Source organism: Taudactylus pleione, unplaced genomic scaffold, assembly GCF_031769625.1.
Source record: "Taudactylus pleione unplaced genomic scaffold, aTauple2 ptg000685l, whole genome shotgun sequence".
Taxonomy (NCBI): Eukaryota; Metazoa; Chordata; class Amphibia; order Anura; family Myobatrachidae; genus Taudactylus; species Taudactylus pleione.
The window spans coordinates 20-144,198 of NW_028285087.1; the positions used below are offsets into that span (position 1 = coordinate 20).

At 47.3% G+C, this 144,179-nt stretch overlaps 1 protein-coding gene across 1 annotated transcript; it reads left to right on the forward strand.

Annotated features, from left to right (window-relative positions):
• Nucleotides 1–334: 334 nt before the first annotated feature.
• LOC148477844 (NHL repeat-containing protein 2-like) lies at nucleotides 335–61,410 on the forward strand (the record flags this gene model as incomplete). The annotated part of the gene is made up of 7 exons (XM_088456078.1): nucleotides 335–464; nucleotides 13,026–13,104; nucleotides 19,691–19,922; nucleotides 23,699–23,821; nucleotides 27,246–27,455; nucleotides 59,046–59,262; nucleotides 59,887–61,410. Coding segments are annotated over 7 exons (1,248 nt in total), but the record flags the coding sequence as incomplete, so codon positions are not given.
• Nucleotides 61,411–144,179: the final 82,769 nt, after the last annotated feature.

A 144,179-nucleotide genomic window follows, 5' to 3' on the forward strand; every position in this document is an offset into this window, starting at 1 on the left:
AGTGGCAAATATGTTTTACAGTTACCTATTACTTGAATGGTATGAACGATATTTATTACCTGACTGCGTAACTCAGTCTCATATCCTTACACACGCTCTCTTAAAGGATGCCCCTTGTCTAAGCCCTATGCAGATGAAGAACACAAGTCGCCAGGCTGCCTGTTACTCGCAGCGGCTTTTAAATATTTATTTTTATTTCTATAAACGAGTTGAAAGAAATACTACTTGCATAAATTACAATACGATTATTGTAGGAGTTACGGCTCCGTCGGCGAATGTATTATTCATTCTGCAATTAAAACTTCTTCTGATTTCTTGAAATACTTGGCTCTAGGTTGATCTGGACGCGCTAAGAGTCAGCACTGTGGCTGGGACAGGAAGTCAGGGCTCTGACAAAGAGGGCGGAGCTCAAGGAGAAGCGCAGCCAATCAGCTCTCCCTGGGATGTCCTGTATGGCGGCTCAGGTAAGCATGTCCATTACATTACACTGCCTCATTACACTGTCGCTTTTTTATTCATCGTTTGATGCTGTGTTTATAATTGTTGCCTTCCCCCTTTAAATTTGCCGTATCAGTAAGGAATATTTTATGTAGTCGGTGTAAATGCATGTTGTGGCACCTTACTCCAGAAGCAGTGGCTTAAGGAACGTGCCAGCTCTATCTTAGAAGCAGCTGGGCCGTCACTCCCGCCGCTGAAGACTGATCCAGAAATGTATGTTCCTGTTGTTTTTATCTAATGTAGATATTTAGGGATGAAATGTATAAAATTATTCTTACTGTAGGACTTTACATCGTATTTATGCTGGTGCAGGTAATTGTCAAAATGTAAGTATTTCCTGATCTCAGAGCTGTGCTGTCAGTGATACCCTCTCCTGATACAGTCGCTTGGGGTGTAACCTAAAGGCTGTTGCTTCGTAGGGAACAGGTCTATTCAGATACGAAAATATGACCGAGACGGCAGACACCTGCCACTAAAGTGTTTCTCCTATCCTGATTGGTTTTACCTTTTTAATTATTGTCGCTTTAGAAATATGTCATTGCACCAGTGCGTGCGACTTGCAGGCTATTAAATAAGTGCCTGAGCCTCAAACCCCTCTGTATAGACCCAGACCAGGTATTACACCATTGGATGGAGATTGTAAATTGCTCCACCTGTCAACCTGCGGTGACCGCGAGACCTCCTATAGGAAGTGCCTGGACTGCACTTATTACTCATTACTCATCCTTGGACACCGTGGTCCGTGGCTTCATGACCAACGTTCATAGTTAGTACAGGAACCCCTGCAGATTATAAACGTTCTATGTTTCACACAAGTTTGTAACACCTGCAACCCACAAATAATTAAAGAAAGCTTTCCCTAAATATACCAGAGAGCACACAAGCGACAGACCCGCTCTCATGCGCGAGGGTGGCTGCAAACAGTGGGGCTGCCCGCAGAAAATGCTGTAACGCTCGTCTAAGCCTCAGAAAATATGTGAAGCGTTTGCTCTTTTAAGTTACGAGCAAGGAATCTGCCAACTGGGCTGGAATTCAAACCGGCTTAGTAGTCCAATAAAATATAGCAGAGCTGTACAGAGACAGAAATACGGTAACAAAGCAGTTAGAAGCGCGTCGTTCTTCTAGTGTTTAGTAACCGTTCCAGTGATTGATCAGAAGGAAGGCTGCAGCGGCCTGTTAGCGGGAACAGCGAGTTTTCCATCCTAATCCGCCTAAATCTTTCTGATGCGTTTGAAATGTTGGACAGTGATCTCTTAATAGAGTATGTAAAACTGTTTTGCTATCAGAATGTTCATACACTATGGTCAGTGTCACCTGCATTAATGTCATTGTCCTTGCGCACAGGTACTTCTTCCGTCTACAGTCATAAGGTTCCCCACCTCTGGATGTCTTTATATACCTTACTGCAGCTTTTTACCAAATACTGAGCCCCCCCGCTATGCTTTTCAGGCATGTATTATATTATCCGTTCGGTTTATGTTTGTTACCCTGGTATCTGACCTTGCCCCACGGTGCTCTCTTCATTGGAGATATTTGTATTCAGCGAGTAGCTATATGTTGTATGTCTGCCTGATAATATAAAGACACTGCTAAAAGGCACAGAAGAGATCTAAGAGCATGGAGTGAAAGTTGCAGTAAGATTTGTATAAAGTAGTAACTTAGTCGCATGGCGGTGGGAAAGTCCCTTATTTCCTCTGCTTTGCAGTTATATACAAATACTTTCCTGCACTTTTCCTGTTCCTCAGCGGTACATGTCCCCATCTGCTGCCAGTGGGATTGTTGAAGTAAATATCTTGATTTGTACCTTTCTGACTGATGGCGAGTTTGCCAATCACGCTGACACACACAGGCTCCTTCCCTATCATTAAACTGTACTAAGAGCTGTCAGAGACTCGGCAATTACGGCTTGTTTAAGAAAACTAGTCACGATTATTTCTTTTCAGAACTACGTAAAAAATACAGGGTGTTCGCAACCACAGCATGCCGGGGGGGGGAGGGGGGAGGGGATCTCACTTTTTATTTTTTATTTTTTTAATATGCTCAAAAAACAAAATAACTTTTTAACACAAGGGGGGATGGATGCAGCCTTCAGCGAGAATCGTCCTCAATCACACTTACATTGCCTGCACAGAGCTAAATGCACGTGTATGTCGTGATGTGCGCCTCTGTGCGACCGAGCAGCCACTATGCGGACAGTCATTATCCGCGCACACTTGCATCTGCCATGATTCGCAAGCGATCCGTATAATCTCGGATGGATCGCAACGAATAGCCGGTATTTCCATAGACACAAACTCCCTATTCTTTGGCACTGTGCGGCATTGCCACCCAGTTACGCCCTTTCAGACGCAACTGGAGATGCGTACAGTGAGCGGCCTCTTATAACTGATAGCCGCATGGGCACCGAAAAGTATCAAATGTGCGCTTGCCAGCACCGGGTCTCTAATACCAGCTCATCACAAAGAAGAGCTTCCGCTATCACTTTACAGATGTGTTCGCTCACCTGCTGCGCAGGAACCGCTGTCTGGCAGCACACCTGCAAGCAGGGGCTACTGGACAGACTTTCCTACACAAAAACAAACCAAAAACCACCCAAGGCGCTGCACTGGGAGATCTGTGCCAAATATTTATTTTTTTTTTAAATATGGTCACTGAACCAAGCTGCTGTTTAAAACGTTGCCAACCAAAAACCAAACGAAAAAGAAATAAAACAGCGCTGCGTTGAAAACCTATTCAAAAGAAAGATTAACAGACATTGCTGCAGCTAAGAGATTAAGGGCCGTATTCAATTAGCGACGAAAAAAACGCCAAAAAAGGCGATATTTTCGCCAAAAAACAGGCGAAAATACAATTGGCGAAAAAAAAACTGGAGAAGTTTCCTCCAGACCAGGCGGAAAAAAAAAAAAATTGTTAATATTTAATTTTTTTTTCACCCGAAATTGTGCTGTCATTTTTCGCCAAAGTGCGCAACTTGCGAACATTTTTTGGGGTCCTTTATCATTAAGTCTGGTGTCCAAAGGGTTCTGAAAGAAATCCCCACATTTTTAACCAAAAATAGGGATTTTGCATTTTTTTTTTTTTTTCCACCTGGTCTGGGATGGAGAAAACTTTTTCTCCAGTTTGTTTGTTTTTTTTTTTTGCCAATTGCGTTTTCACCAATTTTTTTGGCGCAAATATCGCACTTTTTTTTTTTTGTCGAAAAACGTCTGTTTTCGCCGCTAATTGAATACAGCCCTATATGTAAACAATATTTATTGATGTTAGTTTCATTTTGTGCAATTAATAACAGTAGAAGTTTAAAAAAAAACCTATATTAAAATGTTAGACTTGGTCACAAAAATTGTCACTGTTTAAACTCGCAAAACCTGAGCGACCTAAACACATACATTCATAACCACATCCACTAGCTACATCTAAAAGAACCTCTTTCCACTAGCAGCAGTCTGAATCCCGACTACTGTCATCCCGGCTGTTAGGGTTAGGGTTGCCACTAGAGTTAGACTGTGGGTGGGCGGGGTAGGGTAAGGCTTCGGGAAAGGTGGGTTAGGGGGAGGGTAAGGGTTACTTACCAAATTCTGTCTTGATGCCACTGTCTGTATTCTGACAGTTGGCATCCTGAGTGCCTGGAGTCCGTACCCATCCAGACTAAAACAGAACGATGCCTATATTGCCAATAAAAAGTTCCCCTGAATCAAGGCAAAATGTTTCCATGTAACCTGAATCTCTGTATAGGTCACTGATCAATTCAGCTTGTTAGATAGGCCATGTGATAAGGATATCTCGGGTGTAATCTGATCCAATTTGGCAATAGGTGTCTCAATCACAGAGAACGGCTGTATATAGGTGTCACCCAGAGAGAAAATAATTGTACCCACAGCCAGTGATACATGATCTGCGCTCTCATTCTCCAGCTTAGGCACTCGCTGACCGCAGAATGTAAACCACGTGTAAGGCAGCAGTCTCTCTCCTACAGCACTGCTGGGTACGTGCAGTCACCAAAGTCCGCAATGACTGCAACATATACTGTAGCTCACCCACCTGACCAGCCTCAGACCACAAGGTGAGAGTTACCAGCAGCTGTATCTATCCAGTGCTGCCGTTGCTTTTTGGAGCTTGAGAAATTGGAGAAGTTCCCACTTAAAAAAACCAAAGGGCTTGCGGTAATCTGCATTACTTAGGGTGGGTACACATCAGGACGATGTCTGCACTATATGTCGTTTCCGGGCAAATCGGAACAACATATCGTGCATGTCGTTTAATGTGTACCCTTAATTGCGCGCTCCCGTGGAATGTACACTATCTTCTGATTGGCCGTTTGCACAACCAATCAGATCGTGTACGATGCCATGCTGCTTAATGCGTCATGGCATGGTACATAGCGCCATCGTAGCACTGCATCGTGCATAGTGTATGCACAGTGCGATATGTCTGCTCGTCGACCGGCGGACCAGTCAGGAACACATGGTTCTGTACCTGGCCTTGGTTGATTGCAGGACAGATCTCGGCTATATCCTGAATTTAGCCCTCGGTAGATCAGAGATGCTAAAATCATGTGGAAACTGCTTCTAATATGCTGGCGCAAGTGCGGATCGGTGATGACTAGTAGCAAAGAGAGCGCATGGATGGGGTTGGGTGCAACGCAGTGAATTCTAGAACCATGCGAATGGGCGAATATACGCATTTAGATCTGTCCAAGTGTCATTCAATTCCGGTTTAGGCCCATTAGTGTGAATGCATTTCTGCACTTTGGTAGCAAGTAGATAATATCCTGGAAAACGCACTTTCGGCGCACCTAGCACGGACGTCACGATGGGAGGGGTTGCTGGTGCCTGTTTTGCAGCAGAACTCTGAATGGGGTGCAGAGGTGATTTTAGCCAGTATCAGACATCCCGCTATGCTGCTGATTAGTCCACAGCTGCTGCTGTAGGGAGGTCTGGGAAGCCAGCAGGGTGATGGACTCTGTGTTTCAGCTGGCACCGTGCTTTCCCCCCTGTGCCCAGTAGTGGCCGCTGTTCCATGCAAATCTTTGTGTCTGGTTATTAATTTATGTGGCAGATTAAGAGGTGTATTCAATATGAAACGTTAACTTCACTGCCGAAGTTAACGTTTCATATCGGAGTTTTTACCTACGTTAAAGTATCGGGCGCGCTCCCGCTTATCCCCGTATTCAATATAAAATTAACGAAAACGGGAACCTCCGAAGTTGGATTTGCGTAAAGTTACGAATTTTTCCTTAAAAAAATTGTAGGACCCCCCTAAAGTTGTAAAAACATGGGGGATCACTATGGGTACCCCCGTTTTAGCCTTTAAATGAAAGTCCGGGATTTAAATAGCCGCAGCAGGTGTTTTTTTCCCGACATTGAAGAAGTGTTGCAGAAGAGCACTTAGGTTATTTTTTTCGTTTTTTTAAGCGGTCCCATCAATTTTGGGGTACATGAAAATGGGTACTAGCATATTTTTAAGTCCCTAAAGTAAGTTTTTTTTTAAAATTCTGCATTTGTGCACCTGCCGCTATAATTCTATTCTTCAAAACACCTGCCGCTAATAATCTATTCTAGAATACACCTGCCGCTAATAGCCTATTCTAGAAAACACCTGCCGCTAATAATCTATTCTAGAAAACACCTGCCGCATACTTGCAGAATAGCCCTGAACCTATTTCCCTATTGTTAAACAATTTTTTCCCTTTTTTTTTTTTCACCCCAATTTTTTAATTAATTTTTTGGGGTGTCCCCATTTTTTTTTTAAACTTTTTTTGACACAGTTTTTTTAAATGTCATTCCAGGGGTGCAGGCTATTTTTTTTAAGCCTGCACCCCTAAACCCCAATTCTGCACTTTTTTTCGACACCTATTCAGTGGTGAAAAGTTATCCCCGTTTTTTATCAAAGACTTCTCAAAACTGCGATAAGTCTTTGAAATTGAATATGGTGTAAAAGTAAAACCTCCGATAATGACGTCATAGCTCCGATATTAACGCAAAAACGGACTTATCGCTCCCATATTGAATACCCCTGTAAGACGGCTGTATTTTCTTCTGCCTTATGTCACTGCAGCTAATATGTGCAGTGCCCAGGGCCTAGCTTTATAGGAAAGACGGCAGCATCTACTTCATTTTCTGAATGAACAGGGCAATTCTGGCCAAGTACATAGAGGTCAGTGGAGCCTACATAGTGTTTTGTGACTTTGTCCGAAGCGGGGGGTGGGGGGGGGGGCTCATTTTCTGAATATTCAGCGTTTAGTCACTGAGCTCTGACAACTCGCTGCATTGGTTTATTTTTTACATCTGTGATGTGACCTGAACTTGCAGAGTTGGTGCATGAGCCTGACCTTCTGTAGTACCCCACCAGTCACCACCCAACCATCTCCATCTTCTTTATATCTGAGGATAATTCTCCCTATCCTGTGTCTGCGCAGAACGCTCATACCTGTAGGCCATAACCAAGCACATGAACTCTCAACACCTGTGAGTAACTATGCACTTTGCAGTATGCATTGGGTACCTGTGCTTCAGTCTTTCAGCACTTCTGGTGGTGCACGTGTAAGCTGACTCTGTCCTCGCTCAGCCTTGTCGTATCCCCAGCCAGGGATTTATACTTGGAGGTAGGTGAATAAGCAGGTGTAGTCCATTAAGTTGGGTGTATTGGGTACCTGTTATTCAGACTATCAGCACTTCAGGTGTGGGACTCCTGTAGGTTAGCAGTGCTATCCCGGCAAGAGACACCCGTGGTGTGGCAAATGCAGCTGCTCTTAGAGAGCGGAGCTGTCTTAGGTCTGCTTGTTTAGACTAATTTATACAAGTGTTCCAATGGTAACGGCCTATCGGGAATACGTGGAATATTTTGGAGCTAACTCCCCCCCCCAAAACTTCATCCAACAAGCATTGCCCCTGTTGCGCCTGTGAAATGCATTCAGCGCCGATGTTCTGATCATTCTTATTAAGCTTCGTCACCTAATGCATGAAGTCTTATTGTGGATTCTTTCACTGATTTCTTTCTTCTGCTCCTGCAGTTCTTTCTATTCCTCCTGTTCTCTTTTACATTTCAGCTTTCAATTCTTTGTTAAGCTGTTCTAGCTCCACTACTGTGTAATTATTGGGACCAGATGTTATTTGCTCCTGCTGGTCACGGCTTCTACCAGGCTGCTGTAGTCTACGTTCCTGGTGTCTCCCCCCAGGTCACCTTCAGGTTCACCTATGGCAATGGTATCAAATTGTGGTCTTTCATTGAGTGCCACATTGCAACGTACTCCGTTTGCATTTCCTCCAGCCTTCACGAGGGTCCCAACGATTCACAGTTGTCTCACCAAACGTTGTGATCTCTAATGAACCATTCCATATGCCCCCCATCAGATATTCTACCTCATCTGCTGGAGTCGTCGGCTCTTATAACCCATAGTGTAATTCCAGATTTTGTTGTTCTCCCATATTGCTCTATGATCTTCTCCATTTCATTATTAACTGGTTCTTCCTAAGGTTCTACATCCTGTAATCCGGTATTTTCTCCTTCTACACATTGGGCTCTTTTCAATTCACCGCAAATTGAATATCACCGGGAAGGAGCTCCTGGAGCTATTCAATTCAGTGCGGTGTTATGTTGGAGGATGCTCGTTCTCGCGCCTTAAACATGGTGTTTAGTCACAAGATCTGGCATTCTCCGGCTTAACTGCCTGGTGTGATGCTGTTTCCGCCGCACTAAGGGCAGAAAACGGCATCGACCAGGAGATTTGCTGTATTTTTGCTCGCACCCCAGGAGGGGTGCGAGAAGAAATTCTTAGTCGGGCTTAACGGCGCGCTGAATTGAATAGCTCCGGGAGCTCCTTCCCGACGCTATTCAATTCACGTTGAACTGAATCGAGACCATTGGGTGGTAGATTCATGTGACATTGACTTCACAGGAGTCCAATATTCAATATTTCAGTATTATTAACTTGATGTGAATGAAGACCAAGTAATAAGAAACTGCTCAACTGTCCTGTGAGTCTGCAGTCTTTATATTTTGTTTTTGTCAATAAAGTTTTATATAAATTTGTCAAAACAAAGTTACAGAATTAGTTTTTCGCCTCATATTTGCTTTGGTCATGTCTTTTATATGGACATACAATATTGTAACAATAAAACGGGCCATATCCAATAAGTCGCAGAAAACTTAATGTCTGAGAATTTTTCTCACAATTCGCATGTTTTGGTGCCATCTTTTCACGTCCATTGTCTATGCGCGCTCCCATTTTTCGCACAATCCTATTACACAAGATGCGAAAATGCATTTGCACAAAAACTGTTACCTTAGTAACCTGCAAAAAGTACAGCAAGATTTGGGGAAATCTGTCTGTACCCCATAAAAAGCCTAACTGACCTAGGAAATACATTTAGAAGTGTATTAGTGGCCCTAATAAAAGTGTTTGGGGTTCTTAAATTGTGTTAAATGGCTGTTATATGCATATTGTGTGACTGTGGAAAAATTATAAAAAGAAAGTTTTTTTGGCTAAAATAAATGCTGCAGTTATATTAGGAGTACATGAAAATGGTGCAAGTATATTTTTGTGTCATAAAAGTGCACTTTAAAAAAAAAAAATATACCAGATGCAGCCACCTGTCATGTTTAAAGGACATGTCCCGTCCATACAGCCCCCCAACGTACCTGTCCCGTCCATACAGCCCCCCAACGTACCTGTCCCGTCCATACAGCCCCCCAACGTACCTGTCCCGTCCATACAGCCCCCCAACGTACCTGTCCCGTCCATACAGCCCCCCAACGTACCTGTCCCGTCCATACAGCCCCCCAACGTACCTGTCCCGTCCATACAGCCCCCCAACTTACCTGTCCCGTCCATACAGCCCCCCAACGTACCTGTCCCGTCCATACAGCCCCCCAACGTACCTGTCCCGTCCATACAGCCCCCCAACGTACCTGTCCCGTCCATACAGCCCCCCAACGTACCTGTCCCGTCCATACAGCCCCCCAACGTACCTGTCCCGTCCATACAGCCCCCCAACGTACCTGTCCCGTCCATACAGCCCCCCAACGTACCTGTCCCGTCCATACAGCCCCCCAACGTACCTGTCCCGTCCATACAGCCCCCCAACGTACCTGTCCCGTCCATACAGCCCCCCAACGTACCTGTCCCGTCCATACAGCCCCCCAACGTACCTGTCCCGTCCATACAGCCCCCCCAACGTACCTGTCCCGTCCATACAGCCCCCCAACGTACCTGTCCCGTCACTTTATAACTGTTTTCCAACACTTTATATAATTTGTTCACCCCAAAAATGACGTCATTATTGGCCAAATAAGCTAATTAAAAAATTATTTTTGCCTAATTTGTCAGTAGGGGGAAGGGAGGTGGGTGTCCGAGGGGCTCTTAAACAAGTCCCCACATTATTAGTCAAAAATAGGGATTTTGCTTTTCCGCAGCTAATAGGATATGGCCCTTATCCTGTCTTTATGAATAGAAAGCCGAATGTTACACTGACTCTGGTCCTGCGATAGCTCATGTACAGCTCAGTAACCACCTGCATTATGGCAATTCCTGAAAGATCTGCTACAGGCTGATCACAAATCTACTGCAGACCTGGAAATAGCAGCTGTATATGTGCCACACTGATAGATAGATAGATAGATAGATAGATATATATATATATATATATATATATATATATATATATACACACACACACACACACCATTAGCTGCGTTCAGCATTATTTAGATATACAGTATATAGGGGGGCTATGAGGTCAGACCACTTTTAGAAATTGTGCGTTAGAAAATGAATTATTTCATTCCAATACCCCCAGGACCTTTATTGCGATCTCCTAAATCTAAGCTTCCTCCTACTTTGCTACAAAATTCTCTGATTAGAGACAATTATTATACTTTGTTTGCTAATCCGGTTCTCTTCTTTCCTGTCACTGCTGTGTGTATCTAATGCTGCATACAGACTAGACTAGGGGTGGGCAATAAGCCGCCCCCCAGATGTTGTAAAACTACACATCCCAGCATGCCCTGCTCCAAGGGGATGAGGGAGGGTGCCATCACTGAACGATATCGTTAATGACTAGGAGCTCGGCAGTGCAGGGGAAACTCTTAACAATGTCGCTCATGGAGCATATCATTAAGTGTGTATGCGGCTAAAGCTGCATACACACACAATGATTTTTTGTACGATTATCGTTAAACTATATCGTTTAACGATAATCGTTTGAAAAAATCGTTCACTTTCTGTGTCAAACGATGAACGATAATCGTTCATGTGCGTTCACGTTTGTAGTTCAGTCAGACTTGTCAACTCAACGATTTTCATTAAGGGAATATGCAAAAAACGTTTGTAGTTCCTAAAAATCGTTCATAACACTTTAAAAAATCTGACAGAAAATCGTTGGTAACAAAATCGTTGTGTGTGTATTCAGCTTTAATGTTAAGTGCAATGTGTGCGTGCCGCAACTGCTATCAGGTCACCTAAACATCCTTGACGACCTAATTTGTATTAGGCTCCAATATTATAATAATAAGATTTTATTGTGCGTTTTTTGCATACGATCAATCTAATTTTATGTTTGCTCTGTTTACATAATGAGCATTACACTTCAAAAAATAACTCCCACAACATACAGAATGAAAGTACATACTGGCAGTAACCTACGGTAGTCGCAGTGTTGTGCGTTGAGACGGAGGCTGAGAATTAGACCCAGTTTGCTGTACGGGAGAAGAGAACAGACTAGGTGAAGATGTGATTGGTCACTGGGCTTTTGGTTGGAGAGTCCGGCATTGTCGCACACCAGGTAAACAGGTGTCGGACGCCTATAGATACGGCGTCCAGAAGACGCGCACGGGTTGCCTCATTATGGAAACATCAGAGCTTCTTTAGAACTGTCCTAATGTAACTGGATGAGAAAAAACATTAGTTAATTTTTACTAAACCCAAAATGTTTATTATTTATTTATTTAGAAAAGATTCCTCACGCACGAATAAATCCCGCTGTCGTGTTCCTTCTCCTTCATTGCACTTAGATTTATAGTGATTAGTTTTCGCTCCTTAGTGTGGGACCTGGTTAGCTAAGCCTGAAGAACCTGGGGTTCACGTCAGGAAACCTAAAATTGCCCAGCAACGGGCAGGGAATAAACAAACACCATTCTATCTCCGTCCTAAGATGTGAGAAGTTTCTGTCTGGTAAATGTGTAACCAGGTTATTTAGCCATTTTAGTGTGGTCACGACAACTGAATCTCCATGCAGTACATACTGGGGAAGATAACCGATCATCCTTCTAACAGATAACTTTTCATTTCCTATACCAATTACAATTAAGCCTCAAGTTAAAGAAGTGTAAACCGCAATTCCCAATTTTCATACGGCACTCTAGTACCTACCATATTATCATTATGCGCTCAGCCAGGAGCCGCATCTGGTGACACGTATGCAATGCTGAGCCGTATCTGGTGACACGTATGCAATGCTGAGCCGTATCTGGTGACACGTAGGCAATGCTGAGCCGTATCTGATGACACGTAGGCAATGCTGAGCCGTATCTGGTGACACGTAGGCAATGCTGAGCCGTATCTGGTGACACGTATGCAATGCTGAGCCGTATCTGGTGACACGTATGCAATGCTGAGCCGTATCCTCTGAATGATAATCATTTAATGGTGCTAAAGTATATAGAGTCTCTGTAAACACCCAGATGTAACATAGGATATAATCAATCAAAGTCAGTATGAAACCACTGATGATCTAACCGCTTATTGTCCAAATGTAGATCAGGTTCCTGATGGGGAATATCAGGGAATGGTATGTCAGGACGGAGTTCAGATCTCAGTCTATCTTCAACATGTAATCCTGTATATGGATAGCGAACAAAGACCTGTGGCGCCCCGCTGGTCTTAAAGTGCACTGGTGCGCAATTGACGGTGCCTGGGGATGAGTATGGTGACGCTGCTGACTGCCTGGGGGTGCTCTTGACTGAGCGACCTCCCTCAGGGTGCAGCTGCTGGCACAGTGTCTAATGCACCGGGCGCTGACCTGCACTGCACATTCATCAAAGAATACATCTTACTAACAGAACCAAACCACAGAAGGTACCTGGGCGCAGAACCTCCTCCTACTGTTCTAATATTATAATCACAAACTTCCAGCTGCGGAGGCTGGTAAATATCTCCGACCTCCTCAGTAATATGTGATAAGTAATGTTATTAAAGATTCATATTATGTTGTATAATGTTTATGCTCACACAGTACGAACACTTTTTGACGTGTATCAATTGAAACTGCGACAAGAATGTATCCTCGGCAGTTCTCCGTGGCATATATAAGTGTGCGGCGTGCTTCCGCGCCATCAGATGAAAGATGTTACTGTTTGCAGATGATGTGATTGCGCTCGGGATGGTGAATCTCTGCCGTCGGTTATTGTCTCTCCGCACCTCTCTCTCCATGTGCACCGTGGGGAGATGTGACTATGTAACAGAATAAATAAAGCTGTGATTCCTTTGTGGTTTCCTCATTTTTATTGTTGACTTTTTGGTTTGTTCTTTTCAGGGGTGCTGTGGATAGCGATGGCAGGGACGCATCAGATCTGGGCGCTCTTATTAGAAGAGGGGGCATTGCCCAAGGGAAGGTAAGTGCCCCTTTTGTGTATAGAGCTAGTATGAAGATGCAATGAGCTGCTGACTGCACATGAGTGCCCTGGGAACTGGCTCCATTACAGAGCGATGGGAATATTTATCATGACGTTACCGTGTCCTCACCAGGACCATTACTTGGCTGTAATATAGGTTTCTGATGAGCAGGAAACAGCATAATTCTCCCATATCAGGACAGAGGTCTCGTCAGTGTACTGCTACAACTGAAGTGCTACATTTGTTTCCCTACCCATCGCTGTGTTAATATTTTATACTCTTTGTAAAATGGTACATTTTTCTTTGTTACATTTTTATCTACTATTCAGTCTATGACAGCTGTGATAGAAGCACTGGAACAGTTTTGAATGGCTTCTATGTCTGTCCCAGATTCCTGTCCTATGTGTTTTAAAACCTCCAGGAGAAGTCTGTTTGGAAAAACAGGCTAGAAATGTCAGCTTTAGTGAAAAGCCGGAATGGGTCCTGGGGGTGTGGATGTGAGGAGAGGGAGGGCTCCATCCACAGGCCACTCCTGGTGTTGGGCCTTTCAGCCTGGTAGTAGGCTCGTTAGGGCTTGCACCTGAAAGTGGCTCAGAAAAGCTGGGTTTTGTTATAGCTGAGGGTCTCATACCTGGGAGGGCAGGCCCGCAGGCTAGTTTGCTCTGAGACACTGTGTGATACCACCTGTAAGTACTGTGGACGTGAACTTATTTAGTCTTCTATTAGTGAGGGAACCTGCTGTCTAGTTAGAGCCCAGACGGGCTAGGATTTTGTTTGTGTTTTTGTTTTATTTATGTGTCCAGTACATTAAAGACTGGCTCCGACCAGCTTGCACGAGAACCCCAGAATTGTGTCCTGTTTCTCCGGCTGCTGTGTGTGTAAAGAGGGACCCCTATCCCAACTGTGTCACACAGCAGATTGCAGTGTACATTGCCCACACGGATGTTTTTTTTAAAAGACTGAATAAATTATTGTCTAGCTGACACTGCTGTATACAGAAAAGGACCGGCCAGCATTATCTCTCTCTAAGACCGGCTACATGCCTGACTGCGCGGTTGCTTGGTCAGTGCACCCAATGATGTGTTCTCTTCCTGGCTGTAATGCGTGCATCCGGGCCGATCTGGCCATTCCGTGCTGAGGCCAAGAGATTGGGTCACACTGGGATTTACTGCGGTTCATTATGTAGACTTTATGGACAGTTAAACAGCAATAAGGCAAAAATTGCTGATTGCAAACAACCTCTAAAATACCTCGCTGGGGTACTATTAATATCTTTATATTTTATAAGGGTTCTGTAACGCCGTACAAGGGGATGCAATTGGCAACAGGATACAGAAGTACAAACCAATACAGACAATCGATACAATCACATAGATGCATAAACACAGCATAATTATGTAGAGAAGACAAAGTGAAGAAGGCCCTGCTCATATGAGCTTACAATCTATGGGGGATATGGGTAGACACAATGGGAGAAGAGGCCAGATTTTTTAAAAGAAAAAAAAAAATTCTGGCCAAAAAAAGACATTGTTACAGCACATTTAATATAGAGAAAGCAACATCCAGCGTTAACCTGAGAAAGGGGTTCAGGTATTTGTCAACCTCACTATAATAATCAAAACCACAATAAAACGGCACTTACATACCCTTATACTGGGACATAAATGAAACCAATGTAGATTAAAAAAAAATTTTTAATCACAACATTCCATCAATAGACAATCAAGGCACAAATGATGCTGCAAATTGTACCAAATATCTCATATATACAAAGAACAAATCTTTAGAAAAAGATGCATACAAACATTTCTTAGAACAAGATAATAATAGTCCTCATAAAAGGGGTTGGTCAGACTCCAAATCATTTAATAGTTAAGCTGGGTACACATCCAACTAGTTGATTGGTTGGAATGAAAATCTGGTAACGTATGGGAGTAACTGATGATCAGCAATTTGCTCCTAAATGCCAGAAAACAGATGAAAATGACGTCAGACAAGTTTGTTAAATGTTTGATCTAAACAATTTGTTCAGACAACAGTTTTTATCCATTTTCCGGCGTTTGGGAGCAAATTGCTGATTGTCATTTGCTTTCATACGTTACCAGATTTTCATTCCAACCAATCAACTAGTTGGATGGTTGGACAGAAAATCTTTACATGTGTGTATGCATCATTAAGCTCTTATTCAATTTGGAGCGAAAAGCCGTTTTCGCATGTTTTTGACTTTTCCCCTGTTTTGATTTTACTCTGTATTCAATTTGGAAGACTTTTTTCCTAGGCGGAAAGTCAATGCAATGCAATAGGCGGAAAAGTTTCGCCTATGAATAGCAGTCGGAAAAAAGTGCAGATTTGGGGTTTTGGGGTGCAACGTTGCAGGAACCCCCGTGCAACCTTCAGACAGTCCCCCAAAGGTAAACTGTGGCAATTTAAAAAAAAAAAAACACTTAAGAACACCCCAAAAAATCACTTTGCATTTGGGGGCAAAAAAAAAAAATATGTTGGGGGGGGGGGGGGAGTATGCCCCAAGTGTCTTTTTGATTGCAGGTGCTTGCGGCAGGTGGATTTTTCACGATTTTTTAAACGTAACTTTAGCAACTTTAAAATATGCTGACCCCCATTTTCATGTACCCCAAATTTGCTGGGATAAGTTATTTTCTGCAAAAAAACAACTACAATACTATTCTGCATCTCTTATACAAAAACGCTATTTAGCAGCTATTGAGCCCGTTTAAAAACACCAAATACCTTCAGCAAGCCAAATCGGGGGGTTCCATAGGTAACCCCCATGTCAGAGCATCTTTTGGGAGGGGGGGTGTCAGGCTGATTTCCCCAAAACTGACAGTACTTTCCGCTTGTTTAAGTTTCGCCGGGTCCTGTTTTCGCATACTTTCAAATTGAATACCGCGATACGCGGGCACGCGCACGATACTTTTCCACCTGCAAAACACGCGATGTAGGCGAAAAAGTATTGCGGCTCGGCTCAAATTGAATATGGGCTTTAAGGCCCCCATACATCAGCAATTGATTGCAGCAATCGTGCAATTTGCAATCGATTTGTGTATAAAAATCTTTCCCTTTTTCAATCGATTGCATGGGGGCCTTAAGAGAATAAACTCAGTGCAAAATGGATATCCAGCAGGAATTTCTCAAACGAGCCAATTGACAACACAAAAGGTGTTGTCAAGTGTCCTAATTGGCAGGCTTGAATTTAGTTAGATAAAAGTAACTTATATCACTTTCAGACATAAAATGGCGAAAAAAAACCCCGGCTTTTACCAGGTTTCTTGCCATTTTCTGTCTGATGCCCCTTTCACACTAAAAATGAAATTACCCGGTAATTCACTAACAACCCGGAATTTTTCCCTGTGTGAAAGGGTCATCCCGGGACATAATTCCCAGGTCTCCGACCCTCGTTTTTTTGCAGGGTCGGAGACCCGGGAATCATGTCCCGGGATGACCCTTTCACACAGGGAAAAATCCCGGGTTGTTCAGGAAATTACTGGGTAAAAGTAAATTTCATTCTCAGTGTGAAAGGGGTATTATATTTGTTGCAAGTTATACCGCTTTTATACCGAAACAGGGTTCCAATCTGGATCAGACCCGGAATTTCCCCAGCGACGACCCAGGATATCACAGAGTCTGCGCCGTTCACACCGGAGCCGGGTCTGTAGTGACCCGGCATTGAAGTGGATGCTTGGAGATGATGTCAACTCCAAGCGCCACTGAAGCCGGCCAATCAGCAGGCATGCGGCACGACCTGGATCGCTGCGTTTACACTGGAGGATTTCACGGGTTATTCCTGTGTTAAAACCCTGTAAGTTATCTGGGTTGGATAGATGGGTCACTCGACCCGGGAATCTAATCCTGTCCCCTTTTACACCAAGGAGCTACCCGGGTTAACCCTGCAATAACCTGGGTTTAGCACTGCTGTAAAAGGGGTATATGATATAACGAGACGTTTCCTCAGGAGAGCCAGAAGGACACAGCAGATGTTGTCAATTGTCCTAATTGACTAATCTCAGATTTATTGAATACAGATAATTTATTAGTTGCAAATTTTATAACCAGAAACAGTTCACTTGGTGATTCCTTTTTAATATATCCACATAGTGTAGTGTATGTAATTGGACCAGCTGTTTGTTGTAGTAGCTAGATAGCGATAGATGTATAATTCATCATATAAAGCCCGTCAGGTCGCTTATTTTGTCTTATCAACACAGTGACTTAATAAGTTAATTTACCTTAGTCTTCTCTCTGTAAAAGTCCTGTATGCACACGATAGTAGTTCAATTCCTGGCAGCATCCGCAGCCCCTGCAGCCCTGAGTGATGTCAGTCGGGCTGTCCAGGTGCAGTTCAGTTCAGTGTAATATCGTGGTAGATGCCGTCTCCGGTCTAACGGTAAGGGGCCTGTAGCGGTGCAGTACAGGTCTCCACGTGTAGTTTGTAGCAGGTAGCTGACCAAACGGAACCCCAGTGAAGAGAGCAGCAACGCGTTTTGGTTACCGCTGTAGCCTGTTTCAAGCTCATTTGCTCTCCTCTGTTTTACAAACCATTTAATTGATGCAGGAACGTAAATCATTGGTCGGGTAATTACTGAATTTTAGCTGTTGAGATTCCAAATCTTAATGTTCGGCAGGGATGATCCCAGTCCCAATGATTATTATGTATTTATTTATTATTTATTAACAGTTTCTTATATAGCGCAGCATATTCCGTTGTGCTTTACTATTGGAAACATATATAGAACACAACTGGGTAATAACAGACAGATATATAAGTAGGAAGGCCCTGCTCGTAAGCTTACAATCTATAGGGAAATAGGCATTGATACACAAGGATAGGTGCTATATATATTGCATTTTGGTCCGGCCACAACGCAGAGTTTCTTGGTGGGCTGCATGATCCAGTCACACAGGAATGTCGGCCAAATTTCAGGAGGATGTGAAAGAAAGACAATGTGTGAGGTTATGTGTGGACTGTGAAAGGGGATGTAATTACATGTGGAAGCTATGAAGGTTATGTGGGGGGTTCTGGAATCTGCTAAGCTTGTCTGAAGAGGTGAGTTTTCAGGGAGCGCTTGAAGAATTGGAGACTAGAGGAAAGTCTTATTGTGCATGGTAAGGCATTCCATAGAGTGGGTGCAGCCCAAAGAAAATCCTGTAACCGTGAATGGGAGCAAGTAATGCGTGGGGATGAGAGACGCAGATCTTGTGCTGAGCGGAGAGGTCAGGTTGGGAGATATTTTGAAATGAGTGAAGAGATGTATGTTGGTGTGGTTTGGTTAATAGCCTTATGCGTAATTAAAAGTATTTTATATTGAATACGGTAGAAAACGGCAACCAATGGAGGGACTGACAGAACGGGGCAGCAGACGATGAACATTTGGCAAGGAAGATGAGCCTCGCAGCTGCATTCATAATGGATTGTAATGGCGATAGCCTGTTTTTGGAAAGACCAGCAAGGAGACTATTGCAATAGTCAATGCGGGAAATAATGAGTGCATGGATTAGAGTTTTTGCAGTGTCTTGTGTGAGATATGGTCGAATTTTGGATGTGTTTTTTTAGATGTATGTAACAGGATTTTGAGACAGATTGCATGTGACAACACAGTGACACAGGGGAAGAAAGGACAGTTCAGAGTCAAGGATGACACCTAGACATTTAATGGCTAATTTTTGGAACCCCTAAATGTGGTGCAGTAGCTCATCTGATTATGTGCAGCTCTGAGTAATTATCCACCTAGCACGTATGTAGGTGCACTCCCCTATCCCGTGTCATGGAACTGCCGCCATTAAGAATGCTTTGTACAACTTTCTGTGGGCCTCTGTGTCCATATGATGTTCCATATGATCACTTTAGGATCACACTCATTACTTTTAGCCCTTTAAGTTTCCCTCCTAAAATATGCCGCTATCAACTTATATGTTCCATAACTCATGAGACTGGGGTGAGACTGGGACTGGCTGTCTTACTCCAGGTCAGTAATTCTAATGTTTGAATTATCTCAGAATTGGGCTTTAATCCTGATCACCTCCACCCCCATGATCAAGTCTGTTTTTGTGGTGGCTGAATATACCCTCCCGCACCCCATATTTCAGGGTTGGAATAACTCGTAGGTTTCTTATGGGACGCGTCAGTTCCACCCAGTCTGCGCCAGCTCAACCCATCAGAAGATGCTCTGCAGAGGCTGCCATCCCCACGCACCAATCCATGCCATGTCATCAAATGTCCTCTACGCTGTGGCGCCATAAAAGCCTTTTAATGAGTCTATGTGTGATTATTAATGAGTGTATGAGCTGGTGTACAAATGGTAAATGTAGTCTGAGCTCACTGGGCGAGCTTAGTTACTCAATCAAGACACAAATGTTGAGGCTGATTCTCATCTTTATACAGAGAAAGGTTTATTTTCTATTGGCAACTATTTTAATTCCTGGAGGCTAACAACCCAAAGAGTAGAGCCTAAATCCACATGAACTTGTGTTGGCGTCGGATGAATAGTGTGACTATTATCCACTTGGTTTTATAGGATCATTATGGCCCTTTAGAGAACACTTCTCATTGTGACCCTCTTTGTCTCCCTCTAGTAGCCTTCCTAAAGGAACTTGTGTTCGGTTCGCTGGGAGTGGCAATGAGGAAAACCGGAATAATTCTTATCCACACAAAGCTGGGTTCGCTCAGCCTTCCGGACTGACTATTTGTGCCGCGGACCCCTGGAACTGTCTCTTTGTGGCGGATAGCGAGAGCAGCTCCATCCGAAGTGTTTCCCTGAAGGATGGAGCTGTCAAGCATGTGGTGGGAGGAGAGCGAGATCCTATGGTAATAATCTGTACTCTGTGTTATAAAGTACATGAGGATGTTGATGGTGTGTGTGTTATTTTTTATATATATTAGAGAAACATCTGTTCGAGCCGTAACAACTTTTTCCATTCCTTTCGCTACAGAGTTAGTGTTATGGGTCAGCTGTCTCTTTAAACTTCTGTAATATTGCTGAATGTGTCTTCTCCGTGTAGTTTCTTCCTTCGCGTTTTGGTTTGTATACTGCAGTCACTGACATTTGGAAGGGAGAACACAAATTAAGTCCTTTACACGAAATTAAATATTCATCGAGCAAATTGTAGACTTATGAAAAGAGTGTTAATGAATCTACTTAAATTTGATTGTTCCTTCTCATATTGACTGTATTCCTGTTGTTGCACCTTGTTCTTATTGTGACATCTTGTCCCCTCCCCTAGTGACTGTATTCTTATTGTAACATATTGTTTCCCTCTACTACTGACTGTATTCTGATTGTAACATATTGTTTCCCTCTCCTACTGACTGTATTCTGTATACTGACTGTATTCTGATTGTGACATCTTCTCCCCTCTCCTACTGACTGTATTCTGATTGTGACATCTTGTCCCCTCCCCTACTTACTGTATTCTGATTGTGACATCTTGTCCCCTCTCCTACTGACTGTATTCTGATTGTGACATCTTCTCCCCTCCCCTACTGACTGTATTCTGATTGTGACATCTTCTCCCCTCTCCTACTGACTGTATTCTGATTGTGACATCTTGTCCCCTCCCCTACTTACTGTATTCTGATTGTGACATCTTGTTCCCTCCCCTACTTACTGTATTCTGATTGTGACATCTTGTTCCCTCTCCTACTGACTGTATTCTGATTGCGACATCTTGTCCCCCCCCTACTGACTGTATTCTGATTGTGACATCTTGTCCCCCCCCTACTGACTGTATTCTGATTGTGACATTTTGTCGTCCCCTCCCCCTACTGACTGTATTCTGATTGTGACATCTTGTCCCCTCCCCTACTGACTGTATTCTGATTGTGACATCTTGTCCCCTCCCCTACTGACTGTATTCTGATTGTCATTGTGCCATCTTCTCCCCTCACCTACTTAAATTTGATTGTTCCTTCTCATGTTGACTGTATTCCTGTTGTTGCATCTTGTTCTTATTGTGACATCTTGTCCCCTCCCCTACTGGCTGTATTTTTATTGTAACATATTGTTTCCCTCTCCTACTGACTGTATTCTGATTGTGACATCTTGTCCCCTCCCCTACTGACTGTATTCTGATTGTGACATGTTGTCCCCGCTCCTACTGACTGTGTTCTGATTGTGACATCTTGTCCCCTCTCCTACTGACTGTGTTCTGATTGTGACATCTTCTTCCCTCTCCTACTGACTGTATTCTGATTGTGACATCTTCTCCCCTACTGACTGTATTCTGATTGTGACATGTTGTCCCCGCTCCTACTGACTGTGTTCTGATTGTGACATCTTGTCCCCTCTCCTACTGACTGTGTTCTGATTGTGACATCTTCTCCCCTCTCCTACTGACTGTATTCTTTTTGTAACATATTGTTTCCCTCTCCTACTGACTGTATTCTTTTTGTAACATATTGTTTCCCTCTCCTACTGACTGTGTTCTGATTGTGACATATTGTCCCCTCCCCTACTGACTGTATTCTGATTGTGACATCTTGTCCCCTCCCCTACTGACTGTATTCTGATTGTCATTGTGCCATCTTCTCCCCTCACCTACTTAAATTTGATTGTTCCTTCTCATGTTGACTGTATTCCTGTTGTTACACCTTGTTCTTATTGTGACATCTTGTCCCCTCCCCTAGTGACTGTATTCTTATTGTAACATATTGTTTCCCTCTACTACTGACTGTATTCTGATTGTAACATATTGTTTCCCTCTCCTACTGACTGTATTCTGTATACTGACTGTATTCTGATTGTGACATCTTCTCCCCTCTCCTACTGACTGTATTCTGATTGTGACATCTTGTCCCCTCCCCTACTGACTGTATTCTGATTGTGACATCTTGTCCCCTCTCCTACCGACTGTATTCTGATTGTGACATCTTCTCCCCTCCCCTACTGACTGTATTCTATTTGTGACATCTTCTCCCCTCTCCTACTGACTGTATTCTGATTGTGACATCTTGTCCCCTCCCCTATTTACTGTATTCTGATTGTGACATCTTGTTCCCTCTCCTACTGACTGTATTCTGATTGCGACATCTTGTCCCCCCCTACTGACTGTATTCTGATTGTGACATTTTGTCGTCCCCTCCCCCTACTGACTGTATTCTAATTGTGACATCTTGTCCCCTCCCCTACTGACTGTATTCTGATTGTGACATATTGTCCCCTCCCCTACTGACTGTATTCTGATTGTGACATCTTGTCCCCTCCCCTACTGACTGTATTCTGATTGTCATTGTGCCATCTTCTCCCCTCACCTACTTAAATTTGATTGTTCCTTCTCATGTTGACTGTATTCCTGTTGTTGCATCTTGTTCTTATTGTGACATCTTGTCCCCTCCCCTACTGGCTGTATTTTTATTGTAACATATTGTTTCCCTCTCCTACTGACTGTATTCTGATTGTGACATCTTGTCCCCTCCCCTACTGACTGTATTCTGATTGTGACATCTTGTCCCCTCCCCTACTGACTGTATTCTGATTGTGACATCTTGTCCCCTCCACTACTGACTATGTTCTGATTGTGACATCTTCTTCCCTCTCCTACTGACTGTATTCTTTTTGTGACATCTTGTCCCCTCCCCTACTGACTGTATACTGGTTGTGACATCTTGTCCCCTCTCCTACTGACTGTATTCTGATTGTGACATGTTGTCTCCTCTCCTACTGACTGTATTCTGATTGTGACATCTTGTCCCCTCCCCTACTGACTGTATACTGGTTGTGACATCTTGTCCCCTCTCCTACTGACTGTATTCTGATTGTGACATCTTGTCCCCTCTCCTACTGACTGTGTTCTGATTGTGACATCTTCTTCCCTCTCCTACTGACTGTATTCTTTTTGTAACATATTGTTTCCCTCTCCTACTGACTGTATTCTGATTGTGACATCTTCTTCCCTCTCCTACTGACTGTATTCTGATTGTGACATCTTGTCCCCTCTCCTACTGACTTTGTTCTGATTGTGACATCTTGTCTCCTCTCCTACTGACTGTATTCTGATTGTGACATCTTGTCCCCTCCCCTACTGACTGTATACTGATTGTGACATCTTGTCCCCTCTCCTACTGACTGTATTCTGATTGTGACATCTTGTCCCCTCTCCTCCTGACTTTGTTCTGATTGTGACATCTTGTCCCCTCTCCTACTGACTGTATTCTGATTGTGACATCTTCTTCCCTCTCCTACTGACTGTATTCTTTTTGTAACATATTGTTTCCCTCTCCTACTGACTGTATTCTGATTGTGACATGTTGTCCCCTCTCCTACTGACTTTGTTCTGATTGTGACATCTTCTTCCCTCTCCTACTGACTGTATTCTTTTTGTAACATATTATTTCCCTCTCCTACTGACTGTATTCTTTTTGTAACATATTGTTTCCCTCTCCTACTGACTGTATTCTGATTGTGACATCTTGTCCCCTCTCCTACTGACTGTATACTGATTGTGACATCTTGTCCCCTCTCCTACTGACTGTATTCTGATTGTGACATCTTGTCCCCTCTCATAGTGACTGTATTCTTATTGTAATATATTGTTTCCCTCTCCTACTGACTGTATTCTGATTGTAGTGTCTTATTTCCATCACAGAACTTGTTTTCCTTTGGTGATGTTGATGGGGTAGGAATTAATGGCAAGCTCCAACATCCATTGGGTGTTTCCTGGGACAAGCAGAGGAATCTCCTGTATGTAGCAGATTCCTATAACCACAAGGTGAGACATGGTCTGTGGGTGCTCTGTATACTCTCTCCCTAGCTGTCATTACCTCTTCAGTCCTTCCCGGCAACCACTACAATGGTTACAGGTGGGATATAATGCAGCTCACAGGGAACCAAGATGGCTGCCGTGCCTCGGAATAAAATTTTTCCACAGTCATTGATGTGCAGCAACCACAGCTGGCATAGGAATGGAGTCTGAATAATACACCAGAGCAGGTGAAAGACCCATGTAGTAAATTAGGAATTCCTTGTTTTCTTTTTGTTTCAGCTGGTGTCCGGTCTCTGCAAGTACTCCTGCAGCATAGAGCTGTGGGGGCTGGGAAGAGTCTTACTAGAGAGGGTACACAGGCAGTACCTGCTAGGGAGTGTGGAAATCATACAGAGACGGGTAGCATTCCTGTGTGAGGTTTCCTTGGCCATCTCTGCGTTTTAAGGGAAGTCTGTGGCAGCGGTGCCCAGGAGCGCCCTCTGGTACCACCCCTCAGTCTGAAAAATAACCTCGCTAATCTCCCCTTGGAGGGGAGCTTATATTTGGTGACAAATTAGACTCCATGACTTTCATATGTTCTCTGAAAGGACTGCAAACCATTTGCTACAAGAGCAAAGGTTTTAATGTTTTCATCCTCTTTTATCAAGTCAGCAATTCAAAGAAGCCATAAGCCAGGAAGGTAATATAGCAGCAGTTTTTAAGGATGAAAGTCAAAATCAGTCTGTCCCCAGTAGGGGGCAGTATTGCACAAGACGCAGACCTATGGACCCATTCTAGGAAAGGTCGTGTAAGGATTTGCATATATGATTAAGTTCCATCAATACAGTGCAGGACTACATCCGACTCAGCAGAGATGGAGGGCCTGATTCAGATTGGGAGCAGCCGCGCTCATGTCTGCGCCTTCGGCGGTCATCCGTGTGTGACTTTATGCTAATACTGCTACAAAGCCCTTCCCTTGTGTACATCCATGTCCCATGGCAAGTGCAGTTTCTCTGTCCTTGTACGCCTCCACTGTCCCTGACACCTCCACGACACTCCCATAAGACAGACCATCTCCCCACCTGCGCTAAGTCGCCGTCCAGGAACGCCCAATACATTTTCCTGACTGCTTAATCCCGGCAAGGGTTAAATGACAGGCGTCTAAATCTAGTGGGTCAGCAGAGAGGGCTGGAGATGGATTGTTATACATTAAACCACCTTGAGAAAGCAGTGAGGAGATCATTTGTTTTATGTCTGTTCTGTTCTGCAAAACTGCTCCTTCACAGTAATCACAGGAGGGAATCTTCATATTCATAGACTCTTATTAGTCTTGTGTGAGATAAAAATCACACTGAGCTCAATTCTCAACTTTGAGGAGATTGTAGGTTTTTCCAGAACTAAATAAATGCTCTAATAGCCGTATACCCCACGTCACCTGTCATCGCTGCGGTGCGGTCAACCAAATAGGCCGTCGACGGGATGCAGTGAGTATGCCGGCAGAAGGGATGTCGGCCATCAAAATCCCGACGTCGGAAGCCGACCCGGGACTAAAGACAGATGTCGAAATCCCGACGCCTATCTAAATTCCGACGCCAGAATCTCGACAGCCGTCATCCCGCTCGAAGGTACACCGGGGCGTCTTAGCTGTTAGCCCTTTTAGGTTTAGGCACCACAGCCGGGTTAGGGTTAGGCACCACTGGAAGGGGGTTAGGGCTAGGCACTACGGGGGGACGGTTAGCTTTTAGGCACCAAGGGGGGAGGGTTAGGTTTAGGCACTAACAGGGAGGGTTGGGGTGCAAGAAAGGAGGGTTAGGGGAAGAATAGGGGAGGGTTAGTATACTTACCTGACTTCTGTCAGGATACCGAGCATCGGGATGCCTGATGTCTGCATTATGACAGTAGGCATCCCGGCTGCCAGTATTTCTTACCCAACCCAAAATCGACAAATGTATGGACACGGAATAGGAAGCCCTCGTCTGTCTAATGTCTGACTTTGGAATGAGTTCATCGTCCAACCTGGCTCTTATAGCTCAGTCTGATCTCTTCAAGAGAGAGAGATGGTTGAGAAGTTGCCCGTAGAAACCACTCGGCTTCCAACTGTCATTTACAGATGTACCCTTGCTGCAGTCACGCCAAACAGCCCCTATTGGCGCGCCTGATCCCGTGATGCTCTACTAGCGTCGGGCGTATCTTTTGTCTTTTTTTTTGCCGACAGTGCATCCAAGTCGCAATGCGTTTCGTATTGGAAGCACCGGTAGACTATCCTGATTAATTTCATATGCGACACTTGTATAACTGTGTGCTACTGAGTGTCTCACTCGGCATGCGAAGTGCGACGATGCAGCGACCGCAGCTTTTTTTCCACGCCAAGTTCTTATTACAGACTCAGTCGCACACAGATATACGAGTGTCACATATCCAATCAATCAGCACAGGCTCCTGGTTTGTCCTAGTCGCATCGCATTGCGACTGGGTACACAATGCGTGATCTATTGGATGTTCAACAAATCGGCTGTTTGATATACCGCAAGTGTGTCGGCATAGGTGTACCCCCAATATGTCTGTGAACGACGTAGTTCGCAGACATATCACATCGGCTGTGCAGCGCAGCAGATGGCCGATCTATCTGTAGATCTATAAGTGCATCTGCTGGTGAGTGCGGGCGCCCTGCCTATCACCTGTACACGTGCTGCAGGGACCCGGCGGTGAGTGACAGCTAAACTGGGCGTGCAAATTTAAATGCCCACCCAGTTGTGACATCAGGGCCTACACATCGGGTGGACGATCGATAAGTGTATATGCACTTACCAATCGTCAGACCGGCCGACCCGTAGACTTAGTGTGTACCCAGCATTGGACACATTTTTGGCCTAAAAAAGACACCCGGCACTAGCAGAGCTGCACGGAACCTGGTGGCTCTCTCGTGCCAGGCATATCACGCTGCATGGCGTATTGAGGCTAAATGAGCAAGGACATATTTATATCTAGCACGTGCTATAAAATGACAGAAGCCGATTGGTTACAACGTCTCCTTTATCTCTCTCAAAGGTTTGATACATCTCGCCCTTGGTGAAATCCTCTATGTATGCATGTGACCAAATCTGATGGAGATCCAAGCAGCTGGACCGGCCGGTATATGGTCAGCATTATCAGTTCTGAGTTGTCCAGCAGAAGTATATGAAGTTCAGAGAGATATACGTTTTGTCCCTGGCTAATTTAAAGGGTACCTGGCACTTCACTCCATGGAAACAGCCATATCATGGGCTGAATCATCGAGAATGCAGCCTGATAAGTCAATAGGAACCAGAAACAGTCACGCGGCCCCCCGCTGTGTGTAGCAAACTGTTACGCCAAGATAGAAGGGGCTTGTGTGGTACGCGGGGCATCTGTGTAATAATGTCTGCACCTTGTTTATTTCTACCATTTTATGTCTCCCCCCTATTTTTGTCAGATCAAAGCTGTGGATCCCAAAGTCAAGAGCTGTGTTACATTGGCTGGTACCGGGCAAGCCGGTAACGTGGCCGGGATGACTTTCCTGGAGGCGTCCTTCAACGAGCCTGGCGGCCTCTGCGTCGGGGGAGGTGGACATCTGTTGTATGTTGCAGACACAAATAATCATCGCATTAAGGTCCTGGATCTGGAAACCAAAACGGTCTCGGTGGTAGGTTACTCATCCCCTTTACTAGTCTGTAATAGGTTTATTTTCTTATTCTAAGGCTTCTGGCTGCCCACGTGAGGGTTATAAAAGGGAAAGCACGTTTTATTTGATACGCTTCTTATTTTTATGCGTCTGTTGGTAGATAAGTGGATGCACGCTGTGCGATTGTTCTTGGTCAATGCTTCCCATCGAAATAATTTGGCCGGTATTGTGCTTTGAGTTAGTCATTTTGCACAATTCGAGTTAATTCCTGTGTAATTGTCAGGGCAGAGAAATAGGCCAATCCCCATGTATAAAGGGCCTATTCTCATCAGGAGGGGTAGGCGTACATGCTGGCGTAGCAGAACGAAGCCTGAACGGCTGAATCAGAGAGCTTTGACCATAAGTGTGCGGGGAATTTGCTTCCTGCTCCCATTGTCTGACACCAGATAGCATGATCACTGGCACCTTTACGTTCAACCCTATAGGTCTATTTATTCTCCACTTATCATAGCAATAAAATACTCGCCGATCATTCCTTACCTTCTGAATACTCCATGACGGCTATAACGATGGGTTGCGTCTATTCTAGTTGGATAGATAGGTAGAGACAGGTAGGTAAAAAAGTACATGGATGGTATATGCTGTCTCTTTAAGTGGCCCCCAAAAACTGTATCTAATGGAGCATACACACGGTTAGATTTTTCTTCAGATCTGAACGATTCAAAAATCGTTCATATCTGAAGGAAAATCTGACATGTTTGAACGACGGACGATGCGCGTTCCCGATGGTCAGATAACGATATCTGACATCTGATGTGTTTGCAGTCAGATTTGGATGATTCCATTCATTTTAATGCAGTCAAAAATCGTTCGTAGTTCAAATCGTTGATCAAATCGTTCAGATCATTCAATCGTTCATCTGACAAATCTGACCGTGTGTATGCACCTTTATACATGTGAAACACCGTGGGTGTGAAACCTGAGCCACCAAGGCATATTTTGAAGAACAGGATTTATTTGTGAGTATTATGTGCAGTATTCTCCTTCAGTTCTCAATGGCCGCCCTTACAGTGAGATGTACAGTGCACAAACAATACGACAGGGAGAGTTACAGAAACGCCAGTCTACATTTGTTGCAATACTCCAAATGTTTTTCTATTGGCTGTATGGAGAGCAAGTCTCCCAGCGGTAGAGGATAATACGAGCGACTGACTAGAGAAGGTACAGAGAGACGTCCAGCCTGCTGCCTTGCAGAGCTCTGTCACCTCGGCCTGAGCCTCTTTGAAAGGAGCGTAACCTCTTAGAACTGCAGTTGGAATCACAAACCGTTGTTATCTGTTACCGAGACCTTTCCTCCTGCATAAGTATAGAGTGATTGCGCTCACAACAGCTAGTGAATGCAGTTTCTTCTCTTCATTCTCCAGCCTTTGGTGAAATCATACTAACACAATGTAGATACAACCCTTGGCAAGAGTTAGATGGATTCCCAAAACCACTTAGGGGCATATTCAATTGGGTGCGAGATTGGCAAATTTTTGCTATTCAATTAGGGGCGTGTTTTTTTTATTTTGAGGTCCGGGAGGTGTTTTTTCACGCACCTCCAGAGCAAGTGTGATTTTTTCCTTTAAATCAATTTAAGAAACAATCAGTGGGACTTGCTCTGGGTCCCTGGCAGCACCCTCCCCTTAGGACTAATTAAGCAATTGGAAGTTTCCAATTAGCTTAATTAGTCCTTAATTACTCTTCTTCTGCATCCAGCATCATGAGCCGGCTCTTCTGCAGCAGGGTGAGCATGTCAGTGTGTGCGTGCGTTTGTAAGTGTGTGTGACCCCCAGTGTATGTGTACCCTCCCAATATATGGGTGGCCCCCCGGAATGGGAGCTGGGAGAACTACATCTCCCAGCAGCCGTTACCCCTCCCTCCAGCCCCTGGAGCCTCCCAGGAGCCCCCGGGACTCCCAGCAGCCCCCTCTCCAGTAAGAAGATAGAGGGGAGGCCACCGGGTGCCGCAGAGACCACCGGAGACCCCCGGCCAGATAAGTGCAGATTTTTAATTTTTTTTCTTAAATTACGCTGAAAACCCCGCAACTATTTTTTTAATATTGGATACCATGGGTATTGGGAGTGTGCATACCTGCGGTATTCCAAAATTGGGCACCTCGCTAAACCTCGTTCCCAATTGAATATGCCCCTTAATCCCCAAAGATATTTATAAAGGGCTCTTTGCACTGTAGTGTCTGTAACTCTCTCCCAAGGAAATGACCACTAGGAAAACTACTTTCAATGTCATCTTTGTCAAAGGAGACCTATATTGAGTCCTTCTTGTAGAAATCAAGGATGTGTTAAATAATAATCTAAAACAAACTTATTGCTAATATAATAAAAAATCCAAACTTCTGGATACGAGGGATATGTAATGGCCACACGTATAAGATATACGGAGTACAATGCGGGATCTGCCCGGTTCCACTTCTATAACGCTGTAGCCAGAAAGGACGCAATGTTGTAATAACAGCCGGAAGCCTGTACGTGTGTCCTCTAACTGTCTGACATGATCGCCCTTATGGAATATATATTGTTACTTCTCGGCCCCTCTGGAGTATTGTTAGGAGGTAATAATTATTTACCGTGCTATAAACAAATTATATGAAATACGGAGAACTCCCATAGACTTGTTATGGTAAGATTATCGCTCAGACCTAGCTGGCTTAGCCCCAGGACATGAGGTTGCTATAGATGTGGTAGAAACCGAAGCACAACCTGTAATTATATAGTACATAGATGTTTTAGTTTCATCACTAATAACGCCAAAGATAGCTTTATGACTGACGGCTTAATGAACTGTCAGGCAGAACGTGTTACATATTTCTCACATTGCAGCTGTAACATATGTGGGTAGGACAATGCGTCCACTGTGATAAGACTTTCAGAACATCTTAGAAATATTAGTAATAAAGTTACAGCACATAATGTATCGCAACATTCCGCTGACCCGCACAACTTGTATTTTCTGCAGTTACTGAACATATAAAACCTGCATTGATAGAAGGTGATCGATATCAGAGACTTTGCCAATCAGCGGCCATTGTCATAGAAACCAGCCGCTGATTGGCTAAAGGCGCATATCCACTACACGATAAATTGGATGATTTGAACGATAACGATATTGTTATCGTTCATCTTCCGCAGTATTGTGCAGTGGATAGTGTTCACTCTAATTCCGGCGGCAGACAGGGCGTCGGACCTAGGGCAAGGGCACTTCTGCGCTCACCCGGAAAGGGGCGTGGTCATCTAAAAGGGGGCGTGTATTTATGACGTGCCCCCTTTTCATCACTCTTGGGGGCATGCCCAGCACTTACGGACATGCCGGGCAGCCCCCAAGCGCTGCGGTCACTGTGATTGGATGTCGGGCGCATGGGCCCACCATCGATTCACCGGCGGTGACCTCTGCTCTGCCGTTTTCCCCACCCGCGGGACACTGCGGCCCGCAGGTAGAGGACAGAACCCGCAGGCTGTTTCCCTACTTGCAGGGCAACCTGGCGATCTCGTCAGGTTCTGTAAGTACGGGGATGAGGGAGGGTGACGTCACTAAACGATATATCGTTCAGTGTGGGTGCTCACTGTCGTTAATGACATTGAGCACATCACTGCCGGGGGAAACGCTAGACTATATCGCTCATGAAGCATATCGTCTAGTGGATACCCGCCTTTAGAGCAGGCAGACTCTTAGCCAAGGGTCATTCAGGTAGCGCTAAACTGTACATACAGTATAGCAGTCCGTAGGCGCCGGGCAAAGCTTTTTTTTTTTTTTTTTTTTTTTTTTTTTTCAGACGATTGGATTCTACCGCAGCAGAGGACCGACCAGCGCCTGGGTAGTATGTAGTGTGAGGGTGTGAATGTGTAATAAAGTGATTAAACATTCGGTGTTTGTGTATTGTAGAGGTTTTTTTATATTTTTTTTCATAGTGAGATTACAGGTGCCAGCGGCCTGCTGATCCTTGTAGTTCAAACACCGCGGGACAGGCTGCATGGGACCTGTAGTCTCACTGCTAAGAACAATATTATTACGATTCATAACCCATTACCACTGCACCCACCGCCAACCAGGGCTGGATGAACCGAGGAATGGGGGATCCTATTTTTTGGGGTGTCCCCACTGTCCGAGAATTGCCAGCCCTGGGCTGACCAGTTTGGGGATGGTTAATGCTTTGGCAGAAGGCCCCCACGCTGTGTCCTCCTGCTGTGGCATTCTCACCCTGGCTGCGTCAGCCTGGTGCTGGTTATAGGAATATGGGGGAAAACCCCACGTCAGTTTTTCCTCCGATGCTTTCGGGGGCACCGGGAGGATGGGGGTCCGTTCTTCACAGTATACAGTATAGTGCACAGATCACACTGGTCTGTGCAGTGCTTCTGCCTAACACACTGCTCAGGTGGGGTCTATTTTACATTTCGGCCCGGGTTTGCTCCATTTACGATCGTGTTTTGCGGACACGATTCTTGGTAACTCCCTGTGTTGTATTCCTGTACGTGGAAAGAACTTGTGAGTTGGTTCGATAGTGTATTAACCTCTATTTGTGTGTTCAGCTGTGTTTTGCAGATAGAACCGTGTTTTTATACACGTTTGCCTTAATAAATGTACCCCCTAATGTCAAACTCTAAGGGGTATATATATACTAAAGTGAGAGTTTTTAGAAATGGAGATGTTGCCCATAGCAACCAATCAGGTTCTACTTAACATTTAACTAGCACCTTCTAGAAGATAATAGCTAGAATCTGGTTGCTATGGGCAACATCTCCACTTCTAAAAACTCTCACTTTAGTAAACACACCCCTAACAGTCCAGGTTTTAAGGATATCCATGCCTTAGTCAATTTGATTTAACCATCGGTGCTCAACCATGGATAGCTCTAAAACCTGATCTGTTGGGTGCCTTGAGGACTGCGTTTGGGAACCTCTGCCCCAAGTAAATAAGTGCTTAGTTTTGATCATGTGACCTGCTATTGTCTGTGCTTTATTATAAACTGGGGAATCCAGTTATACTTTGACGTATGCTTATATACACCAGTAATTAATCTAGCGAAAGGGAATTAATTATAGCCTTGATTGTGCTACATTGTGTCAGCAGCTTCATAAACTGAGTTTATGCAACAAATAGTCATTACATTTTACGATACAGGTCAATCACTGTTTAATAACATTTTAAGGCTCAAAGGATGTATTGCACAAAACACGGGGTTAGTAGTTCACTGGCGCTTCCCCTTTTTCATACATTGCGATGTGAAACCAAGATGAATTAAATTTCACTTTATTACTTTACACACAAACCCTCCATAGGGCAAGCAAATTCAAAGAAAGAGAGGTTTTTTTGAATAGAGGAAAAAATATCATTAAAAACGTGATTAACATACAATCATGCAAAAAAAAATATACTTGACATAAAAAAATCATAAAGAATATTTATTTTCCTTTAAAGTGCTAGCTGCGTATACACTTTATTAGTAAAGTGTCCGTGCATGTGGAGTAAACATAGATCAGCTGTAGATAAAATTTTCATGAATAAAAGATACTATTTATTTTCTAAAGTGCTTGCTGTGGGTTCATTTTATGGATAAAGTGTCCATGCATGTAGAGTAAACATTAATTAGCTGGATTCATACCATCAGAGTAAGTGTGGGGCCCCTTGACCTTCCGGACCTAGGAACTCCGAACGGCTGAACAAGGGGAAAGATGTAAGGGCCCCAAAGCTTATATCAGATGGTTCCAATCCTCAGTCATTGCAACCAACGCGTTTCGTCCGTCTCCTGGGTCTTTATCAAGGCTTAAATGGACTCTGACTGAAGTGGGTTTAAATACCCTCAGAGTGATTCACTTCCTGTTTAGGAATTGTCCAACCGGAAATGGTGCTAAACCGTATAGATAATATATGTATGTTTCTATTGAGCCACTCTATCTATGGCGTCCTATATGCGCCATACATAGAGAATAAATTTTTGTACAACATATAAATATACATTAAAATCTAATAATTGTCCAAATGAACCGTAAACCGGAAGTGACCTCATTTCCGGTAAATTTCGATTGTCCATTCCTGAATAAGGTTCCCTCCTATGTTCCTTTGCAGCCGACGGATCCTGTGACTCTTGAGATCCCCATGGTTACAGGGAGAAGCATCTTGTCACCCAGTAGTTGGGCTTCTGTCTTCCTCGAAACTTCCGGTGTTTTGCCGGAAGTGACGTTTGTCCTGAGCTCCATGATTTCGTCAATCGCGGGGCTTCCAGTTTCCCCCGGAAGTGACATCATGCCATATTCCTCTAGGGTCTACAGGGGGTTGGACGGACATCTTGTTTAAGGGCAACTTACAGACTGATAGTCTTTTTGGAAGTAGTGTTGTCGTAAATTCCGGATTTATATAAAAATAAAAAAGAAGAAATAGTGAGGATAGCAAAAAAGGAAATATAAAATATAGAGGTAAATGTTTCTTAATAAACTGAATAATCGAACAGATATGCAAATATAACTTTAATAAGCGCGTTCATCAACACCTTAGTTAGTGCTTATAATCAAAATAAATACCATATTTGAATAAACGATAAACTTTGTGTACCAAGACATGAAACAATGAGAAATTTACAACGAAGAAATAGACCATTAACTTGAGATAAGAACTGGATAGAATCACAAGAACCACTTGAGACCCCCGGGTATAAGTGTTTTTAAATTAAAAATCCAGCGCATTTCAGCTTTTGCCAGCCTAGTTTCGATATTTTTCTGTCTCCAGTTGGGTCTAATGTTTTCAATTCCAATAAAGTATTTTATTCCTCCCGATGAACAATGATGCATTTTTTTTTAAATGTTCGGGTATCGAATGTGGCACTGTTCCTTTTTTTTAATATTTCTCAAGTGTTCTCCTATACAGGTTTTTAAGGGTCTTGTGGTTCTCCCCACATATCTGAGGCCACATTTGCATTCTAGTACATAAATTACATTGTTGGTATTCCACGTAATGAATTGGTTAATTTTATATAGTTTATTATCAATAGTGAATTCTTCAGTTTTTGCCCCTTCTCCTTTTATAGAGCGACATGCTATACACAGTCCGCATCTATGGAATCCTTTGGTCCTTATGAGGGTTCTATTTATTTCATCTGAAGAGCTTTTCACCAATTTGTTCTTCAGGTTAGGTGCCTTACGATAGATAAAAGATGGAACTGGTGGGAGAATTTCTTTTAACACCGGATCACTTAGCAGGATGTTCCAGTGTTTCTTCACAATTCTTTCTGTGTCTTTATGTTTACTATTCTATTGTGTAAAGAAAGCCCATTCCACTTTTTTATCTTTCCTTTTATTTCTTAGTTTGGGTAGTAGGAGTTTTTTTTTTTCTTTGAGTTTGGAGAGTGTCGTCTTCTGCTTTCTTTAATAAATTAAGTTCATACCCGCTTTAAGAATTGATTTTCCATATTGTTTACTTGTTGTTTAAACATTTAATTCTCCGTACAATTACATCTGAGTCTTGTATATTGGCTCCTTGGGATTCCTTCAAGCCATTTTTTTGTGATGTTCACTTTCAATGTGTATATAAGTACTGGAATCCATAGGTTTTCTTGAATTGCACTAATGTGCGCTAATATAGATTTGTATGTTTTCATTCAGTTAGTAAAAGGGTTCCAATCAGGGCCACCATTTTTATTTTATATTTTTAAAGTTTTTATAACACCTACATGCTATGCATCACTTCGCTGAGAATATTTAATCGTTCACCTCCGCCCTTGTCCTATATAAGCTTACACTCTATATTCTGTGCCACAGGTATACACGCATAAGTACACACAATATTAGGATTAACGAACTCAGGAGCCGGTTAACCTGCCAGGATCACGCTACATTGTGTCAGCTGCCTACTTGATAATATAATCTCTGGGAGAAACCCTGGTGTGAATGTGGTGGTGCTATCTCCGTATGAAACCCTGGTGTGATTGTGGTGGCGGTATATGAGGGGGAATGTGGTATCTCTGTAGGAAACCCTGGTGTGAATGTGGTGGTTATATGGGGGAATGTGGTATCTCCATAAGGATCCCTGGTGTGAATGTGGTGGGTATATGGGGGGGAATGTGGTATCTCGGTAGGAATCCACGGTGTGAATGTGGTGGTGCAATATGGGCGGAATGTGGTATCTCGGTAGGGATCCCTGGTGTGAATGTGGTGGGTATATGGGGGGAATGTGGTATCGCGGTAGGGATCCCTGGTGTGAATGTGGTGGGTATATGGGGGGAATGTGGTATCTCGGTAGGGATCCCTGGTGTGAATGTGGTGGGTATATGGAGGGAATGTGGTATCTCGGAAGATTCCCTGGTGTGAATGTGGTGGGTATATGGGGGGGGGAATATGGTATCTCAGAAGGAATCCCTGGTGTGAATGTGGTGGCGGTATATGGGGGGAATGTGGTATCACAGTAGGAATCCCCAGTGTGAATGTGGTAGGTATATGGGGGGAATGTGGTATCTCGGTAGGAATTCCTGGTGTGAATGTGGTGGGTATATGGGGGGGAATGTGGTATCTCAGTAGGAATCCCTGGTGTGAATGTGGTGGGTATATGGGGGGAATGTGGTATATCGGTAGGAATCCCTGGTGTGAATGTGGTGCTGGTATATTGGGGAATGAGGTATTGCAGTACGGATCCCTGGTGTGAATGTGGTGGGTATATGGGGGCAATGTGGTATCTCGGTAGGAATCCCTGGTGTGAATGTGGTGGCGGTATATGGGGGGGAATGTGGTATCTCTGTAGGAAACCCCCTGCTGTGAATGTGGTGGCGGTATATGGGGGGAATGTGGTATCTCCATAGGGATCCCTGGTGTGAATGTGGTGGGTATATGGGTGGAATGTGGTATCTCGGTAGGGATCCCTGGTGTGAATGTGGTGCTGGTATATGGGAGAATGAGGTATCGCAGTACGGATCCCTGGTGTGAATGTGGTGGGTATATGGGGGGCAATGTGGTATCTCGGTAGGAATCCCTGGTGTGAATGTGGTGGGTATATGGGGGGGAATGTGGTATCTCTGTAGGAAACCCCCTGCTGTGAATGTGGTGGCGGTTTATGGGGGGAATGTGGTATCTCCATAGGGATCCCTGGTGTGAATGTGGTGGGTATATGGGGGGAATGTGGTATCTCCATAGGGATCCCTGGTGTGAATGTGGTGGGTATATGAGGGGGAATGTGGTATCTCGGTAGGGATCCCTGGTGTGAATGTGGTGGCGGTATATGGGGGGGAATGTGGTATCTCTGTAGGAAACCCTGCTATGAATGTGGTGGCGGTATATGGGGGGAATGTGGTATCTCTGTAGGGATCCCTGGTGTGAATGTGGTGGCGGTATATGGGGAGGGAATTTGGTATCTCAGTAGGAATTCCCAGTGTTAATGTGGTGGCGGTATATGGGGGGAATGTGGTATCTCGGTAGGGATCCCTGGAGTGAATGTGGTGGGTATATCGGGGGGAATGTGGTATCTCGGTAGGAATCCACGGTGTGAATGTGGTGGTGCAATATGGGCGGAATGTGGTATCTCGGTAGGGATCCCTGGTGTGAATGTGGTGGGTATATGGGGGGGAATGTGGTATCACGGTAGGGATCCCTGGTGTGAATGTGGTGCTGGTATATGGGGGAATGAGGTATCGCAGTACGGATCCCTGGTGTGAATGTGGTGGGTATATGGGGGGCAATGTGGTATCTCGGTAGGAATCCCTGGTGTGAATGTGGTGGGTATATGGGGGGGAATGTGGTATCTCTGTAGGAAACCCCCTGCTGTGAATGTGGTGGCGGTATATGCGGGGAATGTGGTATCTCCATAGGGATCCCTGGTTTGAATGTGGTGGGTATATGGGGGGAATGTGGATCTCCATGGGGATCCCTGGTGTGAATGTGGTGGGTATATGAGGGGGAATGTGGTACCTCGGTAGGGATCCCTGGTGTGAATGTGGTGGCGGTATATGGGGGGGAATGTGGTATCTCTGTAGGAAACCCTGCTATGAATGTGGTGGCGGTATATGGGGGAATGTGGTATCTCTGTAGGGATCCCTGGTGTGAATGTGGTGGCGGTATATGGGGAGGGAATTTGGTATCTCGGTAGGGATCCCTGGTGTGAATGTGGTAGCGGTCTATGGGGGGAATGTGGCATCTCGGTAGGGACCCCTGGTGTGAATGTTGTGGGTATATATGGGGGGGAATGTGGTATCTCAGTAGGAATTCCCAGTGTTAATGTGGTGGCGGTATATGGGGGGAATGTGGTATCTCGGTAGGGATCCCTGGAGTGAATGTGGTGGGTATATGGGGGGGAATGTGGTATCTCGGTAGGAATCCACGGTGTGAATGTGGTGGTGCAATATGGGCGGAATGTGGTATCTCGGTAGGGATCCCTGGTGTGAATTGGTGGGTATATGGGGGGAATGTGGTATCGCGGTAGGGATCCCTGGTGTGAATGTGGTGGGTATATGGGGGGAATGTGGTATCTCGGTAGGGATCCCTGGTGTGAATGTGGTGGGTATATGGAGGGAATGTGGTATCTCGGAAGATTCCCTGGTGTGAATGTGGTGGGTATATGGGGGGGGGAATATGGTATCTCAGTAGGAATCCCTGGTGTGAATGTGGTGGCGGTTAATGGGGGGAATGTGGTATCACAGTAGGAATCCCCAGTGTGAATGTGGTAGGTATATGGGGGGAATGTGGTATCTCGGTAGGAATTCCTGGTGTGAATGTGGTGGGTATATGGGGGGGAATGTGGTATCTCAGTAGGAATCCCTGGTGTGAATGTGGTGGGTATATGGGGGGAATGTGGTATATCGGTAGGAATCCCTGGTGTGAATGTGGTGCTGGTATATGGGGGAATGAGGTATCGCAGTACGGATCCCTGGTGTGAATGTGGTGGGTATATGGGGGCAATGTGGTATCTCGGTAGGAATCCCTGGTGTGAATGTGGTGGCGGTATATGGGGGGGAATGTGGTATCTCTGTAGGAAACCCCCTGCTGTGAATGTGGTGGCGGTATATGGGGGGAATGTGGTATCTCCATAGGGATCCCTGGTGTGAATGTGGTGGGTATATGGGGGGAATGTGGTATCTCGGTAGGGATCCCTGGTGTGAATGTGGTGCTGGTATATGGGGGAATGAGGTATCGCAGTACGGATCCCTGGTGTGAATGTGGTGGGTATATGGGGGGCAATGTGGTATCTCGGTAGGAATCCCTGGTGTGAATGTGGTGGGTGTATGGGGGGGAATGTGGTATCTCTGTAGGAAACCCCCTGCTGTGAATGTGGTGGCGGTATATGGGGGGAATGTGGTATCTCCATAGGGATCCCTGGTGTGAATGTGGTGGGTATATGGGGGGAATGTGGTATCTCCATAGGGATCCCTGGTGTGAATGTGGTGGGTATATGAGGGGGAATGTGGTATCTCGGTAGGGATCCCTGGTGTGAATGTGGTATCTCTGTAGGAAACCCTGGTGTGAATGTGGTGGGTATATGGGGGAATGTGGTATCTCCATAAGGATCCCTGGTGTGAATGTGGTGGGTATATGGGGGGAAATGTGGTATCTCAGTAGGAATCCCTGGTGTGAATGTGGTGGGTATATGGGGGGAATGTGGTATCTCAGTAGGAATCCCTGGTGTGAATGTGGTGGGTATATGGGGGGAATGTGGTATCTCGGTAGGGATCCCTGGTGTGAATGTGGTAGCGGTCTATGGGGGGAATGTGGTATATCGGTAGGAATCCCTGGTGTGAATGTGGTGCTGGTATATGGGGGAATGAGGTATCGCAGTAAGGATCCCTGGTGTGAATGTGGTGGGTATATGGGGGGCAATGTGGTATCTCGGTAGGAATTCCCAGTGTTAATGTGGTGGCGGTATATGGGGGGAATGTGGTATCTCGGTAGGGATCCCTGGAGTGAATGTGGTGGGTATATGGGGGGGAATGTGGTATCTCGGTAGGAATCCACGGTGTGAATGTGGTGGTGCAATATGGGCGGAATGTGGTATCTCGGTAGGGATCCCTGGTGTGAATGTGGTGGGTATATGGGGGGAATGTGGTATCGCGGTAGGGATCCCTGGTGTGAATGTGGTGGCGGTATATGGGGGGAATGTGGTATCACAGTAGGAATCCCCAGTGTGAATGTGGTAGGTATATGGGGGGAATGTGGTATCTCGGTAGGAATTCCTGGTGTGAATGTGGTGGGTATATGGGGGGGAATGTGGTATCTCAGTAGGAATCCCTGGTGTGAATGTGGTGGGTATATGGGGGGAATGTGGTATATCGGTAGGAATCCCTGGTGTGAATGTGGTGCTGGTATATGGGGGAATGAGGTATCGCAGTACGGATCCCTGGTGTGAATGTGGTGGGTATATGGGGGGAATGTGGTATCTCCATAGGGATCCCTGGTGTGAATGTGGTGGGTATATGAGGGGGAATGTGGTATCTCGGTAGGGATCCCTGGTGTGAATGTGGTGGCGGTATATGGGGGGGAATGTGGTATCTCTATAGGAAACCCTGCTATGAATGTGGTGGCGGTATATGGGGGGAATGTGGTATCTCTGTAGGGATCCCTGGTGTGAATGTGGTGGCGGTATATGGGGAGGGAATTTGGTATCTCGGTAGGGATCCCTGGTGTGAATGTGGTAGCGGTCTATGGGGGGAATGTGGCATCTCGGTAGGGACCCCTGGTGTGAATGTGGTGGGTATATATGGGGGGAATGTGGTATCTCAGTAGGAATTCCCAGTGTTAATGTGGTGGCGGTATATGGGGGGAATGTGGTATCTCGGTAGGGATCCCTTGAGTGAATGTGGTGGGTATATGGGGGGGAATGTGGTATCTCGGTAGGAATCCACGGTGTGAATGTGGTGGTGCAATATGGGCGGAATGTGGTATCTCGGTAGGGATCCCTGGTGTGTATATGGGGGGAATGTGGTATCGCGGTAGGGATCCCTGGTGTGAATGTGGTGGGTATATGGGGGGAATGTGGTATCTCGGTAGGGATCCCTGGTGTGAATGTGGTGGGTATATGGAGGGAATGTGGTATCTCGGAAGATTCCCTGGTGTGAATGTGGTGGGTATATGGGGGGGGGAATATGGTATCTCAGTAGGAATCCCTGTTGTGAATGTGGTGGCGGTATATGGGGGGAATGTGGTATCACAGTAGGAATCCCCAGTGTGAATGTGGTAGATATATGGGGGGAATGTGGTATCTTGGTAGGAATTCCTGGTGTGAATGTGGTGGGTATATGGGGGGGAATGTGGTATCTCAGTAGGAATCCCTGGTGTGAATGTGGTGGGTATATGGGGGGAATGTGGTATATCGGTAGGAATCCCTGGTGTGAATGTGGTGCTGGTATATTGGGGAATGAGGTATTGCAGTACGGATCCCTGGTGTGAATGTGGTGGGTATATGGGGGCAATGTGGTATCTCGGTAGGAATCCCTGGTGTGAATGTGGTGGCGGTATATGGGGGGGAATGTGGTATCTCTGTAGGAAACCCCCTGCTGTGAATGTGGAGGCGGTATATGGGGGGAATGTGGTATCTCCATAGGGATCCCTGGTGTGAATGTGGTGGGTATATGGGTGGAATGTGGTATCTCGGTAGGGATCCCTGGTGTGAATGTGGTGCTGGTATATGGGAGAATGAGGTATCGCAGTACGGATCCCTGGTGTGAATGTGGTGGGTATATGGGGGGCAATGTGGTATCTCGGTAGGAATCCCTGGTGTGAATGTGGTGGGTATATGGGGGGGAATGTGGTATCTCTGTAGGAAACCCCCTGCTGTGAATGTGGTGGCGGTATATGGGGGGAATGTGGTATCTCCATAGGGATCCCTGGTGTGAATGTGGTGGGTATATGGGGGGAATGTGGTATCTCCATAGGGATCCCTGGTGTGAATGTGGTGGGTATATGAGGGGGAATGTGGTATCTCGGTTGGGATCCCTGGTGTGAATGTGGTGGCGGTATATGGGGGGGAATGTGGTATCTCTGTAGGAAACCCTGCTATGAATGTGGTGGCGGTATATGGGGGGAATGTGGTATCTCTGTAGGGATCCCTGGTGTGAATGTGGTGGCGGTATATGGGGAGGGAATTTGGTATCTCGGTAGGGATCCCTGGTGTGAATGTGGTAGCGGTCTATGGGGGGAATGTGGCATCTCGGTAGGGACCCCTGGTGTGAATGTGGTGGGTATATATGGGGGGAATGTGGTATCTCAGTAGGAATTCCCAGTGTTAATGTGGTGGCGGTATATGGGGGGAATGTGGTATCTCGGTAGGGATCCCTGGAGTGAATGTGGTGGGTATATGGGGGGGAATGTGGTATCTCGGTAGGAATCCACGGTGTGAATGTGGTGGTGCAATATGGGCGGAATGTGGTATCTCGGTAGGGATCCCTGGTGTGAATGTGGTGGGTATATGGGGGGGAATGTGGTATCACGGTAGGGATCCCTGGTGTGAATGTGGTGCTGGTATATGGGGGAATGAGGTATCGCAGTACGGATCCCTGGTGTGAATGTGGTGGGTATATGGGGGGGAATGTGGTATCTCTGTAGGAAACCCCCTGCTGTGAATGTGGTATCTCCATAGGGATCCCTGGTTTGAATGTGGTGGGTATATGGGGGGAATGTGGATCTCCATGGGGATCCCTGGTGTGAATGTGGTGGGTATATGAGGGGGAATGTGGTACCTCGGTAGGGATCCCTGGTGTGAATGTGGTGGCGGTATATGGGGGGGAATGTGGTATCTCTGTAGGAAACCCTGCTATGAATGTGGTGGCGGTATATGGGGGAATGTGGTATCTCTGTAGGGATCCCTGGTGTGAATGTGGTGGCGGTATATGGGGAGGGAATTTGGTATCTCGGTAGGGATCCCTGGTGTGAATGTGGTAGCGGTCTATGGGGGGAATGTGGCATCTCGGTAGGGACCCCTGGTGTGAATGTTGTGGGTATATATGGGGGGGAATGTGGTATCTCAGTAGGAATTCCCAGTGTTAATGTGGTGGCGGTATATGGGGGGAATGTGGTATCTCGGTAGGGATCCCTGGAGTGAATGTGGTGGGTATATGGGGGGGAATGTGGTATCTCGGTAGGAATCCACGGTGTGAATGTGGTGGTGCAATATGGGCGGAATGTGGTATCTCGGTAGGGATCCCTGGTGTGAATGTGGTGGGTATATGGGGGGAATGTGGTCTCGCGGTAGGGATCCCTGGTGTGAATGTGGTGGGTATATGGGGGGAATGTGGTATCTCGGTAGGGATCCCTGGTGTGAATGTGGTGGGTATATGGAGGGAATGTGGTATCTCGGAAGATTCCCTGGTGTGAATGTGGTGGGTATATGGGGGGGGGAATATGGTATCTCAGTAGGAATCCCTGGTGTGAATGTGGTGGCGGTTAATGGGGGGAATGTGGTATCACAGTAGGAATCCCCAGTGTGAATGTGGTAGGTATATGGGGGGAATGTGGTATCTCGGTAGGAATTCCTGGTGTGAATGTGGTGGGTATATGGGGGGGAATGTGGTATCTCAGTAGGAATCCCTGGTGTGAATGTGGTGGGTATATGGGGGGAATGTGGTATATCGGTAGGAATCCCTGGTGTGAATGTGGTGCTGGTATATGGGGGAATGAGGTATCGCAGTACGGATCCCTGGTGTGAATGTGGTGGGTATATGGGGGCAATGTGGTATCTCGGTAGGAATCCCTGGTGTGAATGTGGTGGCGGTATATGGGGGGGAATGTGGTATCTCTGTAGGAAACCCCCTGCTGTGAATGTGGTGGCGGTATATGGGGGGAATGTGGTATCTCCATAGGGATCCCTGGTGTGAATGTGGTGGGTATATGGGGGGAATGTGGTATCTCGGTAGGGATCCCTGGTGTGAATGTGGTGCTGGTATATGGGGGAATGAGGTATCGCAGTACGGATCCCTGGTGTGAATGTGGTGAGTATATGGGGGGCAATGTGGTATCTCGGTAGGAATCCCTGGTGTGAATGTGGTGGGTATATGGGGGGGAATGTGGTATCTCTGTAGGAAACCCCCTGCTGTGAATGTGGTGGCGGTATATGGGGGGAATGTGGAATCTCCATAGGGATCCCTGGTGTGAATGTGGTGGGTATATGGGGGGAATGTGGTATCTCCATAGGGATCCCTGGTGTGAATGTGGTGGGTATATGAGGGGGAATGTGGTATCTCGGTAGGGATCCCTGGTGTGAATGTGGTATCTCTGTAGGAAACCCTGGTGTGAATGTGGTGGGTATATGGGGGAATGTGGTATCTCCATAAGGATCCCTGGTGTGAATGTGGTGGGTATATGGGGGGAAATGTGGTATCTCAGTAGGAATCCCTGGTGTGAATGTGGTGGGTATATGGGGGGAATGTGGTATCTCAGTAGGAATCCCTGGTGTGAATGTGGTGGGTATATGGGGGGAATGTGGTATCTCGGTAGGGATCCCTGGTGTGAATGTGGTAGCGGTCTATGGGGGGAATGTGGTATATCGGTAGGAATCCCTGGTGTGAATGTGGTGCTGGTATATGGGGGAATGAGGTATCGCAGTAAGGATCCCTGGTGTGAATGTGGTGGGTATATGGGGGGCAATGTGGTATCTCGGTAGGAATTCCCAGTGTTAATGTGGTGGCGGTATATGGGGGGAATGTGGTATCTCGGTAGGGATCCCTGGAGTGAATGTGGTGGGTATATGGGGGGGAATGTGGTATCTCGGTAGGAATCCACGGTGTGAATGTGGTGGTGCAATATGGGCGGAATGTGGTATCTCGGTAGGGATCCCTGGTGTGAATGTGGTGGGTATATGGGGGGAATGTGGTATCGCGGTAGGGATCCCTGGTGTGAATGTGGTGGGTGTATGGGGGAAATGTGGTATCTCGGTAGGGATCCCTGGTGTGAATGTGGTGGGTATATGGAGGGAATGTGGTATCTCGGAAGATTCCCTGGTGTGAATGTGGTGGGTATATGGGGGGGGAATATGGTATCTCAGTAGGAATCCCTGGTGTGAATGTGGTGGCGGTATATGGGGGGAATGTGGTATCACAGTAGGAATCCCCAGTGTGAATGTGGTAGGTATATGGGGGGAATGTGGTATCTCGGTAGGAATTCCTGGTGTGAATGTGGTGGGTATATGGGGGGGAATGTGGTATCTCAGTAGGAATCCCTGGTGTGAATGTGGTGGGTATATGGGGGGAATGTGGTATATCGGTAGGAATCCCTGGTGTGAATGTGGTGCTGGTATATTGGGGAATGAGGTATTGCAGTACGGATCCCTGGTGTGAATGTGGTGGGTATATGGGGGCAATGTGGTATCTCGGTAGGAATCCCTGGTGTGAATGTGGTGGGTATATGGGGGGGAATGTGGTATCTCTGTAGGAAACCCCCTGCTGTGAATGTGGTGGCGGTATATGCGGGGAATGTGGTATCTCCATAGGGATCCCTGGTGTGAATGTGGTGGGTATATGGGTGGAATGTGGTATCTCGGTAGGGATCCCTGGTGTGAATGTGGTGGGTATATGGGGGGGAATGTGGTATCACGGTAGGGATCCCTGGTGTGAATGTGGTGGGTATATGGGGGGAATGTGGTATCTCGGTAGGGATCCCTGGTGTGAATGTGGTGCTGGTATATGGGGGAATGAGGTATCGCAGTACGGATCCCTGGTGTGAATGTGGTGGGTATATGGGGGGCAATGTGGTATCTCGGTAGGAATCCCTGGTGTGAATGTGGTGGGTATATGGGGGGGAATGTGGTATCTCTGTAGGAACCCCCTCCTGTGAATGTGGTGGCGGTATATGCGGGGAATGTGGTATCTCCATAGGGATCCCTGGTTTGAATGTGGTGGGTATATGCGGGGAATGTGGTATCTCCATAGGGATCCCTGGTGTGAATGTGGTGGGTATATGAGGGGGAATGTGGTATCTCGGTAGGGATCCCTGGTGTGAATGTGGTGGCGGTATATGGGGGGGAATGTGGTATCTCTGTAGGAAACCCTGCTATGAATGTGGTGGCGGTATATGGGGGGAATGTGGTATCTCTGTAGGGATCCCTGGTGTGAATGTGGTGGCGGTATATGGGGAGGGAATTTGGTATCTCGGTAGGGATCCCTGGTGTGAATGTGGTAGCGGTCTATGGGGGGAATGTGGCATCTCGGTAGGGACCCCTGGTGTGAATGTGGTGGGTATATATGGGGGGAATGTGGTATCTCAGTAGGAATTCCCAGTGTTAATGTGGTGGCGGTATATGGGGGGAATGTGGTATCTCGGTAGGGATCCCTGGGGTGAATGTGGTTGGTATATGGGGGGGAATGTGGTATCTCGGTAGGAATCCACGGTGTGAATGTGGTGGTGCAATATGGGCGGAATGTGGTATCTCGGTAGGGATCCCTGGTGTGAATGTGGTGGGTATATGGGGGGGAATGTGGTATCACGGTAGGGATCCCTGGTGTGAATGTGGTGGGTATATGGGGGGAATGTGGTATCTCGGTAGGGATCCCTGGTGTGAATGTGGTGGGTATATGGGGGGAATGTGGTATCTCGGAAGATTCCCTGGTGTGAATGTGGTGGGTATAGGGGGGGGGGAATATGGTATCTCAGTAGGAATCCCTGGTTTGAATGTGGTAGCACAGTAGGAATCCCCAGTGTGAATGTGGTAGGTATATGGGGGGAATGTGATATCTCGGTAGGTATCCTTGGTGTGAATGTGGTGGTGGTATATGTGGGGAATGTGCTATCTTGGTAGGAATCCCTGGTGTGAATGTGGTGGAGGTATATGGGGAGAATGTGGTATCTCGGTAGGAATCACTGGTGTGAATGTGGTTGTGGTATATGGGGGGAATGTGGCATCTTGGTAGGAATCACTGGTGTGAATGTGGTGGCAGTATATGGGGGAATTGTGGTATCTCGGTAGGGATCCCTGGTGTGAATGTGGTGGTGGTATATGAGGGGGGAATGTGATATCTCGGTAGGAATTCACAGTGTGAATGTGGTAGTGGAATATGTGGTATCTCGGTAGGGATCCCTGGTGTGAATGTGGTGGGTATATGGGGGGAATGTGGTATCTGGGAAGGAATCCACGGTGTGAATGTGGTGGTGGAATATGGGGGGTAATGTGGTATCTCGGTAGCGATTCCTGGTGTGAATGTGGTGGGTATATGGGGGGGAATGTGGTATCTCGGTAGGAATCCCTGGTGTGAATGTGGTGGCGCTATATGGGGGGGATGTGGTATCTCAGTAGGAATCCCTGGTGTGAATGTGGTGGCGGTATATTGGGGGGATGTGGTATCTCATTAGGAATCCCTGGTGTGAATGTGGTGGCGGTATATGGGAGGAATGTGGTATCTCGGTAGGGATCCCTGGTGTGAATGTGGTGGCGGTATATGGGAGGAATGTGGTATCTCGGTAGGGATCCCTTGTGTGAATGTGGTGGCGGTATATGGGGGGAATGTGGTATCTCAGTAGGAATCCCCGGTGTGACTGTGGTGGCGGTATATGGGGGGAACGAGGTATCTCGGAAGGAATCCCTGGTGTGAATGTGGTGACGGTATATGGGGGGGAATGTGGTATCTCTGTAGGAAACCCTGGTGTGAATGTGGTGGGTATATGGGGGGGAATGTGGTATCTTGGTAGGGATCCCTGGTGTGAATGTGGTGGGTATATGGGGAGGGAATTTGGTATCTCGGTATGGATCCCTTGTGTGAATGTGGTAGCGGTTCTATGGGGGGAATGTGGTATATCGGTAGGAATCCCGGTGTGAATGTGGTGGTGGTATATGGGGGAAATGTGGCTTCTCTGTAGGAATCACTGTTGTGAATGTGGTGGCAGTATATGTGGGGAATGTGGTATCTCCATAGGGATCCCTGGTGTGAATGTAGTGGGTATATGGGGGGGAATGTGGTATCTCGGTAGGGATCCCTGGTGTGAATGTGGTGGCGGTATATGGGGAGGGAATTTGGTATCTCGGTAGGGATCTCTGGTGTGAATGTGGTGGCGGTATATGGGGGAATGTGGTATCTCCATAGGGATCCCTGGTGTGAATGTGGTGGGTATATGGGGGAATGTGGTATCTCCATAGGGATCCCTGGTGTGAATGTGGTGGGTATATGAGGGGGAATGTGGTTTCTCGTTAGGGATCCCTGGTGTGAATGTGGTGGGTATATGGGGGGAATGTGGTATCTCGGTAGGGATCCCTGGTGTGAATGTGGTGGGTATATGGAGGGAATGTGGTATCTCGGAAGATTCCCTGGTGTGAATGTGGTGGGTATATGGGGGGGGGAATATGGTATCTCAGTAGGAATCCCTGGTGTGAATGTGGTGGCGGTATATGGGGGGAATGTGGTATCACAGTAGGAATCCCCAGTGTGAATGTGGTAGGTATATGGGGGGAATGTGGTATCTCGGTAGGAATTCCTGGTGTGAATGTGGTGGGTATATGGGGGGGAATGTGGTATCTCAGTAGGAATCCCTGGTGTGAATGTGGTGGGTATATGGGGGGAATGTGGTATATCGGTAGGAATCCCTGGTGTGAATGTGGTGCTGGTATATGGGGGAATGAGGTATCGCAGTACGGATCCCTGGTGTGAATGTGGTGGGTATATGGGGGCAATGTGGTATCTCGGTAGGAATCCCTGGTGTGAATGTGGTGGCGGTATATGGGGGGGAATGTGGTATCTCTGTAGGAAACCCCCTGCTGTGAATGTGGTGGCGGTATATGGGGGGAATGTGGTATCTCCATAGGGATCCCTGGTGTGAATGTGGTGGGTATATGGGGGGAATGTGGTATCTCGGTAGGGATCCCTGGTGTGAATGTGGTGCTGGTATATGGGGGAATGAGGTATCGCAGTACGGATCCCTGGTGTGAATGTGGTGGGTATATGGGGGGCAATGTGGTATCTCGGTAGGAATCCCTGGTGTGAATGTGGTGGGTATATGGGGGGGAATGTGGTATCTCTTTAGGAAACCCCCTGCTGTGAATGTGGTGGCGGTATATGGGGGGAATGTGGTATCTCCATAGGGATCCCTGGTGTGAATGTGGTGGGTATATGGGGGGAATGTGGTATCTCCATAGGGATCCCTGGTGTGAATGTGGTGGGTATATGAGGGGGAATGTTGTATCTCGGTAGGGATCCCTGGTGTGAATGTGGTGGCGGTATATGGGGGGGAATGTGGTATCTCTGTAGGAAACCCTGCTATGAATGTGGTGGCGGTATATGGGGGGAATGTGGTATCTCTGTAGGGATCCCTGGTGTGAATGTGGTGGCGGTATATGGGGAGGGAATTTGGTATCTCGGTAGGGATCCCTGGTGTGAATGTGGTAGCGGTCTATGGGGGGAATGTGGCATCTCGGTAGGGACCCCTGGTGTGAATGTGGTGGGTATATATGGGGGGAATGTGGTATCTCAGTAGGAATTCCCAGTGTTAATGTGGTGGCGGTATATGGGGGGAATGTGGTATCTCGGTAGGGATCCCTGGAGTGAATGTGGTGGGTATATGGGGGGGAATGTGGTATCTCGGTAGGAATCCACGGTGTGAATGTGGTGGTGCAATATGGGCGGAATGTGGTATCTCGGTAGGGATCCCTGGTGTGAATGTGGTGGGTATATGGGGGGGAATGTGGTATCACGGTAGGGATCCCTGGTGTGAATGTGGTGGGTATATGGGGGGAATGTGGTATCTCGGAAGATTCCCTGGTGTGAATGTGGTGGGTATATGGGGGGGGGGAATATGGTATCTCAGTAGGAATCCCTGGTGTGAATGTGGTGGCGGTATATGGGGGGAATGTGGTAGCACAGTAGGAATCCCCAGTGTGAATGTGGTAGGTATATGGGGGGAATGTGATATCTCGGTAGGTATCCTTGGTGAATGTGGTGGTGGTATATGTGGGGAATGTGCTATCTTGGTAGGAATCCCTGGTGTGAATGTGGTGGAGGTATATGGGGAGAATGTGGTATCTCGGTAGGAATCACTGGTGTGAATGTGGTTGTGGTATATGGGGGGAATGTGGCATCTTGGTAGGAATCACTGGTGTGAATGTGGTGGCGGTATATGGGGGAATTGTGGTATCTCGGTAGGGATCCCTGGTGTGAATGTGGTGGTGGTATATGAGGGGGGAATGTGATATCTCGGTAGGAATTCACAGTGTGAATGTGGTGGTGGAATATGGGAGGTAGTGGTGGAATATGTGGTATCTCGGTAGGGATCCCTGGTGTGAATGTGGTGGGTATATGGGGGGAATGTGGTATTTGGGAAGGAATCCACGGTGTGAATGTGGTGGTGGAATATGGGGGGGAATGTGGTATCTCGGAAGGAATCCCTGGTGTGAATGTGGTGACGGTATATGGGGGGGATGTGGTATCTCGGTAGGAATCCCTGGTGTGAATGTGGTGGCGCTATATGGGGGGGATGTGGTATCTCAGTAGGAATACCTGGTGTGAATGTGGTGGCGGTATATTGGGGGGATGTGGTATCTCATTAGGAATCCCTGGTGTGAATGTGGTGGCGGTATATGGGAGGAATGTGGTATCTCGGTAGGGATCCCTGGTGTGAATGTGGTGGCGGTATATGGGAGGAATGTGGTATCTCAGTAGGGATCCCTTGTGTGAATGTGGTGGCAGTATATGGGGGGAATGTGTTATCTCAGTAGGAATCCCCGGTGTGAATGTGGTGGCGGTATTTGGGGGGAACGTGGTATCTCGGAAGGAATCCCTGGTGTGAATGTGGTGACGGTATATGGGGGGGAATGTGGTATCTCTGTAGGAAACCCTGGTGTGAATGTGGTGGGTATATGGGGGGGAATGTGGTATCTTGGTAGGGATCCCTGGTGTGAATGTGGTGGGTATATGGGGAGGGAATTTGGTATCTCGGTATGGATCCCTGGTGTGAATGTGGTAGCGGTTCTATGGGGGGAATGTGGTATATCGGTAGGAATCCCGGTGTGAATGTGGTGGTGGTATATGGGGGAAATGTGGCATCTCTGTAGGAATCACTGGTGTGAATGTGGTGGCAGTATATGTGGGGAATGTGGTATCTCCATAGGGATCCCTGGTGTGAATGTAGTGGGTATTTGGGGGGGAATGTGGTATCTCGGTAGGGATCCCTGGTGTGAATGTGGTGGCGGTATATGGGGAGGGAATTTGGTATCTCGGTAGGGATCTCTGGTGTGAATGTGGTGGCGGTATATGGGGGGAATGTGGTATCTCCATAGGGATCCCTGGTGTGAATGTGGTGGGTATATGGGGGAATGTGATATCTCCATAGGGATCCCTGGTGTGAATGTGGTGGGTATATGAGGGGGAATGTGGTTTCTCGTTAGGGATCCCTTGTGTGAATGTGGTGGGTATATGGGGGGAATGTGGTATCGCGGTAGGGATCCCTGGTGTGAATGTGGTGGGTATATGGGGGGAATGTGGTATCTCGGTAGGGATCCCTGGTGTGAATGTGGTGGGTATATGGAGGGAATGTGGTATCTCGGAAGATTCCCTGGTGTGAATGTGGTGGGTATATGGGGGGGGGAATATGGTATCTCAGTAGGAATCCCTGGTGTGAATGTGGTGGCGGTATATGGGGGGAATGTGGTATCACAGTAGGAATCCCCAGTGTGAATGTGGTAGGTATATGGGGGGAATGTGGTATCTCGGTAGGAATTCCTGGTGTGAATGTGGTGGGTATATGGGGGGGAATGTGGTATCTCAGTAGGAATCCCTGGTGTGAATGTGGTGGGTATATGGGGGGAATGTGGTATATCGGTAGGAATCCCTGGTGTGAATGTGGTGCTGGTATATGGGGGAATGAGGTATCGCAGTACGGATCCCTGGTGTGAATGTGGTGGGTATATGGGGGCAATGTGGTATCTCGGTAGGAATCCCTGGTGTGAATGTGGTGGCGGTATATGGGGGGGAATGTGGTATCTCTGTAGGAAACCCCCTGCTGTGAATGTGGTGGCGGTATATGGGGGGAATGTGGTATCTCCATAGGGATCCCTGGTGTGAATGTGGTGGGTATATGGGGGGAATGTGGTATCTCGGTAGGGATCCCTGGTGTGAATGTGGTGCTGGTATATGGGGGAATGAGGTATCGCAGTACGGATCCCTGGTGTGAATGTGGTGGATATATGGGGGGCAATGTGGTATCTCGGTAGGAATCCCTGGTGTGAATGTGGTGGGTATATGGGGGGGAATGTGGTATCTCTTTAGGAAACCCCCTGCTGTGAATGTGGTGGCGGTATATGGGGGGAATGTGGTATCTCCATAGGGATCCCTGGTGTGAATGTGGTGGGTATATGGGGGGAATGTGGTATCTCCATAGGGATCCCTGGTGTGAATGTGGTGGGTATATGAGGGGGAATGTTGTATCTCGGTAGGGATCCCTGGTGTGAATGTGGTGGCGGTATATGGGGGGGAATGTGGTATCTCTGTAGGAAACCCTGCTATGAATGTGGTGGCGGTATATGGGGGGAATGTGGTATCTCTGTAGGGATCCCTGGTGTGAATGTGGTGGCGGTATATGGGGAGGGAATTTGGTATCTCGGTAGGGATCCCTGGTGTGAATGTGGTAGCGGTCTATGGGGGGAATGTGGCATCTCGGTAGGGACCCCTGGTGTGAATGTGGTGGGTATATATGGGGGGAATGTGGTATCTCAGTAGGAATTCCCAGTGTTAATGTGGTGGCGGTATATGGGGGGAATGTGGTATCTCGGTAGGGATCCCTGGAGTGAATGTGGTGGGTATATGGGGGGGAATGTGGTATCTCGGTAGGAATCCACGGTGTGAATGTGGTGGTGCAATATATGCGGAATGTGGTATCTCGGTAGGGATCCCTGGTGTGATTGTGGTGGGTATATGGGGGGGAATGTGGTATCACGGTAGGGATCCCTGGTGTGAATGTGGTGGGTATATGGGGGGAATGTGGTATCTCGGTAGGGATCCCTGGTGTGAATGTGGTGGGTATATGGGGGGAATGTGGTATCTCGGAAGATTCCCTGGTGTGAATGTGGTGGGTATATGGGGGGGGGAATATGGTATCTCAGTAGGAATCCCTGGTGTGAATGTGGTGGCGGTATATGGGGGGAATGTGGTAGCACAGTAGGAATCCCCAGTGTGAATGTGGTAGGTATATGGGGGGAATGTGATATCTCGGTAGGTATCCTTGGTGAATGTGGTGGTGGTATATGTGTGGAATGTGCTATCTTGGTAGGAATCCCTGGTGTGAATGTGGTGGAGGTATATGGGGAGAATGTGGTATCTCGGTAGGAATCACTGGTGTGAATGTGGTTGTGGTATATGGGGGGAATGTGGCATCTTGGTAGGAATCACTGGTGTGAATGTGGTGGCGGTATATGGGGGAATTGTGGTATCTCGGTAGGGATCCCTGGTGTGAATGTGGTGGTGGTATATGAGGGGGGAATGTGATATCTCGTTAGGAATTCACAGTGTGAATGTGGTGGTGGAATATGGGAGGTAGTGGTGGAATATGTGGTATCTCGGTAGGGATCCCTGGTGTGAATGTGGTGGGTATATGGGGGGAATGTGGTATTTGGGAAGGAATCCACGGTGTGAATGTGGTGGTGGAATATGGGGGGGAATGTGGTATCTCGGTAGCGATTCCTGGTGTGAATATGGTATCTCGGTAGGAATCCCTGGTGTGAATGTGGTGGCGCTATATGGGGGGGATGTGGTATCTCAGTAGGAATCCCTGGTGTGAATGTGGTGGCGGTATATTGGGGGGATGTGGTATCTCATTAGGAATCCCTGGTGTGAATGTGGTGGCGGTATATGGGAGGAATGTGGTATCTCGGTAGGGATCCCTGGTGTGAATGTGGTGGCGGTATATGGGAGGAATGTGGTATCTCAGTAGGGATCCCTTGTGTGAATGTGGTGGCGGTATATGGGGGGAATGTGGTATCTCAGTAGGAATCCCCGGTGTGAATGTGGTGGCGGTATTTGGGGGGAACGTGGTATCTCGGAAGGAATCCCTGGTGTGAATGTGGTGACGGTATATGGGGGGGAATGTGGTATCTCTGTAGGAAACCCTGGTGTGAATGTGGTGGGTATATGGGGGGGAATGTGGTATCTTGGTAGGGATCCCTGGTGTGAATGTGGTGGGTATATGGGGAGGGAATTTGGTATCTCGGTATGGATCCCTGGTGTGAATGTGGTAGCGGTTCTATGGGGGGAATGTGGTATATCGGTAGGAATCCCGGTGTGAATGTGGTGGTGGTATATGGGGGAAATGTGGCATCTCTGTAGGAATCACTGGTGTGAATGTGGTGGCAGTATATGTGGGGAATGTGGTATCTCCATAGGGATCCCTGGTGTGAATGTAGTGGGTATATGGGGGGGAATGTGGTATCTCGGTAGGGATCCCTGGTGTGAATGTGGTGGCGGTATATGGGGAGGGAATTTGGTATCTCGGTAGGGATCTCTGGTGTGAATGTGGTGGCGGTATATGGGGGGAATGTGGTATCTCCATAGGGATCCCTGGTGTGAATGTGGTGGGTATATGGGGGAATGTGATATCTCCATAGGGATCCCTGGTGTGAATGTGGTGGGTATATGAGGGGGAATGTGGTTTCTCGTTAGGGATCCCTTGTGTGAATGTGGTGGGTATATGGGGGGAATGTGGTATCTCGGTAGGAATCCCTGGTGTGAATGTGGTGGATATATGGGGGGGAATGTGGTATCTCAGTAGGAATCCCCAGTGTGAATGTTCTAGGTATATGGGGGGGAATATGGTTTCTCGGTAGGGATCCCTTGTGTGAATGTGGTGGGTATATGGGAGGAATGTGGTATCTCGGTAGGAATCCCCGGTGTGAATGTGTTGGTGGTATATGGGGGAGGAATGTGATATCTCGGTAGGAATCCACGGTGTGAATGTGGTGGAATATGGGGGGAATGTGGTTTCTCGGTAGGGTTCCCTGGAGTGAATATGGGGGGAAATGTGGTATCTCGGTAGGAATCCACGGTGTGAATGTGGTGGTGCAATATGGGGGGGAATGTGGTATCTTGGTAGGAATCCCTGGTGTGAATGTGGTGGCGGTATATGGAAGAAATGTAATATCGTTAGGAATCCCTGGTGTGAATGTGGTTGGTATATGGGGAAGAATATGGTATCTCGGTAGGAATCCCTGGTGTGAAGTGGCGGTATATGGGGGGAATGTGGTATCTCGGTAGGAATCACTGGTGTGAATGTGGTGGCGGCGGCATATGGGGGGAATGTGATATGTGATATCTCGGTAGGAATCCACGGTGTGAATGTGGTGGTGGAATATGGGGGGGAATGTGGTATCTCGGTAGCGATCCCTGGTGTGAATGTGGTGGGTATATGGGGAGAATGTGGCATCTCGGTAGGAATCTCTGGTGTGAATGTTGTGGCGGTATATGGGGGGTATCTCATTATGAATCCCTGGTTTGAATGTTGTGGCGGTATATGGGGGTAATGTGGTATCTCGGTAGGGATCCCTGGTGTGAATGTGGTGGCGGTATATGGGGGGAATGTCGTATTTCGGTAGGGATCCCTGGTGTGAATGTGGTGGGTATATGGGGGGAATGGGGGGAACGTGGTATCTCGGTAGGAATCCTCGGTGTGAATGTGGTGGCGCTATATGGGTGGACTGTGGTATTTCGGTAGGAATCTCTGGTGGGTATATGGGGGGAATGTGGTATCTCAGTAGGGATCCCTGGTGTGAATGTGGTGGCGGTATATGGGGGGAATGTCGTATCTCGGTAGGGATCCCTGGTGTGAATGTGGTGGGTATATGGGGGGGAATGTGGTATCTCGGTAGGAATCCCTGGTGAGAATGCGGTGGGTATATGGGAGGAATGTGGTATCTCAGTAGGGATCCCTGGTGTGAATGTGGTGGCGGTATATGGGGGGGAATGTCGTATCTCGGTAGGCATCCCTGGTGTGAATGTGGTGGGTATATGGGGGGAATGTGGTATCTCGGTAGGAATCCCTGGTGAGAATGTGGTGAGTATATGGGAGGAATGTGGTATCTCAGTAGGAAGCCTCGGAGCAGATGAGGTGTTATATCTTTAAGAAATCCTGGTGTTAAACTGTTTTGGAGAGCGCCCCGTTCTTTCGGTTTTTCTCAGGTTACATTCTGTACCGGTGACACCGTGACAATTGAATTGTCTCTCGGAACAAGTTTGCTATTGGATTACGCCATGCTTGTTCTTCCATAGCCCTGGCAACTCTTGAGAAAGAACACTTCGTTTTATTTTATTAGTAAAGTAGGCGTCTCTGCATCAATCTCGCAGACAGTAGAGAATTCTAGGGTTAGTTGTATTGCAGGACCTGCCAGTTTAATGAGATCCATCAGTCATGAAATAAAACTATTATAAGACCAGACACCCACACAGCACATTGTGCTATAATGTCTGTTTACATCTGATTCCCAGGATACCGCACTATGCAAATACGCTGTTATGAACTCAGCCGTATATTTATATCAGCTTTCATTTTGCTGTCAGGAGAGGATTATTTTCTATTGTTCCGTACATTTCTTCGTGCCTAGGAAACTTTCATCATTATCTTTTACAAACTCGTCCAACTTTAGAGGCAACGAACTGATCGCCCTCTTTGTGAAACTGTACAGTAGAGTTTATGGAAATCCAGCACACCCCAGTGGAACAGGCGCTCTTAGAAGAGATAGCAAAGACCTTTTATTGTGATCTACTGCTTTATATGTGCGTGAAGGAATTTTGTACAAGAACAAACCGCTGAGCCTAAAAGGGACGGCCTTTTTTAAAAAAAAAAAAAAATTTATTATTATTCTTACAGGTTGAGTCTCCCATATCCAAATATTCAGTAATACGGAATTTTTTTCAAAATGACTGATATAGTGACACCTTTTGCTTTATGATGGTTCAGTGTACACAAACTTTATTTTTAATAATTTTGTGCCTTAAAGTATAAAATTACTTTCAGGCTGTGTGTATAAGGTGTATATGTAACATAAATACTTTGTGTTTAGATTTGGGTCCCATTCCCAAGATCTCTCATTATGATATGCAAATATTCCAAAATACGGAATATTCCGACATCCAAAATACCTCTGTTCCCAAGCATTTTGGATAGGGGAGACTCAACCTGTATTGTTAAGTTTCTGCTTTTTGTTATAGATGAAGTACATTATTGGGAATATTTTGCTCTTCCTGCAGTACAAACCACCAAAAGAGGCATTCCGCTGCCTAAAGTCGCATTTTCTGACCCCACAAATCATGGCAGAGCACTTGTTACCTAGAAGAATATAAATTAGTCCCAATTTCACAGTGATTCCCACAATAAAAAAAAAATCACCACCCTGTACGGCTCTTTAACCGTGTCACCTTTCAGCAAAGTAATGGGACAGACCACTCTTGTGGAGTTTTATTAATTTTTAAGCTTAGACATTATTCACACCAAAAAAAAAGAATTTAGGAAGAAATAGAACCTTATTCGTGCAGATGAATCACAGTCCTCTGTATATCTTCAGCACCCGCTACTCTTATATCTGCCCGATATCGGTTGCTTTAAACTTTTCAGGGAGAATAGATTTATATGCAGGGGACTTGACAACCACTGAAGACCACCTATAACACGGCTTTGGTGGCCATGTTTAGTGGTCCACATGCAGCCCTCCTCGTAAAGAGACAGTTCTTTCATATATGCATATTGTTAGATACCCTCTGTTGGAGAGAAACACGGCCAGACTGACGTATTACTTTCTATTATACAGTCAGGTGCATAAATATTGGGACATTGACAGAATTTTCATATTTTGGCCTCTATTCACCACCACAATGGCTTTGAAATGAAACAAACAAGATGTGCTTTAACTGCAGACTTTCAGATTTAATTTGAGGGTAATTACATCCAAATCAGGTGAACGGTGTAGGAATTACAATGGTTTCTATATGTGCCTCCCACTTTTTAAGGGGCCAAAAGTAATGGGACTATCAACTCAAAAGCTATTTCATGGACAGGTGTGGTCTATTCCCTTGTTATTTCATTATCAATTAAGCAGGTTAAAGGTCTGGAGTTGATTCTAGGTGTGATATTTGCATTTGGAATCAGTTGCTGTCGACTCTCAATATGAGATCCAAAGAGCTGTCACTATCAGTGAAGCAAGCCATCATTAGGCTGAAAAATCAAAACAAACCCATCAGAGAGATAGCAAAAACATTAGGTGTGGCCAAATCAACTGTTTGGAACATTCTTAAAAAGAAAGAAGGCACTGGAGAGCTCAGCAACACCAAAAGGCCCGGAAGACCACGGAAAACAACTGTGGTGGATGACAGAATAATTATTTCCCTGGTGAAGTAAAACCCCTTCACAACAGTTGGCCAAATCAAGAACACTCTCCAGGAGGTAGGTGTATATGTGTCAAAGTCAACAATCAAGAGAAGACTTCACAAGAGTGAATATAGAGGGTTCACCACAAGATGTAAACCATTGGTGAGCCTCAAAAACAGGAAGACCAGATTAGAGTTTGCCAAACAACATCTAAAAAAGCCATTACAGTTCTGGAACAACATCCTATGGACAGATGAGACAAAGATCAACTTGTACCAGAGTGATGGGAAGAGAAGAGTATGGAGTAGGAAAGGAACTGCTCAAGATCCAAAACATACCACCTCATCAGTGAAGCATGGTGGTGGTAGTGTCATGGCTTGGGCATGTTTGGCTGCCAATGGAGCTGGTTCCCTTGTATTTATTGATGATGTGACTGCTGACAAAAGCAGCAGAATGAATTCTGAAGTGTTTTGGGCAATATTATATGCTCATATTCAGTCAAATGCTTCACAACTCATTGGATGGCGCTTCACAGTACAGATGGACAATGACCCGAAGCATACTGCAAAAGCAACCAAAGAGTTTTTTAAGGCTAAAAAGTGGAATGTTATGCAATGGCCAAGTCAATCCCCTGACCTGAATCCAATTGAGCATGCATTTCACTTGATGAAGACAAAACTGAAGGGAAAATGCCCCAAGAACAAGCAGGAACTGAAGACATTTGCAGTAGAGTCCTGGCAGAGCATCACCAGGGATGAAACCCAACGTCTGGTGATGTCTATGCGTTCCAGACTTCAGGCTGTAATTGCCTGCAAAGGATTTGCAACAAAGTATTAAAAAGTGAAAGTTAGATTTAGGATGGTTTAGTTTGTCCCATTACTTTTGGCCCCTTAAAAAGTGGGAGGCACATATAGAAACCGTTGTAATTCCTACACCGTTCACCTGATTTGGATGTAATTACCCTCAAATTAAATCTGAAAGTCTGCAGTTAAATCACATCTTGTTTGTTTCATTTCAAAGCCATTGTGGTGGTGACTAGAGGCCAAAATATGAAAATTATGTCAATGTCCCAATATTTATGCACCTGACTGTATAAATATTATAGTGCTTGGCAGTTGATGTACATTATCAAGCAGTGAAAAGCGTGGAGAAGTTCCCATAGCAACCAGTTAACTTCTGTCTATCATAGAATTTACTTGATAAATGCTACCTCAATGCTGATTGGCTGCTATGAGCCCATCTCCACTGGTCTAGTTCCCCAGGCTCTTCACGGATTGATACATAAACGCCTTGGTCATTACAGCAGTGTCTGATGGTGTGCGCCCGTCTCTTTCAGCTTCCTATACTTACCGGAGAAGCGCCTGACGTGGTTGACAGTATATTGCCATTGAAGATTACCGCTCCAAAGTTGCCTAAATCTGCACCCATCGTCAAGCTGGAAACCTTACTTGTACCACCCAGCAAAACTCTACAGTTTTTACTGAACCTCAAGCTTCCTGCAGGGTCAAAGTTGACTGTAGGCGCCCCGAGTTTCTGGTTTCTTTTCACAGAAGGTAAGTCGGGATTTCGTGAACAAGGTCCAAACCCTATAACATGGCTAATATTGTGATGTGCAAATCGTTACAAGGAGCGATGAGCAGAATGGCGGCTGTATTTCCTGCGCACCAAGGAGATGTGAAGTTGTGGCGATTATACTCTCCCAGCTCCGCATTTGCTGCACTGTGACGCGCTGTATTTGTGAATGGCATTTTGCTAAATTTATAGGGAGTGGACGGGGATGGGGTGACAGTGGTCCGTCCATTTTGCAGCGTTTGGTTAGCCTTATGGATAAACAGTGATGATGATTAGTGTTAACGCTCTTTGCTACTCTCTCGCTACTTTTTTGCCAATTTTGCGCGACTGAAAGTGCTATGTTAAGTATTTTCCTGCATATTTAATATAGACGAACACGCGCTTTAAGAGCATTCTCACCTTACAAACGGCAGATACTGTACCATGGCGCTCCGCTGTATCCTTTACTATGGCGCAGGGTGGAGGTCTTTGGCGTGATTTTAGCAAAGCTTAGTAAGGAAACGTCCTCGTTTTGTATCATTCTTATGGTGACAACATTCATCTGTTAGCCAACCAATATTCTTCCATCATTATCAGTTATTAATAAATGGATTCTCCCTCCCCAGGCCACGACTGGCTCCTTGCTGGACAGAAAACATACGGGGAGATTGTGAGTCTGTCTAGCCCCAACCAGATAGAGCTGAACATGCCCAGGGAGGGTCCCTCTCCTGACGCTGTGCTGAATATCGGCGCCTGTGTATATTACTGCGCGGAGGACTCCAGTGTCTGTATGATGAAGTCCGTCGCCTTCTCTCACCCACTCCGCCTGACTGCCGATGCCACAAGCAGCCCGGAGCCGCGTTCTCTCTCCTACACCTTTTAGAGGGTAGCACAGGCCGATTGTCACAGGAGCGTTGAGCTTGGCCAGTGACCTGCCAGCCATCTCCTGCCACTGATTATTGTGCTGCGGATTAGCTCTTTGCCAAAGGTCTCCCCAGTACATAAGTGCCTCTGGTGAGGCAGCTGTGTGCCCACTACAATGTATTTATATCCGTGTGCCGCGTGTCTGTGTGGGGAGGGGAGGCTGAATTCCTCAGTAATCTACAGATTTCAGGGTTTTCTTGTTTTGTTTTTATAGAGCGGATTTTACTTGCTCCGACCAGGGGTTATAAACTGAAAATGTCTATGACGTACTGAGTGGAGGAACTTCCTATGCTGCCTTTTCCCCTCGGCAATACACAAATAGCACTTATAATAATGTCACACAAAAGCCTTAAGAAGCTGTTAGCTGTCACTACGGGAGGCAGCCATTTTGTGCGTATGAAAATTGGATATCAAAGCACCTCATCCCTCAGTGATGTAATGCTTCCTCATGCGTTGATGGGCTGGAATCTCAGCAGTATCGGTTGCACCCACAAAATGGCAGCCTCCACTGATCTGCCTGCGACAGGTGCACTTTAATGTTCCCGTGATACCAAAGCGTAACAGCAATAATGTCCACATCTGTTATCCGGTTGTCTGTGTAATGTGCCAGGATATGAGCCTGTCATTTATCAGCTATGATGATGCGCTATTCTGAAGCACCTCTGCGATTATCTTCATAAACCAGTGTCCGGTCTCCAAATGACTGTTTGTTCACAAGACCGTCTATATGGAGATGCACTAACTTGCACTAGCGCTCCTAAGTGCTGCACCTCCAGACACAGGTATAATGCATGTAGCGGGTGTGTGAGCACACTGCCATAAGGATACTATGGGGCGCAGGTTGTAACTTGCAGGATAAATTAATGCACTGAATAAAATATGCTCCGTTCATAACTGCTCCGGGGTGTTGCTGTTTTCTGTGCACGGATGTACATACAAAAGTTTTCTTGGACCCTTTTAATATTTAAATAAAATAAAAATGCAGGAATAAAATGCGGCTGAAAAAAAGACGCCATGCCGCATGTACGCCGATCCGGACGCAGATCAAGATCCTACAGTAGCGTATGTGCCAGGTTTAGGACAAGAGTAACAAAAGCGTAGATTTGTATTGAAAGCACATTACCCAATCTGTACACAATCGTATACGGCAGTGAAGACTCGTATACAGGAGATTAGTATTAATAAGTGTGAAAGTTACATATAAAACAATAAGACACAAGTGCAAAATAAAAGTACAAATGAATAAATACAAACATCTCTTGTCTGCACCTTTTTCAAAATCAGACAGTTTAAAACTGCTGCATGGTGAACAGGGCCGTAATTAGGGTAGTGCGACCAGTGCCATGTCGCAGGGCAGGGGGCGCTGTTCAGGCCAGTCACGTTTTTGTTTATTATCATTCTCACTTGTATCTTCCTCTTCTTCTATCCCCAGCATCTCCTGGCCTCCCCTATCTCTTCCCTGGCCCTTCCCCATGAGGCCATGGCCCTCTCTCAGGTGCACTATATTATGTCCCTATTTATCCCCAGCATCTCCTGGCCTCCCCTATCTCTTCCCTGGCCCTTCCCCATGAGGCCATGGCCCTCTCTCAGGTGCACTATATAATGTCCCTATTTATCCCCAGCATCTCCTGGCCTCTCCTATCTCTTCCCTAGCCCTTCCCCATGAGGCCATGGCCCTCTCTCAGGTGCACTATATTATGTCCCTATTTATCCCCAGCATCTCCTGGCCTCCCCTATCTCTTCCCTGGCCCTTCCCCATGAGGCCATGGCCCTCTCTCAGGTGCACTATATTATGTCCCTATTTATCCCCAGCATCTCCTGGCCTCCCCTATCTCTTCCCTGGCCCTTCCCCATGAGGCCATGGCCCTCTCTCAGGTGCACTATATAATGTCCCTATTTATCCCCAGCATCTCCTGGCCTCTCCTATCTCTTCCCTAGCCCTTCCCCATGAGGCCATGGCCCTCTCTCAGGTGCACTATATTATGTCCCTATTTATCCCCAGCATCTCCTGGCCTCCCCTATCTCTTCCCTGGCCCTTCCCCATGAGGCCATGGCCCTCTCTCAGGTGCACTATATTATGTCCCTATTTATCCCCAGCATCTCCTGGCCTCCCCTATCTCTTCCCTGGCCCTTCCCCATGAGGCCATGGCCCTCTCTCAGGTGCACTATATAATGTCCCTATTTATCCCCAGCATCTCCTGGCCTCTCCTATCTCTTCCCTGGCCCTTCCCCATGAGGCCATGGCCCTCTCTCAGGTGCACTATATTATGTCCCTATTTATCCCCAGCATCTCCTGGCCTCTCCTATCTCTTCCCTAGCCCTTCCCCATGAGGCCATGGCCCTCTCTCAGGTGCACTATATTATGTCCCTATTTATCCCCAGCATCTCCTGGCCTCCCCTATCTCTTCCCTGGCCCTTCCCCATGAGGCCATGGCCCTCTCTCAGGTGCACTATATTATGTCCCTATTTATCCCCAGCATCTCCTGGCCTCCCCTATCTCTTCCCTGGCCCTTCCCCATGAGGCCATGGCCCTCTCTCAGGTGCACTATATAATGTCCCTATTTATCCCCAGCATCTCCTGGCCTCTCCTATCTCTTCCCTGGCCCTTCCCCATGAGGCCATGGCCCTCTCTCAGGTGCACTATATTATGTCCCTATTTATCCCCAGCATCTCCTGGCCTCTCCTATCTCTTCCCTAGCCCTTCCCCATGAGGCCATGGCCCTCTCTCAGGTGCACTATATTATGTCCCTATTTATCCCCAGCATCTCCTGGCCTCCCCTATCTCTTCCCTGGCCCTTCCCCATGAGGCCATGGCCCTCTCTCAGGTGCACTATATTATGTCCCTATTTATCCCCAGCATCTCCTGGCCTCCCCTATCTCTTCCCTGGCCCTTCCCCATGAGGCCATGGCCCTCTCTCAGGTGCACTATATAATGTCCCTATTTATCCCCAGCATCTCCTGGCCTCTCCTATCTCTTCCCTAGCCCTTCCCCATGAGGCCATGGCCCTCTCTCAGGTGCACTATATTATGTCCCTATTTATCCCCAGCATCTCCTGGCCTCCCCTATCTCTTCCCTGGCCCTTCCCCATGAGGCCATGGCCCTCTCTCAGGTGCACTATATTATGTCCCTATTTATCCCCAGCATCTCCTGGCCTCTCCTATCTCTTCCCTGGCCCTTCCCCATGAGGCCATGGCCCTCTCTCAGGTGCACTATATTATGTCCCTCTTTATCCCCAGCATCTCCTGGCCTCCCCTATCTCTTACCTGGCCCTTCCCCATGAGGCCATGGCCCTCTCTCAGGTGCACTATATTATGTCCCTATTTATCCCCAGCATCTCCTGGCCTCCCCTATCTCTTCCCTGGCCCTTCCCCATGAGGCCATGGCCCTTTTTCAGGTGCACTAGCTTAAAAAATGGTTGGGGGAGGGGGGTGCGCTAATGCTCTCTCTGGCACAGGGGCCTCGGATGGTGAATGCGCATCACAGCGAAGTAATGCAGATGGGCATGGCTTCATACTGTATAGCCGCCACCCCTGTCCTGAATTCCTAAGTAGTGTTCATTCTAGCACCTGACACAACATGTGCAGTCCCCCTCTCCTGCCTGGGGTGTCACCATCTGCTCTGGTGCTTCTAGCACACTCTCCTGGTGCAACAGACCAAAGTGTGCTAGAAGCACCAGAGCAGAGAGCGACACTCCAGGCAGGAAAGAGGAACGAATGATGCACAGAGCATGCATGGATCTAATGATGCACAGAGACAAATTAGCGCCGCTGTATATGGCCGCCTAGGTATGATCAGAATCTGCAAAAGACGCATCTGTGCTCACCCCAGTATCAGCCCCTAGTACGGATCTCTGTCATTTCGGAGGACCACTGGGACTATAGTGCTTTTTGATTTCGGAGTGCCAAACTATTATAGATTATATAATTATCTTATACTGGTCACAGATAGGTCCTGCATTAGGGACTCCAGTGTAATGAATGTTAGATTATTTGGACCTTATAGTCCCTTACACACTGGAAATGGCTTTTTGCTCTATGCTGAACTGCAAACCAAAGGTGCCAGTAGTGCCATGTATGAATTCATTTACTAGTCAGCTCCACTGATAAGGAGACTTGGGATACATTTAATATGCCAGCAGACAAGATCCCGGCCGTCGATATACTGATGCCGCTATCCGGATACAGATGTTGGCATCCCGGCCACCGCCATCCTGCAGGTAAGTATACAGGTAAGTATTACACTTACCCCGGGGATGGTGGGGTTATGTTTAAAGACCCCCAGGGGAGATTAGGGTTAGGCACCACCGGGAGAGGTTAGCTTAGACACCACCAAGGGGAACTTGGGGTACTCACTGTCCCTGTTGAGATTCTGGACCTTCTGGCGTCGGGATTTGAACCGGTGGCAATTCAGCCGCCGGCTATTCATAGCCAACGCAGGAGACTTATGTTACTTAACTGTTAAGTCTCTTTCTTTGACTCCGTAGGAGGCACAGGGATGGCACGGGGGTATAGCCTGGAGAGGAGAGTCTGGGCACAAAATAGTTAATTGAAGATTCCCACAAGCCTAGGCTCCTTTTCTCTATACACAGCCTTCAATAGCCAGTGTAGTTAGCAAGCCCACAGCAAGGAGCGAGGCAGAGCAGATGGAAGACCGGCACACATACAGAACCATACAGACATCTGAGGGCAGAGATGGACCGGTCACCAAGGAAACATCCCGGCAGTCAGGTGCATCTGGGTGGGTGCCCTGTGCCTCCTATGTAGTCGAAGAAAGAGACTTAACATAAGTCTCCTTTTCTTCTTTCTCCACTAGGGGGCACAGGGACGTTCCAAAGCTGTTCCCCCTATGGGAGGGGACGCTTCTGAGTTGCTGTGAGAACCGAACGCTTAAAGGCGGTGTCCGAAGAAGCAAAAGTGTCAAGCGCATAAAAACAAATGAAAGTATGAGCAGACGACCACGTGTCAGCTTTACCGAGCTGGTCTGCAGAAGCACCACAGCGCAGTGCTCAAGAAGTCCCCACTGACTGGGTGGAATGGGCAGTCAACATGGCAGGGGCAGGAAGATATGCCAAGGTGTAAGCTTGACGGATAGTGAAACTGAGCCAGCAGGCCAAGGTTTGTTTAGTAGCCGGCCAGCCCCTCTTGTGAACATGCAGGACAAACAGAGAATGTGACTTGCGAATCTCTCTAGTCCTGTTCGGAGAGCCTGCACAACATCCAAAGAGGCTTCTGGGTGAGAAGAATCCACAACCCGAAAAGACAGGACCACAATTTCCTGGTTGATATCAAAGCACGACACCACCTTGGGGAGATAACCCAGTTGCGTCCGCAGTACAGCCCTATCAAAATGGATAACCAGGAAAGGGGAGTGGCATGTTAAGACGCTCAAGTCCAATACCCTCAGGGCCAACGCAATGGCAAGCAGAAACACTTCCAAGTGAGCCAACGCAGCTTGTCTGTAACTTCCAAGGGAGCCCTTTGGAGAGCACAAAAAACAAAGGACAGGTCATAGAGGACACGAATGGTGGCTGAATGTGGAGAACTCTATAGAAGAAGGTTCGCACATCAAGTAGCAGTGCAAGCTGGCTCTGAAAGAGAACTGACAAAGCCAAAATCTCAATCTTCAAGGAAGAGAGCCGGAGGCCCAAATCCAGACCTGTCTGCAGAAAAAAGTACACGGGAGAGGCAAGAAGACCTTGGGTTAAGACTCCTAGTCACACACCAAGCAAATTAGGTGCACCAGACCCAGTGATAGGTTCTCATCGAAGAGGGCTTCTTGGCATTAAGCATGGTTCAAATTACCCTTCTGGTGAACCCCTGTGCTCTCAAGACTGATGTCTCAAGATCCACCCCGTCGAGATGAGCTGGATCTGGATGTATGTCTATGTCTGGTAGGCCCAACGGCGGACCAGCAGTTAAAAGATGTCCGGGTGTAGAGCCCATTCGCCTGCGTGAACGTACTGGCGGCTTATGAAGTCGGTCTCCCAATTCTGAACTCCGGGGATGAAGACCACAGACAGATCTGTAAGATGACGCTCCGCCCTTAGGAGCATGCCGACCTTTTTAATGGCACTGTGGCTGCGAGTGCCATCCTGATGGTTTATTTGGGCAACCGCGGTTGTGTTGTCTGACTCTACCTTTACCGTATGTCCCTGGAGAAGAAGTTGAGCCTGGCAAAGTGCCCTGTATATGGCTCCGAGCTCCAGGACATTTATGGACAGCTGACTTTCTGGAAACGTCCATCGACCCTGGAAGGTTTGATGACACAACACTGCCCCCACCCACGTAGGCTTGTATAGATGGGGGAGTAAGACCCAGTCTTGGATCCAAAAGGGATGGCCCTTGTCCTGGTGTGAGCGCTGGAGCCACCACAGGAGGTAAAGTCGGACTGCTTGAGGAAGCATCAGCTTCTGAGCCTTGAGATTCGTTTGAGACTTGTTCGATCATGCCAGAATGACCAGCTGGAGAGACCAGAAGGGAACTGTTCGTACTCCACAATGTTGACGGTTGAGACCAGATACCCCAGGATCTGCATACAGGAATGTGTTGACACCAAACTGTGGCCTAAAAAGGCATGGATCCTGGGAGGAAGACTCGCTGAGCCCTGGAGTCTAACAATGCTCCTAAGTGGAGCATCTCCTGAGAAGGAGTCAAGGTGGATTCCCGCTAATTGATTATCCACCAATGTGACTGCAGCAATTCCACAGTCAGGTGGATGTGTTCCCTGAGAACTGTAAGAGACTGGGAGAAGCAGGTCATTGAGTAAGGCAAGGTCTGGATGCTCCTGCGGCAAAGATGCACTGCTATGACCACCATGAACTTCGTGAACCATGAAAGGGCCATGGACAGAGCAAAGGGTAAAGCCTAAAACTGATGTTTGTTTCATACTGCAAACCAAAGGAATCATTGGTAGCTGGCGCAGATGACAATATTTAAATACTGTAGGTATCCTGGATATCCAAGAACGCCATAAAGCCCCCCGGTAAACAGCCAGAATGATGGAATGCAGGGACTCCATGAGGAAACTGGGTATCTGGAGGAACCTGTTCAGGTGCTTTAAGTTGAGAATGGTCCAAAATGAGCCGTCTGGCTTTTGGACCAGAAAAAGATTGGCGTAGAAACCCAACCCTCTCTGAGATAGAGCAATGGAAATTATGACTTTGGAGGCCAGAAGGGAACAAATAAATTCCTCAAAAGCATCTTCCTTTCCTGGCTGTGTGGGAAGACCGGCTGACCTCTAGCCTTGCCCTGAGAATCCACAGTCATCCTGGTATCAGAGCAACAGAAGCTCTTGGCCGTGTTTACACTTTACATCCGACAAATTTTGAATGCTTCTATCTCCGAAGTCTGCTTTACACCGTTACAGGTCCTACTTCCTTCCAAGACTTTAGGGCTGTTAATGGGGAAGTTTGTCACACTTTTCGTGAGGCCTGCCTAAGGAGATGTGTAAACAAACAATTTTAAAATCCCAGGCAACGCCGGGTACTCCAGCTAGTGTATGTATATATAATAATGAAACTGGATCAGAACCTTTATATACCCCTGCCTATACCTTCTAAAATCCTTCCTATAAACCTCTAAGAATAACGCTAATTTGCGTAAGCAGTCTGACCGCAAATATAGACTTGAGTGGAATCTGTGGTTCCAACGCACAAGTATTATTCAGGTAAAAGTACAGTCAGTTACACGCAATTGTTACATACACAGTTTAGGCATAAAAGGAAATTATACAGACCCCAAGTACAGCATACATATGCTGCGCCTCCAGACCCAGAGATAGACTTCAGACTAGAGACCCTCAGTACATACAGCATTCAGCATGGACTGACTAACAGTATTCGGACACATGTATTTATCCCCCCCAGACTAAAACAGGACAAAGGGGAAATTTCCTGCTGATGTCATTGGTTCCCAGAGGAGAAGCATATGTTACCGCACATTTAACAGGCTGGTTCAAATAGACTCCCCCTGCCTCTAACAGCAGGGGAATCTTTCTAATAACGCCTCCTGTAACATTCCAACAGCTAAACATTTTGTTGCTTGTAAGTTCTGCCATCCGTAACTTGAGTTTGCATGATGCGATCTCTCCACCGATAACACCAGGATGCTGTAAAAAAACTTACGCATCAGAAGCAAGACCAAACACACCTTGCTTATCATGTATAATACCTTAGTTATCAAAAACCTTTATTTCTCAGCATTTAAACTAAACCAACTTGAATCATACATTTGATGCTTATTGAACCTTATGAGTGAATATGAAATGTGTGGGTGTTCAGGGTTTGGTTTGAGGATGCTAGTTAATGTGTGTATGAAGATGAGTGCATTTGTCTCTAACATTTTAGCATGCTGGGCCAGATAGTTCTACATGTCCTGTCAGCAGGCCCTCCCACCTTTCCTGTGTCATTGCAGGAAGCTAGCTTATTTATTCTAGCCAGACCAACCGTTGTGGGTAAACACTATGAAGGAAGCTTATCTACACAAGCCAGTTGTCACCTGGCCACTTGCTTAATGTAATACTGCAAAGCCATTTCTGGAATACATCCCTTATAATACGTAAAGTAATGAAATAGGCTTTTAGTGAATCGCCGTAACCTATGGTAATGGTCACAGATGCATTCGCATGATGCTAATGGTATTATCGCCACATGTACTAAAATGTGAGTTTATCTAAAATGGCGCTTAGGCGGCCATTTCGCAAAATGGCGTCTTGCGGCCAGTCGCAAGATGGTGTCGCTGCGATTCAATTTTAAACTGATCTTGTCTCAGCCAGTAATCCAGCTTCGACAGTCCACCCTTTGATAGCGACCAACATGCTATCACAATCTGCTATTAAAATTTAATTTAGGCTTACATTTACATATTATTTGGTGTTATTATGGGATGGCACTTCCGATCACTTCCTGGACCCATTCTCCTAGTCCTGAGAACCATTTCACTGGGTTTAGCCATGACACCCATCCTTCTATCTTTTCCCCTGCTTCAGCCACTGATGCGTTATGGTTCTTACGAAATTCCCACTTTAGCTGCAGAATCTCATCCATCTTCTGGTCTATCACCTCCTTAGGGTCTCTGGTATCATTGGTGACATAAGTGCAACATTTTACTCCAAATTGGGTGGCTAACGTTACGCAATACCCTCCAGTAACAGCAGTTTAATTCAACACTAGCCTGTGTTGCACTAGTTCTTTCTTGTACGCTTGCAATTCTCTCCCTGTGTACCTGAATGTGTCATCGTACATCTCGGTGATATTATCTATTAATTTAGCAAGTTCCTGGATATATCTAAAATTTAATGTACCCCTAGCAATTCTGGTGGGATCCAGGGCGACTAAAACTTGGAAGCCAGTTGTCTCACTGATTAACTGAGCGGCTTTATGCATATCACCAGGTATCATATTTCTCTTGCCTCTGTGTTCATATTGTGTGTGAAGATATGGTGACGGTGTGTTTTTATGTATTCCCAACATTTCAACATGTGTGAGGGTCATAACTTCTGGAAGTATTTTTCCTAAATAACATAACAATTACAATACTAAAATTGGTCAGAAACTCCCCTGATTGGCATTGCACTCCTCCTGACTCCACTCTATCAGCTCCGCCATCAGCTCACATCTCCTTTATCGGTCCCCCATCACAGTCACTGAGTATCCCCAAACAGATCATCATGACAAAAACTCTGGAAAGAAAAAGAACTAGGATGACCACAGCAGACCACTCCAATGCTGGAAGCACTGATCTACACATTTCTTTAGCTCAGATATCTCACCGTCACCTTTTTAATCCTTCCGGCACAAGCTCGCAATCGACAGGTCCACGTTATCGGCCTTGTCTCTGCCTTGTATCTCCACCGGGTGGTTAACCTCCCTATAGTGAGTGGAATGGACCCACGTATCTTCCCCGGCCACCCTTTGAGGATGCTGTATCGTCAGATACGGACCTTTCCACCGATCAGTCAAACGACCTGAGCTAAAAAAAATTTGGATCATAACAAATTCTTCCAGATTTTGACATCATGACAGTTTGCATCAGACATTTTAGTTAATAACACTTTCAATTTCGGTTATTCTCATTCATCTTCGTGAGACCCTGCACAGTAACCTCATTATCATATTTTCACATGAGGCTGCCTGTTTGAACACTATCTCAAAGGGGGGGCAAATAAAGGAAAAGACAGTCTGGGATAATCTCAGTGTTGTTACCCATCATCTTACACATGTTCTTGGAAACGTCACCTGTAAAATAAGTCCCCCTATCATTTTTTTTTTGTAAATCCAATACATTTTTATTGTAATTTTTTCTACATGTACTTAAAAAGTTACAACATTGAAGCAATTGTAAACATTACAGAATTGCTTTTAAACAATTAAAATACTTAACATACATGTGTGGTTTCTCTTCAATCTGTATCTATAGCATTACATACAACACATTTCTCCGGATATGAACATTGGAAAACACAAATTTAGCTGACTCTACCATATATAATAATGTCAACATTTACATCTCTGCATTTGAAGTAGTGACCGACTAATATAATTCTTGGAGCTAACCAAATCATGGGCAAAGAGAACCCGCACCCGACCGACCAAATGGAGAGTCGAACCATCTATCCCATATTATATATAATATTTCAGTATTATACCCCTAGCAGTGTAAACAAATTTTTCATGTGCGGCAACAGTTCCAACCAAAGATACCCAGGATTAAAGGCTAGGCCCAGAGGATGCCATCCATTCTTTTGCTATACACACTTTAGCAAGCGTGCAGAGGTTATTAGTGTATCTCACAACAGGCTTGTCAATAATGTCTACATCTAAAGCGGCCAGAACACATGCCGCAGGGGTAAGAATATCCTGAGGCACACCTGTAGAGACAATAATTCTGATCACACTCTGCCAAAACGAATTCACTATAGGACATAGCCATAACATATGCCAGAAGGTACCCTCAGAGGAATTGCATTTGGGACACCTTGAGTCCGTTCTACCCCCAATTCTCAATAACCGGACAGCTGTCATATATACCCTATGTAATATAAAATATTGTATCTGCTGATACCTCACAGACATAGTGGCAAGGCGAGGACTGGCAAGGGCTATGCTCCAATCATCTTCCGACAGTACCCCAATGTCATTTTCCCATTGTTGTTTTATGGATACCAAATCAGACTTGTGATGCTTGCTCAATAAGTTATTATAAATCACAGATATCAAGCGACCAGAACTGACCGATAATAATAGAGTTTTAATAGGAGATTCCTGCATGTATAAAGGAGCCTCAGAGAATTGGGCATTACTAGCATGCCGGAGCTGTAGATAACGTTAGAAAAAATGGTTAGGGACCCCGAACTCTAGCTGCAATTGGTAAAAAGATTTTAAGACACCCGTCTGGAATAGCTGTCCCAGAGATACTACCTTCCACTGACCCCAAGCTTCTCCGTCCTGGATAGCGTGAAGTTCCTTGAGGCACTTAGCATGAGCCAGCGGGGTATCTGGATCTATGCCTTCTGCTTGCACTATACGTGAAACAAGTCTCCAAATAGTGATGGCCTGCCTAACTAAAGGGATATCCACTATATGTATATTATCACTCAGTAGTAGGCTTAATGGCGTTAAACCTGTTTTGGACTGTGCAGGCAGGGATTCAGAACGTTTATCATTTAACCATTCCCATATATGAGAAAGTTGTGCAGCATAGTTGTATAATTTAAAAATGGGTAATGCCAGGCCACCACTGTCACGGGATCTGGTCAGAGTGTCTAGTTTAATCCTAACTCTCTTACTGACCCATAGTAGTGAGGACAATAAACCATCAATCTGTTTGAAAAATTTCTGGGGAATGTATACTGGAGAGTGATTCAAAATATACAGAATTTTAGTTTGGAGGACCATTTTGACTATATTTACTCTACCCGTTAGAGTTAATGGCAATTTACCCAATACCGGGACGCGGGACCTCAGGTATTCAATCTGCGGTTGTACATTCAAAGATAAGTATTTATGCAGTATATTGGATATCAATATACCCAAGTATTTAAACGAGTCCACCCACTTCAGGGGAAGAACTATAGTAGGGTTTTTGGGGCAGGTTCCCCTGAATGGAAGGATAGAAGATTTGTCCCAATTAATTTGTAAACCTGAGTATTTCCCGTATAAGTCGATAATTTCAAGGACCGTGGGCATAGAGATCTCATAGCGCAAAATGAATAGTAATATGTCATCAGCATACAATGCAATTTTATCTACCCTAGGACCCAGCTGAAACCCGGAAATGTTTGAGTGACCTCTAATCATACATGCCAAAGGCTCCATAGCCATAGCAAACAAAATTGGTGACAGAGGGCAACCCTGTCTTGTTCCCCTATACAATGGGAATGCCGTAGAGGTGAAGCCGTTTACCGACACCCTTGCTACAGGGTTCATATATAAAAGTTTAACCCACTTAATATAGCCCGGGCCAATACCAAAGCGTTCCATAGTTTCCCACAAGAACAACCACTCGACCGAATCGAACGCCTTAGCAGCATCCAATGAGACAATAACAGATGATTGTGCGTCTGCCCTTTGTAATTGTAAATGTGTAAATAAACGACGTAAATTGACTGCCGTAGACTTACCAGGCATGAAGCCTGTCTGATCAGGATGAATCAGTTGAGTAATAACCTGATTAATCCTGGAGGCCAGTACTTTTGCTAAGATTTTTACATCTGTAGGAAGGAGTGATATAGGTCTGTAGGAATCGGGCCTGGTAGGATCCTTGTCTGGTTTAGGTAGGACAATTATTAAAGCCTCGGACATTGATTTAGGTAGTGTATTGTTTATATACATTTGATTAAAGATATCAAATAAATGGGGTACGAGTATTTTATTATGTTTTTTGTACACTTCGAGGGGGATCCCATCAAGACCTGGGGCTTTACTACTGGAAAATTAGTTTAATGCCACCTCAATTTCCTCCAGTGTCAAGGGAGCATCCAAAAAATCCCTCGCCTCTGGGGACAATGTCGGCAATGGAATGTTAGATAGGAAATCATGCACTTCTGGTTGGGTATATGCTAACCTAGATTTGTAGAGTTGTTGATAGAACCTAACAAATTCCTCCGCAATTTCTGGGGTGCGCACAAAGGTAGCGTTATCTAAACCAACTAGTTCAACCACAGCATTAGATGACTTCTGTTCTATTCAAGCCAAATTGGCCAGGTACGACCCAGGTCTATCACCTGTTGCATATTGTATATGCGAGTTAAATAGAATTTTATATTGGGCCTTATCCATTAAGCAATCCTTCCATAGTTTTTATTCGTGTCTGATTCATCAGATATATAGGCTAATTCTAATGATTTGCAGGAAGCCTCCAGATCCAATTCTGTTTTTTTATAAAAAGACTTTAAACTAGCAACTCTCTGAATTAAAGAACCTCTTAAAAATGACTTAAATGTATCCCATAGGACATCAGCGGATACAGTGCCTCTATTTAATAGAAAAAATTCTGTCCAAGCGGCCTCCAACTCTGCTCCATTGCCCATTCGTGATAGCCAGAACTGGTTACATTTCCAGAATTGTTGACCCCGTAAACCCTCCATATCCAAACTGATTGTTAATGGGGAATGATCAGATATACCCCTAGTTTCATATATAACCTTATGAACCCTTGGCAGCAATCCCATTGTAACCAAAGCCATATCTATCCTGGAGAACGAGGAGTGCGTATATGAGAAGCATGAGTACTGTTTCATTTTAGGATATCTTGTCCTCCAGGCATCTACCAAGCCCATTCCCCGGACCATATTTGAAAACCCAGCGCACCTCCCACGTATATCTGGAGCAGACCTGCTATGCCTATCTAACAATGGGTCAAGTATATTATTAAAATCTCCCAGGCACATAGCAGGTGTGTCCGGGAATAAGGCCATAAATTCTGCCACCTTTTTTAGAACTTCATGCGAGTATGGGGGAGGGATATATAATGCCAACAGCAGTATAGACATAGAGTTAATTTTACATTTTAGGAACACAAATGTGCCCCAGGGATCACACTGCACCTGTTCCATAGAGAACTGGACAGTTTTACGCACTAATATGGACACGCCCCTGGATGCAGAAGTGTGTGTAGAATGATATGTCCAGCCTATCCACGGTTTTTTCAAAGACAACAATTTCCCCCCAACTAAGTGAGTTTCCAATAAACAAATTATATCTGAAGTATACTGTTTCAATTGTCAAAACACCAATGATCTCTTGACTTTGTCGTTTAGACCCCTCGGCCTGGTAGGATACTTGTCTGGTTTAGGTAGGACAATTATTAAAGCCTCGGACATTGATTTAGGTAGTGTATTGTTTATATACATTTGATTAAAGATATCAAATAAATGGGGTACAAGTATTTCATTATGTTTTTTGTACACTTCGAGGGGGATCCCATCAAGTTCCAAGTGAGAATATTAACCCTTTGCGAGTCCATCATTTGACATGATCTTTAAAAGATTCAAACAGCCATGGCAACAGACGGAGAAGGTTTCTTTGGTACCACACATAACAGAAGAAAACCATGTCACACAAAAACATAGTAGAAATTCCCATACCAACTGATAAGGGCCTAACCCCCAAACCACCCCCCACCCTGTATACCAGACCCAACTTAGGCATACCTTATACCAGAACGCCCTATTCCACGCTAAAAAATTAAACTAGGCAATACAATTTATAGAAATATATATATCACCGTACTAAAAAACAAAAAAGTAAGAAACAAGAAGCAAAATATATAACGGCAATAGAGCAAGGCACATGGAGGCCTCCTTATACGGAGTCCACCCCCGGGAACAATACCCATCTGAAAAATTACAGTGTATAAATAGTCGACACCCAACTAGCTGAGTGACACATTTTACTCCACCACTAAAAGATTATATAAATTAGGCACACAAAAGACGGTCGAAATAGCTACCCCACCCGGACATTATATATCACTGAATGTCGGATATAGGACCGTAAGTATACAATATTGTTACCAGAGTACCCGTCTATATAATTATTGTGTCTATACATATACAACGGAACATTTTTTGACAAACCGTATATAACACAACAAATAGGCAATGGCTGTGCAATGGCAGGGGATTAATGTAGCACAAACTAACACAGATTCAGTCATTAGCCAATGCTTCTCTGGCGGGTCTGCGGCGATCCAGCCACAGCGCCGCCTCCTTCGGTGTCATAAAGAATTTGGTTTCCCCATCTGCCACCACACGGAGTTTAGAAGGGTATATCATGGCATAGGAAATGTTAAGGTCACGAAGACGTCTTTTAATTGGGATAAATTGGGCCCTATCCTTTTGTATTTCCATCAGTGGCGTAACTAGGGGGGGGTCGGGCGGGGTGCGTGCCCTGGGCGCCGTTGGACTGGCGGCGCGGGGGGGCGCTGCCGACCACGGTACCGGCCAGCCCTAGTTAGCCAGTGTAGCGCCGACCGCTATGAGTGCGGTCAGCGCTACACATTTACACAGGACCGGCGCTAGGCTTTCAGCGCCGGTCCTGTGCTGCACGCCTGAGCCCGTTCCCTCCCCCTGAGCGCTTGCCCAATAGCGCCAGGAGGCGGGCTCAGGCTGTGCATTACACATGCATCGCCGCCAGCGCTGGCGGCGATGTGTGTGTTAAACAGCAGCCAATGAGAGTCAGATAGACTCTCATTGACTGCTGCGACCGGCTCCTGCAGTGGGTAATGGGACTGACGTCATGACGTCAGTCCCATAATGCTGAGCGCGCCAGCCTGGGCGGACTGGCGGGCGGGAGCGGCATCGCGGACAGGAGCAGCGTGGAATCAGGTAAGTATATTTTTATATATATTTATTTATTTTTAAACCTATCTGCACAACGGGGGAGGGGTTGGTTACTAAAATGGGGGTAGCTCTACTGGGGGAGGTGTGGCTACTACTGGGGGTGCCATTGGGAGGACCTCTACTGGGGGGGGATACTCTACTGGGGACTACTACTTGGGGGGGGGACTACCACTGGGGGCATTCTAAAAGGGGCCTATTACTAGAGGCTCTGCACTCGGGGGACCACTACTGGGGGCAATAATAGGGCCACTACAGGGACCACTGGATAGGGGGGTCACTACTGGGAGCCTGCATCAGGGGGACCACTGCTGGGGGCACTGCATGGGAGGGGGGGACACTACTGCTGGGGGCACTATATAAGGGGCTTACTGCTAGGGGCACTACGGGGACCACTACAGGGGGGGATCACTACTGGGAAAACTGCATGGGGGGGACTACTGCTGGGGGCACTATATAAAAGGGCACTGCATAGGGGGGGACTACTACTGGGGCACCATATAAAGGGCACTGCATAAGGGGATACCGCTACTGGGTGCACTGCATTGTGGGGACTGCTACTGGGGGCACTGCATAAGGGGGAACACTACGTGGGGCACTGCATTTGGGGGGGTACTGAGTAAGGGGAACTAATTGGGGGCTGTATAAGAGGGACCACTACTGGGGATACTGTATAAGGGGCACTACTATGGGCCTGCATGAGAGGGACCACAACTGCATACTGGGGGTACTGTATAAGGGGTACTACTGGGGTTAAGGTGCATATGGATAGGAATGTTCAGTTTGAAAATAAAGGGGTGTGTCATGTTGACGCCCCATTTTTAAGTGACCACGCCCATTTTTTTGATGCACGCCTTCGGCGCGCGCATATCGGGGGTGGAAGGGGGCTCCCTTTTCAAATTTGCCCTGGGCTCCAAATACCCTAGTTACACCACTGATTTCCATAGCAAAATCCGGGAACACAGAGACACAAGTCCCGTTCCATTGTAAGGGACCATTAGTGCGGGCCAGTCTAAGAACAGAGTCACGGTCACGATAGTGCAGGAACTTTGCAATTAGAGTGCGCGGCGGCGCCCCAGGCGGCATGGGTCTAAAGGGCAACCTGTGAGCTCTCTCTACTGTGAAATATGATGAGAAGGAAGTAGGATCAAACGTGTCTGACAACCATTTTTCCAAGAATTTTTCCGGATTGGGACCCTCCTCCTTCTCTGGTAGCCCCACGAAGCGAATATTGTTTCGCCTTAGGCGTCCCTCCATGTCAGACATTTTCCTCTGTATAGAAAGGAGCTGTGAATCCATAGAATTGTCTCGAACACTTAAAGGTGATATCTTATCTTCCAGGGTAGACGTGCGAGTTTCCACCTCGCCAACTCTCTCACGCACGCACTGCAGGTCATGGTGAATAATTGAGAGGTCCGACTGCACTTTTCCAATTTTTTCTGACAGCCTAGTCTCGCAGGCAGTCACTTCCTCGAGAACGCGTTGCAGCGCAGCGTCAGATGGCTCAGCCGACACTGTCGACTCTGCTGGAGATGTAGGCGGAGAGTTGTCACCCCGTGCAGTAGAAGTGGATTGAACAGGAGGTACCCTGGAGAATTTTTCCAGCTTCGCCGCAGCCGCGGAATTCTTCCCCATCATGGGATTGTATACCAGGAGAGGGTCTGGTTGTATATTACTGTATAGCACAGATACTAGTGCTGTGAAAGGGAGCATACAGATTGCTGTTCCTTAGTAGTATGGGACACAGAGGAAAGTTGTGGCAATAATAGCAGTTGCCAGGTGGTATAGTGAAGGGTAGGCAACCATAGCCTGTGAAGCGCTGCGTAGGAGATAACAGCGCTGCGCACTGACAGGGATCTCAAAACCAATACGCAGGGTATTGAAGGAAGCCACACACACGCGCAGCCACAGCAGGAATACCTTCCATTAACACGACTGCCCCGCTTGTTGCCGCCGATGAGAAGCGCCTCCAAGTCAGACAGTCGCCGGGACACCACGCTCTGGGAGAAGATGGCGCCAGCGGGACACGTGACCAGGCCCCACCGCACTCGGATTCGGATTGCCGGGTACAGCCGCTGCCGGAGCCGCAGACAGACAGTGCACCGCAGTCACTGCACCTTCAGCCAGCCAGGTAGGCAGTCAGAAATCCCGGGGGAGCTGTCAGGATATGCGGTCCGGATAGATGATAGAGGAGAGCGCACCAAGCTGCGTGCACTCACATACTCCTCGTAGCCATGCCCCCCTCCCCCCTATCATTTTTAATAATTCTTGTTATTAATAGCTACTGTTCTAAATAATGCCTGTGCCACTGTTTTGGATAGTATTCCGAGTAGTCGACCTCAGCCTGGCATGGCTGCCGTTTATCCTCAGCAACCTTGTGTCCTATGAGTGGGAGATAAAGCACAACCGTTTAATATCATTTAAACATGACCTAAAATTAGGGGTGTGCACCGGCCACTTTTCGTGTTTTGGTTTTGGATCTGGATCTTTCTTCGTGTTTTGGATCAGGATTGGTTTTGCCAAAACCACCCTTCCGTGTTTTGGGTTCTGGGTTTTGTGTTTTGGATCTGTATTTTTTTTTTAAAAAAGCATAAAAACAGCTAAAATCACAGAATTTGTAGGTTTTTCTGCTCCTATGCTATTATTAACCTCAATAACCTTAATTTCCACTCATTTCCAGTCTATTCTGAACACCTCACACCTCACAATAGTGTTTTTATGTCCAAAAGGTTGCACCGAGGTAGCTGGATGACTATGCTAAGCGACACGAGTGGGCGGCACAAACACGTGACCCATCTAGGAGTGACACTGCAGTGGCAGACAGGATGGCAGTTAGAAAAACTAGGCCCCAAACTGTACATAATGCAAAGAAAAAAAAGAGGTGCAAGATGGAATTGTCCTTGGGCCCTCCCACCCACCCTTATGTTGTATAAACAGGACATGCACACTTTAACAAATCAATCATTTCAGCGCCAGGGTCTGCCACACAACTGTGGCTGAAATGATTGGTTCATTTGGGCCCCCACAAAACAAGCTGGCAATTAATGTGTCCCTGCACAAACTGGCTCTACGGAGGCAAGATGTCATCCTCATCCTCCTCATCCACCGATTCCTCACCCTCTTCAGTGTGTACATCCTCATCCTCACAAAGTATTAACTCGTCCCCATTTGAATCCACCACCACAGATCCCTCTGTACCTTCTGGAGGCTGGTCTCCCTGGAAGAGCTGATAATTCATTTTGATGAACATCATCTTCTCCACATTCTGTGGAAGCAACCTCCTACGCCTTTCGCTGACAAGGTTCCCGGCTGCACTAAACACTCTTTCGGAGTACACACTGGAGGGGGGGCAACTCAGGTAAAATAGAGCCAGTTTGTACAGGGGCCTCCAAATTGCCTCTTTTTCCTGCCAGTACAGGTATGGACTGTCTGACATGCCTACTTGGATGCTGTCACCGATGTAATCCTCCACCATTCTGTCAATGGTGACAGTATCATATGCAGTGACAGTAGACATGTCAGAAATTGTTGCCAGGTCCTTCAGTCCGGACCAGATGTCCAAACTTGGTCCTGCCTGTCCTGCATCACCGCCAGCGGGTTGCTTAGGATACCTAAGTTTTTTCCTGGCAGCCCCAGTTGCGGGACAAAATGAAGAAGGAGCCGTTGACGTGTCACGTTCCGCTTCAGCTGACAGTGTGTTCACCAGCAGGTCTTTGCACCTCTGCAGGCTTGTGTCGGCCGGAAAGAGAGACACCACATAGGCTTTAAACCTAGGATCGAGCACGGTGGCCAAAATGTAGTGGTCTGATTTCAACAGATTGACCACCCTGGAATCCTGGCAAAGCGAATGAAGGGCTTCATCCACAAGTCCCACATGCCGAGCGGAATCGCTCCGTCTTAGCTCCTCCTTCACTTTCTCCAGCTGCTTCTGCAAAAGCCTGATGAGGGGAATGACCTGACTCAAGCTGGCAGTGTCTGAACTGACTTCACGTGTGGCAAGTTCGAAGGGCTGGAGAACCTTGCACAACACGGAAATCATTCTCCACTGCGCTTGAGTCAGGTGCATACCCCCTCCTTTGCCTATGTCATAGGTGGATGTATAGGCTTGTATGGCCTTTTGCTGCTCCTCCATCCTCTGAAGCATATAGAGGGTTGAGTTCCACCGCGTCACAACCTCTTGCTTCAGGTGATGGCGGGGCAGGTTCAAGAGTGTTTGCTGGCGCTCCAGTCTTCGGCACGCAGTCGCTGAATGGCGAAAGTGGCCAGAAATTTTTCGGGCCACCCAAAGCGTCTCCTGCACGCCCCTGTCGCTTTTCAGAAAATTCTGCACCACCAAGTTTATTGTGTGAGCAAAACATGGGACGTGCTGGAATTTGCCCAGATGTAATGCCCGCACAATATTGGTGGCGTTGTCAGATATCACAAATCCCCAGGAGAGTCTAAGTTTGGTAAGCCACTGGGCGATGATTTCCCTCAGTTTCTCTAAGAGGTTGTCGGCGGTGTGCCTCTTACTGAAACCGGTGATACACAGCGTAGCCTGCCTTGTAACGAGCTGGCGTTTCTGAGATGCTGCTACTGGTGACGCTGCTGCTGTTGCTGCGTAAGGTGATACATCTACCCAGTGGGCTGTCACAGTCATATAGTCCTTAGTCTGCCCTGTTCCACTTGTCCACATGTCCGTGGTTAAGTGGACATTGTGTACAACGGCATTTTTCAGGACACTGAGGACACTTTTTCTGACGTTTCTGTACAGTATCGGTATCGCCTGCCTAGTGAAGTGGAATCTAGACGGGATTTGGAACCGGGGACACACTACCTCCATCAATTGTCTAAATCCCACTGCACTAATGGCGGATACAGGACGCACGTCTAACACCAACATAGCAGTCAAGGCCTCAGTTATACGTTTTGATTCAGGATGACTGCAGTCGTACTTCATCCTCCTCGCTAAGGACTGTTGGAGGGTCAATTGTTTAGTAAAAGTAGTGGTGTTCCTACTTCCTCTCTGGGATGATGAATGACTCCCAGCAGCAGCAACAGCAGCAGCGGCAGCAGTAGGCGTAGCAATGCAGGATCCTCCGGAGGAATCCCGGATAGGAGAGTCAGTCATGCCAGTGACATGGCCTGCAGGACTACTTCCGATCCTGACTAAGGAGGAAATTGACGAGGAGGGAGTTGACGGTGTGGTTTGCAGGCGCTTGGATACAACAGGACAACGGGATTTAGGTGTCGCTGGACTGCTTACGGTCTTAGCCAAAGTTTCTGAACTTGACAGTAACTTTTTATGAACGCGCTGCAGGTGCCGTATAAGGGAGGATGTTCCTAGGTGGTTGACGTCCCTACCCCTACTTATTTCACCTTTACATATGGTACATATGGCAAGACAGTTGTTGTCCGGATTTGGATAGAAATATTGCCAGACCAAAGAGGTGGAATGTTTGGTCTTCTGCCCAGGCATGACCGTGATGGGCTTTTTCATCCCACGGACAACAACTGTCTCCCCCGGAGCCTGATTTAAACAAACCACATCACCATCAGAATCCTCCTCGCCAACTTCCTCCTCAGCGCCAGCTACACCAGTATCCTCATCCTGTTGTACTTCAACAGTGACATCTTCAATTTGCATATCAGCAAGTGGACTGTGGGTGCTCCTTTCAGCACTTGCAGGGGGCGTGCAAATGGTGGAAAGAGCAAGTGCTGGGAAGGTCAGGCATCGCAACCACCACCACACTTGGACTCTCCTTGGGGATTTGTGATATCTTCTTAGAAAGCACAGTTCTTCGCTGTGCTTTTGCCAGCTTAACTCTTTTGATTTTTTTAGTGGGAGGAGGGCTTCCATCGTCATGTGAAGCTGAACCACTAGTCATGAACATACTAGGGATCGACCTTAGCCGTTCCTTGCCACTCCGTGTCATAAATGGCATATTGGCAAGTTTACGTTTCTCTTCAGCTGATTTAAATGTCTTTTTCAAGGTCATTTTCCTGAACTTTGCCATTTGGGATTGTATGTGCCCTCTACTATGACATTGGGCATCGGCCTTGGCAGACGACGTTGATGGCATGTTATCGTCTATGTCATGACTAGTGGCAGCAGCTTCAGCACTAGGAGGAAGTGGTTCTTGATCTTTCTCTATTTTATTTTTATCGGAGAAAGTTTGGTCCTCCATTTATGTTATATCGATTTGATATATACGTGCGGCTAAACACAGAAAATAATTGGCACTACTTTGTTGATGCACGTGCGGCTACTGCGCACGCAATTCACAAACACAGAAAATAATTTTTTTTTTGGTTTGGACTGGAGTGTACTTTCGGGGATTACAGCACCCTTAACGGTCAAGCCAGCCGGCCCTTTACTTATGACACAGGCGCACGCTTGGCACTACTTTGTTGATGCACGTGCGGCTACTGCGCACACAATTCACAAACACAGAAAATAATTTTTTTTTTGGTTTGGACTGGAGTGTACTTTCGGGGGTTACAGCACCCTTTAACGGTCAAGCCAGCCAGCCCTTTACTTATGACACAGGCGCACGCTTGGCACTACTTTGTTGATGCACGTGCGGCTACTGCGCACACAATTCACAAACACAGAAAATAATTTTTTTTTTGGTTTGGACTGGAGTGTACTTTGGGGGTTACAGCACCCTTTAACGGTCAAGCCAGCCGGCCCTTTACTTATGACACAGGCGCACGCTTGGCACTACTTTGTTGATGCACGTGCGGCTACTGCGCACACAATTCACAAACACAGAAAATAATTTTTTTTTTGGTTTGGACTGGAGTGTACTTTGGGGGTTACAGCACCCTTTAACGGTCAAGCCAGCCGGCCCTTTACTTATGACACAGGCGCACGCTTGGCACTACTTTGTTGATGCACGTGCGGCTACTGCGCACACAATTCACAAACACAGAAAATAATTTTTTTTTGGGTTTGGACTGGAGTGTACTTTGGGGGTTACAGCACCCTTTAACGGTCAAGCCAGCCGGCCCTTTACTTATGACACAGGCGCACACTTGGCACTACTTTGTTGATGCACGTGCGGCTACTGCGCACACAATTCACAAACACAGAAAATAATTTTTTTTTTGGTTTGGACTGGAGTGTACTTTGGGGGTTACAGCACCCTTTAACGGTCAAGCCAGCCGGCCCTTTACTTATGATACAGGCGCACGCTTGGCACTACTTTGTTGATGCACGTGCGGCTACTGCGCACACAATTCACAAACATAGAAAATAATTTTTTTTTTGGTTTGGACTGGAGTGTACTTTGGGGGTTACAGCACCCTTTAACGGTCAAGCCAGCCGGCCCTTTACTTATGACACAGGCGCACGCTTGGCACTACTTTGTTGATGCACGTGCGGCTACTGCGCACACAATTCACAAACACAGAAAATAATTTTTTTTTTGGTTTGGACTGGAGTGTACTTTGGGGGTTACAGCACCCTTTAACGGTCAAGCCAGCCGGCCCTTTACTTATGACACAGGCGCACGCTTGGCACTACTTTGTTGATGCACGTGCGGCTACTGCGCACACAATTCACAAACACAGAAAATAATTTTTTTTTTGGTTTGGACTGGAGTGTACTTTCGGGGGTTACAGCACCCTTTAACGGTCAAGCCAGCCGGCCCTTTACTTATGACACAGGCGCACGCTTGGCACTACTTTGTTGATGCACGTGCGGCTACTGCGCACACAATTCACAAACACAGAAAATATATTATTTTTTTAGCACTTGGGGGGAGCACCCCTGATGGACAGAGCACCCCCTGGACAACACTACAGCACCCCTTTAGGACTGGGACACTGCACAGGACTTTGGAGTGGACACAGCCCCTATGGAGAACTGACTGCACAACACAGTCCTGCCAGCCCCTATGGACTTTGAAGTAGTGGACACAGCCCCTATTAACAACAGCAGCACAGCACAACACAGCCAGCCCCTATGGACTTTGAAGTAGTGGACAACAGCAGCACTACACTACACTACACTACACAGCCCTAACTCCCACCCTCCCTCTTCACTGTCCACAGCCGAGTGAGAAAATGGCGCCGACGCGGGTACCTTATATAGGATCCAAAACCCGCGAGACTCGGAAGGCGGGATGATGACGTTTTGCCTCGATTTCAGATCCGAGTCAGGCGGGAAAAGTCGAGCCTGACTCGGATCGGGGGGGCTTGGGGGGGTTCGGATTTCAGAAATCCGAACCCGCTCACCCCTACCTAAAATACAACAATAAATTATCCACATTTTACATTAGAACAGATCCATTGATAGGTTGAAAAGATTATAAACAGTCATATAAGGCCTGGGAGAAAATACTGGGGTTACCTATGAACCCATGAGAAACTCGTGTTCCTGTGTGGTGTTCTTCACTTTGCAGTACTTACTTATGTGTCCCACTTGGTGACAGTTAAAACATAATTTTGAACGGGGTGGATGAAAAAATTGTTGTGGGATTTGAGCAAGAGGGAAAGGTGGTGGGTATGGGTAAGGATAGGGAGGGTATGGATATTGTGGGGGATATGAGTATGGGACCTGTGGTTGTGTATGATAAGTATGATGTGGGGTAAGGATGTGTTTGCTGTGGTGTGGGATTGGTGAGGACGTGTAATTGTTCAGGTGCATGTGTGGGTGCAGGTGTGTCGGTTGGCTGTGATGTTATTGTCATTTCTTCCAGAGCTTGGATACTGACAGCCATTAGTTTTTCGCTCTGGGTCTCTCTCTTCTTTGTGATATTTTTATCATGTTCTATGGCAGACTCTATGAGGTTATCTATTGTGAGTCCCCTCCAGCCAGGTTGTGAGGTCTGAACCCGAATCTTTAAATCGTCTTTCAGACCGTCCATGAGTACCGTGACTATCATTCCCCTGTGGTTAGTGCTATCTTTAATATCTTCTATCAGAGTGTACTGGGTGATAGCCTGCAGAGCCTGGTCGCAATAGTCTTCTGCAGTTTCACTCTCCTTTTGTTTGATTGTGAAAATTTTGTTCCAGTTAACTACTACTGGAAAATATATACCCAATTGAGTCACAATGCGGGAAATTTTACCTTGGTTTACTTGGTCTGTTAAGGGAACGTCGCCATCCAGTACACAGTCCGTGATAAATTTTGTCACGTCCGTATTGCGTGGCAGAAAGGCCCTTAACACCACACGCCAATCTTTATTAGTGGGCTCATGAGAACTACCCAAATTTCTCAAAAATCTTTGACATTTGGCTAATTCCTTTTTTGGATCAGGGAAATCATTTATGATGGAATTTAGTTCTGCTCTTGTCCATGGACAATGCATTACTACTTCCCTCGTGGGCACTACACCGTTTGCATCCGCATTTCCACAGTTATTGTCCGAATGGGATGCAGACCGGCAGCGTTGCTACCTCTGACCTGGTTACCTGGCTGGGGTTTAGTCTGCTGCTGCTATGTATGGTATGAACAACTTCCTCAATGGGTGCAGAGTCTATTAACACTTCCCTTGCTGTTACCGATGGAGATGGCGGCACCACCCGTGATTGTGGTGATACAGCATCTATCATTTGCACGGCATGGGAAATGGTAGACATTACAATAGGCTCATCATCTACATCATAAACATTTTCTTTATGGTTACTTAAGAGAGGGTACAAGTTGCTTGTTACATTTTTATGGTTTTTTTTTGTAACTGTACTTGCACCTCCATCCACATAAGGTGGGGGGAGGTGAGCATGAACTGCTGGCAATACTCTCCACGACGCTACCTTGCCGCACGTGCGCGCCAATTTGCGGCTCGCCCGTATTGCAACTCAGCGTCGCGGATGTATTTTCTGGCAATATGCTCGCAACACTAGTTTGCGTCGTTTGCACATTTTTAAGCCAAGCATCCCCTTCATGCTGCCATAGTTTTAAACATTCAAAATACTTAATCTTTTTCTCTCGGGATTGCACCATACTGATGTGATCCTGGACATTGTCTAACACATTTTTGTCAAAACTACCAATTCTGGGAAACGGTCTAACACTCTTCCTCGTCATATTAAACCATAAATCACAATACCTTATTGCATAAGTACCGTACTTAGTATGGAGCCTCCAGTAGCAGCACATCATTGCCTAACATCTCTACTGTTTGCGTGGCTCCCATTCTGAGACAACTCCTACGCTTTTCAATAAAAATGTAAACTGGTGAAAGACAATCAAGATACTTTCACTTACCTGTGGACGATTTAAGTCGGCGGCGCCCACACACCTGGATAAGATTTAGTAAGGCAACTTCCACACCTGGATAAGATTTGAAACAGGCAACTTCCACACCCGGATAAGCTTTAGTAAGGTAACTTCCAGACCTATGAGAGTTTATATGTCGGCCACTCTCACGCACCTCTATACAACAAAGACAACATGTACACCTGCTACTGTGTATAGAATGGTAAAGCTGCTAGGCTAACCCTTGCACCTAGCCCTTAAGGATCATACGATACCCTTAACTTTGTTCAACAAGTATTCACTGTTACACACTTTTTTCCTGCGCAGAAAAATACACGTTTAACCCAGATATTGGTAATAGAAAAAAAATCTAAACCTCAGTGGCTTTGTTCAAACACGTGGCAGCAGAACCGGAAGTGCGTATACGCTATTGTGCGACCAGCCGCATACACAATTATGCGACTACCACACAACCGTATAATGACTTTTTAACTGCGTACACAAAAATGCATTTTAGCCGTGTACGCAATACTGCGGCACCCCTCTAAACGCAAGGTTCTATCAACAGAGGAAAACAAACTTTTTCCTCTCTTGTCCCTGGATTCTAGTCAGCTTCCTTAGTTCACACGGAGATGGATAGCGATCTTTCAGCACAAAGCGGTTGCAGGCAAAACCTGCATGTGGCCACTCCACCCTTTGCTGAAATATCGATGACCGTATGTACCGTGTGAGCAGGTAAGTGACTTCTTTACGAGCCCCCAACTAACAAAACTGGATCAGAACCTTTATATACCCCTGCCTATACCTTCTAAAATTCTTCCTATAAACCTCTAAGAATAACGCTAATTTGCGTACGCAGTCTGACCGCAAATAAATACAGGAGTGGAATCTGTGGTTCCAACGCACAAGTATTATTCAGGTAAAAGTACAGTCAGTTACACGCAATTGATACATACACAATTTAGGCGTAAAAGGAAATTATACAGACCACAAGTACAGTATACATATGCTGCACCTCCGGACCCAGAGATAGACCTCAGACTAGAGACCCTCAGTACATAGAGCATTCAGCATGGACTGACTAACCAGTATTCGGACACATGTATTTATCCCCCCCAGACTAAAACAGGACAAAGGGTAAATTTCCTGCTGATGTCATTGGTTCCCAGAGGAGAAGCATATGTTACCGCACATTTAACAGGCTAGTTCAAATAGACTCCCCCTGCCTCTAACAGCAGGGGAATCTTTCTAATAACGCCTCCTGTAACATTCCAACAGCTAAACATTTTGTTGCTTGTAAGTTCTGCCATCCGTAACTTGAGTTTGCATGATGCGATCTCTCCACCAATAACACCGGGATGCTGTAAAAAACGTACGCATCAGAACAAGACCAAACACACCTTGCTTATTATGTATAATACCTTAGTTATCAAAAACCTTTATTTCTCAGCATTTAAACTAACTAAACCAACTTGAATCATACATTTGATGCTTATTGAACCTTATGAGTGAATATGAAATGTGTGGGTGTTCAGGGTTTGGTATAAGGACGCTAGTTAATGTGTGTATGAAGATGAGTGCATTTGTCTCTAACATTTTAGCATGCTGGGCCGGATAGTTCTACATGTCCTGTCAGCAGGCCCTCCCACCTTTCCTGTGTCATTGCAGGAAGCTAGCTTATTTATTCTAGCCAGACCACCCGTTGTGGGCAAACACTATGCAGGAAGCTTATCTACACAAGCCAGTTGTCACCTGGCCACTTGCTTAATGTAATACTGCAAAGCCATTTCTGGAATATATCCCTTATAATACGTAAAGTAATGAAATAGGCTTTTAGTGAATCGCCGTAACCTATGGTAATGGTCACAGATACATTCACATGATGCTAATGGTATTATCGCCACATGTACTAAAATGTGAGTTTATCTAAAATGGCGCTTAGGTGGCCATTTCGTAAAATGGCGTCTTGTGGCCAGTCGCAAGATGGTGTCGCTGCGATTCAATTTTAAACTGATCTTGTCTCAGCCAGTAATCCAGCTTCGACAATAATATATATACACACACCTACATCTATCTATCTATCTATCTATCTATCTATCCCCAAGTTGACCGAATCAACAGCAGGGCACACAGACACACAAGTTGGAAAGTACAAGTATACTCGCATGCACCCATGCACTCAATGCTGAGAATATGTGGGCTAATAATGCTCAGCTAACCAGCTTATTAATAGCAGGCAGGAGCTAAGTGTATAACCTGGCTCTGAGTGAGATGTGGAGGAGGCGGGCAATGCATAAAATGGCCGCTCAGTGTCTCAGAGGAGGTGGAGAGAGGGGAGGTTTCAACCTGTCTGCAGTGAGGAAGCACACCCCGGATTCCGGGAGGGGTATCAGGAGGAGCCTTTCTCCCCCGTCTTGTGTGGACCCTAGGTTATTAAGTGGTGTCCCATTCCATACAACACTAGTGAGCGGCATGGAGACAACCGGTGCCCTCACAAACAGCACCAGCAGTGGTCTCCTGCACCACGGTGACTGCCGCAGGTGTGCGGCTCCCTGCTAACCCTGTTAGCAGGGAGCCGTTCTTACCCACTATCCATCCGGCTATGGCATGCGGCCGAAGTCACTGACCCAGTCGTCAGTGCTGCGGCCCCATGGCTGGGTTGGTGGAGCACCAGTGACGGCGTCCTATAGGATGCCCTGCATCGCTTGCTTAGAGAAGTAAGATAAAGTCAAATAAATTTAATGGAAGGCCTCTAAAAAGCAGCCTCCCTGACAAGGTTCCCGCTCCTAGCCGGCACCAAACTGCAACTGGCTGAGGACAGGATGTAGAAGAGAGGAGCCTGGGCTTGTGGGTATTTTCAGTTAACTAATTGGTGCCCAGACTCTCCTCTCCAGGCTATACCCCAGTGTCACCCCTGTGCCTCCTAGTGAAGGAAGAAGAAATACAGAATTATATATAGGTAACCATGAGATATTAGCTGTGTATATGGCCGCAGAAACTAACGCCCTCATATACTGTATAACCTACATTAGATATGACTTTAGCCGCCTGGCATGTCTCCTGTCTGTGTTGTGTCTATTGATTAAGGACTTATTGCAGCAGTGGACACTTGTGATCTGTGGTAGATACTGGAAATAATCCCCTTGAAGTGACGTACAGTGATCTATTATGTATAACACACACAAATTACATGTTATACACCCCCCTTAATGTTATTTCCTGACATAAGGCCCCGTCATTAAGTGTGTATGACAGGCGGAAGCTACTATCATACATAATAAAACATCCATTTTTGTCCTCAGTTGCTGGCACAGAGGATAAATGCAGAACTGACAGGTGGATACGTAGTAATAAACCCAGCGCACCCATTGTACATTCCCAATTGTGTTTCTGGTTTCCGGTTATAGTCTAAAGTGTAAGAACACTGGGCCTGATTCAGACCCGCTCGCGAGCGCTGAGCGCTCGCAAGCGGGTCGATGGTACCCTAGTGCGCATGCGCACGACGGAGGCTGCTCCATCATGCGCATGCGCGAGACCCTGCTAGCAACGGGGAAGCCGTCGCTCCGCGTCTCGCACCAAAGGGGACGTGCTGGCGATGTTGATTGACAGCATGCCCCCTTTGGTGGGCGTGCCGGGGGCGTGGCTGCCAGACGGAGGCGTTCCCATGGGAACGCCTACCGTCTGGGTCCGGCCCCACTGACATCACTAGTGATGTCAGTGGGAGTGCTTTTCTTTTTGGCCGCTCGCATATGCTGTGGGTGGTCACCCACAGCTATGCGAGCGGCCAGGAGGCCGCTCCAAGTTTAGGTAGGAGGGCCCTGAATCAGAGCGAGCGCTCTGGTCAGAGCGTCCGGCTCTGAACCAGGCCCACTGTATGTAATGGTGAATACACACGGACAGATTTGTTGTCAGATATGAACGATAACTATTTTAAAAATCGTTTATATATGAAAGAAAATCTGACATGTGGGCCTGCAACGAAGAATGATGCACGTTCCCGCATGTCAGATAACGATATCTGACATCGTCTGTGTTTGCAGTCCGATTTTGACGATTTCATTCATTTTAATACTGTCTGAAATCGTTGATAAAATCGTTCATCTGACAGATCTGACCGTGTGTGTGCACCATAACTCGTGCAAATCATCAATCAGTTTACACCTTTCTATGGAGACGCTGTGAAATGCTTTATAGAAGCAATGACGCTCGCAGTCAAGTACATAGAAAGATGCGCCCAGGTCTGCTGTGCTCACGAAGGCGCCACGTTGACTTCAAGGTTACTTTAAACGTAAGTTGCAGCCAGTGCAAGTCACTGCTGTGAGCTTGCAATGCTGCTACTGAAATCTTCCTGTAGGGACAGGGTTGAAAAAAAAAAAAAAGTTTTAATAAAAATAAATAAAAAATTTTTTGTTCAACCACGTTTTTATGCATTCATGTTTTAATGATTAAAAAAAAAAATAGTCCTGCATATTCTATTAATACGGTGAAACATTGCTATGTAATAGAAACCTTGATCAACCATGTTTTAGTGCTTTCTAACATGATTTTTTATCTCACCAAAAGAGCCAGACTAACGCTGACACTAGACGATACAGTATGTTGTCCCATCTCGCGGATTGGGTCGACATATATCAGGCACATCATCTAGTGTGTATCCAGTATGCGCGGCCCTGCTGCCCAACAGCGACAAAGCTACTGACGCTGGCAAGATCAATAGTGCCGGTGAACGATATATCGGACGGGCTGTCACCGCATCGTGCAGTGTGGACCGTAATGTATACACAGCTTAAGCCTTTCTTCCTTCTACTCCTCTCAGTAGAACTGAAGGTTTTGAATTGAAATAAAGATGAAGGAGATTAAACCATGAGGTTGTTCTCTGTGTATTGCCTCTGTAATGTGTTGGAGTTGTTTACCCTTTAAGATTGATAATGTTAGTTGTAGTTTTCTCCTGTCCTATAAGATTGTTAGGGGAAGAGTTTGTGTCTTAGCTGATAAAAGGCAGATTTAATACCTCTCTGATCTGGTTCACCCTACCTATTTCTCTGTTTTGTGTGAATTTACTGTATTGGTTCAGCTCACTCAAATGAAGACCACAAGCAACGAGAATGTGGACTAATACTAGGAGCTTTTTTTTTTAAGAAGTGACGGCGCCGTCCCTGCAGTCACAGCATAAAAAAAAAAAAACATTTGGTTTAAAGCAGCCAACCCTATCTAGGGATAGAAAATGTAGGTAAGAGTTCCTCTGTTTCACACACCAAATATCTGGAAGGACTGGACAATGCCGGGGGGGGGGTTTCACAAACGTTTTGTGGGCGGCCGCACTGACATCATCAGTGATGTCAGTGGGGAGCTTCCTGCTCAATCAGAGCAGAAAGCTCCCTGGGGCTTGCGGTTGCCGAGACCCAACCTTAGGGTCTCGTCGCAAGCCCCAATGGTCGCGATGGTGATCACCATCGCGACCATCAACCTGGTCGGTCGCTAAGCTGTGGGTGGTAACCTACAGCTTAGCTAGCGACCAGGAGGCCGCACTAAAAAAAAAGAAGCGGCCGCCCTCATTCAGAGAGAGCAATCACTTCTTGCGACCCCTCTGAATGAGGGCCATTGTCCTCACAAAAGCACTTTAATATTCACTGACAATGATTATAGGATTTACTTTATTTTATTACTTGCTAAATGTGGATAATGCACTTAAATGAAATAGCCACCTCTGCATGCAATCAGATTATTCTGCTTCTTTGACACAATGGTTATAATACTTAAACAAAATAATTGCAAACAGACAAATGCCATAGCCACAACATGTATTACACACAATCAGCTAGAGAAGCTAATCTGCAATCAGCCAATCGTAAAGCAGCCAAGGACAAGCGTCTAGATAATTCTTCTGCTCGTCATCTGTGCATATTAAGCATCGGGGTCTAGCACCCTCATTAGGGTTCTCCGCCTAAGGGCCTGATTCAGAGCCGCTCGTAAGCGGCCGCTCGTTCGCTCCGAGCGATGTTCGCACAACTGCGCATGCGTATGGGTTGTAATACGCATGCGCGAACCAGTCATTGCGGTCGGAAATTGTGTGAGTGACAGAATGAGGCGTTTGTGGGTGGTAACAGGGGAAGGTGCTTGAAAACGGGGAGTGGAGATCCGAACGCAGGCGTGCCAAATGGTCAAAACGGGCGTTTTGAGGGTGTGCATAATTAACAAAGCAGCGTCATCGGCCACGTCACTTGGTTGTCTCTTAGCCTGAACTGCTCGCATGATTGCGGTAGGGAAATGCTACCACAAGCACTGCGAGCAGTTCAGATGCCTTTCGATGTACTAGATTTATCTAATAAATAGCAGAGATGACGTATGATGCGAGCGGCCAGGGGGCGTTTTTTAAAAAATAGCGAGCGCATGTTTCGTTCGCTCGTTCAGACATAGAGGAATCAACAGACCGCAAAGAGTGAGCGCTCAATTTAAATATCCGGCCCCTTTTTCATAACGAGCGAGCGCAAATAGCGTCCGGCTCTGAATCAGGCCCTAAGTTCCCTCCCCTGCTCCGCCTCTCTAAGCCCATAAGTGTAGGATGGGTGGTGCTACCATTAGGCAGCCGCCTAAGGGCGCCGGCCACTGGAGGGCGCCGCTGAGTCCACAAAAAATAAATGTATGGCATAATTAATGGCGGAATGGCATATAATGAATTTGTGGCACAGCTGTGTGGCATATTATGTATTTGTGGCAGTGGTATAAGGTACATTATGATTTTGGCGCTCTGCTGTGTGTAATATTCTATATAGTAGATTATGAATTTGGGACACTGCTGTGTGGCATATTATAAACTGAGGAGACTGATGCGTGGCATATTATGAATTGGGAGTGAGCAGGGGCGGTTGGTGAAATGCTGCCTAGGGCGCCCGGAAACTTTGCACCACCCCTGTATGCTTGTATGGTATGGAAATAAATGTTTTATACAAAAAGATGTTCAGCTTTACGTGAACGCCACGATCTGTTATATGAAAGACTGATCACTTTTATATCCCCCTTAGTGACGGGGAACCGAGCTGTAATCTGCCGGAAAATCATAACCTGGAAAATTGTGCAAAACTGTTTAAATATCCGTAAATCAATTATGGGGGAAATGCTCTGTTTCTGCTCCGTTCCCCTGTAAGAGTAGAGCAGCCAGATCTCACTGACCAGGGGAGGCGGAATTTGCTGTGGAAATGTACATTGTGTATTTCAGCTCCAATTACAAAGGATGGTTTCTAGCCAAGCCTCTGTTATCAGGTGGAAAAATACCATCCAGCCTGATCAGTCCTCACCGCTATCAAAACAAGTATAAATGCCTTAAGACATGTTTTTATGACATGCTGGTATATGGCAGCGTCCAAACTAACTCACTCAGCCATTTGTATTTCCGTTTATGGTCAGTGCAGTGAAGCACAAACTCTCCGAGCTCCCTGGGAGAAGGGTTACTTCTGAAATAGAAATGTATTGTGAAATAATTCTCCTATTGGAGACCAGCTCTGATGGCCGCAGACAAAATATTGCTGGAAGTTCCGTCTTACTTAATCCACCTCTTTCCAATATTTAAATTAGTAATGTTCCTGACTTGTTAACAGTAACAGTTTGGGGGTCCGTTTCAGTTGCTTGTGGGCTACTTTGTTTAATTTACTTTTATCTATCTAATGCAACCGAATACACCCTCTGGGAATTAGTGCGCTGGGTTCCCGTAGCTAATTGAATCGAACATTGCGATCAAATAGCTGTGGGGTAAACCCTGTGGCTAATTGATTTACCCCCTATGTGTTTTAAATATTTAGACACATTTTGCAGCACGTTAGGGGCCTATTAACTATTACCCACAAGCCCAAAAATACCCACAAGCCCAGTCAGGCTCCCTCTCTATACTCCATCCCCAGCCATTATGGGCACATTTTGAGTTTGGTGCCGGCAGGAGCAGGGCACCATTTTCAGGGGGGGGAGGGGGGGCTGTATTAGATGATATACATTTATTTTATTTAACCATTAGTCTTTTGACTACTGAGTGGGCAGTGAAAGGCGCCCCAACTGCCACGCCAGGGCCGCAGCACTGACGACTGGGTCCGTTACATCGGCCGCAGACTCTCGACACCGCAGCCGAGACTTAGCGGGGATAAGGTACGGTGGCTCCCTGCAGGTTGGTGAGTACAGCTCTCGATAGATAGATACTTAGCACTTTTAGACCATTTTTGCTACCTCCCTTGTTCCATTGTAATTTTGGTGTGTGGTGGTTTCTGCGACTATAACAATGTCCAGAAATAAGACTCCCAACGAGGTGAGTGCTTCAGTGATGCGCTCCGGTTAAAAATGTATTAGCGTCATCTCTCCTCAAAACACAGAGCAGGATGGCCTTTGCGTCAGTTGCTTTATGGCCCTGCAACAGGCGACGTCTGCCGCTGAATCCAGCTTGGGCTTGGGCGTCCAGATTAATGCAGGTAAAGTCGCAGTTTCTCGACTGGTTGGCAGCTCCAGTGCCCCCTGTCCCTACTGCTTTGCTGTCCCAGAGGAGGCTATGTCCCCAGTAGATGTAGAAGCTCTTATTAGAGCAGTAAAGGCTGTTTTCCTAGTTGAGTACTCCAAGCAGCCTCCTAGATTAAAGCACCTGTCTTTAAGAAGAAGGCAGTAATGGACTTTCCATATTCAGCGCAGTTAGAGGATCTTCTAGCGGAGGCGTGGCCTCACCCCAATAGACTCTTTCAGGTGTCTAAGGGAATTGCTACCTTTTACCCTCTCACAGCAGCGGATAGGGCTAAGTGGGAGTCTTCTCCCACTGTGGAAGCCCATATTACTCGTCTTATTAGGTCATCCCTCCTTCCTATCCCTAACACTGCATCTTATAAAGATCCTACATATTGGAAGCTAGAAAATTTCCTGAAGTCCATTTATGTTATTGTAGGTGCTCTGGCTCATCCAGCCCTTGCATCTGTTTGGGTGGCTAAAGCTGCATGGATGCTTTAGACAATGGGTTCACCTTGGGCACTCACAGGGGAGATCTGGGGGCCATATGTAATAGAGTGAGAGTGAAAGCCAGAGGTCAGCCATTTCCCAGAAGTCAGGGTTCGGTCATCAACAGCTACAAACCGGAGAGGTAAGCAATCCTGGTCCACTCAGCATCCCGCTGCCAAACCCGTGGACAAGCCTGCCACATGATGGGGCTGGCCTCTCCCCAAAGGACCTCAGGGTGGGAGACCGGCTTCTTTGCTTTCTGGCAGTGTGGATTCGGTCAGAGGCGTCATATCTCATGGCTACGCTCTAACATTTCTACAGCATCCACCGTCCCGATTATTTTCCACTGGCCTTCTCACATTCCAGGAAAGGCAGAAGCTCTAGAGGAGTCAATTCGCTCTCTCCTGGCCTCAGGGGTCATTATCCCTGTTAACCTGTCTCAGAGAGGGATAGGCTTTTACACCACTCTGTTTCTGGTACAGAAGTCGGACGTCTCTTTTCGACCCATTCTCAACTTCTAGCATCTGAACAGATTCCTCCAGATTCCCAAATTCTGTGGAGTCCCTGCGGTACATCATTAGCCCTGGAGCCAGGGGACTTTATGGCATCATTGGATATCCAGGATGCCTATTTGCACATCCCCATACAAGCCAGTTACCAACGCTTCCTCAGTTTTGCAGTACAAACCAGCCATTATGAGTTTCAGGAGTTATGTTTTGATCTGTCCATGGTCCCTCATGTGGTTCACGAATGTCATGTCGGTAATGACAGCACATCTTTGCCGCAAGGGCGTCAGAATCTTACCCTACCTGGACGATCTGCTTCTCCTGGCCCAGTCTCCAAAAGTTCTCAGGGATCATATCCATCTCACTGTGGAGCTCCTACAGTCACACGCATTAATAATCAATTGGAGGAAATCCAAGTTAACTGCGTCCCAGGAGATGCTCCATTTGGGAGTCTTGTTGGATTCCAGAGCTCAAAGAGTCTTCCTCCCTCCAGACAAGATCTTGACCTTAGGAGAAGGAAGAGAAAAGAAGACTCTTTGTTGGAGGCACTCTTAAAGTAGTATGAATAAATTAAAACGTAACTTTTATTTTATAAGATTTTAGAATATAAGGGGAAAGAGGTTATTTTTCAACCTCCAACAATATTTAAATACAGCCAATAATTACAAACAAACATAGAAATCAATATAGTTCACTGCCAATTTTTGTTAATACAGGCAAAAGGCGATTTTATATTTATCTATTATTGATCATTCAAAAACATCCCTTGTTATTGAAAGAAATATACCAAAGAAACCTTCCTTCTAATTTTGAAAAAATATCAGATAAACATATCTACATAGATTCTAGTATACTTGGAGTATTTTGTCAGATGGTTTATCCTGCATATATACTGTTATAGAAATATCATTGTATCCATTTTGTATCAATATGTTGCAAAATTTTGCAGTGCAGTTGCTAGCAAAGAGATAATTAGTATCAATATGTTGCAATGCAGCAGCTCAAGAGCTGGCAGAGAGACAATTGTTATTCATGTGGAAAAAAACACAAAAACAAATCCCTACAGTTTTTTTCACTCAGTAGATAGAACACAGTCCAGCTGAAAAAAATATATTGCATGAAATTAATCAGCAGTAGAGATATATTTTAATCTCAAAAACTGGTAATGCAGTGTTCATTGTAGTAACCACATTTATTAGGTATGTACTAATTGCTCACGGTGGAGCTTCACCCTGCTTAGTGAGCAGGAGGGTCAATATTTTTTACCCTTAATAAATGTGCTATAGAGAATACACATCAAGCACAATTGACACAGATTTGGGTTAATAGAGATTTGACTCACTGCAAGGAACGCACCATTTAAACCTTTAGTAGGTTGACAGAATCCAGGCAGGTGAATCCCCTTTCACTTCTGCTGTCTGATCACCATACATATACAGTCAGGTGCATAAATATTGGGACATTGACAGAATTTTCATATTTTGGCCTCTATTCACCACCACAATGGCTTTGAAATGAAACAAACAAGATGTGATTTAACTGCAGACTTACAGATTTAATTTGAGGGTAATTACATCCAAATCAGGTGAACGGTGTAGGAATTACAACGGTTTCTATATGTGCCTCCCACTTTTTAAGGGGCCAAAAGTAATGGGACAAACTAAACAATTCTAAATCTAACTTTCACTTTTTAATACTTTGTTGCAAATCCTTTGCAGGCAATTACGGCCTGAAGTCTGGAACACATAGACATCACCAGACGCTGGGTTTCATCCCTGGTGATGCTCTGCCAGGCCTCTACTGCAAATGTCTACAGTTCATGTTTGTTCTTGGGGCATTTTCCCTTCAGTTTTGTTTTCATCAAGTGAAATGCATGCTCAATCGGATTCAGGTCAGGGGATTGACTTGGCCATTGCATAACATTCCACTTTTTAGCCTTAAAAAACTGTTTGGTTGCTCTTGCAGTATGCTTCGGGTCATTGTCCATCTGCACTGTGAAGCGCCGTCCAATGAGTTCTGAAGCATTTGACTGAATATGAGCATATAATATTGCTCAAAACACTTCAGAATTCATTCTGCTGCTTTTGTCAGCAGTCACATAATCAATAAATACAAGGGAACCAGTTCCATTGGCAGCCATACATGCCCACGCCATGACACTACCACCACCATGCTTCACTGATGAGGTGGTATGTTTTGGATCATGAGCAGTTCCTTTCCTTCTCCATACTCTTCTCTCCCCATCACTCTGGTACAAGTTGATCTTTGTCTCATCTGTCCATAGGATGTTGTTCCAGAACTGTAATGGCTTTTTTAGATGTTGTTTGGCAAACTCTAATCTGGTCTTCCTGTTTTTGTGGCTCACCAATGGCTTACATCTTGTGGTGAACCCTCTATATTCACTCTTGTGAAGTCTTCTCTTGATTGTTGACTTTGACACATATACACCTACCTCCTGGAGAGTGTTCTTTATTTGGCCAACTGTTTTGAAGGGGTTTTTCTTCACCTGGGAAATAATTCTTCTGTCATCCACCACAGTTGTTTTCCGTGGTCTTCCGGGTCTTTTGGTGTTGCTGAGCTCTCTGGTGTGTTCTTTCTTTTTAAGAATGTTCCAAACAGTTGATTTGGCCATGCCTAATGCTTTTGCTATCTCTCTGATGGGTTTGTTTTGATTTTTCAGCATAATGATGGCTTGCTTCACTGATAGTGACAGCTCTTTGGATCTCATAGTGAGAGTCAACAGCAACTGATTCCAAATGCAAATGTCACACCTAGAATCAACTCCAGACCTTTTACCTGCTTAATTGATAATGAAATAATGAGGGAATAGCCCACACCTGTCCATGAAATAGCTTTTGAGTTGATAGTCCCATTACTTTTGGCCCCTTAAAAAGTGGGAGGCACATATAGAAACCGTTGTAATTCCTACACCGTTCACCTGATTTGGATGTAATTACCCTAAAATTAAATCTGAAAGTCTGCAGTTAAAGCACATCTTGTTTGTTTCATTTCAAAGCCATTGTGGTGGTGTATAGAGGCCAAAATATGAAAATTCTGTCAATGTCCCAATATTTATGCACCTGACTGTAGTAGAGGGTGATAGATGAGAGAGTGAAGAGGCCCTGCATGGGGTGAAAGATAGTTGGAAATGCACTTCTGCTGTTGTGACAGTAACCACCTGTCTGTGCTGGTGTCAGAAGACAGTGCAGCACTAGACGGTGGAGGTCCCGATGAGAGAGAGTGATGATGTGAACAAGCCCTCTAGGCGAAATAATCGTTATCTCTAGCAAACAAGGACGCAGCCATCTCCATTGGAATATGACCACTGAAGCAAATACTCATGCAGGAAGATGGTGATGTAATATACCAGCGTCTTTACCTTATGCTTTGTTATTGAAATAGTACTGCAATACCTGCATACAGACCACTGCACATGCTCCTAGACACCCCATTGTTCGCGCTCTCTCATCGGGACCTCACCGTCTAGTGATGCACTGTCGTCTGACACCAGCACAAATGGGTGGTTACTGTCACGATAACAGAAGTGCATTTCCAACTATCTTTCACCCCAGGCAGGGCCTCTGCACTCTCTCATCTATCATCCTCTACTATATGTATGGTGATCAGACAGCAGAAGTGAAAGGGGATTCACCTGCCTGGATTCTGTCAACCTACTAAAGGTTTAAATGGTGCGTTCCTTGCAGTGAGTCAAATCTCTATTAACCCAAATCTGTGTCAATTGTGCTTGATGTGTATTCTCTACAGCACATTTATTAAGGGTAAAAAATATTGACCCTCCTGCTCACTAAGCAGGGTGAAGCTCCGCCTTGAGCAATTAGTACATATCTAATAAATGTGGTTACTACAATGCACACTGCATTAAAAGTTTTTGAGTCTAAAATATATCTTTACTGCTGATTAATTTCATGCAATATTTTTTTTTCAGCTGGACTGTGGGCCTGATTCAGACCCGGTCGCAAGCGCTGAGCGCTCGCAACTGGGTCGATGGTGACCCACTGGGCATGCGCACGACAGAGCCGCCTCCGTCATGCGCATGCACAAGACCCGGATAGCGACGGGCGCTCCGTCGCTCCGGGTCTCGCAACAAAGGGGGCGAGCTGTCGATGGTGAGTGACAGCTCGCCCCCTTTGGTAGGCGAGCAGGGGGCGTGGCCGGCCAAACGGAGGCGTTCCCATGAGAACGCCTACCATTTGGGGGCGGCCCCACTGACATCACAAGTGATGTCAGTGGAGAGCTTCCGGCTCAATTTGAGCCGAAAGCTCTCTGGGGCTTGCGGCCACGAGACCCTACCACAAGGGTCTCATCGCAAGCCCGATGGTCGCGATGGTCTTGACCATCATGACCATCATCATGGCCGCTCGCAATAGCTGTGGGTGGTCACCCACAGCTATGCGAGCGGCCAGGAGGCCGGTCCAAAAAAAAAAATAGCCCGGCCCTGATTCAGAGCGAGCGCTTTGTCAGAGCATCCGGCTCTGAATCAGGGCCAGTGTTCTATCCACTGAGTGAAAAAAACTGTAGGGATTTGTTTTTCTGTTTTTTGCTACATGAATAACTGAATAACAATTGTCTCTCTGCCAGCTCTTGCAACATATTGATACTAATTATCTCTTTGCTAGCAACTGCACTGCAAAATGTTGCAACATATTGGTACAAAATGGATACAATGATATCTCCTATAACAGTATATATGCAGGATAAACCATCTTACAAAATACTCCAAGTATACTAGAATCTATGTAGATATGTTTATCTGATATTTTTCCAAAATTAGAAGGAAGGTTTCTTTGGTATATTTTTTTCAATAACAAGGGATGTTTTTTGAATGATCAATAATAGATAAATATAAAATCGCCTTTCGCCTGTATTAACAAAAATTGGCAGTGAACTATATTGATTTCTTTGTTTGTAATTATTGGCTGTATTTAAATATTATTATTCTAAAATCTTATAAAATAAAAGCTAAGTTTTAATTTATTCATACTACTTAAAGAGTGCCTCCAACAAAGAGTCTTTTTTTTCTCTTCCTTCTCCTAAGTGATACTGTTCTGACTCAGGAGAGCACCACCAACCAAAAATTAGGAAGCAACCACTATTGCTTTTAATCTTATTAAGTTGGTCTTTTACACATAATATTATACTCTACTGTAATATTTTTCATATTGAGTATGTAGTGCCAACCACTTTTTGGGATTGGCCAACTTAGATTGTTTTTTTTCTACTGCGGGTCCCAACCCTTCTGTTTCTACTAAGATTTTGACCTTACAAGCCAGAATCTGCACCTTTCTAGGCCACTGTCTGGTGTCCATACACTGGTGCATGCAGATTTTGAGGTCTCTGGTCTCAACTTTCGACATGGTGGAGTACGGTCAGTTCCATTCCTGGCCTCTTTAATGGGTCATAGGTCATTATGAAATGATGCATAAAGTCTCACCTGAACCTCAAGGCACAGACTCTCATTGTTCCCCAAGAGGTTCGTCTCTCTCTACTGTGGTGGCTCCAATGCTGACATCTGGACAAGGGCCGGACATTTTTGATCCAGGACTGGGTCTTACTCACCACCAATGCTAGCCTTCGGGGGTGGTGACCTGCCAAACCTTTCAGGGTCTTTGAACGCAACAATAGAGCCAGCTCTCCATCAATGTCCTGGTACTTTGTGCTATATACAGGGCTCTGTGTCAGGCACAGAATCTTCTTCGGGGACATCCAGTAAAGATACAATCTGATAATGCAACCACGGTGGCTTACATAAATCACCAGGGCGGCTCTCACCGTCACAGAGCCATGCAGGAAGTCAGCCGCTTTCTTCTTTGGGCGGAGCATCCTCTTCCAGCACTGTGTGCAGTCTTCATCTTGGGGGTCCAGAATTGGGAAGCGGACTTCCTAATCCGACAGGATGTTCATGCAGGCAAGTGGATGCTGGATCCGGACGTCTTTCAACTACTTGTCCACCGTTGGGGCCCACCGGTCATAGACATGATGTTGTCTCTTCACAATCATCAGCTACCAAGATACTGCCCCCGCACCAGGGATCCAGACACTCTCCTGGTAGATGCCCTGGTGGATCCATGGAGCTTCCTCTGATTTACATTTTCCCTCCAGTCTCGATTATTCCTCGGATTCTCCGCAAGTTCAAGCTGGAGGGAGTCATGATGATCCTAGTGGCAGCGGATTGGCCGCGGTGGGTATAGTATGCAGATCTGCAGGATCTATCCATTCCATAGATGCACCACTGTGTCTTCCGGATGGATCTTCTGACTCTGGGTCCATGCTTTCATCAGGATCTGGCCCATCTCGCTCTGACGGGCTGGCTTTTGAGACATCCGTCCTTAGAGCAAAGAGGTTCTTTCGGACCATGCTGAATGCTGGAAAGCCTTCTTCAGTAAAAATCCATCACTGGGTTTTGTCTATATATTTTTCTTGGTGTGCGACTAGAGGTTTAACCCCCAGCAGGGTCGTTTCTAGAGAGGAGGGGGGCCGTGTGCAGTCTCCGACACAGGCCCCCTCCTCTTTGCCCGGCAGCTGGCAGCGCACTGGGCTGGGCAGCCAGCATCGGAGTTATAGACTCTGGGCACTAGAGTGTGCCCAGAGTCTATAATGTATACACAGGTCACCGGGAAAATGGCCGCGGTGGCCATTTTCCCTGTACTGCGCATGTGCAAACGATGGGGAAATGGCCACCATGGCCATTTTCCAGTCGTTTTACAGCGCCGGACCCCCGCAACGATGTGGGACTCCGAAGAGGTAATATTATGGGTGCAGGGTGTGCGGTGCGGGACCCTCCTGGACCCAGGGGCCCGTGTTGCCCGCACCCATTATAGATACTCCCCTGACCCCCAGGTCTTTTCGCCTTTCCTTTCTGAAGGAAAGTCTGGAGTCCTGAAGAAGGCTGTTGCCGCTACGCGTTGGAGACACATCACCCACTTAATACTGAAAGGCCCTTCTCAACCCTTGCAGCTGTTGGACTCGATAGCACCAACTCCAAACACATTTTGAGTGACGGTTAGTCACACGCCACCTACCCAGAAATCAAGTCACGAGGAAGTAAGGAAACATCCGTATCGAGCAAGCTGGCAAGGGGAAGGAGTGGCACCCTGCTTAACGGCAAGGAAGGTAAGTCTCACCGAGGTGAGGGGCTGCACGGAAATCAGCTCCACTTAGGAGTTCTTGCTGTAACAAACCCTCCCCAGACTGGCGATTCGTACGTTGTGCAGTGCGGGGTTAGTGGCTGTTCCTTCAGACCTACCACCGGCACCTGCATCCAGAGACTGTACGCTAGTCCCTGAGACAATCTTGCTAGTCAGTAGTGCCAGGACCAGATTAAGGTCTGTGGGGGACCCTGGGCAACAAACTTGGGGGGGCCCCTATATACCACCGTTTCTCGTCACTCTAGGATATTTTTCTTTTCACCTTGATGTCCCCTGTAGACATGCCCCTTATGCAATGTCCCCAGTAACGGTCCCCCCTATACAGTGCTCCTTATGCAGTGCCCCCTGTAGTAGTCCCCCCTATGCAGTGCCCCTGTAGTAGTGCTCCTTATACAGTGCCCCCAGTAGTAGTCCCCCCTATACAGTGCCCCCAGTAGTAGTCTCACCCTATACAGTGCCCCCAGTAGTAGTCCCCCCCTATACAGTGCCCCCAGTAGTAGTCCCTCCATGCTCTGCTCCCAGTTGTAGACCCCCCTATACAGTGCCCCCAGTAGTAGTCCCCCCCATGCTCTGCCCCCAGTATTAGTCTCCCCTATACAGTGCCCCCAGTAGTCCCCCCCATGCTCTGCCCCCAGTATTAGTTCCCCCTGTACAGTGCACCCAGTAGTAGTCCCTCCATGCTCTGCCCCCAGTAGTAGTCCCCCCCTATAAAGTGCCCCCCAGTAGTAGTCCCTCCATGCTCTGCCCCCAGCAGTAGTCCCCCCCTATACAGTGCCCCCAGTAGTAGTCCCTCCATGCTCTGCCCCCAGTAGTAGCCCCCCTATGCATTGCCCCTAGTAGCACACACACCCCTTATACAGTGCCCCCAGGAAGTGGCCCCCCTATACTGGTATGCCTGTAGTGCTCCCCCCTAAGCAGTGACAGTGCCTCACATGCACACACAAAAAAAAACTTACCTGAATCTTACCTGAATCCCCGCTCCTGACCTGAGTCCTGGCTCATCTGTTGTACAGATGGGAGAGACGTCAGCGTCATGACATCTCTCCCATCATCACTAGCTGTGGGGGGGGGGGGAGCCGGAAGGCGGAGCTCATGAGTGAGCTCCAGCCGGCTCCCTCAGCTGACGAAGCAGCCAATGAGAGGCTGTGTGACTCTCATCAGCTGCTCTAACATATGTGTAGTGTGGACTGCGTTCACTGCGCGGTCTACACTATGCTAGCGGAGGGGACACTAGCGGCGAGCGCAGACATCGCACCGCTCCTAGTGGGGGCCCCTCTGTGTGTGGGGGCCCAGGGACAACCGTCCCTGTCGCCCCCCCCCCCCTTAATCCGGCCCTTAGTGCTGCCGTACTCCCTCCCCGGGAAGATCTTCTCCCGGGCACCTCAAGTACTGCAACACTAATAAATAACTGGTCCAACATGCGGGACGCCGCTGGTGAATAACAATAAGGACTGACCATATGGAATTCATCTAAAGGAATAGTCATCATTCATGTCCAGCAGTCTGCAAACGGGTGGCCTAAAGTTGACCTACAGTATACCAATCCATTATTGAACTAAGGGACTGATTATCTGTCATATTGTTGGCACTTGGTTCACATTTATGCATATGACTGTTATCCCTGCACTATCCTAAGAGAATGGGCTTCTATACTACTTTGCATATTTTATCTTTACCCATAAGTAAACATTGGTTTAAAATAAATATACCTGTATGTTTTTTGGTTTCAATATACACTGGTACTTCATTGGCAGAGCGCAGTAACGTTTATTGATTTGTAAGTCCGGATTTGGGCCTCAGGCTCTCTTCCTTTAAGGTACAAGTTTGGGCTTTGTCTGTCATCTTCCAACGGCAGATAGCACTGTTACCAGACGTGCAGAACTCTCTCCAGGGTGTTCTCCACGTTCATCCACCGTTTATGGCTCCCTGAGACCTGTCCCTGGTTCTCTGAGCTCTTCAGTCGGCCCCCTTTGAACCGTTACAGACGGCTGATATCCTGGCTTACATGGAAGATAGTTTTTCTTCTAGCCATATCGTCGGCCCAGAGGATGGAAAATATGGAACAGTAGGGCATCAAATCAGACAGGGCTGTGCTGTGGACTTGCCTGGGCAATCTTCCAAAGGTGGTGGCACTGCACACCCTGCACCCATAGTATTACTTACGACTCCGGAGTCCCACGTTGGCGTGGGGGTCCGGTGCTTTAAAAACGACTGTAAAATGGCCGCCGAGGTGACCTGCCCTATAGACTCTGGGTGCACTCTAGTGCCCAGAGCCTATAACTCCGGCGCTGGCCGCGCAGAGTTCAGTGCAGTGCCGGCCGTCGGACAGAGAGGAGGGGGCCAGTGTTGGAGACTGCACACGGGCCCCCTCCTCTCTAGAAACGCCCCTGGAGGGTAGGCAAGCCTGCCCTGCGGTCACACTCAGACCATCTTCCATAGAATCATTTATAACTGTTAATATTTACAAGGTCTCCCCTGGGTGCACCAGATTCCTCCTACAATCCAAATACCTACTGCTAGGATAATTGGCTGGTGCCAAAAAATGAACCCTACTGTGTAGGTGGGTGTATAATGTACATGTGGTATTAAATATAGATTGTAAGCTCCATTGGGACAGGGACTAACTAAACTTTTCTCTGGTACAGCGCTGAGGAATACGTGCGCACTATGGGCCTCATTTACATTTGTACGCTAAGGTAAACGCAGCTGCTCTGCGAAGAAATGCAAATGTCGCAGCCGCAGGGAGATTGAGACGTCCACCTGCGGCTTTGCAGATCCAAGCACCTGCGTACTAAGACGCACCATCTGCCGCAGACCATGTAATCATCGCGGTCCAGATTGAGACTATGGTCCCAAAGAATGGCCACAAGAACTGAGACGCTGGAGCGATATTTCTTGCGTACGGGAGCACAAAGGATGGTTGTAATGCCACCGAAACGGTCGCATCATGCCTGCGTTCTTTGTCACCACTCCCCGTTAACCTCCCTTCCATGACAATAGATATTATTTATAGAATAGGCCCCGCGGTTACATTCTGCCCATCGTCCATACCGGAACCATGCGGAACACCTGGTAATATAGATGGTCTAAGGCAGCTGGTTCTATGCGTTCTCTGGGCCTGATTCAGACCCGGATGCTATGTGCGTCCGCTCGCTGGCTAAAAGGGGCCGGCTATTTAAATCATGTGATCGCACAGCGTCGCGTAAAGCCGCCCACTAAGTAATAGCAAGCGGCCTGTCTAAAGACGCCCCTTTGCCACTCGCAACACACATCATCTCCGGCAGTTGTAGGATTAATCGGGAACATCGAGAGCCATCGGAGCTGCTCGCAGCGCTTGTGGTAGCCTTTTCCCACCACAACATTGCGAGCAGTTCAGGCTAAAATACAACCCAGTCACGCGTGTAATGACGCTATTTTGCTAATTATGCACGCCCATTAAACGCCGTTCTGACGGTCGGGCACGCCTGCGTTTGCACATCCACACCCCCGTTTTCAAGCAGCTTCCCTTGTTACCACCCACAAACGGCACAATCTGTCACTCAAAATAGCGGCCCGACTGCGGGCTATGGGCGAGCACTTTCCCATCGCAATGACTGGTTTGCGCAAGCACATTGCGACTCATAAGCAAATATTGCTCAATGTGAGCGAGCGCAGCATAGCGTCCGGGTCTGAATCAGGCCCTCTGTCTGGAGCTGCGGGGGAAGGTATGTCACACTGCAAACCTCGAGAGGATACGGGTGAATCAGATCTCACACTTCCAGCACTAATAATGAGAGACAGATGATAAAGTGCATGTTCCGTGAGTTTACGCCAAGCTCTCTCCTCTCGCATCCGGGGCAGGGATTTGTCACAGCCGCGTCCTGGATTTACCGAGGTGCAGTTTGATCTTTACATCAACGGAAACTGTTGTCATAATGTTTTGTAATGTTATTCCTGGCCTCAGTGCCAACCCGTCTGTTATGCAGCCAATCAACTTCAGGCACAAAGTGATGTCACAAGTTGTTGAATAAGCTGCATCCTCATCATTAATGGTGCCTCATGCCTCACTTCTGTATTTAGTAACTAACAAAATGGATAAATGCCATCCTCATGAATGTTGGCCTAGCCCCAGCGTGACTGCCTCCAGTGTGTATAGTAATAGTACTAGTATATTGAACCCGGTGAAAGTTGGGCTAAGGGGTCTTTCCTATCCTCATACCTACACTTACCCTGGCTGTACTTCCCCATGGTCCCGACTCCATTCTCTTTGTCCCTCACAGTGGGAGCCATTAAGAGGCGTGAGCCCTGCCCCCTGCTCCCACTGCGCATGACGATCTCAGGGCAGGACATAGCTGATTATTACATAAATCCAGGGATTAAAGTAGGCCAGAATGGGGCAGAACTATGTTCCATCGCTTCTATTTGGAGACGGAACCAGCTCTCACTCACCCCAGCCCGGCGCTGCAGGGAGGCTCCATTTGCTGGGTGCCCGCTGAGATTTTGTTACCAGCGGGCGCCCGGCTCCCTCCCCGCAGTTCCAGCTGGAGGCTGGAGCTCACTCTTGAGCTCCAGCTTGTGGCTCCCCCCACGGGTACTATGGGAGAGAAGTCATGACGTCTCTCCAATAGTTCAGAGGAGCAGCCAGGCGGACTGGAGGCAGCGGGCGCAGGAGTGGGGCTTAAGGTAAGTATTGTGTGTAGGGTTTTTTTTGTTTTGTTTTGTAAGCAGCTTCATATTGGGGGCATTTACTTAGGGGCATTACTATTGGCACTACTACAGGGGGCATTATTTATAGGGGGCACCACTCCTGTGGGCACTGCATAAGGAGCACCATTACTGGGGTCACTAAATAAGGTATACTACCACTGTGGGCACTGCATAAGGGGCACCACCACTCCTGTGGGCACTGCATAAGAGGCACTACCACTACTGTGGGCACTGAATAAGTGGTACTACCACTACTGGGGCCCTGCATAAGAGGCACCACCACTCCTGTGGGCACTGCATAAGGGACAATGCCACTACTGGGGGCACTGCATAAGTGGCACTACCACTACTGTGAGCACTGCATAAGGGGCACTACTTCTGTGGGCATCGTATAAGGGGCACTGCTACTGTGTGTATTAGGGGCACCACTACTGTGGGCATGGCCATTGTGTATAAGGAGCAGAGCCGGATTAAGGTCTGTGGGGGCCCATATACATATTATATATATATATATATATATATGTTTAAAAAAAATAATATAATATATTGTCCAGCAGAAGGGGTGGAGCCAAATGCAGGGGGCGGGGCTTAACCACAGGCCGCGACAGGCGGCTCCGATAATAGCTAAATTGAAAAATAAAACAGTTCAGCTTGGGGATTGGGGCCGAGGACAATGTGGGGGGGCCCCCTATGTGTAGGGGCCCCGGGACGACCGCCCCTATCGCCCTCCCTATAATCTGGCCCTGATAAGGAGCACAAATGTGGGCATTGTGTAAAAGGGGCACTACTGTGTGTCATACATGAATAAGGGACACTACTAAGTGGTGTAATGTGAATCAGGTGAATCAACATTGTGCTACTGTGTGGCATAATTTGAATTGGGATGTGCCCACGCCCTTTCATTTAAGACCATGCTCCTACGGCGCGCCCTGTCCCTTTCTTTTTTTTTTAAAGGGGGAGGGGGTGAGTTCCACCACTTCTCTAGGACCACTTTAAGCACTGCATAGATCATTGTTTCCTAACTCAGTCCTCAAGGCACACTAACAGTCCAGGTTTTAAGAATATCCATGGTTGAGCAGAGATGGTTCAAATAAAATAACAGGTACTAATTAAGGCACGTGCTCAGGGGCGTATCTATAATATGCACCATATGTTTAATACTTACCTCTGAAGTCCTGTGTTGGCTGTAGCAGCGCTGCACAAAACGCCTGGAAAATGGCCGCCCGAGCCATTTTCCCGGCATTTTGCGCATGCGCAGTAGGGAAATCGCCAGGGAAAATGGCATGGCAGCACTCGCAGTAGACTCCAGAGTCTCCTGCTGCAGTAGTGCGCTTCCCTCCGCCAGCGAGAGAGGAGGGGGCCCTGGACAAGGAATGTGCACGGGCCCCCTCCTCTCTTAATATGTCCCTGGCTATCCTTAAAACTTGGACTGTTAATGTGCCTTGAGGACCGAGGTTGGATAACTCTGAGATAGATACTATAGTTCTATAAATATTGCTCGGCAAAGACTCTTACAATAGACAGCAGCACAAAGGGGCCCGTGGTGACACCTGAATCATTTTATTACCAGCATCAGGACTGATGTCATTTACTCAGGAAGAGGATCCCTACAACTGTGGGGGTCTATGTACTAATCCGTAGAGAGAGACAAAGTACCAACAATTCAGCTCCTGTCATTTTTCAAACCCCTTTTCAATGCCTGTAAAGTTACAGGAGCAGATTGGTTGGTACTTTATCTTTTTTTGACTTTAGCTCTCTCCTACGCTTAGTACATAGACCCCCTATGTCTTATAGTCATGACCTTTCAGCAAGTCTGAGCCCCTGGGCCATACTTGCCAACTCTCCCTCATTGTCAGGGAGACTCCCTGAAATAGCAGCAATCTCCCTGTCTCCCTGAAGAGTCTGGCAATCTCCCTGATTTCACCTTACCCCCTTATGACACTGTTATATAAAAGAAAAAACAGAGGCCCTCATTCAGAGCCGCTCGTTAGCGGCAGTACGCTCGTTCCGAGCGATGTTTGCACATCTGCGCATGCGTACGGTTTTTAGTACGCATGCGCGAACCAGTCAGTGCGGCCGAAAATCGTTGGTACGCAATATAGCGAGTGCCTGCTATTTTGAGTGACAGAATGAGGCGTATGTGGGTGGTAACAGGGGAAGGTGCTTGAAAATGGGGAGTGGAGATCCGAACGCAGGCGTGCTTAAAGGTCAAAACGGGCGTTTTGTGGGTGTGCATATTTAAAACAGCAGCGTCATTGACCACGTCACTGGGTTATTTTATAGCCAGAACTGCTCGCAAATTTGTGGTAGCAAACACCAACCACAAGAATAGCGAGCAGTTCATACGCTGGTCGATGTACTCGATTAATCTAATAAATAGCGGACATGACGTAGGATGCGAGCGGCCAGGGGGCGTTTTTAACAAATAAACGAGCGTATGTTTTGCTCGCTCGTTCAGACTTAGAGGTGTGAACAGACTGCAATGTGCGTACGGATCATTTGAATAGCCACCCCTTGTTTTTAAACGAGCGACCACAAATAGCGAACGGCTCTGAATGAGGGCCAGAGATCTATACATTCAAATGGGATCATTAGTATAATTTCCCTGCTTTGGGTATAAGGCACAATGATCCCTATGGTTACATGTATTTTCTGAGAAGTATCAGTGTGTTTTCATCAAAAAGTAGATCTTACTAACTGCTTTGGGGCTCATTTACATGTGGATGTAAGTCAGTTATATGACACGCCTCTCAGATGTAGCAGGACACGCCCACTTTAACGCTACGCTCATAGGTGCTGCTTTCACAATCTCCCTGAAATGCTTTTTCAAAAGTAGGCAAGTGTGCCCTGGGCAGACCCCAGCTGACAATCGGGCAATGCTGGTTGATCCCTGAAGGGTTGGTTTGCCAGTAAAAATATTCTTTGGTCATGTACATGATGTACTTAGACGTCTTCTGATGTAATGCTGTGTTAGTCCCAACCAGATCCTAGCCCTGGGCAATACTGCGCCCCTCACCCCTGTTTCCTGTCAAAATCTCAGCATTCAGAAAGTTGAATGCTGTGTCGACATTTTGACTATCAACGTGCAGTGTCGACATAACGAGTATTTCAACATTTCTGTAAGTTAACATATTGCATGCCCACATAACATCCATGTCGATATTCTGTCTGTCAACATTCAGAACAATTCAACATTCTGGTGTCGACATTCTGAATGCCATCATATCATCCCCGCACCTCCCCTGTACGACAAATGAGGGATAACGGACTACTGGGGGTAAATTTATTAAGATGGGAGTTCTATTTAAGAAGTGATGTTGCCCATAGAAACCAATCAGATTCTACTTCTCATTTATCTAGCACCTTCTAGAAGATAACACCTGGAATCTGATTGGTTGTTATGGGCAATATCACTTTTTAATAGATCTCCCATCTTAGTAAATTTACCCTGTATTCTTACAATATGTAATGTACCAGGCCGTGTGTATTACTGCTGGAAACACAATATACTGTAGAAAGGTAATAAAACATACACCTTGTAGATAGATTGGAAGTGAGGTTCACCTAAAGGCAGTCATCTAATTGCTTTCATTTAGCTACAGCCGCTGTTGTCTTCTGAGTGTAATATCTGCCACTCTCTCTGCAATATTTCTGTCTATTTTCTCACTAGTCCTGCTGGCTCAGTAGGCAAGCGTTCCCCACAGTTTGAAGTGGATTGCTCTTACGTTAATGGTGTATTCCAGCTTGAGATCCCTACAGTATATTTTATAGGAGTCTATGCAGCAATGACTTTTTTGCACAAACAATGCGGATACTATAATTCCGCATTTTTAATTTAAATCCACTATTCAGCGATGGGTTAATGGAAGAGATAACGCAATTATCTTCTTCATTAATTCCCATCTCGCTGAGTACCGCACCACCGATCTCTAAGGTGCTTTAACGCTTTTTTGCTATTCAGCAAAGCAAAAAGAGTTAAATTACTCAAAAAATCTTTACTATACAGTATATAACGCTATCTCAGAATGGCGTTATATTAAAGCTAGGGATGTGCAGGCTCGGTTCTACTCGGTTCCGTTCGGTTCTTTTTACCGAATCTTATTGGCTATCCAAAACTCGTGACAGCTGAAACCCAATAAGATCCGGTAAAAAGAACCGAACGGAACCGAGTAGAACCGAGCCTGCACATCCCTAATTAAAGCAAATCCTTATCTATCCTGAAAACTGCAGGGATAGAGGGAAATTTTCCCATAAGTCCCTGCGGGTTCTGGACTATAGATAGACAGTAATTAGATAGACAATGACTAGATAGACCCTGTTGACCTTTTGTACTTGTCGACCTTTTTACATGTCTAACTAGTGTGTCTGACTTTTGGCTGTGTCGACCTTTTGTCCCTGTCTAACTATTGACTGTCTAACATCTGGTGTCTCTCTAGACATTGTCTATCTTAATTCCTGTCTATCTGTTATACAACACCCGTCCCTGCAGGATCTTGACCCCAGTCTCCAATCCTGCTTAGTGGTGACCGCTGAGGGTAACTACATCTCCAACCTGTCAAAACTGCCTAAACTGATTGACATATGTACTGTACACAGGCTTTATATTAGCCTGTATACATTTATATTTATGTGCTTTTATATTTAGCATTTTTATATACATTTTTAATATAAAAGCACATAAATATACATGTATACAGACTAATATAAAGCCTGTATACACATGTCAATCAATTTAGGCAGTTTTGGACAGGCTCTAGTCGGACTTACCCGTTGGCGGTCACCGCAACCCAGGGGCAGAGACTAAGGGGTCTATTTACTAAGCAGTGTTAGGATACAGAGTGAAAAGTGATGAGGTACCATGCAATCAGCTCCTAACTGTCATTTTTCAAACACAGCCTGTGACCTGGCAGTTAGGAGCTGATTGGCTGGCACCTTATCACTATTCACTCTAATTCACAAGCGCATGATTGAGCATGCGCAAAAGTAGAAACCAAAAACAATTGCCTTCTGTAACATCTCCGGGACAGCGTGTTAACGCAACCGCTGTCCCTGCACTAAAAATGCTGAATAGCAGCCATCAAATGTAATCACTGATAAAAAAAAAATGGTGATGCTATTGCCTGATAATATTCTGGGCAACATCGTCACCGTTGCTGAATAGTCCCCATTAGGAGATTGTTCTTGGCAGAAGTACAGAAGCAACAGTCTTAGGCAGGGGCGTATCTATAATGGGTGCAGGGTGGGCGGGGAACACGGGCCCCTGGGTCCGGGGGGGTCCCGCACTGCACACCCTGCACCCATAATATTACTTGCCTCTCAAGAGACCCACATCGGTGCGGGGGTCCGGCGCTGTGAAACAACTGGAAAATGGCCGCGGCCCTGTTCATACACTATAGACTCTGGGCACACTCTAGTGCCCAGAGTCTATAACTCCGGCGCTGGCCTCGCACAACTCAGTGCGCTGCCGGTCGCCGTGCGGAGAGGAGGGGGCCCGTGTCGGAGACTGCACACAGGCCCCCTCCTCTCTAGAAACGCCCCTGGTCTTAGGGGTATATATTTACTAAAGTGAGAGTTTTTAGACGTGGAGATGTTGCCCATAGCAACCAATCAGATTCTACTTAACATTTATCTAGCACCTTCTAGAAGATAATAGCTAGAATCTGATTGGTTGCTATGGGCAACATCTCCACTTCTAAAAACTCTCAAATTTAGTAAATGTACCCCTTAGGGGAAGATTACTTGGCATACAATGAATAAACAGCCCGACAACAGTAACAATCTAAATCGGTACAAAGGAAGAGGTTGTATTAACACAGAGTGGAAGAGTTAAGTCTGTATTTCCATAGAAGTTACGGGAGAAGAATGAACTGTCAAAGGGCTGGTTTATATTGTACAGGACATTTCCGACTTTGGTCGCCAGATATACGCATCATCCGGGAAGAGTACAAGTTTATTTTATACAAGCAGGAGCCCTAAGGGTTTATCCTCTGGCTGAGTCCTCCATGGAACAGCGGGAACAAATTTACCGTTCATACCTGATGTGTCCGCTTGTATATTTGTACAGCGCAGTTTCCATAACAGAATAAGACACGGTAAACACAGAACAGATGCAGGATTAGCGTCCCTCCGTCACATTGGGGGGATTTATCAAAGCTTGGAGATAGATAAAGTACTAACCAATCAGCTCCTAACTGTCATTTTTCAAACACAGTCAGTAACGTGGCAGTTTGGAGCTGATTGGCTGGTACTCCATTCATGTCTCTCCACTTTATCTCTCTTCAAGTTTTGATAAATCTCCCCCATCGGCCGCCTGATACAGCTGTATGAAATGTATTCACAGATCAGCGTTATTAATACATTATATTATACAAGTGGCCAAATAACACCCCCCACCCCACGCAAAACAAATCTCCAGGTTGGGGATACTAGTCTGGCAAATCTGGAGATTGGAGGTAAAAAAATAGAAGATTAGAGGGTGAAATCCGCTTCTACAGTAGGTACTGTGGGCTGGATTCATAACCGATCGCAACTGCGATTACACACGCAATCGGCCAATTGTTGCGGTCTGTGCATGCATCGCAGTGACTACGCAGACCCATCGCAGAGTGATTGACAGGAAGTGCCGTTTGTGGGAGGTGATGGGGGGTGGTCGGCGAAACGCAGGTGTGCCAATGCGGTTGAACGCCGTTGCAGGGGCATGCATAAATTATCCACTGTGATGCCATAGACCGTCTGAGGCCTCATAGCGTGCGACGAGGTTAGCAATTCCTGAGTAAGGTCAGAGCTTGTGCAAGTGTGTGTGAGGCTGCGATGGTACTCACTGTTACTGATGATTTTGCAGTCTTGCTAAGGATTACGGATGTGTATAAGGTAAAGTGGGCATCCTTATGTAGTGCTGCGACGACATAGCGATCGCAGTGGATTAGCATACTATCGCAGTGAGACTGCATGAGTAATCGCTATTGCAATCGCAGTTGCGATCCGTAATGAATCAGACCCCGTGACAGAAGTTTGGATTAGTAAAAGATTGATTGCAGCTGGCACCACGTGGAACGGTCCTGTCATCCCTACAGAATATTTGGCTGCAATGCCAGAGGCACGTCAGGCGGCAGAAATGCCCATCGAGCTTACTGGCATGTCTGAGTATAATACTGCAGATAGTTTGTGAATTATTATTTTTATCATTATGATTATTATTATTAACATTTACCTATATAGCGCCAGTATACGCCATAGCACCTTACTATTGGGAACACAGTAATAGAACTGGATAATAACAGACAGAGAGCTGAGCATCATGTAAATGTCCTCTCTAATGTTCCCAGTGACCGAACCAATGGTCTCTTCACTCCTCATTCAGGACTCTTGCACATGGGCGGCCATTGCTGGGGGAGGGTCACGGAGGAAGTGTAGCCTTTAGTAGCTAATGTCATCTCCAGCTATGGGGGTTGCGGCTGTTATTGGGAATGGAGGGGCCACAGCAGATATCGGCTTTGATTTCTTCTTCACACACTGGGGTGATACTTAATATTTGCGGGTATACCCCAAAAAACAAGTGTTTTTGGGGAATATGCTGCAAATCATACTTGCCAATTCTCCCTCATTGTCAGGGAGACTCCCAGACATAGCAGCAATCTCCCTGTCTCCCTGACATAGCAGCAATCTCCCTGACTCCCTGACATAGCAGCAATCTCCCTGTCTCCCTGACAAAGCAGCAATCTCCCTGTCTCCCTGACATAGCAGCAATCTCCCTGTCTCCCTGACATAGCAGCAGTCTACCTGACATAGTAGCAATCTCCATCTCCCTGACATAGCAATCTCCCTGTCTCCCTGACATAGCAGCAATCTCCTTCTCTCCCTGACAAAGCAGCAATCTCCTTCTCTCCCTGACATAGAAGCAATCTCTCTGTCTCCCTGAAGAGTCTAGCAATCTCCCTGACATAGCAGCAATCTCCCTGTCTCCCTGACACAGCAGCAATCTCCCTGTCTCCCTGAAGAGTCTAGAAATCTCCCTGTCTCCCTGACATAACAGCAATTTCCCTGACATAGCAGCAATCTCCCTGTCTCCCTGACATAGCAGCAATCTCCCTGACTCCCTGACATAGCAATCTCCCTGTCTCCCTGAAGAGTCTAGCAATCTCCCTGTCTCCCTGACATAGCAGCAATCTCCCCATCTCCCTGACATAGCAGCAATCTCCCCGACTCCCTGACATAGCAGCAATCTCCCCGTCTCCCTGACATAGCAGCAATCTCCCCGTCTCCCTGACATAGCAGCAATCTCCCCGTCTCCCTGACATAGCAGCAATCTCCCCGTCTCCCTGACATAGCAGCAATCTCCCCGTCTCCCTGACATAGCAGCAATCTCCCTGTCTCCCTGACATAGCAGCAATCTCCCTTACTCCCTGACATAGCAGCAATCTCCCTGTGTCCCTGACATAGCAGCAATCTCCCTGTCTCCCTGAAGAGTCTAGCAATCTCCCTGTCTCCCTGACATAGCAGCAATCTCCCTGTCTCCCTAACATAGCAGCAATTACCCTGACTCCCTGACATAGCAGCAATCTCCCTGTCTCCCTGAAGAGTCTAGCAATCTCCCTGTCTCCCTGACAAAGCAGCCATCTCCCCGTCTCCCTGACATAGCAGCAATCTCCCCGTCTCCCTGACATAGCAGCAATCTCCCCGTCTCCCTGACATAGCAGCAATCTCCCCGTCTCCCTGACATAGCAGCAATCTCCCTGTCTCCCTGACATAGCAGCAATCTCCCTTACTCCCTGACATAGCAGCAATCTCCCCGTGTCCCTGACATAGCAGCAATCTCCCCGTCTCCCTGACATAGCAGCAATCTCCCTGTCTCCCTGACATAGCAGCAATCTCCCTGTCTCCCTGACATAGCAGCAATTTCCCTGTCTCCCTGACATAGCAGCCATCTCCCTGTCTCCCTGACAAAGCAGCCATCTCCCTGTCTCCCTGACATAGCAGCCATCTCCCTGTCTCCCTGAAGAGTCTAGCAATCTCCCTGTCTCCCTGACAAAGCAGCAATCTCCCTGTCTCCCTGACATAGCAGCAATCTCCCTGTCTCCCTGAAGAGTCTAGCAATCTCCCTGTCTCCCTGACATAGCAGCAATCTCCCTGTCTCCCTGACATAGCAGCAATCTCCCTGACTCCCTGACATAGCAGCAATCTCCCTGTCTCCCTGACATAGCAGCAATCTCCCTGTCTCCCTGACATAGCAGCAATCTCCCTGACTCCCTGACATAGCAGCAATCTCCCTGTTTCCCTGACATAGCAGCAATCTCCCTGTCTCCCTGACATAGCAGCAATCTGCCTGACTCCCTGACATAGCAGCAATCTCCCTGTTTCCGTGACATAGCAGCAATCTCCCTGTCTCCCTGACATAGCAGCAATCTCCCTGTCTCCCTGACATAGCTGCAATCTCCCTGTCTCCCTGAAGAGTCTAGCAATCTCCCTGTCTCCCCGACATAGCAGCAATCTCCCTGTCTCCCTGACATAGCAGCAATCTCCCTGACTCCCTGACATAGCAGCAATCTCCCTGACTCCCTGACATAGCAGCAATCTCCCTGTCTCCCTGACATAGCTGCAATCTCCCTGTCTCCCTGAAGAGTCTAGCAATCTCCCTGACATAGCAGCAATCTCCCTGTTTCCCTGACATAGCAGCAATCTCCCTGTCTCCCTGACATAGCAGCAATCTGCCTGACTCCCTGACATAGCAGCAATCTCCCTGTCTCCCTGACATAGCTGCAATCTCCCTGTCTCCCTGAAGAGTCTAGCAATCTCCCTGTCTCCCCGACATAGCAGCAATCTCCCTGTCTCCCTGACATAGCAGCAATCTCCCTGACTCCCTGACATAGCAGCAATCTCCCTGTCTCCCTGAAGAGTCTAGCAATCTCCCTGTCTCCCTGACATAGCAGCAATCTCCCTGTCTCCCTGACATAGCAGCAATCTCCCTGTCTCCCAGACATAGCAGCAATCTCCCTGTCTCCCTGACATAGCAGCAATCTGCCTGACTCCCTGACATAGCAGCAATCTCCCTGTCTCCCTGACATAGCTGCAATCTCCCTGTCTCCCTGAAGAGTCTAGCAATCTCCCTGTCTCCCAGACATAGCAGCAATCTCCCTGTCTCCCTGACATAGCAGCAATCTCCCTGTCTCCCTGACATAGCAATCTCCCTGTCTCCCTGAAGAGTCTAGCAGTCTCCCTGAAGAGTCTAGCAATCTCCCTGTCTCCCTGACAAAGCAGCAATCTCCCTGTCTCCCTGACATAGCAGCAATCTCCCTGTCTCCCTGACAAAGCAGCAATCTCCCTGTCTCCCTGACATAGCAGCAATCTCCCTGTCTCCCTGAAGAGTCTAGCAATCTCCCTGTCTCCCTGACATAGCAGCAATCTCCCTGTCTCCCTGACATAGCAGCAATCTCCCTGTCTCCCTGAAGTGTCTAGCAATCTCCCTGACTCCTTGACATAGCAGCAATCTCCCTGTCTCCCTGACATAGCAGCAATCTCCCTGTCTCCCTGACATAGCAATCTCCCTGTCTCCCTGAAGAGTCTAGCAGTCTCCCTGAAGAGTCTAGCAATCTCCCTGAAGAGTCTAGCAATCTCCCTGTCTCCCTGACAAAGCAGCAATCTCCCTGTCTCCCTGACATAGCAGCAATCTCCCTGTCTCCCTGACAAAGCAGCAATCTCCCTGTCTCCCTGACATAGTAGCAATCTCCCTGTCTCCCTGAAGAGTCTAGCAATCTCCCTGTCTCCCTGACATAGCAGCAATCTCCGTCTCCCTGACATAGCAGCAATCTCCCTGTCTCCCTGAATTTTCTAGCAATCTCCCTGACTCCTTGACATAGCAGCAATCTCCCTGTCTCCCTGACATAGCAGCAATCTCCCTGTCTCCCTGAAGAGTCTAGCAATCTCCCTGTCTCCCTGACATAGCAGCAATCTCCCTGACTCCCTGACATAGCAGCAATCTCCCTGTCTCCCTGACATAGCAGCAATCTCCCTGATTGCACCTTACCCCCATTATGACACTGTTATATTGAAACACACACACATATATATATATATATATATATATGTATATATTCAAAAGAGATCATTAGTGTCATTTCCCTACATTGGGTATAAGGCACAATGATCCCTATGGCTACATGCATTGTCTGAAAAGTATCAGTGTGTTTTCATCAACAAATACAGTAGATCTTATTAACTGCTTTGGGGCTCATTTACATATGGATGTAAGTCAGTTATATGACACGCCTCTCAGATGTAGCAGGACACGCCCACGTTACCGCTGCGCTCGCAGGTCCTGTTTTCACAATCTCCCTGACATGCTTTTGTCAAAAGTAGGCAAGTGTGCTGCAACTATTTAAAGATAACTAGTCCCAGAGTCAGCATGTTACTCTGCTTACTTACAGTTATCTTTTATAAAACACACAACACCACACATCGTAGCTTCCAAAGGAGCGCTGTACATCTAACTGTGCGCCTCGCCCGTCTGGTCTGTGCTGTACATTACCAGAGTGATTACAGACTCCCACTATCTATCACAGTCTCCTGACATTGCTGATGTCAGCGCATGCCGTGTTGTCACCGGGAAGGCGTGTAATAGAGGTCGCAGCACGTGGCGCTCTTCATTACATTCTCATTAGATTTGCAGACATCAGCTGGTAGCAGTGTCTGATACGGAAATTGTTATTTTGCAGGTGTATGATTTGTTTGTGACTCGCTTGTGCCGGGAACCCTGTAATTACTGCACATAAATACTGATCTTGTAAACAAAGATGTACGCTTATCGGTTATATCTGGGCGCTTGTAGCTATTCATTCTCAGGTAAATCTTCTGCTGCTTAGGGTGTTCTGTTTTGCCGCATTCTGGGCTCGATTCAAAGGTGCACGCAATTTTAATGTCGCACGCAAGCGGCCAATGTTTTATGTCCGAGTCGCACTCCGCCAGGGTCCCGATGATTATCGTGTTAGGATGCATGGGCTCTGGGTTTCAGTGGGCTTTCCTGGGAGGTAACGGGGGTGGTTAGGCAATTGCTCCAGTTAGAGGGAGGGCGCATGGAGGCTGCACACGGGCTCTTGTCCCACAGAGCACTCACAGTCTTGGTGGACAATGGATTTGGTTACAGCCCGAGCCACATGCTGTTGCCCTAGATGTTACATTGTTGCATTACTTCTGACCAGGGGTGTATCTATAATGGGTGCAGGGTGTGCTGGGTACACGGGCCCACACCGCACACCCTGCACCCATATTTTTACCAGACCAGTGCTCAGACTGCCCTCCCCAGCTTTTTCCCAATCCACCCTGGTTATTACATATATGACTGTACCAGACCAGTGCTCAGACCGCCCTCCCCAGCTTTTTCCCAATCCCCCCTGGTTACTACATATATGACTGTACCAGACCAGTGCTCAGACCGCCCTCCCCAGCTTTTTCCCAATCCCCCCTGGTTATTACATATATGACTGTACCAGACCAGTGCTCAGACCGCCCTCCCCAGCTTTTTCCCAATCCCCCCTGGTTATTACATATATGACTGTACCAGACCAGTGCTCAGACCGCCCTCCCCAGCTTTTTCCCAATCCCCACTGGTTATTACATATATGACTGTACCAGACCAGTGCTCTGACCGCCCTCCCCAGCTTTTTTCCAATCCCCCCTGGTTTATTACATATATGACTGTACCAGACCAGTGCTCAGACCGCCCTCCCCAGCTTTTTCCCAATCCCCCCTGGTTTATTACAAATATGACTGTACCAGACCAGTGCTCAGACCGCCCTCCCCAGCTTTTTCCCAACCCCCCTAGTTATTATTACATATATGACTGTACCAGACCAGTGCTCAGACCGCCCTCCCCAGCTTTTTCCCAATCCCCCCTGATTATTACATATATGACTGTACCACACCAGTGCTCAGACCGCCCTCCCCAGCTTTTTCCCAATCCCCCCTGGTTATTACATATATGACTGTACCAGACCAGTGCTCAGATTGCCCTCCCCAGCTTTTTCCCAATCCCCCCTGGTTTATTACAAATATGACTGTACCAGACCAGTTCTCAGACCGCCCTCCCCAGCTTTTTCCCAATCCTCCTTGGTTTATTACATATATGACTGTACCAGGCCAGTGCTCAGACCGCCCTCCCCAGCTTTTTCCCAATCCCCCTTGGTTTATTACAAATATGACTGTACCAGACCAGTGCTCAGACTGCCCTCCCCAGCTTTTTCCCAATCCTCCCTGGTTTATTACATATATGACTGTACCAGACCAGTGCTCAGACCGCCCTCCCCAGCTTTTTCCCAATCCCCCCTGGTTTATTACATATATGACTGTACCAGACCAGTGCTCAGACCGCCCTCCCCAGCTATTTCCCAATCCCCCTGGTTATTACATATATGACTGTACCAGGCCAGTGCTCAGACCGCCCTCCCCAGCTTTTTCCCAATCCCCCCTGGTTATTACATATATGACTGTACCAGACCAGTGCTCAGACCGCCCTCCTTAGCTGTTTCCCAATCCCCTCTGGTTTATTACATATAGGACTGTACCAGACCAGTGCTCAGACTGCCCTCCCCAGCTTTTTCCCAATCCCCCCTGGTTTATTACATATATGACTATACCAGGCCAGTGCTCAGACTGCCCTCCCCAGCTTTTTCCCAATCCCCACTGGTTATTACATATATGACTTTACCAGACCAGTGCTCAGACTGCAATCCCCAGCTTTTTCCCAATCCCCCCTGGTTTATTACATATATGACTTTACCAGACCAGTGCTCAGACTGCAATCCCCAGCTTTTTCCCAATCCCCCCTGGTTTATTACATATATGACTGTACCAGACCAGTGCTCAAGCCGCCCTCCCCAGCTTTTTCCCAATCCCCCCTGGTTATTACATATATGACTGTACCAGACCAGTGCTCAGACCGCCCTCCCCAGCTTTTTCCCAATCCCCCTGGTTATTACATATATGACTGTACCAGACCATTGCTCAGACCGCCCTCCACAGCTTTTTCCCAATCCCCCCTGGTTTATTACATATATGACTGGACCAGACCAGTGCTCAGACCACCCTCCCCAGCTTTTTCCCAATCCCCCCTGGTTATTACATATATGACTGTACCAGACCAGTGCTCAGACTGCCCTCCCCAGCTTTTTCCCAATCCCCCCTGGTTTATTACATATATGACTGTACCAGACCAGAGCTCAGGCCGCCCTCCCCAGCTTTTTCCCAATCCCCCTGGTTATTACATATATGACTGTACCAGACCAGTGCTCAGACCGCCCTCCCCAGCTTTTTCCTCTTACTGTCTTACTTACCTTATTTCCTTAAAGGCTCAAAGTCCCTTCTTCTCTTCTTCTTCCCCCTGGCAGACTTGCTCCTCACTCATCGTGGCTCCTCTGACCTCGCCCTTCAGCGGTGCGGCACGGTGTGACGTCATGACATCACGTACGTCCAAAACAAACTTTATTTAACAGCAGGCCGCAGCGTTTCCTGTAGCTGTAGGCTGGCGGAGCAGCCCAGCCTCCAATTACTTAGCGGGAGCCGAGTTGGCGGCGGTGGCAGCGGCCAGGTCTCCGGCTTTTGGTAAAGGGGTAGAGTGGGGCTGCAGGCTGTGCAAGCAATTTAGGCATCGTAGAGTAAGTCTAATACAAATGTAATAACATTTCTGTTACCTATAGTGTAATGTACTAAGTAATTTACATACAGTAGCTTAAACACACTACACATACAGTATATAACATCTGACCCGTCACACCTCCTGTACTCCCTCCATTAAGAAATACAATCCCGGGTATAGTTTAAACAGTTTAATTTATATAAATTGTTTTTCAGGTAGTGAGAACACAAACACGTATCGCTATGAATAATCAGCGACTTTATACACATTTGCGAAACAAGTACCAATCTAGCTTCCCTGGTGCACTGTCAGCGACTTTGTATGTGGCAATGATGCCAATTAGGTGCAAAATTTAGGAAAAAGTATGAATGGCAACCTGTGCCATCTCGTGCCATATGATGGCACAAAAGCGCCAGGAGAATAAGGACACTTCTGTGTAAGGTGTTGTACAAATATAGATACAGTACCGGTGCAGATGGCATTTTAGGCAACAAACTAATGATCTGCGATTATTAAATAAATAATAATATTAAAAATAATAATGATACATTTGTGGATGGCTGCGAGAATTTCATTGGCTGGCTGCGTTTGTACTGGAAACCAGAATAAATAATAGGTTACTGCCCTGTAAAGATGGCACATTACTTAGCAGAGGTCATGCTTATCTCTCGGCTCCCCAGGTCCCCAGCACACCAGCCAATCCTGACCTGGCGACCAGCGCTGAGTGACTGCGCCCCGGTTCTGTGTGACTAGCACTTCAGACCCCCCCTCACCAGCCTCTCAGTTCAGGAGCTGTCAAAATCACAGAACATCGGGAACTGCTGACAGTCTGACAGATACAGACGATTATGCTTAAATAGTCTTGTCACGCTCAGCCTGTAATAAATGTGGGGTGAACTTTGCAGGGTGAATACATGCCCCCATCCGGTAATTAGTAATCTTATTCACTTCTTAATGTATTCAGCTCTTCTGCTGTTGATTTGAAGTAGATTAGAGATAACAGCAGTGAATTATTGTTCACGAAACAAAGGACGTATTGTCTACTTATAGCACGGCGTGCGTGGTGGCGAATCTGCCATTTTACTGTACATTATTTTATCCCAGCAATTCAGGAAAATAGAAACAAACTGCAGTACTAAATTCTAATTATTATTATTTTTTTCAAACAATGTTTTAATGGGAAAATTATTGAAAAAGTTATCATTTATCAATTTGTAATATCTTTTGCAAATCAATAACATATTACGCAGCGATTTATACTGAGGAGATCATGACGCAAACTACGTACAGTGACCTGAAACAGAAGGTGTCTATGAGATTATGCGTCTGATTCAGAAGTGGAGGCAGAGGTGGCCGCGGATGCGTCCATTGGCGGATGCCGGACTGCGACTTTATTCATGTGAATATGCCAAGGACTGAGCCGCCCGCTTCCAGCATTCATACACGCGCCTCAATTGCAACAGCGCAGTTGTGCATACAATTGGTGTAACACAAGCGCCGTAGGAGGTGTTAGGGATTTTCGTGCACGCGCCTTAGCAAAGAAAACACTTAACTCTGCACGGAATTGCGCACAACTCTGAATTAAAGTGTGCTGATGACATACTGTATAACATGGGCTCAATCTGTTTCCAAGTCTATTCAGCCTTATCAACTCGCTAGGAGCTAGTGAAAAGACTGAGGGCTTGATTCAGCAAGGAACGCATTTGCGTATACGCACGCAATCGGTCGATTAATTTTCACTGCGCATGCGTATGCCAACGCAGGTGAGCGTGCAAACGCAGACGTTACCTGACGCCTCCTGAGGTCTCATAGCGTGCGCAGAAGTTATCAATTCCTAAGTGAGGTCTGGGCTTCCTTAACTGTGCGCATGGGTCCGATGTTACTCGATGTTACCGATTGTTTCGCTATAGTGCCCTAGTATATGGATGTGAGTAAGGGGAACTGGGCGTCCTTCTATCAGGCTGCTTACGCAATGTGAATGCAGACATTTAAATAGCACCGCTGATATTAGCAAGGCAGTTGGGTGCGTATAAGCAGATTAGCGCTCCTTGCTGAATGAGGCCCCGAGTCCCGATAAGGAATTGGTGAGCAGGTTGCACACCCGTCTCTGAATGTGCCCACCCTACGGAAGTATTGGACATAGGAAAGACTTTATTCAAAATATTCAAAAACCCACCAGATGAACCTCTTGATCGCAGACAGTGAATTGTGACCACTTCACCTGGGAAATCTATCTGAAAGCGAAAATCAATTTTGAGGTCTTGACAAACTGAATGACCTTCAAGTGATCACCTTAATTCTACATCACCTTCATCTAGATTAAACCTCAGAACGTGAGGAGAAACAGGTACAGATAGTGATTATATATCTACTCACTCAGACGCTGGCTACATCACGTCACTCACTCAGACGCTGGCTACATCACGTCACTCACTCACACGCTGGCTATATCACGTCACTCACTCAGACGCTGGCTACATCAGGTCACTCACTCAGACGCTGGCTACATCACGTCACTCACTCATTTCCTGGCTACATCATGTCACTCACTCAGATGCTGGCTACATCACGTCACTCACTCAGACGCTGGCTACATCACGTCACTCACTCAGACGCTGGCTATATCACGTCACTCACTCAGACGCTGGCTACATCACGTCACTCACTCAGACGCTAGCTACATCACGTCACTCACTCAGATGCTGGCTACATCACGTCACTCACTCAGATGCTGGCTACATCACGTCACTCACTCAGATGCTGGCTACATCACGTCACTCACTCAGATGCTGGCTACATCACGTCACTCACTCAGAAGCTGGCTACATCACGTCACTCACTCAGACGCTGGCTACATCACGTCACTCACTCAGACGCTGGCTACATCACGTCACTCACTCAGACGCTGGCTACATCAGGTCACTCACTCAGACGCTGGCTACATCACGTCACTCACTCATTTCCTGGCTACATCATGTCACTCACTCAGATGCTGGCTACATCACGTCACTCACTCAGATGCTGGCTACATCACGTCACTCACTCAGACGCTGGCTATATCACGTCACTCACTCAGACGCTGGCTACATCACGTCACTCACTCAGACGCTAGCTACATCACGTCACTCACTCAGATGCTGGCTACATCACGTCACTCACTCAGATGCTGGCTACATCACGTCACTCACTCAGATGCTGGCTACATCACGTCACTCACTCAGATGCTGGCTACATCACGTCACTCACTCAGATGCTGGCTACATCACGTCACTCACTCAGACGCTGGCTACATCACGTCACTCACTCAGACGCTGGCTACATCACGTCACTCACTCAGACGCTGGCTACATCAGGTCACTCACTCAGACGCTGGCTACATCAGGTCACTCACTCAGACGCTAGCTACATCACGTCACTCACTCAGACACTGGCTACATCACGTCACTCACTCAGATGCTGGCTACATCACGTCACTCACTCAGACGCTGGCTACATCACGTCACTCACTCAGACACTGGCTACATCACGTCACTCACTCAGACGCTGGCTACTTCACCTCACTCACTCCGATGCTGGCTACATCACGTCACTCACTCAGACGCTGAATACATCACGTCACTCACTCAGACGCTGGCTACATCACGTCACTCACTCATTTCCTGGCTACATCATGTCACTCACTCAGATGCTGGCTACATCACGTCACTCACTCAGACGCTGGCTATATCACGTCACTCACTCAGACGCTGGCTACATCACGTCACTCACTCAGACGCTAGCTACATCACGTCACTCACTCAGATGCTGGCTACATCACGTCACTCACTCAAATGCTGGCTACATCACGTGACTCACTCAGATGCTGGCTACATCACGTGACTCACTCAGATGCTGGCTACATCACGTCACTCACTCAGACGCTGGCTACATCAGGTCACTCACTCAGACGCTGGCTACATCAGGTCACTCACTCAGACGCTGGCTACATCACGTCACTCACTCAGACGCTAGCTACATCACGTCACTCACTCAGACGCTGGCTACATCACGTCACTCACTCAGACGCTGGCTACATCACGTCACTCACTCAGACGCTGGCTACATCACGTCACTCACTCAGACGCTGGCTACTTCACGTCACTCACTCAGACGCTGGCTACATCACGTCACTCACTCACACGCTGGCTATATCACGTCACTCACTCAGACGCTGGCTACATCACGTCACTCACTCAGACGCTGGCTACATCACGTCACTCACTCAGATGCTGGCTACATCACGTCACTCACTCAGATGCTGGCTACATCACGTCACTCACTCAGACGCTGGCTACATCACGTCACTCACTCAGACGCTGGCTACATCACGTCACTCACTCAGACGCTGGCTACATCATGTCACTCACTCAGACGCTGGCTACATCAGGTCACTCACTCAGAAGCTGGCTACATCAGGTCACTCACTCAGACGCTGGCTACATCACGTCACTCACTCAGACGCTGGCTACATCACGTCACTCACTCAGACGCTGGCTACATCACGTCACTCACTCAGAAGCTGGCTACATCACGTCACTCACTCAGACGCTGGCTACATCACGTCACTCACTCAGACGCTGGCTACATCACGTCACTCACTCAGACGCTGGCTACATCACGTCACTCACTCAGATGCTGGCTACATCACGTCACTCACTCATTTCCTGGCTACATCATGTCACTCACTCAGACGCTGGCTACATCACTTACTCATACGCTGGCTACATCACGTCACTCACTCAGATGCTGGCTACATCACGTCACTCACTCAGATGCTGGCTACATCACGTCACTCACTCAGACGCTGGCTAATCACTCACTCAGACGCTGGCTACATCACGTCACTCACTCAGATGCTGGCTAATCACTCACTCAGACGCTGGCTACATCACGTCACTCACTCAGACGCTGGTTACATCACGCCACTCACTCAGACGCTGGCTAATCACTCACTCACTCAGACGCTGGCTACATCACGTCACTCACTCACTCAGATGCTAGCTACAACAGGTCACTCAGACGCTGGCTACATCACGTCACTCCCTCAGATGCTGGCTACATCACGTCACTCACTCAGACGCTGGCTACATCACGTCACTCCCTCAGATGCTGGCTACATCACTTACTCAGACGCTGGCTACATCACGTCACTCCCTCAGATGCTGGCTACATCACATCACTCCCTCAGACGCTGGCTACATCACGTCACTCACTCAGACGCTGGCTACATCACGTCACTCACTCAGACGCTGGCTACATCACGTCACTCACTCAGAAGCTGGCTACATCACGTCACTCACCCAGACGCTGGCTACATCACATCACTCACTCAGACGCTGGCTAATCACTCACTCAGACGCTGGCTACATCACTCACTCACTCACTCAGACGCTGGCTACATCACGTCACTCACTCAGAAGCTGGCTACATCACGTCACTCACTCAGACGCTAGCTACATCAGGTCACTCACTCAGACACTGGCTACATCACTCACTCAGACGCTGGCTACATCACGTCACTCACTCAGACGCTGGCTACATCAGGTCACTCACTCAGACGCTGGCTACATCACGTCACTCACTCAGATGCTGGCTACATCACGTCACTCACTCAGACGCTGGCTACATCACGTCACTCACTCAGACGCTGGCTACATCACGTCACTCACTCAGATGCTGGCTACATCACGTCACTCACTCAGACGCTGGCTACATCACGTCACTCACTCAGACGCTGGCTACATCATGTCACTCACTCAGACACTGGCTACATCACTCACTCAGACGCTGGCTACATCACGTCACTCACTCAGACGCTGGCTACATCAGGTCACTCAGACGTTGGCTACATCACTCACTCAGACGCTGGCTACATCACGTCACTCACTCAGACGCTGGCTACATCACGTCACTCACTCAGACGCTGGCTACATCACGTCACTCACTCAGACGCTGGCTACATCACGTCACTCACTCAGACGCTGGCTACATCACGTCACTCACTCAGACGCTGGCTACATCACGTCACTCACTGAGACGCTGGCTACATCACGTCACTCACTCAGAAGCTGGCTACATCACGTCACTCACTCAGAAGCTGGCTACATCACGTCACTCACTCAGACGCTGGCTACATCACGTCACTCACTCAGACGCTGGCTACATCACGTCACTCACTCAGACGCTGGCTACATCAAGTCACTCACTCAGACGCTGGCTACATCACGTCACTCACTCAGACGCTGGCTACATCACGTCACTCACTCAGAAGCTGGCTACATCACGTCACTCACTCAGACGCTGGCTACATCACGTCACTCACTCAGACGCTGGCTACATCATGTCACTCACTCAGGCGCTGGCTACATCACTCACTCAGACGCTGGCTACATCACGTCACTCACTCAGACGCTGGCTACATCACGTCACTCACTCAGACGCTGGCTACATCACGTCACTCAGATGCTGGCTACATCACGTCACTCACTCAGACGCTGGCTACATCACGTCACTCACTCAGACGCTGGTTACATCACGTCACTCACTCAGACGCTGGCTACATCACGTCACTCACTCAGACGCTGGCTACATCACGTCACTCACTCAGACGCTGGCTACATCACGTCACTCACTTAGACGCTGGCTACATCACGTCACTCACTCAGACGCTGGCTACATCATGTCACTCACTCAGACGCTGGCTACATCACTCACTCAGATGCTGGCTACATCACGTCACTCACTCAGACGCTGGCTACATCATGTCACTCACTCAGACGCTGGCTACATCATGTCACTCACTCAGACGCTGGCTACATCACTCACTCAGATGCTGGCTACATCACGTCACTCACTCAGACGCTGGCTACATCAGGTCACTCAGACGTTGGCTACATCACTCACTAAGACGCTGGCTACATCACGTCACTCACTCAGACGCTGGCTACATCACGTCACTCACTCAGATGCTGGCTACATCACGTCACTCACTCAGACGCTGGCTACATCACGTCACTCACTCAGACGCTGGCTACATCACGTCACTCACTCAGACGCTGGCTACTTCACATCACTCACTCAGACGCTGGCTACATCACGTCACTCAATCACACGCTGGCTACATCACGTCACTCACTCAGACGCTGGCTACATCACGTCACTCACTCAGACGCTGGCTACATCACGTCACTCACTCAGACACTAGCTACATCACGTCACTCACTCAGATGCTGGCTACATCACGTCACTCACTCAGACGCTGGCTACATCACGTCACTCACTCAGACGCTGGCTACATCACGTCACTCACTCAGACGCTGGCTACATCACGTCACTCACTCAGAAGCTGGCTACATCACGTCACTCACTCAGACGCTGGCTACTTCACGTCACTCACTCAGATGCTGGCTACATCACGTCACTCACTCAGACGCTGAATACATCACGTCACTCACTCAGACGCTGGCTACATCACGTCACTCACTCAGACGCTGGCTACATCACGTCACTCACTCATTTCCTGGCTACATCATGTCACTCACTCAGACGCTGGCTACATCACATCACTCACTCAGACGCTGGCTACATCACGTCACTCACTCAGACGCTGGCTACATCACGTCACTCACTCAGACGCTGGCTACATCACGTCACTCACTCAGATGCTGGCTACATCACTTACTCATACGCTGGCTACATCACGTCACTCACTCAGATGCTGGCTACATCACGTCACTCACTCAGATGCTGGCTACATCACGTCACTCACTCAGATGCTGGCTAATCACTCACTCAGACGCTGGCTACATCACGTCACTCACTCAGACGCTGGTTACATCACGCCACTCACTCAGACGCTGGCTAATCACTCACTCAGACGCTGGCTACATCACGTCACTCACTCACTCAGATGCTAGCTACAACAGGTCACTCAGACGCTGGCTACATCACGTCACTCCCTCAGATGCTGGCTACATCACGTCACTCACTCAGACGCTGGCTACATCACGTCACTCCCTCAGATGCTGGCTACATCACTTACTCAGACGCTGGCTACATCACGTCACTCCCTCAGATGCTGGCTACATCACATCACTCCCTCAGACGCTGGCTACATCACGTCACTCACTCAGACGCTGGCTACATCACGTCACTCACTCAGACGCTGGCTACATCACGTCACTCACTCAGAAGCTGGCTACATCACGTCACTCACCCAGACGCTGGCTACATCACGTCACTCACTCAGACGCTGGCTACATCACGTCACTCACTCAGACGCTGGCTACATCACGTCACTCACTCAGAAGCTGGCTACATCACGTCACTCACTCAGACGCTGGCTACATCACGTCACTCACTCAGACGCTGGCTACATCACGTCACTCACTCAGACGCTGGCTACATCACGTCACTCACTCAGATGCTGGCTACATCACTTACTCATACGCTGGCTACATCACGTCACTCACTCAGATGCTGGCTACATCACGTCACTCACTCAGACGCTGGCTACTACACGTCACTCACTCAGATGCTGGCTAATCACTCACTCAGACGCTGGCTACATCACGTCACTCACTCAGACGCTGGTTACATCACGCCACTCACTCAGACGCTGGCTAATCACTCACTCACTCAGACGCTGGCTACATCACGTCACTCACTCACTCAGATGCTAGCTACAACAGGTCACTCAGACGCTGGCTACATCACGTCACTCCCTCAGATGCTGGCTACATCACGTCACTCACTCAGACGCTGGCTACATCACGTCACTCCCTCAGATGCTGGCTACATCACTTACTCAGACGCTGGCTACATCACGTCACTCCCTCAGATGCTGGCTACATCACATCACTCCCTCAGACGCTGGCTACATCACGTCACTCACTCAGACGCTGGCTACATCACGTCACTCACTCAGATGCTGGCTACATCACTTACTCATACGCTGGCTACATCACGTCACTCACTCAGATGCTGGCTACATCACGTCACTCACTCAGACGCTGGCTACATCACGTCACTCACTCAGATGCTGGCTAATCACTCACTCACTCAGACGCTGGCTACATCACGTCACTCACTCACTCAGATGCTAGCTACAACAGGTCACTCAGACGCTGGCTACATCACGTCACTCCCTCAGATGCTGGCTACATCACGTCACTCACTCAGACGCTGGCTACATCACGTCACTCCCTCAGATGCTGGCTACATCACTTACTCAGATGCTGGCTACATCACGTCACTCACTCAGACGCTGGCTACATCACGTCACTCACTCAGATGCTGGCTACATCACTTACTCATACGCTGGCTACATCACATCACTCACTCAGATGCTGGCTACATCACATCACTCCCTCAGACGCTGGCTACATCACGTCACTCACTCAGATGCTGGCTAATCACTCACTCAGACGCTGGCTACATCACGTCACTCACTCAGACGCTGGTTACATCACGCCACTCACTCAGACGCTGGCTAATCACTCACTCAGACGCTGGCTACATCACGTCACTCACTCAGATGCTGGCTAATCACTCACTCAGACGCTGGCTACATCACGTCACTCACTCAGACGCTGGTTACATCACGCCACTCACTCAGACGCTGGCTAATCACTCACTCACTCAGACGCTGGCTACATCACGTCACTCACTCACTCAGATGCTAGCTACAACAGGTCACTCAGACGCTGGCTACATCACGTCACTCCCTCAGATGCTGGCTACATCACGTCACTCACTCAGACGCTGGCTACATCACGTCACTCCCTCAGATGCTGGCTACATCACTTACTCAGACGCTGGCTACATCACCTCACTCCCTCAGATGCTGGCTACATCACATCACTCCCTCAGACGCTGGCTACATCACGTCACTCACTCAGACGCTGGCTACATCACGTCACTCACTCAGACGCTGGCTACATCACGTCACTCACTCAGAAGCTGGCTACATCACGTCACTCACCCAGACGCTGGCTACATCACGTCACTCACTCAGACGCTGGCTAATCACTCACTCAGACGCTGGCTACATCACTCACTCACTCAGACGCTGGCTACATCACGTCACTCACTCAGAAGCTGGCTACATCACGTCACTCACTCAGACGCTAGCTACATCAGGTCACTCACTCAGACACTGGCTACATCACTCACTCAGACGCTGGCTACATCACGTCACTCACTCAGACGCTGCCTACATCAGGTCACTCAGACGCTGGCTACACGTCACTCACTCAGACGCTGGCTACATCACGTCACTCACTCAGACGCTGGCTACATCACGTCACTCACTCAGATGCTGGCTACATCACGTCACTCACTCAGACGCTGGCTACATCACGTCACTCACTCAGACGCTGGCTACATCATGTCACTCACTCAGACACTGGCTACATCACTCACTCAGACGCTGGCTACATCACGTCACTCACTCAGACGCTGGCTACATCAGGTCACTCAGACGTTGGCTACATCACTCACTCACTCAGACGCTGGCTACATCACGTCACTCACTCAGACGCTGGCTACATCACGTCACTCACTCAGATGCTGGCTACATCACGTCACTCACTCAGACACTGGCTACATCACGTCACTCACTCAGACGCTGGCTACATCACGTCACTCACTCAGATGCTGGCTACATCACGTCACTCACTGAGACGCTGGCTACATCACGTCACTCACTCAGAAGCTGGCTACATCACGTCACTCACTCAGAAGCTGGCTACATCACGTCACTCACTCAGACGCTGGCTACATCACGTCACTCACTCAGACGCTGGCTACATCACGTCACTCACTCAGACGCTGGCTACATCATGTCACTCACTCAGACGCTGGCTACATCACTCACTCAGACGCTGGCTACATCACGTCACTCACTCAGACGCTGGCTACATCACGTCACTCACTCAGACGCTGGCTACATCACGTCACTCAGATGCTGGCTACATCACGTCACTCACTCAGACGCTGGCTACATCACGTCACTCACTCAGACGCTGGTTACATCACGTCACTCACTCAGACGCTGGCTACATCACGTCACTCACTCAGACGCTGGCTACATCACGTCACTCACTCAGACGCTGGCTACATCACGTCACTCACTCAGACGCTGGCTACATCATGTCACTCACTCAGACGCTGGCTACATCATGTCACTCACTCAGACGCTGGCTACATCACTCACTCAGATGCTGGCTACATCACGTCACTCACTCAGACGCTGGCTACATCAGGTCACTCAGACGTTGGCTACATCACTCACTCAGACGCTGGCTACATCACGTCACTCACTCAGACACTGGCTACATCACGTCACTCACTCAGACGCTGGCTACATCACGTCACTCACTCAGACGCTGGCTACATCACGTCACTCGCTCAGACGCTGGCTACATCACGTCACTCACTCAGACGCTGGCTACATCACTCACTCACTCAGACGCTGGCTACATCCCGTCACTCACTCAGACGCTGGCTACATCACGTCACTCACTCAGACAATGGCTACATCACGTCACTCACTCAGACGCTGGCTACATCAGGTCACTCACTCAGAAGCTGGCTACATCACGTCACTCACTCAGACGCTGGCTACATCACGTCACTCACTCAGACGCTGGCTACATCACGTCACTCACTTTGACACTGGCTGACATTATGCCACCCCCTAACCATTGTCCCCCCATCGCTTGGGAAGCTACAAGTGCCTGTGGGAGTCAGTACTCCGACGATATTTCTGACACTACCCGTTAAGGTGCCCATTCACTAGACGGTCCATGTGAGCGATTGAACGATAACGATATAGTTATCATTCATAAATCGTTTGCAAAATTTTGGCAAAAATGTCTAAAGGTGCCCACACACATAGCGACATTTTACACGATCTGGCCGATTCCGACTAATCGTGACGACAGATCGTGTAAAATATGGCCAAATCGTGAGGAAATCGTGAGTCCCCACTCACGATCACGATGCGATGCGCGTCACCGCTGGTCGCACATCGCATCTTCAGATCTGCCATGCAGTAGGGCAGATCTGACAATCTAGGACACAATGCACTGTGAAAAGTCTGACTGCAGGAGAGATCGTTTGAAGATTGGACACCAAATCGTGTGCATATCGTGTGGAGATCGTGTACAGAGCTGCCGGGGAGAGTTTCAAGGGAAATCGTACACAAATCGTACACATCGGCTGATCGTGAGCACATCGGTATATGTGTGGGCACCTTAAAACGACCAGTGATGCGCGTGCCCGCTGGTCGTTTAGACATCTATCATCGTGCAAACATACTGGACAACCTGACGATATCGTCAGGTTCAGCATGTTTGCAGATGATTGATGGGTCTGCACTGAATGACTGCTCGGTCAGTGCAGGCTCATCACAGACTGACAAACGACTGCACGATTACAATGTTGTATTCGTGCAGTCGTTTTCAGGTCTGCCAGTGGATGGGCACGTTAGCGCTGCATAAAATAGGACACAGGTTAATTAATAATAACATGATGTAAAAGCAATCAATGCAAATCAGCTGGAGGTAATGAGATGTCAATCTGCTCTTGTGGTTAATGCTAATGACACCGACCTAATCACTATTCTTTACATTATAGACGGCAGACACACGACGGGGGGGGGGGGGGATTTATATTTGTTAGAGGTTATGACACTAAATTGTCTAAACATCCTTGTCCTTAAATAAATTAACCACTTATCTGGCTAATATATTTTCCAACACACTCAGAAATGTAAATTTTTTTTATGATTAAATTAAGTCAAGAACATCTATTTATTACTTATCCAGCAATAATTTTATTATACTGGACTATTGCTGATAGGACCATGGCGACATCACGACTTTGCATTTCCCCAGGAATACACAGAGGGGCTGAGGGCTGCTGGATATATATTTCCCTGGTGGATGCTCCTCTCTGCAGCCGCTGGGTGGGGGGTCCTGTGGTGCTGACCGATTAGCAGTGATCAGCAGCATAGCAGACTCTGCGGGAGGTGGGTGCAGGGATGGAGAGGGGCTGTGAGGTCCCCCTGCCATAGGCAGCTGCCGGAAAATGATCTTCTGGCACCCGCCCTGTGTGTGTTTCTGACTGGTCGCATTTTCTGCGACCATGTCATCTAACGCACAGCCTGACGTGGTCGCAAATGATGCGACCTCGCCAGGTAAGTGGTTAAAGGCTGCGTATCACTGAGCTACATAATACACACAACATTACTGTTTTTATCTATGTAAATAGTAATACCACCCATGCTCTCTCTTTCTCTCTTCCTTACAGCAGGTGGCCATGTTTGGAGGGAGGAGCTTCTCTAACAGAGCAGACACAGAGGGGCCTATACATGGCTGTTAGCATAGTATATGAAGGTATACAATCGGGAAGCCGGTTGCCTTAATACCGGCAGCCAGCTGCCCGAATGTCATATCCCGGCGAGGGTGAAATGCCGGGCGTCTAGATGTAGACACCTGACATTTCCCCGACGCCGGCAGACCGGTGCCCGGCATCCCAATCGACAGCACGCCCCCTTTGGAGCGAGACCCATAACGACGGCTTGGCCGTCGTTATTCGGGTCTTGTGCATGCGCACGATGGAGCCGCCTCGGTCATGCGCATGCGCACTTGGGCAACATCGACCGGCTTGTGAGCGCTCAGCGCTCGCGAGCGGGTCTGAATCAGGCCTAATTCAGAAGTACTCGCAAAAAGTGAGCGCTCGCTCTGAATCAGGACGGCCGCTTTTAAAAAAAAAAAAACTGGCCTCCTGGCCGCTCGCTAAGCTGTGGGTCACCACCCACAGCTTTAGCGGGCGGCCAGGTGATGGTCACGATTATCGCGACCATCGGGCTTGCGACGAGACCCTTGTGGTAGGGTCTCGTTCCCACAAGCCCCAGTGAGCTTCCTTTTCTAACAGAGCACCCTCAAACGGCAGGCGTTCCTTCGGGAACGCCTCCGTTTAGACAGCCACCCCCCCCCTGCAAAAGGGGGCGAGCTGTCAATCAACATCGACAGCCACCCCATTTTGCTGCGAGCCCCAAGCGAGTGAAGTTCTCGCTCGCTCCGGGGCTCACGCACGCGCAGTGCGCATGCGGCGGATGCGCACTGCCTGGCCATCGACCTGCTTGCGAGCGCATAGCGCTTGCGAGCGGGTCTGAATCAGGCCCTAACATCACTAGCCTTTACCAATTGGGTGCGGTAAAAATATACCTTATTTAGTTACCAGAATAAGATATCCTGAACTTACACAGTGTAGAACACTCAACGGGATTTTCTTCCCTGCAAAGCTTGCAATCTAAATGTTTGGCTTTGGGCAATGGAGTGGTTTTACGTTCTCAATAATATATGTGTCCACAGGTTTTTATAGTCGCTGTGTTTATACTACTTACACTGTCAGCTCGCACAGATGGGATACTTCTACCTATTATCTCTATAAGCCGTTTGGCAACATACAGAATGCACAGATTTAAGCATTATACAATATCATTTCACTGCTCATATCACTAGGATTAGTTTGGCCCTGCTAATTAGGGATTTTACTGATGTTCTGTAGCCAGACAGAAGCTACAATGACATAAATATTTATTGACAGAGAGACTGCAGTTACTGAGACAGTTCCTTCGGAATAACAAGAGATATGGTAAGAACTTACCTTTGTTATCTCTGTTTCTACGAAGTCCATAGGGTCCACAGGGTTGACCTTGGGGTATAGGTTGGGAACCAAATCCGGGCACCACGCAGTTAAAGCTTTTAGCTCCCAGGATGCACTTGGGTCCACTCTCCCTATAACCCCACCCCCAGCCAGAGGCACCTCAGTTTGTAAGTAGCCAAAGGCCGGAGGAGGAGAAAAAAAGAGAGAAAACTGGAACACTCGATAACCATACTCACAGAAATGGGAGACGGAAAACCGGTGACCAGTCACACAGCCCATTTGAAGCCAGGTGCGTCAGGGCGGGCGCCCTGTGGACCCTATGGACTTCGTAGAAACAGAGATAACAAAGGTAAGTTCTTACCATATCTCTTGTTTTCTACTTCAGGGTCCATAGGGGGTCCACAGGGTTGACCTTGGGGATGTCCCAAAGCAGTTCAACGAAGGGAGGGGACGCTCCTGTGCTGAGAGGAGAATCCGCCGCCAAAAAGGAAGCATCCTGAGAGGCAAAGGAAAACAATGCCTAGAATCTTAAAAAGGTGTGGACAGAAGACCACGTGGCCACCTAGCAAGGCAAAGCAGCCAATGTGCCACAGCGAGCCACCCACGAGGGTTACATGGCCCGAGAAAAAACAAGCAGCAACAACAGAAAGGCCTACCCATGGGTAGGCCCCTGAAGAAGACATACGAGGCCGTCCAGCCAACATATGGCCATAGGCCGGCCATCCTTTCCTGTTAAAACCAGAAATCTCAGACCACCAATAAGGAGTCCGATTTCCGTCAGGAACTTGAATGGATCACATAAATCCACAGAGGCCGGACCACAGTCAATGAAGCCACACCAGCCGAGAGGACTGGGGACTGAATGGCCGCACCATAAGTTCCAGAATAATATGGAACCTGAAAATCACTAAGAAGAAACACAGGGTGAGAGCAACTCACACCCTGACAAGATGCCCTCCAGAAGAGGGAGCCACATGAGAACGCTCGCAATTCTGACACTCACCTGGTTGATATAAACTCCCTGATAGAAAGAGAGAAAACCAAAGCAATAGACCATGTAATTGCTATCACAACCAGCGGTTCCATTAACTTTCCCCGGAGTTAACAAAGAACCACTCCTAACTCCCAAGGAGTCCCTAGGGAGGACAAATGGAGGCATAATCCAGAAAACACTCCAAAGGATGAACTGGATATCAGAGCGGAGCAATTCCATAACCTAATCATACTGACAGTGTAGAGATCTGCACTGTCAGGAAGGCCAGGCCGAGGGTGAAACCCAAGCCAGCCGGAAGGAATGCCAGAATATCTGGAAATCCTGGACACCAGAGGATCGTATCGATAGGTATAATACCATAAGAATGATGGCTGCCACAGTTTGTGGTAGGTCCCAGCAAAAGCTGATCCATGTGCCCCAATCATTCCAACGATGACAAAGCCATGGAAGCCGTAAGACCACTGTAGGGACGTAGTCAAAGACAAACGACCCAGGTCCAAGGCAAACCCCAGGACCCTGAGACAACAGGTCTGGGTAGTGAAGCATCAGGAATGGAGTATCGATGGAGAGACTCCGAAAAACCAAGTACCCCTGACATCTGGGGCAATCAGGAGCCACCAGCAGGAAAGCATCTCTGTCTCGATTGAAACACTTCCCTCGAGGAGTAATGGAGACTGGAGAACACAGGTACGCAAATTGGAAGAACCCCTTCACCGACAAAGAGTCACTGAAGGTTGCTTCAGAATCCCCAGAGTTGGACTGTAACACCATAGTGTGATAGAGTCAGAAGGCCATGAGTGTCACCTCAGGAGGGCCCCCCCCCCCTGCTCACCAGGAGATGAAACCTCTCTTGGGGAAGAGACTAGTCCCCGGGATGCACGTCGTAACGGCTGAGGACTCCCGCTTCCCAATGGAGAGCACCTGAAATGAACACTGTCGAGATGGTCGGGAGGAGACCCTCAGACAATGTCCGAATGTATGACATACCTGACATTGCCACCCAACGAACAGTATTGCTAAAAAGGAAGCTACTGTTCTGACCCTGTCGGACTGAACTTTTTCAGGTTCACCGGGAAACAAGGGCTATGCCCGGGTGAAGGCCCAAGACAGGCTAAAGTTCCAACAAGTTAATTGACAGGGTGGAATCGACAGACATCCAATTGCACTGAAATGGATGCGAACCAGACACTGTCCTTAGCAAAGAATACCCTGGACGAGATGGTCATAGTCACCCGAAAAGGGACAGACTTGCCTCCGGGGAGAGCAGCATCATTTGAACAGTGATCAGACAGAAAAAAACTTGTTCCATCTGGAGATAAGCCAATTATGGAAAGGCCTGGAATGGAACTAAGCCCATTCCACCCTTCCAAAGGCAGACACTGAATAGTGGACCATGCCTCCCAGAGTGCAAAGACATATGTCGACTGCGCAGACATCCATGTACTCCTAATGGAAGAGTGGAGATGCCGTCTTACGCCAGAAGAATTCTCAGATTCTGAGAATCCAGCAGGGCTCCTAGGTGAAGAATACCCAGAGAGGGATGCAGGGAGGACTTTTTCCCCATTGATTAAACTTCTGCACCCTGAAGAAGCCACAGTCAACCTGACCCAGCTGTAAAGTACCCCGGTGATCCTGCTAAGAGCAGGAGGCCATCCAGGTACAGGAGCATTGGGATATACTGAACAGAAGAACTGTCAGAAAATCCAAAACGCTGGTAAACCCCTGTGGGGCTGAGAACAGTCCCAACAGGCAGAGCCCAAAAACCGTAAGTGCTGTGATACAGCAAACCTCAGTCCATGCTGAGGCAAGGTCTCTGTAAGTGCCCGTAGGCACGCGTCCTGTATATCCAGTGATACCATAAAGTCCCCAGGTTCCAAACATAGTATGATGGAGCATAGGGATTGCCTCCTGAGCCCAGGTAGCTTTAGGAACTGGTTCAGGGTATTGAGACAGAGAATAGGCCAAAGAGGACCATTCAGCCACCGCACCAGAAAGAAAGCAGAACAACCAGTCCCTCGCTGAGAAAGTGGGGATGGCCCAATTAGCTCCGCTTACCCCAACAACTGTATAGCTTTCTGGATTCGTAAGGCCCTGTTCGGGTCCGAATAAGGGCCTGCGTACCATCACATGGAAATAGGCCGCCTGAGCAAAGAGAGGGCGTACCCTCCTACCCACGTAGCCGCGGCAACTAGACACTAGTACCGGGCGAACTGAGAAAATCGCCATCTCCCAGTGGTAGGCCTGTCTCGTCATGCTGACGATATATCCGTAGGTTCAGAAGCAGGATCGGCTGGCAGTCCAGGCCTGCTCGGTTGAAGAAACAGACCTTTAGGCTGACCCAGAGGACAAAAAGACTTAATAGACTTAGTCTGAGGCCCTGTAGTGGGCATAGCTGAAGGCGGGAAATTTGTACTGCCACTGTCAAGGTCAGGACCCAACAAGATCTACCCTATAGATGGTATCTGCACCTCTGCATTCCCAGAGCGCAGCCATAGGGTATTACAGAGGATACTGTCGCAGCCGGAACTCTGAAAGTTAGGAGACTGGTATCCAATATAGGCATGTCCACCTATGACAACTGCATATATTACATGAGCGACCAAATACATTTGAACCCCAGACGTGTTGGTGGGGAAAAAACATTACAAATGCATCAGCTCAGTATGCAATAGTATTAACCAACCATGCTATAGCCATGGTAGGATGGGTAACAACCCCTGAAAGCGAGTATACTGATTTCAGGCAGAGTTACCACCTACGGATCAGAAGAATCCGACCACGCAGGAATGGGATGCATAGTAACGTCTGTAATCTGACGAGTAACACGCCCATCCACCCCATGAGGGGCTCGTGATGACCCTCAGGGAATTTGGGACAGGAGGCCAAACACTGTTGTAATACCTCATAACTGACAACAGCCAGAGTCCCGCCATGCGATCCCCCCGCTAGTCAGCAACAGGGAACCAGAAGGCACGCAATACTGAGGGTGTATGATACAGGTGCAGGTCAACATTCACTCTAACCAGAATGGACCTGCCACCAGCCCAAAGCAGGGATAATAATACTTGAAATAGGCTTCCCCCCGTGTAAGAGGGAAAGAGCCCAAAACAGTATCCAGTTCACGCAGAGCCAACTGGGAAGTAACCACAGGGCATCAACCACGCCAATTTGCGTTTCGTAGAAAACGACATTCACCCAGGGTGGCCGTGGGAATCCCTGCAAGGGGAATGACAGACTATGGTGGCACCAGGGGGATTTCATATACTGCTCCTGCAGGGAGCGATAGTCTGTGTCACAGGGGAAGAGTGCAAGAAACTGCGAGATACCCTGAGATGAAAAGGGCAGTATGGTGAAGTAACCCCAAGTGAGGTACAACAATGGGGCCCACCCGGCGATCCGCAATTGAGAGGATCCCGAGAAAACAAACCTCCCAAGGGGGTCGTGAAAGGGGCCGGCACCAGATGACGCCACACACAGAACCCTTTATGAAACAAATCCTCCGCACTAACACCTGCAGCACATGACTTGCAGGATAGCAAAAATGGGTGCAGTATAACGCTCTATCTCCTGGTCAAACATATCTGACCAATCTTGGCGGAAATATCAAGCAGTGCTATACTGGTCCTGACTGATGCTAAAATTAGCCGCAGGGACCCATTTTCAGCGTATGCAACACACAGTTCCAACGAAAATGTGGCAACGTGCAGCATGCAACAGTATGTGACAAACCTCACAAATATCAACGAGTATATAAATGTGAGGTCTCAGAACCACCCTAAGTACAGCTGTATTAGGGCAGATAAGGAAAAGGGATAGATATACACTGACAGGTGAGAGAATTAAATACAGACAGTCAGCACTAGCATAAGTCACATACCATGCAGAGATATACATATATACATAAACATGTCATATAATATACTGCACTATTACACTGCATTCAACTTACCCAGATTCAGTGTCTGGGAAGGCTACAGCGCTGTGTACACTGACCTGATGGTGAGGTACGCAGGGGGACTGGACTCACTGCCATCTCCAGAGCTCTGCTGCTGCACCACAAAGAAATGGCCGCTGGAGACCTCAGAAGAAGCGTGGCCCGCGGAGGAAGCAGCTCAGCGACGCCAGACTATGGATACTGAAAGGCGCGCTGAGCTGAGGGGAGGAGCCGCTGTAACAGGGAAAGCTTCCTCTCCTGGCCGGCTATTAACCTCCCGGGACGCCGGCTCCCAGCGCCGATCAGTAAGTCCCTGGTGGTCTAGTGGACACACGGGGTATGGGGGGCCCGCCGCCACTGCCGGCGCCTCCGGTCTGTCCTCGGAGACCGGAGGCACAGGACTGCATATTAAATGCGCGGATCACTGCAAGCGGTGATCCGCGACCTTACCTGCTCCCCGTAGATCCGGCAGCAGTCCTGGGCGCCCACAGAGTCCGGCTAGTACAGACTCTGGGGTCCCGCTGAGATCCCCAGATCTGTACTGGCGTCTCAGCACCGGCGGGGTGACGGAGCGGCAGCTTAGACGTCCTATGGACAGTCCGACACTGCCGCTCTGAAAGTCCAAAGTAAAAATAAAAAAACTCTGTACTTAGAAAAAATAAAGCTTAGGGGCTGCTAATCAGCTCCCCACTGCACTAAACGGTGACCCGACTCCGGCCGGGCACAACTTAAACTGAGGTGCCTCTGGCTGGGCGTGGGGTTATAGGGAGAGTGGACCCAAGTGCATCCTGGGAGCTAAAAGCTTTAACTGCGTGGTGCCCGGATTTGGTTCCCAACCTATACCCCAAGGTCAACCCTGTGGACCCCCTATGGACCCTGAAGTAGAAATAGGAGGTAAAAGCAAAGTGCTCCTCTCATTATAATCAGAAGTTTGTTCTTCTGTGTACTTTGTTCCCGATTCACTACCGATTATGCACGCAATCGGATGATTGTTGCGTACTGCGCACGCAACACAGTGCTGTGCGTGAGCTATCCATTATTATAGGGGACTGCGATCGCAGTGACTACACAGACCCATCGCAGAGTGATTGACGGGAAGTGCCGTTTGTCGGTGGTGATGGGGAAGTGGTCAGCGAAACGCATGCGTGCCAGTGCGTTTCAACGCCGTTGCATGGGCATCCATAAGTAATCCACTACGATGATCTACGCAGCCTGAGGCCTGATAGCGTGCATGGTTGTTAGCAATTCCTGAGCAAGGTCGGGGCTTGTGCAAGTGTGCGTGAGGCTGCGATGGTACTCAATGTTACCGATGGTTTTGCAGTCTTGCTAAACATTATGAATGTGTGGTAAGTAAAGGGGGCGTCCTTATGTTATGCTGCGAGGGCATAGCGATCGCAATGGATTAGCATACTATCGCAGTTGAACGTAATCGCTATTGCAGTTGCGTACGGTAGTAAATCAGACACTGTATCATTGTAACACAATGAATTTGACTGTCCAGGAGGGGAGTCCTGTAACTGGACAGGACATTATGTTGCATTGATCCAAATCTGTATTTGCAGGATTTTCTGGTGCTTTTCTTCAAACAATTAGCTGTGTAATAATGAGAGATAAGCCTGGGGCTATAAACTGGCAAAGTCTAGCTCTAAATCACAGGTTCTCAAACTCAGGGGGCCTGATTCAGAGCCGCTCGTAAGCGGCCGCTCGTTCGCTCCGAGCGATGTTCGTACATCTGCGCATGCGTATGGGTCGTAATGCACATGCGCCAACCAGTCATTGCGGTCGGAAATCGTGCGCTCGCAAAACAGCGAGGGCCTGCTAATTTGAGTGACAGAATGAGGCGTTTGTGGGTGGTAACAGGGGAAGGTGCTTGAAAACGGGAGAGTGGAGATCTGAACGTGGGCGTGCCTAACGGTCAAAACGGGCGTTTAATGGGTGTGCATAATTAGTAAGGGAGCGTCATCGACCACGTCACTTGGTTGTCTTTTAGCCTGAACTGCTCGCAGTGATTACGGGAAGTAATTCCTACCTCAAGCACTGCGAGCAGTTCAGGTGCCATTCGATGTTCCCGATTAATCTAATTAATAGCGGAGATGACGTGTGATGCGAACGGCCAGGGGGCGTCTTTACAAAATAGCGAGCGCATGTTTCGTTCGCTCGCTCGCTCAGACATAGAGGCGTCAACAGACCGCAAAGAGCGAGCGCTCAATTTAAATAGCCGGCCCCTTTTTCTGAACGACCGTTCGCAAATAGAATCAGGCCCTCGGTCCTCAGGACCCCAAACAGTGCATGTTTTCCCGGTCTCACAGAATCGCAAGTGAAATAAATAGCTTCACCTGTGGAGCTTTTAAAGTGTGTCAGTGAGTAAGGAGTACACCTGTGCACC